General features: G+C 44.7%; 2 protein-coding genes across 3 annotated transcripts; both read left to right on the forward strand.

Annotated features, from left to right (window-relative positions):
• Positions 1-2,928: 2,928 nt before the first annotated feature.
• On the forward strand, positions 2,929-87,802 carry TSPAN7 (tetraspanin 7). The gene is made up of 8 exons (XM_021552961.3): positions 2,929-3,064; positions 70,658-70,846; positions 73,650-73,724; positions 75,201-75,296; positions 77,028-77,183; positions 81,328-81,411; positions 87,197-87,269; positions 87,617-87,802. Exons 1-7 carry the CDS (start codon positions 2,984-2,986, stop codon positions 87,263-87,265), a joined length of 750 nt encoding a protein of 249 aa, XP_021408636.1. The 5' UTR covers positions 2,929-2,983; the 3' UTR covers positions 87,266-87,269; positions 87,617-87,802.
• A 33,824-nt stretch (positions 87,803-121,626) lies between these two features.
• Positions 121,627-123,343, forward strand: MID1IP1 (MID1 interacting protein 1). Of its 2 annotated transcripts, none has more exons than XM_021553044.3 (2): positions 121,627-121,950; positions 122,110-123,343. In XM_021553044.3, the coding sequence occupies exon 2, from the start codon at positions 122,268-122,270 to the stop codon at positions 122,760-122,762; it is 495 nt and encodes a 164-aa protein (XP_021408719.1). In that variant the 5' UTR covers positions 121,627-121,950; positions 122,110-122,267; the 3' UTR covers positions 122,763-123,343. The 2 variants fall into 2 exon arrangements, with proteins under 2 accessions (XP_021408719.1, XP_021408718.1); XM_021553043.3 differs by having other exon boundaries at positions 122,113-123,343.
• Positions 123,344-143,515: the final 20,172 nt, after the last annotated feature.

Genomic DNA, 143,515 nt, shown 5'->3' on the forward strand with positions numbered 1-143,515 from the left:
TCAAATAGCCAAGGTCAGCTTCATATAAGGATGGAAGTCCTCATTTTCACTGTCAATGCTCTGCCAAGAGATGAAGGAGCTCCTTCTAGATGGATGCTTTGCAAACAGACTTATTAAGACAGGATATTCCCTGTGCATTATGAAGAAATACAAGCTTACAGATTGCAGAAGAAACCCCTGAAAACTGCCAGAGTTTTAAAGAAATATTTTTCAAATGACACAGTAGGCAAAAATGTCCTGTTTTGAATAACTACAAGAATGTTCTCTCTGTGGGGAGATGTGAAAAGCAATTATGTTCCCAACTTTGCAAGCGTGAATTACAGAACTGAAAATGTATTTTGCTTTAGAAAGGCTCGCTTTGATTTTGTTCAAGTAATACTTGAGAATCTGCCCTCCCAAATCTGCAGAACTATGATAAAAATATTTTTAAAAGGTAGATGCATTTCCAAGCCACACATAAAGACTAGCAGTTGTTTGGTAATTCCATTTAAGCCTAAAACGTTTGATGGCTCAGTGTTCTTGTCATATTTTAATGGTATTTGCTGTAATCAGGCAGATTCTTGTTCAGCTCTGTTCAGACATTCTCATTTTTAATCCAAAATTTGCATCTATATCCAATAAAATATATCCTCCTTGACTGTGTGCCAAAAAGCAACTCAGAGTTCCTCCAAAGACAGCCTGGTGAGAAGACTGTAGGTTCAGGTGGAGTTATCATGGAGACTCCATTTCTCAGTTCTCAGGACATCATCTCCTCCAGGGCCTGACATTTGTGAAGAAATGAGCTGTATTTCCTGATGTGGACTTCTCTTCTTGCACCTCTGTTTTCTCTCTGGGTCCCTGGTGCAAAATCTTATGAGTTTTAACAGCAATGTCAAGGGAGGCTTTGTAGGCACTCATTCAGTTTAGATCCTCAACACATCCTTCTGAGAAGACTCAGGGGATGTATCTCAAATTAGGCACTATGGGACAAAGTGACCTAAAAATCACATGCTAGTGGCAGAAAATGTGAGTCTTTGTCAAAATCAGCATCTACCAAAATATCCATTCTGATTGATATTACAGTTTGCTTCATGCTTTCTTAAAAACACCTGAAGGGGAGGGGAAGTATAACCATAGCTACTGAAATAAATGGCTGCTGTCCCCTGGGCTGTGACAGCAGCATTTATCTTTCTACAGCCCATGTGTGAGAGAAAGGAAGAGAATTCTCCAGCTTAGAGCTATTTTCTGTCAAAAATCTTAATGTAATTTTTGTACAGTGAGTATTTATAACTGTTGTTAGTGTCAATACAATTTTTTGCAGTTAGTGCACTTATTTACATTTTAATGGCCAAGCCAATAAAGATTTATGCACCTGTCATCTGAATTTTCCACAAAAGTGGTGATTGCTTAAAAACCCCCCAGTATCTCCTGCAGAATACTCCCTCTCCAAGCATCTTTTAGATGCCTTCATTGTTTTGGGAAACAGTAGGCTAATAACTCTAAAAGTCATAAGTTAAACCCAGCAAAATCCTGCATCAGTCTTCATGGCAAAACTTCTGCATATTACAAAAGCACTTGCTCAGGAACCATTTTTTTTTCTCACTCTGTTTTTCAAACACTGTCTCTTGGATGGCAAAGGCTGTTTCATCACTTTGATATATCTCAGCTGCACAAACTACAGTACTTTTGTAGCTTGAGGAGATTCACTGTTTTGTGTTGACTTTGTTTTGATTTTAATGCAGTTAAAGTCATAGTTCAGATCCCAGGCACACCACTCAGGAGGGACACACAGTGCTCCAGCATCCACTCCCCTGAACACATAACCACCTCCAAAATGTGAACCACGGAAAAAACACTGAAGGCATCCCCTCTGTGTCTGCCCACGGTCTTGGCGGAGCAGCCGGGGCTGCCAAGGCACATGTGTGCCCTCATTCTGGCCATGCTTTTCCTGGAGGCAGCCAGCCCACAAACCTTTTTTTATTCCTGCCCAGAGGAGGCTGGTGAGACCCACACAGCTGCCAGGGCTCTGCAGGATCAGCTCTTTCCATCTCGGTTATGTATTTCTAGCCTAGCTCGGTTATGTATTTCCCTGCTGTCCATCCCTTGCTGGATTCCCCAGCGGGCTGGTGGCTGCGGTCACCAGGAGGAGAGGCAGGCTCCCTCCAGAGCTGTGTGTCCTCTCTGTTGTCACTCCAGGCAGAGCTGAGCCAGCTCTGCTCCAGCTGAAGCTGAGGGTCTCAAAGACATAGAAGTATGGGGTTTCTGATCAGTTTAGCTGGGGTCCGATGCACCGAGTAGTTTTAGCATAGAGTTCAGATTCGAGCTGGCATGAAGCCAGGGCTAGGAGCCAGGCTCCAGCAGCACCCCAGCTTCATGCCCTGCTCTTGTAAGGCACCGTTCATAGTCACAGCTCTGAGTCTCCACATCACCTGCACTAGAGCTGCAAAAGAGGCTGGAGGAGCCCCGGTCCCTCAAATGGCCTCGGTGCAGAGCTCTCGCTGTAACCAGAGCACCGTCAAACCTGCGCTCCTTGCCCTTGCTGTGGTCTCCAGACCTTTGCGGCTTGCGCAGGAACACACATTCTAACCGTGACACCGAAAGATGTTTTCCCCCGTACGAGCAATTCCCTCTGCAGCTCCGACCACGCAGCGCCTCCATTCCCAAGCCCCCGAGCAGCCCGAGCAACGCCTCCGAGCATCTCCCCGAGAAAAGGGGTGGCCGGGGGGCGTCTTTCACCTCATCTTTCAAAACCTCGAGCCTCCCCCGCTGCCCGAGATCTCCCAGTAAATGTCACCCCTGCGGCCGCCCCCCGGCAGACGATGCTCGAGCCCCCCGTGCCCTGCCCGGGGGTCCCCGGGCGGCAGCAGGAGGCGCGGCGAGCCCGGCCGCGGCAGCCCGGCGCTGAGCTCACCTCCCTCCGCCCCCCCGCTCCCTTCTCCTCCCCCTTCCCTCCCTCCTCCTCCGCCTCCTCCCGCGCCCAGCCTGCAGCCGGGATCTCAGTATTATGGCATCGAGGAGAATGGAGACCAAACCCGTGATAACGTGTCTGAAAACCCTCCTCATCATCTACTCCTTCGTGTTCTGGGTGAGTGCGGCGCGGGCACACGGGGACCGCTGGGCACGGCCGGGCACCCCCCGGCCCCCACCTGCCCGGGGCGGGGGGCGCGGGGGGCTCCGCAGCGCGGCTCCGCCGGGGCGGCACCGCTGGGCGAGCGGGGACGGGGCATGTCCGCCGGAACACACATCTGCGTGCACACGCACACATGTATATGAGCTCGCACATATATACACACACATTTCTGCCTATAAAAAATGATGGGTTTCGCCTCCTCTCGCGGCGAGCGCGTCCCCGCGGGGGAAAGTTGCAGGGGTCTCCCCGAAAGCCTCCATAGCCTGGCCGCTCCACGCCGCCCCTCTGGCCGGCCGGACCGTGTCCCCACGATCGGACCGTGTCCCCTCGGCCGGACCGTGTCCCCTCGGCCGGACCGTGTCCCCGCCGCCGGACCGTGTCCCCGTGGCCGGACCGTGTCCCCGCGGCCGGACCGTGTCCCCGCGGCCGGACCGTGTCCCCACGATCGGACCGTGTCCCCACGATCGGACCGTGTCCCCGCCGCCGGACCCGCACCCGCGTCCCTCCGCGGGGCGCGGGCGATGCCGCCGCAGCGCCCCCGGTTCCTGCGCGCAGCGGGGGCTGCCCTCGCCCCGGCCGCGGTACCCGCGTTTCGTAACCGGGCTCAGGCTCCCGCGAACCATTCTCCTGACCCAGATGCATTAATTGAGTTGCCGCGATTGCCTGACGGGCAGCCCGGCCGTGTTTTTCAGGCGATCCCGGGGGCCGGAGGTTTTTCCGCCGGCCTGTTAGTCAGCAGATCCGCGGCAGGAGCCGCGTATCGCGGCGGCGGTCGGCAGGTTCAAGAGCTTTCAATGGCACACGGTGACAGCGCACGGTAATGGCCCCGCTGTGTGCGGCTCGCACAGCGTCGGCGCGGCGCTCTGAGGCGCGTTTGTCCCTTCCTAGCTGCCTGTGCTCCGTCGCTGTGGAAAGTGTCTGTGAAACACACTGACTCCAATCTTCATCTTTCTGCTTAAAAAGGCATTCTGAACGAAGATTTGCTTATTCATGGCAATAACGTTTGACATCCTTAAAGTGAACACAGGACTTCAGCTGTTTCAACTTTTACTTCACAAGATTTCATTGTTTTTTTTTTAAGCATAACCAAAAGACATTTTGCTTATCCATACTTACAGCAGTACCTCGGCGTTACTGGCTCCTTTGTACCCGTCCCCCGATATTTAACATATCTCCCCCCCTATTCTTTTTAATATTTTTGGTGGCAGCAGGTTATCTGATGACAGAAATGGATAGGAATCCAGAATAATCTGTTGGGTTTTTTGTTGACAAGTAGATTCTTCACATTAGTTTCAAGGAGGTAGGTGGCTAAGTTTATAGACTTACACAGTTTGAAGATTTATCCTTTCCAGTCCTCACTTCCCAGCAGATCTGTAAGAAACCCCTCTTCATTCTGTGATGAGTGGGCAACTGCAGGAGCTCAGGCGAATTCACGGCATCTTTTAAAATTGTGTCTTTTTTTTTTTAAGTGATCATTGTATCTGCTGTAGCCCAAATAAAGAGAGGATTGGATGGGCATGCCCATTGAGCTAGCACATTTCACCGACGCTAATCTCATTTAAAAAGAGAGAATTGTACACTGAGCCAAGCAGCTGGCTGAGGGCATTTGTGCCGTAGGCTGTCAGGATGCCAGGCCAGGTTGACAGCTGGGACCTCGTGGGGTAAATAACACAGCTGAGCTCGGGTTTGGGCTCCAGCAAGGCGGCTGTGCTGGTGGGATGCTCCTCTCTGAATTCTTTTCCTCTGAACTGTGGATCAGGCTCTCGAGTCTCCTGATCTTCTCCAAGGGCATGGCCACTCTTCCAGTTACTTAGCATTTGACGTCCACCAGAGTCTCTGCTTGTTCTCTTCCTTGAGCCTGCAAAAGGAGGATAAATCAATGGTTGGAGACAAATCCTGATGCCATGATCAAAGGTGAATGAAGAATCCTGCTTGCTGTTGCATCTGGTTTCTCCAGGCTCCAGCCTAGGGACATAGGCAGGTCTCAGTGGGAAAAGACAACAAAAGATTCAGTAAAGGTCCAGAGCATTTGACAGCAGATTCTAAGTCTTTACCAGTTCTGTGCTAAAAGGAAGAACAAAAACTAACACATTTTTGTCCTCTTTCTGGGCTCTGAATCCATTTAGAATAAATTGAAGCAGGATGCCATAGGGAGAGCAAAACCATGGTGTACTCTGGCTGTATGCTCATTTTCTTTTTTTCAGTCAAGTTTGTCAGGTTTGAGAGGTGAGGGATGTATGGACTTCCCTCAACTCCCCCCTCCATTATTTTCTGATTTTTGTACTCTTAGAATCTGCTGGCTCTGGAGTCAGTGTAACTCAACTTGAGTCCTTGTGAATTCTCAGAGCTGAAAATATGGGAAGGATTCTATTGGAGGAACTATTTAATTTTTTTTTCTTGGACTGAGCTAAATACCAGAAGGAAACCATGCCAGCACCACAAATGGCTGGTTTGTAAATTTTTATTCTGACGGCTTTCCCACATTTTTTGGAGAGGTTGTAAGCTGATTTCTGAAGGAGAGAGCTCTGTGTTGCTTAGCTGCAGTTTTCATGGGTTTTTTTTCTAGCTGTGGGAATGGAGCTGTGATATAACACAGGGCAGAGTCTCATCCTGTGATGGGGTGGTGAATTGTGGCAACCCTTTGCCTGTTGGGTCAGGTGATTACAGATGTGAGGGAGTGAGGAGAAGATGCTTCTTTGCATCCAGTGAGCTTCTTCTGAAGCATCATGAAGGACTTCTGTGTGTTTCACATTGTTTATAAAATAAGAAAGTCTTGTATGTACGCAGCATATTCCCCCAACAAGTGATTTTTTGTCAGGCTTAAATATGAATTGCATTGTATCTGTGGGACAGGTGTGTATAGGTGAAGGCTTTTAGTATAAGCATTAAATGAGGCTGCACAGATTTCATGGGAGCTGTAGGACCGTAATGGGGAGATGCAGTTCATTCAAATTTTATACTGCATAGCTTGTTCCTTTCCAAATAGGTTTTGTTTAATGTAACTTGTTGTTTTGATAGCTTCCTCTCCTCCCCCTCACCATACTTCCCAACTTCTCTCTGTAAATGTATCAACATGGTAAAAAAATTCCATAAACAGATAAAAAGCTTTTTGTGTGCTCATATGTATTGTTATTCATAGAACACATTAAATGCCTAAGGTTACCGCTTTTGGTCCTTAAGGGATGTAGTAATAAAAATTCAACAGCCATTTTTTTCCTAATCAGAATTCTATACTGAATGCATCTACTTTGGAACTAGCAGATTAAAAAAAGGTGATAAAAGCTCTGCTTGGCTGTTAGCTATTTTTATTTTTTCCTTTTGGGTATCATAAATTGCTTGCATAGAAATCCAAGTTAGAGCTTGTCTTGTTTTTAAGAGAAGATGAATTTTGGATTAGAATTCTAAGTGAATTTTTTATAGGAGAGAGAAACCTTGAAACACCCCTCAGTACCTTGTATTTGTCTAGTACTTAAGTAACCTTTGGACTTAAAACATGTGTATAATTAATATTTTACCATAGCTTTCTAAATATATTTTCTTACCAAATTAACTGCCTGCTTCAATGTGTTTTGGGAAGGATGCACTTGTCCTTAAAGTTATATGGCTGAGGAAAATGGGTTTTGTCTTCCATGCAAAGCTTGTTGTTGCCCCAAATAGGCACTGTAGCAAAGTGATTATTTTCTGATCCTAGGCCCTGTGAGACCCTTGGCACTCAAACAAGTGCTTTGTGTGTGCTGTCCTACTGGAATTGGGTTTTCTTGCTGTCAGTTAATGTAATAAAAGCATGTAAGTAGAGTTTCCATTTGGATAATGTTCCAAGGTGGGTCACTGATCTGAAGTGATCAAAGTTTTTGGGGCCTACATTAGGTTCTTACATCTTGGCATCTCTTTGGCTGTGTGACAAAATCAGAGCTAAAGTACCTACTCGCAGTTAGTGGTAGTTTGGTTTTCTGAGTTTTTATTGCTTTGAAAATAGACCTGTGCATCCTGGTGGGACCCCCTGGAAGTTAGCAGGTGGCAGGAGGGAGGTGGGGCAGGTCAGTGTCACTAGGCTGTGAGGCCACAGCATGGCTGTGATTTTAAAAAAAGGTTGAAATTGTGTGTTTTCATACGGTTCCTCTTCTTTTAGCCAGTTCCTCTGGCAGTGTGGTGTCACTGGTGGAGGTCAGGGGGTCTGGAGATGACCCCACGAAGGGTGATGGGTCAGTGCCCCTCTGGCATGGGAGGTGTGGGAAGTCCTGGTGAGTGCTTTGAAGTGCCCCCCAATTTTCATCATCCCAGAATTCCCCCAAAAGGGGGTCACTTGTGGGTGCTGGGAGTGGCTCTGCTGTTGGGACAGGCAGCTCCTGCTGTGGCAGGAGGGTGGAGGGAGCATTTCCCTGCCACTGCAGGGGCTCACAGAGCCTGGAATGGCAGGGAATGCCTGTTTTCCAGGAAATGGCTGAGACAAAGAGTGAATGTGGCAGCCTGCTCAGAACACAGATTTATGGCTCACCTTCTGACCCATCCTCAAATGCAGCCATCTGAGCTCTGCATTATAATGTGGGATTAAATTTGCCTGTCCCTTTGAGTTGCTAGTGGCATTAGTCATCTCCCCTATAAGTGTCCAGCTGTGTTGCTGAAATAACTGGTTTTCTCCCCAAATCTTCTTTCCAGTGCTTCTGCATTGGTTCCTGCATGTTTTTGGTCTTTTAAATACCTCTTATAATGCCTGTATTTCTTTTCTTTTAATTCTTTTAAAATATATGTTAACAGATGGTTTTAGAGGAAATATTTTGGGAAATCTTTAGCTTTCCCATGTGGCTTAGATTGCTCAATCTCTTGGTGGTTCCATTTGATTGCAAAGTCAACATTGCTATACTTTTAGAAAGAAGTGTTGTTACTTATATGTAGTTACCTGAAATGTCAAAAAAAAAAAAAAAAAACAAACCCAAAAAAACAAGCTCTCAAAAATGCACAGTATCCCCCCCATCATGACAGATTTGAGGTGCTCCATTTTTCAGGCACAAACCTCATGCAGTTGCCTCCTAAGTCAGTTGTTTCCTGTTCTGTTCTCATAATGATATACATGAAAGATTAGAGATAATGGTGTTTTCTAGTAAGCACTGCCCAAGGTGAATTCTGTTGGCTAAATAAATATCTGGATTTTTAAAAACAACAAAAAAAGGGCTAGATGGTGTTTGTAACCATAACTTCAGAGTCAGGTTTCTAAGTTCCTTCTTGGGACATGTACCCAGCTTGGCTTAGTTTAGTGGGGTTTTGATTGGGATTTTTCACGTTCTGAAAATTGTGTGGCTTTGGTACAAATTAGCATTTTACACCTCATTTAATGGAATAATTGACTTTGCTGTTGGCTAAATGTTTTTGGTGGGGTTTTTTTAATTATTATTTGTGGGGCTGTGCTTGCAAGTGCAACTCCTTGACCTTGGAGTTTGCATCAGGACAGTTCTGTAGTTTGAGGATGGTGACATTTTCACACTAATGGGTGAGTTTGGACTGGTGAAGGGGGATCATGGGTGACTTGGAAGTTGTTTCAGTTCTGTTGGGAAGGCACAGGATGCATTCATAACCAAGCAGTGGCAGGAGTCCTTGTTTTCCACAGGGAAAGGCATGAGGCTGTGGGGGAGCACTGCATGTGTAGTAAACATTTGGCTGTTTAGTGTTCCCTTGTGCCCTGAGCAACCTGTTGTGTGAGCTAAACAGGGTAAATATAAATTCTAAGGAAAGGTGCTGGGGAGGCCTTGTTAGCACTTTGCCATGAAAACAGCAGTAGAGTCCTTGGATGCTGGTTCATTCCAGCCTTGCTTGTCAAGGAAATGGAGACAATTATCATAGGTAAACCAAGGGAATTTAAAATGGATGCAATAATCTGATTTTATCTCTGATTCTGTGACTATTTATCAATTCCCCGTGCTGTCAGGGAGGGAAATTAGGTTACCTGGTACCATTAGTTGTCTCCATCTCTGGATTTTTATCATTATTTCTTCTGTTGTTGCAACTGTCCTACAAATTTACGTGCCAGTGAGTTAATAGATGAATATCTAGAAAGGCTCTTTGTGCATGTGAGCTTGCAGAAATCTTTCACATGATGTTTAAGCCCAGTGATGCTTGTTACAGAGATGCTAGCTTTGCTGTACTGCTGAGTCCCTTCTGCAGACACCAAATTTACACTTTTCAGCCCTGTTGTTCTCAGTGCCTTGCAAATCCCAGCGACTGAATCTTTAGAATAAAATGCAGGATTCCAGAAGTGACTGTGGGGAGCAGATGACAGATACTGTATGGCCATTTTTATTTGCATGATGCTATTTCTTTAGGCTCATTTCTATTAATGAGGTTTTAATACCTTCACACAGGCAGAGGAGGCTTCTTTCCATCCTAGCTCTCTCAGGGAGATGGGCAGATGGTTGAAATGTTCTGTCTCTATAACAGTTCTGGGTTAGGAGAGGGAAGCATTTGAATTTTCCTTGCACTAAAGGGACTCTGAAGCATGGCACACTTGTGTCTTACTGGATTATCATTACTTCATAGCTGAGCTGGTTCTTTGAGCTCTGGGAGGAGGACACAGGATTTTTAGGAGCTACTGTAATCAAAGAGTGGAAGTTAATATTGTTAATACTAATTTTGCTGTAATTTCCAAGTAGTGTTTTGCAAGTTGTCGTCCAGTTGTGCTTTTTTCATCTCTATGTTTCTGGGGACAGTACTAAAATCTTTATGAGAAGGAAGCAGCCCCCCTTCCCTCTCTGTTTCTTGCTCTCTATTTCTGGCTGGTCACTGTGTGATGTTGGCAGTGACCATCTCCCAGAAGCCAGGCAGGATTCACCACATTCACCAACAGTGTGGGCTGACCAGAGGTTGAAATTTTGTCTAGCCATTATTTATTATTGGGAGCTTTGAGAAAAGGTTGGGTTTGGTTTGGGCTGAATGTGGTTTTGGATGGATCAAACTGAAATTTTTTTTTGTTGTTGTTGTTATATTCAGAACGGGTCTTTTTTAAGAGTTTAATTGCTAGGGGACTGTGATGGGGTGAATAATGACGTGATGGACTTAATCTGCAGAAGCCTCTGGATCTTGGGAGCACACCTAGTAAAAAGGTTGGCATGCTTGTAAAGTTCTGAAGAGAAGTCAGAGAGGAGAAAAGAGAATGAAACCCTGTAAATATCATAGGAAGAGGAGCACTTAAATTTCCCTTAAATAGGGAAGAGAAGGCAGCCTCTGCTGCCTGACCCACATAACCACTCAGTGCCTTAATGCCTCTGAACAGAAATGATCAGCTCAGACCTGCTGCTGCCACAGGATTGAAGCTCCCAGGGAAGCTGACAAGTTCCCCAGGATCTTTTTCCTGACCGGATTACAGGCACTGCTGCAGAGAATGCAGTGCACAGGAACAGCAAATTGCACTGAATGCCACCAGCAAAGCACATCTGCAACTCAGCACACAGGAGACTCTTGCTGTAAGGACCTGAGTGCATCTCCTGCAACTGAAGATGCAGCTAGGCCATGCTGATTTAGTCATTTGATGAGTTTTAAAAACATTTGTCATTTGGACGGAGTTTCTCATGGGCTGGCCTCCATCTGGAAGCAACTTTGAAGTGTTTGGAGAACTCCTTTTAGCAATTTTTGGCAAAAGAATATGAAAAATTGCTCATTTTGTATGTTTCTGAAAGTAAATGGGAACTATACCAAAACCTGATGTTTTTGATGGAGGTAGTCTTGGGAAATTCTAAATCCATGCTTGGATAAAAAGATAATACAAAGGTGCAGCTTGCTTGGACTGTTGAGATACTCTGCTGTGACCTCAACCAAAGAAAAGGTGGAGGACATTGTAGACAGATTATGGAACACATCCAAGTCAATTCCAAAAGCTATTTGAGATGGAGGATTGCTGCAGATTTCCTGCCATGGATGTTGTCTTCTCTAATAGTCTCCTGGCCAAATAATTTTTATTACAACTTGCTGTGGCCTCCCCTGCATTGAGAGACAGTCAGCACACCAGAAATGTGTCACACAAGTTGTGCCTTTCATTTTGGGGAGAATAGGTTAAGATAGAGGAGGAGACACTGTCCAGGTATGCATTAACAGAAGAACAGATAGAAACTCAATCCTCCTGTTTCACTTCAATAGTACTTAACATCTAACTGGCCCTAATTAGGCTTGGAATGGGCACGTAATTAAGTGCATGTCTGTTTCCCTTTGAAAACAAAGAAGGGAAACAAATACAGATAGGTTACCCTCAGTACCTTGAAGCTCTCCCTGATGGCTGCATCTCATGGCTGGGTTCATTTTCACTGGTGCAGCTGCCCTGTGCTGGATGTAGCATTTATTTCTCTGTGGCATGCACTGATTGCAGATAGAGTATGATTCAATTTACCTGAAAAATAATGTCTTAGAGGAAACCAGCAACTGATATTATTGCATGGTTTTGAGATTTTTATTTTTTCAAATTTCCTCTGTTTTCAGGTCGTTGATGCTATGCTAGAGCTCCTTTTTTCATAGCTGATTCTTTAAGTCAGTTAAAGCTGATCCAGTGTGCAGTTGCTTATAAATATTGAGGTCAGCTTGAATGTTACCAGGAAGTGAATTCCTCTTTCCAGTATACTTCAGCAAAACTGCTGAGTTAAATTGTGTGGGTTCAAATAATCTAGAGGCTTAAATTGATCTGTCTTGTCCCTGAATAACCTATAGGCCATCTGTGCATCACCTGCAGTCTTCAGGGTTTTTTTTTTGTTTGTTTTTTGTTTTTTGTTTGTTTGTTTGTTTTGTTTGGTTTGGTTGGTTTTGGTTTTTTTTTTTCTATGCAAGTGTGATCTAAAACCTCCTGAAGAAAGAACAAGAACCTCAAGATGTTGGAGAACTGACTTGAAGGAATGTTTCCCTATTCTTTCCTGGCACACACAAGCCAACCCTGGGTATATTCCTTGCTTCCTGTTCTCACAAAATGGGAGCTGATGCAAAGGAATTTTATCAGGATTTTCCAACGGAAGGTCAGACCACTTAAAAATCAAAAAAATGTAGTGCACAGAGACAACCTTACAGGTTTATTTCTGTCATGGCAAGTAGGACTGGGGACACATAACAGCCTTTCTAGGAGGCAGTGTGACCTTGCTGCAATTACTGAGTATGTGCAGGATGTCTGTGCAGCTTACAGAGCACTTGTGCACAACTCCTGCTGGCAGGATGGGGCAACTGCTAGCTTTGCCCATGGCCTTGTAGATAAATAGTTCCTTATGGAAAAAAAACACTTTTTTAAACCTTTCCCTATTGGTCTCCAACTTCAGCGTGATGCTTTCACTTTTCCATCCCTTCCAGCATGGAAAGGGCAGCTCAGTGCCCTCTGTGCCCTGCCCAGCACTGACTTCACCCACCCTCAGCTGTGTTTGCTGGCATTCTCACCAGAGATACGTGCAAGATGGGGTCACTGGTCCTTGTCCCATCCAAGGTGGTCCCTGCCACAGCCAGGGGACAGCCAGCAGCCTCCTGCCAGCACAAGAGCACTCCAGGCAGGTGTGGGCTGGGCTCTCCCTCTGTACTCACCAGTGAAATGACAAACTGCCGAGATGTGCTGGACCAGCCAGCTGGTAATAAACAGTATTTCATCCAGCAACAAAAATAAAACCTCCCACTCCCAAGATTTTGTGTTTTGTAAGCAACAGCTAGTTGCTTTGTGACAAGATGGTTGTACTCAAAATAGGTATGTCTGTGGTAGAGAGAATTTTCAGCTCGTGGAATTGATCAGAATGATATGGAAGAGTTGCCTCAGTTTCTGTAAGTTGGTATGATGTACATGTAATACTCTTTAGCACAAAACAAACTTGGTCCCTGTTGTACAGAAAGCTGAGCATGCTGCACCATTGCTATTTTTTAACAGAAGTATCAGATTTAATGTGCTCCCTTCCCTCCTGCTCACTGACCTCAAATTGCTGGGGGACCAGACAGGATTAATCCCTGTGCCATGAAGAGTAGCCAGTATTAAAGCAAGGAGCTTGGTTGTTTCTTAGAGCAATGCAATCCGCAAATGATAAAGAATATAACTGAACCACAACCACTTAGTTGATTTCTTCTCTTAATTTCACTTGATTTCCAGGGTCATAACAGGTGTCAGACCAAAACTTATTCCTATTTTTTTCCAGCACTATTGAATATGAAAAATATTTAAGATTGTAGACCTCTAAATCTGAAGGATATAGAGAAGAATTTCATGGTAAGCCTTAGATCGTAGGCAATCAACCAAATTATTAATGATATAAGAATAAGGGCTTCACTGATGAAGAATACTCTTCATCAGTGAAGAGTAGATAATTAACCAGTTTTTCTTCTAATACCAGTAACCAGCTTATCAGTTGTTAACCAAGCCCAAGTGTGTGTGGCACTAAAATTTTCCCCTTGGAAACATATTTGCTCTACATCATATGTTACTGCAATGCTGGTAAGCAAAAGAATATGAAATAAAAAGACATTTCAAGAAGAATTACATCATCTCTGGTTGATGGGCACGTGTGGGTGGACTCAGCTTGGTGCATATGAAAGGTGTAAAATGTCTTACAATATCATCTTGCTCTGCTTAAATTCAGTGGGAAGCAAACATGACCAAACTGTCTTATGCAGTCAGGCAATGGTCTTTGAAACTCACCTGTGCTTAATATTCATGTTCAGTGAAGCAGAGAGTTACTCTGGCTTGTGTTCCACAGAATTCCCATAGACATGTGCTTGGGAGGGTTTATCACTCATTTGTGTGCTGGATATCTCAACAGGATAAACTTTATTCCCCTTCCTCTATTAAGTTAAATTCTGCCTCTGGTCTCTAGACTTGCTTTGGTTACCCTATGATTTTGCAGCACAGCATCATTTTACAAGAGAGTGTGTGAGCCTCTGGTCTGGTGGTCCTACTGAAGTTTAGACGGACCCTAAAAAGGCAAAATGGTGTTTAAAATTTTGCAGCTTCTATGAAAACAAAGCCTAAACTAAAAGAATACAAGAGCAAAAGACTTACCTCTGTGTTGATGAGATGGAGTAGAGTGAGACCACATGAGTCAGCAGGTGGATGAATAAATGCTGAGTATTTTGGCTGGCACCAGAGGCCATGGCAGAGTGCATGTTATTTAGATTAAATTCAGAAAAAACTGGACCCTGGCTGCACCCTGTAGTTGATAAGATGGGAGTTTTTACAACATTGATAGCTTATATTTTCTCTATTCTTAAGAAGCATTGTGTAATTACTTATAGCGGCACTAAACCTTTGGATTTATTTACCAGTGGTAATACTTGAAAAAATAGTAGTTGGCATGTCCATTTGATAAGACAGAGCCTTTGGTGCAAGTCAGGCAATATGTCTAGGATGTGGCACAGCTGTGAGTTAGTTATTTTAAGTCCCTAACTGTAATAATTATTATGTTGTAGCATTCACTTTGACATCTTACTTCAGTTGCAGGAGTAGAAAGCTGAAATAATAATTAGGGTTACCTGATGTTGCTTGTAGAGAGTATGGGAATGCTTCTGAGAAGTCTAATGAATACTGCTTGTGAAGATAGATTATGATGGAGCAGCTGGCTGTATCTGAGCTATGGAATTGATACACCATGATGCTTCTTTATTCTGAAGCTGCACAGACAATGCTCTGAAAAAACCTTTCAGGCTGCCCAGTGTCTTGAGAGAGGGAGTGGAGCTGCTGGTGCATGAGAGCAAGCCCCAAGGTGAATGGGCTTCCACAGCTGGGAATGATCCATGCAAATTTCCTGATTTCACAGATTAGACAAGCCCTTTTGTGGGGGAAAAAAATTCCTGTCATGTAGGGCATAGGGGAGATAGTTTTTCTTCAAGGAAAGAGCTGCACATTTCTGTGGATGGATGGATATCCACCTTCAGTGTGGAAAATCATTTGACTGGGGCACAAGCATGTTGACACACTTTCCCATGGAGAGGAGACTTGGTGTACCTGCTTAAGAATGTCCTCATCCTCTTTGTGCTGAGTGCCAGCGATCTGTTTTCTCCATGGCATGCTCCAAGTGTGGCAAGCAGCATCAGGTTTAAGTGGTGACCTCCAGAACAAGGTGGTTTGTTTGCTTTTACTCTGCTGTGAACATGGAGACACAGAGGAAGATTTTGCTAAGGTGGAGTTCTGGTTAAAGACCAGTATGCAGAATTTTGTCATTTGTGAATTCTGCCAGGTCTTGTGAGTGGGATTGTCAAGTGCTTCTAAGAACTGGGCTGACTTCTTATCTCAAGAAGGGTCTCTCTCTAGTTTACTCATGCAGTGGATATTATGGCTGCTGCAAAGAGTTCTTAGCAGTTTTGTTTGATAATTTGTAATGAGGCAGCTAAAAAGGACACTCTGTGTGGGCATGCAGCTCTCAGGACTCTGCTTTAGCACAGGGAGAGAGCACCAGCACCTACAGGGGCAGAAGCTGTGCTGGGAAGGACAGTGGGGCTTCCCAAGCTGTCATCTAAGGCTAGAAAATGGTATAAGGAAAAGGGTATCAGATAACTTACTGCTTGAAGGAAACTTTTAATTCGAGGATTTCTTCAAGTAGAAGGAAGTTTGTTCATGCTGAGAGCCTATTCTGTAGCATGAGCTTTCTCCCACAGCCCAGTGAGACCTTTCTGGAAGAAATGAATGCTGGCTGCTCTTGGTTTTGTGCCAGAGTTAAATTAAGGCTTTTCACTAGCCTGGATTAAGGTGTATTTCGGTGTTTGGTGGGTGTAGGCGGTGACAGCTCATGGAAAGATGTGATCATTCATCCTAGTGTGCATCTTGACTCTGAGTGGGTGAATGACAGGTTGGTTTTCTCCTGATAGCCCTGTGCAGATCTATCTAAAATCCCTTGTAATGGCTATGGCCCAGCTGGTCAGGCTGAGAGCAGAGCAGAATGGATTAAAGCAGTCACTGGTTCTACCCTCTCCTATGGCTGGGTGAACAAGAGGGCAAAGGGCTCAGCAGGGACTCAGCAGAAGGTAATTAATTTCTCTGGCATTCCTGGACCATGCTGCTTTTAGGCAGAGAGAATTTTCAGGTTAGCCACAGCATGATTTCTGTTTCCCACTTCTCCTTCCCCCTGAGTGGGTATCATGTAGGGACAGAGATTGCTCTGTGGTTCAGTTTGTGCTTTGTTTTCTTTTATCACCTTATGTGGTGCAGTTTAAATTACACTTTTCAAATGGTAAATTGCTTGGGAAAGACTTCTTAATGCCATTTCTCCTGGCAGTTTATTTCATACTTTCCATGCAAGTCGTACCAATCAAGTGTCTGGTGGGGCTGCCTGCTAAGCAGTAACAGATGGCCCATGCTAGCAAGGACAGGAGGGATCACAGGGGTAGGAGCCAGTGTTATCTACATATGTGTTTTGGATTGCATCATGAATGCTTCCCAGGAGGGAGCACAGCTGGCACTGGAATTGCAGAGATCTGATTTTTGACTTCTATTTGAAGTCTTGGCATATGTGAAAATCAAGTTCATGTTGGGCTAGATCAATAATATTGAAATTCTTCTTGGATAAAATCGCTGTGCTTGCTAGTTTTCTGGCTTGTTTTTTGTTGTTGTTTTTTTTTTTTTTCTTTTTGCTTATCCTGTAATCAAATATAATGTGTGAGAGAAAATACATGGAAGAGAGCAGCCAGGTCCATGATTTAATCTTGCTTCCATGTGTGCTGTACCACAGGATGGCCTGAAAATGGAGTAACCAATACAAAACTGCAGGAAGAAAACCAAAATTAATCACAGGTGGTTTGACCAGTATTTCCCCCTCTAGCTTGCTCTGGCATTAAAATACTTGAGTACCATGCTAGGCAAAGGGCCAAAGAGGAGAGGGGGATGTGTCAGAAAGTGGCTGCCTTGCAGAGCTCAGGTTCTGGGTTCTTCCTAATGCTGGGCTGGCAGCATCCCCTATGCTTCAACCTGGCTTTCATCTGTAGCAGTGGGCACATCTCCAAGGGGGCAGGGAAAAAGCATGAATGAAGAAAGCTGTGATCTTAAACACAGCCTGTGGAGTCCAAACTTTGATTCAACTGAGGTAGCCAAGGCTTAGCCACAGCCACTTTTGCTTTGTGTGCTGTATTACATTGGATGTTTGTCCAGGTGCCAGCAGGAAAAGGCCAAGAGATCTTAGGCATGGCCACGTGATTAAGATTTGGCACACCAGGCCTTTCAGAGGGCTCTTAGAGTATATATTGGTACCTGTCTTCTCTTGACACTAAGAGACAACATGAATAAAAATGTGAGAAACTTCTTACTGCAAAATTCACTATCAGACAGTCATGGGAAACTCATTACTTCATGGGGTTTTTGGGGTTTTTTTGCTTTTGTTGTTGTTGCTGTCCTATAAGCTTTCAGTTTAGAAGATAACATTTCATTTGGTTCTGCCATTTAAATTCTTTTCCTTCCCCTGCATGGGCAGAGGCTTAGCAGTCCTTGCTTTGTATAAGACAACTAGATCTTGTGTCAGTCCTGGGATGATGCAGTCATAGAACCACAGAATGGTTTGGGTTGGAAGGAACCTGAAAGATCCTCTGCTTCCAACTCCCTGCCAAGGGCAGGGATGCCACCTGCTAGACCAGGTTGCTCAAAACTCCACCCAGCCTGGCCTTGAACTCTTCCAGGACTGGAGCAGCCACAGTTTCCTGGGAAAACTCTTCCAGTGACTCACCACCCTCTGACTTCTATATTCACCAGCATAATAATAACCTGTAGTAGATAAAACACTTTATAATTGCCCTGAGAATGATGTGGAAGATAACATAAGGCAATCCTGTTAGGATATGCCCTTATCCTTGGGCAGCTGAGCAAGGGGAAGACCCTTCCTGTCAGCCTGGCCTGGCAGGATTTGTCTCACAACTTGCCTCATGAACTTTGCACTTTCCTAGTGCTACATCACTCTGTTGACTGTGGTTCCCTGCTGTCTTGATTTTTGAGCATAAGCAGAAAATGTTGGCAATGTATCAGGAAAAAATCCTTGAGGAATGCCTCTAAAACACCCTGGGAGAGAAGAGGAACCCAAGTCAGGTGGTGACAATTCCTTCTCTTGCCCTGGCCCATGTACACAAACTTGCTTGGGTTTAGGGTAAAGCCAGATTCTGCATTCACTTAAAGGCTTTTTCACCAACAGCCTTGTGTGTGGAGACAGGACTAGAAACACACTGCTGGTCATTCAAGGGAAGATAAGTTTATCCTCACTTTCTCCAGGAGACATGGAATATATGGCTGTGCTGAATGGTCAAGTGCATTTACCCTTGATGGAGGTGGCATCTGGGTATTCCCTGGTTCTCCTGTTCCCTCTGGAGTGGAGTCCCAGGGCATTCCTTCTGGAGAACAGCAAAGGAGGGAGCACCTGCTTTTGTGCATAAGCTGCTGAAGATATCAAAGTATTTAATGATAACTCTCCCTTGCACTTCGCTCCCTTAAGCTCTGCTCTTAAGAAATAGCTCATTAATTTGTTAGTGGCTTGATGAGAGAGGAGGGGGTGGAAAGCCACTAATGAATGGCTTTGGTCCAGGTCTGGTCTCCCTAGAGCAGGAGGAGCCTGCTCTTTCCATTGGGGAGATCAGGAGCTGGATGGTGAGGAAGTTCCTTCCCCTGTTATTCCATAGACTAGTTTGACTGCTGCTTATACACAGGCTGCTATATATAAAATTTCTTCTTGATCTGTTACAGCAAACAATATGTGGAACATAATTCATATAGAAAAGTTGGAAGAATTTAGGTAACTTAATCTGATGATGTAGGTATTTGAATGAAGAAAAACTAGCATTGTTTGTTTTGAAACTCTCTTTATGAAGGGACATAGTTGCTCACAAATATCACACTACTGAAGTCTTGTATGTCTTTGCTCCTGACATACCTGCCAGTGCTCCTACAGCACACCTGGGTTGCACTTTTGAGGCTCCCAGCTTTAGGAGTAGAAGACAAAAGGATAATTTGTCCTGAAACACTTCATGATAAAATGATATTTGTGTATATACCTAACCTAAATGCTAAAATCAGGAATAATGTTGAACATCCTGGATGTAATCCCAAAGTTCAGAGTTCACTCTGCTTCTGATGCTTCTAGCAGAAACAGTTATCCCATTTTTAATACTTCTCTCTGGCTAACCAGCAGGTTCTCTCCGATTTTATGACCTGCTCCACAGGGAATACCTCATCCTAAATACCATGAGCTCTTGCACTTCCCCTTTTCCTTTTTTTAAAAACTGATGAAATCATCTCTCACTCTCTTTTTGTTATTCCCCCCTCCCCTCCCCGCATTTTAAAGGTTTACCACCTGTTTTTGAGTTGGTTCAGAAAAACTTGCCTTCCCCTTTGAGGGCTCCCTCTATTTGAAGCTTTGCCCAGCTTGTCAGAAGTCCAGATGCTGGGACTTTTAGGCTGTGGTACAGTGGGGATCCAAGCCCTCACTTGCAGGCTGTTTTCCCCGTGCTTTTGTCCTTGTTCAGCATTTTGGGAGGGATCTGCCTCTTGGGAACTGCTAAAACAAGAGAAGGGGGCAGCTGCAGTGCAGTGGCATGGAGAGTTTACACCAGAGCTGAGTAGCACAACCACACTAAATCCATCCTGTGCCAGCTGCATCTGGGATTTGTAATGCCCTCCCAATGAGGCTGCAGTTATTTACTGTGAGTGCTGAGTGTGGCAGACTGCCCTGCCCTCATCAGAACCTGCACCATGAGCAGCATCACACACCCTGCACACCCTCCTGCTGTGCCCTTCAGGTGTGTTGGTTTGGCTTTTCCCTACATTCAGCAGTGTTCAGGGGAAAAAAAAAAAAGAAGGAAAAGAAAAGGGGAAAAAAGGCTGCATTGCATTTAAAAAAGGGTGGGGAAGGAGTGAGGAGAGGTGAAAAAATGGAAAATAAAAGTGTGGAGTGTGGTGCAGAAGCATACACCTTGGTGCATTGTGTGCTGATGCAGGGGGGGAGTGGCACCAGCAGACAGAGAAATGTCAGGAGTGCAAATTGGGCTGCAGCCCTGACATCTCCGTGCTTGCTGGTGCCTCTCCTGTCATCTCATTCACAGCTGAGCCCTCGGACAGCACGGTCTCCTGTGCAGAGATGAGCTCTCCCTCGCTGTGTGATTATTGGCAGCACCACCCAGGTGTTCCCCAGGGGTGCTGGTGTGGCAGGCTGCCTGTGCTGTGGCTCACACTTGTTGGAACTCAAAATGTCTCTCAGACGATTTTGGAGGTTCCAGGCCTTGGTCAGAAGCATTTTAGACCCTGGCAGACAGCTGGAAACAGCTGTGACTTTGAGTTTGAGCCATGGAATGAGTTACCAACTTCGGAGGTAGAACAAGCAGTCACAAAGGGTTAGATAATATAGTAAAAGTAGTTACAAAGTAGAGGGGAAATTTTTTTTAGTATTGTACAGGGAGGTTTTAGCACATGTACAGGGGGGTTTTTACTTTGTACATGGGGGTCAGAAGTTCTAAGATGGAGGAAAGTGGGCTGATCCTGTTCTTCCTCTTTCCTTTTCCTTGCCTCCATGTTCTTGGTGATGTTGGCACTCACAGATTGGTTTAGAGTAGAAAAGCATCTTGTAATATAGGTAGTAGGTATTGGGGAATAACTGTAAACATGTAATACGTAATATATCATATAAAAGATAGCAGCAGCCCTGGGCAGGGGGAGAGAAGAAGAAGACAACAGGGAGGATGTCGGGGTGTGTGTGTACCTCTGCCTGGGCCACTGACCAAGCAGCCACAGCCTGAGAAGAAAATCTTTTAGATAACTCACAATAAACTGCCTTGAGACCGAACAGCAAGAGCCTGTGGAGTTTTTCTTTGGAAGCACAGGTTGGAGGAGGAATTTCACCACCACATGGGACCCCAGAATAAGGCCGGGGTTCTCACACACACTGTGCTCTTAGTGGTGTCCAGGTGCCACCCCCTGTGCCCAGGCAAGGCAAAGCTGATTTTGAAAGCAAGTGGAGCCCATGGATGCCTCGTGTGCTGCTGTGCCACCCTCCAGCTGCAGGCAGTGGGTGCTGCTGGCCTCAGGGTGCTGCTGGCTCTGCTGGGGCAGCAGCCCCTTGCCTACCCCCAGAGCAGGGTGGGATCATTGGAGATCCTGCCCCTCAACCCCTAATGCCATTTCCAGAGTTTCTCTAAGGCCGTAATAGCCTGTAATGCCTTTGGGGTAGGAATTCCTCCTGTCTTTGCTTTGGGCTTTTCTTCCTTCAGGCAGCTTCACCTGCCAGGAGTGAGTGTGGGTGTTGGTGCTGATGGCTGCCTGTTTGGAGCTGTGGGAAATGCCTGCAAAGGTGCCAAAGCAGAAAGGGTGGGCTCACAGAAAGAGAGAAGGGGGGTGTATGGAGAAGGAAGGCAGAAGCTAATGGAGAAGGGCAAAGGGAAGCAGGTAACTGAGGCAACCAGCCAGTCAGTTGTTGGCCAGTACAATAAGTGGCTAGGCAGAATAAATCAGGAAGGTGAAAGGGGAGATGAGGCTGGCAGGGCATTCTGTTTTATGGCGCTGTTCATTGCTTTCTGGGACATTTCACTTCTGTACCACTGGGCTTGGTGCTTCACTGTGGAGCCTATTCATGCCCCTCTGTGTTCCCCCTTTGGCCTCAGGGTGAGGAGCTGCTGCCTCACAGACCCCCCTCTTTGGTGGGGGGAGGCAAAGGGGGAAATGGTGGGGGAGCAGGATAGCTTGTGAGATCCGTGCATCTCAGGGGTTGTGTTGGGATAGAAGAACCCCAGGAAATGGGTAGGGGGAGGCATCCCTGTGCTTCTTTTCTGCTTGCCATCATAGCATAAAACCCTTTTATCTGCAAGTTAGTCTCTGCAGCAGAATTGAGGGGCTGGTGGGAGGGGAGGCAGCATGGCACAGAGGGCAGGGAGGTAAATTTCCAGTTGTGTGGATGTAAAACTCTTATCAATCCCTTTCCCAAACAGCTTTGTCATGTTGTCCCTCTTGGTGGCATCAAGATTCACAGAGTTTTCACCAACAAATCAATGGTGCTAATGGCATTGGCCATGAACGTTGTCACTACGTGTGCCTTGAACCCAGCCCCACATCTTTGGATACACCTGTGTGGCTGTATTTTAAAGCTTTTTGTGCAGGAGAAAGGAGTGCATATCAAGGGTACTTTGGAAACATCTCTGGCTGGAAGTACTTAACATCACCTTCTGGGGGATTTGTCACAAAGCCAGCTACAGCACCATCTTTGTCATCAGTCACGTTGTTGTTAATGAGTGTGAAAACTGACCCCCCCTAATGAGCCAAGCACTTCACTCACTGCACCCCACGTGTTCCATGTGCTGAAGGTGGTTGTGCAGTGGGGCTGGGGCTTTCAGTGCAATCCTAAAGCCAAGGGGTTCCACATATCCAGCCAGATGTGCAGGAGAACAAGTGTCAAGGGTCTTACTTTCCATCCTATCAAAATTCCATTTTCTCCCACTTCCTTTTCTTCTATTGAATTAAAAAGCCAGTATCACTAATGATCCTATTTTTAAATGTAAGTTTCAGAAATTCATGCCTGGGTGGGATAGAGCATCTCTTTTGTTTGCAAGTGCAAATCATTAGATCTTTGCCAGACCATGCATGTTGTGGAGTAGCTTAAAGAGACTTTTCTGCTGACATTAAGGGACAGAATATGTTGAGACACCCAACAATAGTGAAGTTGAGCTTATGGTGGGCAAGTCTGTTCTGAAAGAAAAGGACTGCTTCAGAGTATTTGTACTAATGAACTTTTTTTGTGCTCTGCTTGTTTGTCTGCTTTGTTCTCTTAAACGATGGTGCATTTCTGGATAATTTCCTCTGCTGGTGAGCTACCCCCATCAAGTTGAAAGTTGTCTATTTTTAAAATGCCAGCTGCCTCTCGGATAAAAAAGCCAGTGCTGATGTACCGTTGCTTGCAATGCATTATTCAAAGTCCTTTTTAGACTCTCTCAAATAAAGAGCTTCATTAATATTTCAGCGGTCGCTGTGATTCTCTCCAAGGGGGCTCCATTCCTTTTTCTCACTTGACACCCCTGGATTTCTCTGTGTAGTGGAGATGATTGGATTTCGAGTTACCTTTGGTCGAGCGAACTCATCGTTTCCTGCAGGAAGTGGATCTTAAAAGAAAATTTGACCTTGAGATTGGAGCTAAGCAGATACCTGGCATACCCAGGATATTATCCCAGCCCTCAGCAATGGGAGTGCTTTGGGAGTGGAGGGGCTGTTTTGTGCACCAAACACCAACTGTTGTGCACCATCATTCTGATCATTCTAGCTGGCTTTGCTAGCTTAGATGGGCGGTAGGGAGGGGGATTGGAAAAGGAGAAACACAACAGGTTGGATTTCTAGGCATATTTACTTAATGACGTTTTCTTATGTAAATATTAACTGCATTTGCATCGATTTCAAAACCACACTGAGGGTTATTTTCTTTTTTTCGTGCTGTTAGTTACAGAACCTGTAATAAAGCTGGGATTTTGAGAAAGAACAGAGTGATTTCCTCACTTGAGGTACTGGTGGAAAATCAGTAGCAGGCAGGTCTGGAAAAAGTGGGATTATCTCTAAAGAAGAAAGGATGAGACAAAAAGTATCAACCATTCTGAAATTCTGAACTCACTGCAATATGAGTAGTTTTCCTAATTTATAGGGTTCTTATTTCTTTCCTGGTGATGCCACAAATAAAGATTCCTTTGTCTTGATTGTACATGACAGGTTTTGGTGCTGGGAGATGGACATCTAGTGATACAGAGCTGTGTAATAATTTTAAGAGGTAGTTTCTCAATACATCAAGCAGTTAAGTGTCTGAAGGGAAGACAGGCATTCAAAGCTGCTGCTCACCCATGAAACAAGAGTAGGAGAGAGAATGGTTGCTAAAAATCATTGCTGCATCCCCTGAGTGCACAAGAGCTGCAGGCTGGGGTCTCCCCTGTGAGTGGATGCAGTGGAGGAAGGGATGATGAAGAGGTAAATCTAAGTAGGGTGGGGACCATCAGTTATCAAAGAAATAAAACAACCACAGGCATAGAGGGGAGTCACACTGTGGATACCTGGGTACTCTATTGGCTGCCTACAGCATGCCTGGTTTGCATGTCAGGCAGCTCTTGCACTGTCAGGCCTCTTGTCAGGACACTGTGCAAGGGGAATCCTGTGGCTTTGCTTGCAAAATACTAAAAATGCAGTGAGCTGCAGTTGCTGAGCATCCAGAAACTTAAATTCTGCTTTGCTGTTGAAGAAAATGACTATGACCAGGCTGGTTAAGAATAGCTTGATGTTTCTGCCCTGAGTTAGCAGTAAAGTGATATTCTGGACAAGAAATAAGTCTTCAGTTTGGGGGGGGTTGTGTTTGGGGTTTCTTCTGTGGGTGCTGCTGTGCTTCAAAATATGGTCTGTGTTTAGCTACCTTATTCAGCATGAAATTAAATTTCCTTTAGTTTCATGAGGTGAATGGTAGTATCTAAAAGTTGCAATTCTGTTTTCCCAGAATGTGAAGAATGGTTGCTTGTTCCTTTAGGACCCAAATAACAGCTGCTGTTCTCAGAAAATAAAGATTCCCCCCTGCCCCAGACACACTTCACTGGATTTATTCATTACTTTTCCGGTGTCATTTCTTTAACATTTTTTAAAGGATCTTGGCTCACAAGCTGTTTAGAAGGTACAGGAGGACACATCACAGGGCGCCGGGGGGATGGAGGGGATACCAAAGCAACGCTGGAATATTTTGACCAAAATACTGTGTCTTGCAGGGACAGGGCTGAGGACAGACAGGGATTCTTCATCATTCTTCATCATTGTTCACAGGGTTGGGGTCCACCCTGGCAGCAGCCCCCGGGGTGGCCGGGCCGTGCTGCGCTGCGGGGCCAGGGCAGGATTTGGGACACGGGTGCCGTGTCCCTGTCACCGCAGCAGATGATTGATCCTGTCACACGCTCCCAGCCCGACCTTAATCTCCCTAATACGGGATCTTCCTCCCCGAGAGGGACAGAGAACAGCCCGGGTTTCCCTAATGATGGTAACGCCGAGACGCGGAGGATGGAAAGAGCGCCCTGGGGAAAACAGGATTGCTTCCCATATTCCCTGCTGCTGTGTTGTAATATAGCAATGCTTAATGTGAGCAAAAAAGATGCTTTAAGCAAGTAATAAATATATTCTGCTAAAACTATAAAGCGCAAAGTAGTTAATAAACGACGTGGTGACAAAAGTTTCTTTTTAGTTGAAGCGAGAGGGGGGATTGTGGGAATGCTTAAAATCAGAGGGTTTTGGGAAAGCTGCAAAAAGCAAGCCTCAGAGACAACAGAACTATGATTAGAGCTAAGCAGTAGCCATAAGATTTGTCAACAGGAAAGTTATATAATAAGTAGAAAGTAAAAACAAATAGAACAATAGTCTGTGTATTGACACCCAGAACTCCCTAAGCTAAAGAAAAATATACCTAGCAAGATACAAGTTCTTATCTTAATAATAGAGCTCTGTGCTTTGTATCTTAAGGCTTACAAGCAGGTATTGTATTGTAAATAAGCAAACGTTGTTTTAACAGAAGGTACATGTGCTTACAGTGGTTGGATAGAACTACTGTCAATATGTCAATGCTTTTGCTTTGTGTGACTGGTCAAAAAGCTTTTAAAGTAAGTTGTGGCATTAAGTCCTTGGTCTGCTGCTGGGAATGTGAGCTGCTGGCACCTTCCCATTGTCATAACCATGTAATGAGACTCATGCTGGTAAATAAAATAGCTCGAGATGTGTTCCTCAGCAGTCCTGTCCCATTCATGATTTGTACACAGACCCCAGCCAGCAATACCCACTGTGTGTCCATCAGGACTTCTGGAATTAGCACTGCCTGCTGGGAAGTTACTCTTTCTGAGGTTGCTTTTCCTGGCCAAGGCTTTTCCCCATTACAGCAGGGCTCCCCGAGGTACTTGAATTGTCTGCTGTTTGCTCTTTAAATCTCTGGAGATCTCTGCTTCTTGTTCCCTGTCCCAGGAAGGAGGGAAAGCATCTCTTCTGACTTGTTTCTGCAAGGGTTGCAGAAGGGTCCAAGCCCAGAGGTCCTGTCTGAATGGTGTCTGGAGCTGATGCTCCCATCTGGTTGTTAAACACTGACACTCATTATTTTACCCAAATGGTGGCTGCTAGAGAAAGTTGGGCTGTTGTGTTTGAGGACTGACTGATATGAGGGCAGATGCTCAAAGAGAAAAATGGGTGCTTGGACCTGCCTGACCTTGCCAATGGCTTATCTTGGGAAACAGGAGCCAAATCTCTTCCAAAAGCCCTTTACATTTGCTAATGTAAATTTTTTTTCCAGCAGGGGAAGCAAGGGCTGTGTGCAGGAGTGGGGAAAAGACAGTGACCAAAAAGGAGAACAGGTGTCCAAATTGGGAATATTTTTAATCCAGTGTTTTAGGGGATCAGATTGGCACATAAAAATGCCTTTTTGTAGCTTTAGCCACTTCCTTTAGTTGTGTGTTTTATGAAAGTGTGCTACAACAATCAGTATCAGCTCTGGGTAACTCCACACGCCACCCAAATTTGGAAGGTTGAGATTTTCATGAAGGGACAAAAGTTTTAAGACTCTTATGGTGACATACATGGTTCTAGCTGTCCATTTTCCTCTCCTTCTAAGTCAGCTCAGAAAAAGGTCTCCAGGAATTTTTTTGTTGAGCCCCCCTCCCAATAGGAAGAGGACTTTCTGCAAGCCTCCTGACTCCTGTTTGCTCAGAGAGAGAGCAGGGGATTTAGTCAGAAAAGCTGGTGTGGTTGGAGGGCAGCCAAGCAAACAGACACTCACACAATCCATGCTGCTGATAGAGTGAGACTCTGCTAGAAGTGACTCAGAGGAATTGGCTAATACGTCCTGCAGCTACAAAGAGGTGCTCAGAGCAGAATGTTGCTGTCAGCAGAATGTCTGGTGATGCAGTAGGTAAACTTGTTTTTAATGGAAACTGGGAAGTAAGGCTTGGAAAAATGTCAGGGGCAGCCTTGTAGGTAGAAATTGAATGCTGTATTCTTGGATGTTTGCAAGACTGTGATGATTATTTAAGAGAGTAGAAAGTTAATTTGTTAATTAAACGTTCTGTCATCCTGCTCCTCAGTGCCAGCTTGTCTGAGTCACCACTTATCAGTCCAGCTTTCCTTCCTACAAGTGTCACAAGCTTAAATTTTTACCGCAGCTTGATCTGCATGTACTGAAAACTGCACTCTGCTCATTTAAACCTGTGCAAATATAAATGTTGCTTGTAGTGTACCCAGTGTGGTTAAAATTACCTCTTTTGTGGGAGACATGTCAAAATTGACTTGGGTTTTCTTCTGGGAACAGCTGCTCGTGCACTGCAGAAACACTGTTGGGTGGTACAAGTGGACAAGCAGAAGAGGAGAGTGTTGGCAGGGTTGGGTGGGTCTTTGGGAGCACCAGAGAGCCCAGCTGCTGCAGTGTGAAGCAGAGAAATGGCACATCACAAGTGCCTGTAGTGCAGTGTCTACATTTCCTTCTGGTTTTTGCATCCTTGCCCTGGAGTTGGGGGTTTTGCCAGGCATCAGTGCAGTCCCACGCAGCTGCAGCCTCTTCACAGCCAAGTTTGCAGTGGAGATCCCAGCAGGGAAAGCTTATGTGAGGCTCAAAAATGTAACTCGGAGCAATGAGAAAATCCATGAAGCATCTGTCATGCCACCTCTCGCCTGGACAAATGTCTGGTTTTAAATCTCTTTAGGGGGATGTCTGTTTGGAGCTGAGCTCTCCCAGCTCTGGGGTGGTTCTGGGAGGGATCTCTGGCTCAGAGTTGCTCCTTGCTGGTGCAGCAGACCAGAAAGGAGGATTTTTGCTTCTGAGGCTTTTGCAGAAGGATGCTGAGGAGAGCCTCCCCTTCCAGTGGCCATCACAGATGGCACAGAGATGCCATCACCACTGCCAGAATGCTCCTGCTTTGCTGCTCTCAGCAGCTCGTGGCCTCCTGCAAAAGCAAAATCCTGCCTGTTTGCCCCTCTGGCATTAGGTGAGGTGTTGGTTAAGCATGTGCACTGCTGATTTACAGCCCCTGCAAGAGCACCAGCCAAGGAGGGCACATCATTTTGCTGTGTTTGTGCTTAGCTGCCTCAGACAAAGGCTCACAAGCTGAAAGTTTCTCCCAGACAAGAAAGTGAGCCTCCTGTCCTGCAGGCTTTTCAGTTATGCCTCCAAGGGCACATTTCACTGGGACAAAATGGCTCTTTGTGATAAGTACAGTGACAGTGCTATTACCACACAGTAAATTAGGTCTTGGGTCTGAAATGAAGCTATTTGGACTTTTTAACATTATTAATAGGCAAAATTCAAAGGCTCTTTCTCTCTTTTCTTTTTCTGCTATTTCCCCCTTACTTTCCCATCTTTGCTTTTACAGCTGAAATGATTTAAAATTGCCACAGATGGACCTTCTGGGCAGAACTTTCCAGATTTGGGCAGCATAAAGAATACTTCCTTGTTCCTATGCCCATTAGTCTAATGGGAGTTAGGAGTGAAACTCTTTGCCAGGCATTGCAAATGTACCTCTCTGACTATTTATTTTGTGTCCTGTGGAGTCTTTACCTTCCATGGGTGTCCTGTGCTTGTGCAGGGGCAGCTCTCTGGCCAGGTGAGGTCTTGTGTGTTCAGACCTGGACTGGGGAAGCCACTCTGCCTTGCAGAGTCACTAAACCAAGTGTGCAGCAAAGACCTCCTGCAGGAGCTGGGTTGCAATTCCTTCTCTGCCCACGATGCCCAGAGTGAGCCAGCTGGGATTCTGTGCAGGGGAAGGCTGATTTTCTGTGGGTGAATCATGGGGTTTATGGCCATTTCTTTGTTCCCACCCTTCTCTGGATGCGTGACTGCTGCTGATTCCCAGTGTGCACAGGGCCATTATTGCCCTGAGTTTATGGAAAAGCTTGCTGAAATGTGGATCTTGACAAGATTTGCTTAAGCACTATTACCCGAAGGACTAAAATATTAAATTATTCGTAAAATAATGTTTGAATCATTAAAAGCAGAAAATAACTTCTCTATATAACCTATAGGTTAAACAGGTGAGAAATCCCATAGCACAGCTAAGGAGAAGGGAAAAATTAGTTGTTCTGGTTTTCCTTCTTTTACAAGAAATTGCTTTATTTTGCAAAAGATGAATTGCTTACTAGCAATTCCTGGTGACCTAGAGAGCTTCAGACAGTGATTGTGCAACTGCTGATGCCTCTGTGTTTTGCTGGTTGTCAGGAGAACCCCTGAGTGCATCAGGTGATTGTCTGAAGGCATGGAGCTCCTCTGTGGAGAGAACACAGCAGTGCCCCTGCATGGGCTCTTGTCCCCAGCATTCAGTGTTTTTTGGAAAATGCAGCTCCTTGATTGTGGTGAGAGGAGGACTGACTGCCTTAGGAAGCTGCACGAATGTCTAGCTGGAAAGTACAATTTACTGTCAGTGCACTTCTCTGCAAAACCATAGTCCCTGGCATAATTTGTCCTTAAATGACTAGTGCCATTAACTTTAATGGTTTGCATAATCAAGCTCTCACATTATCCTACCCCACACTGTATTTTAGTTTGTTTCTCATCCTCCTGCAAGCCTGTGAAGAATGGTGTCTGCTGGATGACAGAGATACAAGTGCACAGGCTCCACTTTTCTTGGCCATTTGGACACCTAAGAAGCAAGGATGGCAGGCTTATTAATGTACCTTAAACAACCTCTGAAGCATGTTTGACACTAGAAGCAATGTCAGGGTTCATATTTCTGTTCTCAGGCACTGTGAGCATCAGTAAGAAACAAGGGTTGAGACCAGTAAAGGATTTGTGCAATGTGCACCCAGCACTGGGGAATAATGGGAGCACTGGCCTTGGTCCAGGAGAAATGTGACCCAGTAAACTTCTTAAAAGACCTTTCAATCACGCTCTTTATTATGCTGGAGCATACAGGCTGTGCACAGGATGAATGGCATTCTCATAACTGCTGCCAAAGGAAACATTTTCTGTGCTCTGAAAAGTAATTTTCTCTACTTTGGAGTCTGGGCTGGCAGCAAAAGAGGGCTGCTCCTCACCTCCTCACAGGGGTGGGTGGTAATGGTGCATCTTGAACTGAACCCTTCACAGAGATTTAATTCCATCAAGCCCAAGCACAGCTTCATTGCTCTGTATCATTGCAGAGCAATCCACTGCCTTTCTGTAGTCATAGAGATCAGGAGAGAAATAATAGAGGGAAAAGAAGTTCTATTTGAAGGAAAACAGCACAGACCATGGATATCTGGATGGGAGCAGCAGTGTGGTTGCTTGGCTGGAGGTGCAGTGAGATGCCCAGGCACCTGAGCACTGTGGGCTGCTCTTGTAGGAAGGCTGGAGTAATCAGCTCCTGCAGGCTCCTTCCCAAAAAAATCCTCAATAAAATCAGAAATAGCACAATGTCTCCAGGTGGGTTTTTTATGCCTCTAGCCTTTTCTCTAGCCTTTGCCCTTCCCTGTGGTTTATTGCTTTCCCAAAATAGATTTCCTGGGAAAAAAAATTTTCCACTAGATTCACTCTGAAGTCAGAGTGACAAGCTGTTTATTTATTTAATTGGTTTTATGTTCCAGCCAATAAATTAATCTTCTCTGTGTTTGATTTTTGAGCAAGCAAATTGAAAAGAAGGGGCAATGCATACCAGAGATGTGGGGTTCTCTTTTTCATGTTTTATCAGCTCTTTTCTTTAAATAAAAAGCTTAATTAAGCCTGCGTTTCTCATTACAGTCTGTGTAAATGTAGCACTTAGAGAACGTTAACTGGGCTTGAGAACTGTTTGCTGTTCCTGTGCAGCTCATCATTTTCTTTATAAGAACAATTCCTGCCTATAATAAATTTGTTACCCCAGTGTATTTACCTTTTGCATCTTCATACATGGCTCTTGGAGGTTTTCCTGGTGTTCTAACAGTCTGAGCTTCCCCAGCACTCAGACTGTTTATTTCTCACAAGCTTCTGAAACTGCATTAGATTTTTTTTTTCTTACTTTTGGAATCTACATTTATTTTTTTATGCATCATAAGCCACAGTGTTCACAGTTATGTGTACAGCCCATCTGCACACAAAACAAGAATGAAATATGCTGGGTTCATTAGTCAGACATGGTGAATGGCTTGAAATGTTTAATTAAAGAAAAAACACAAAAGGCCCAGTGAATCAGATGTTCACAGAGTAATAGAGGTGGGGAAAAAAACTTCATTAATTATCTGCTATTTAAATGTAGGCTCCCTCATTTGCCCACAGTTAGTTCCCACCCATGGTTTCTTGCAACAATGTTCAGTCAGTAAAATATATGACATCCTCAACTTTTTATTTCTTATGGAAATTCTGCTATGACAACTCTTCTGCTTTGATACTAGGTCTTTTGTCCTAAATCTATTTTAAAGCTAAGCAATCCTGGATTCTACAATGTACATTTGTTTAAGAAGCTAATGCCTATATATTTCTTAGCAATGCCGTGGTTGTTTCATCTTAGAACTGAAGCTTTGGAAAAGTCTCTTCCCACTTAGGATGAGTCTATTCCCACTTAATTCTTATGAACTAAGAATTAGCTTGCAAAACCAAACTGGTGACATCCTTGCTAATCAGCCCTTGCAAGATTAAAAAAAAAAAAAGAAAACAAAATAAAAAACCAAACTAACCAAACAAAACCAAACCAAAACAAAAAAAAACAACAAAGAAAAAGCAAGTAGGCAAGTGCTTTATGTCTCTTTATGTCTCTTGCATTGCTGTTAAATTTGCATGTATTTTTAAACCTTTCCTGACGATTCATGCTTCTTGTGAGCTTCTCATCAGTGACGAAGCTGAGCAGAATAGAGTTTATTTCAGCTAATTACAGGGTAACATTGTAGCTTGAAATGGAGGATGAGGAATGAACAAGCACTTTGAGTGCTCTGCCCATGCTCTGTTCTGTGCAGGCATGTTAATAGCTGTATCTGTTAGTATATTTTTAAGGCTGTGTTCAGTCTCGATAGGGTGATGTTTGTCTGTGGGGCTCCCTCTCAGTCTGTTTGTGCCCAGTGTATTTGTGACAATGGCTGCACTGTGTCTGTGCCCTGAGCCGAATGGATGGCTTGTGAAGGGGACTGAGATGTTAGACTGGGCTGTCAGTGATGCTCCTCATTTGTATTCTGCTCAGGGGGCCAAGCCAAGAAGGAGACGTGCCAGAGTGCTTTCCTTACGAGAGCCCCTGCCCTCTTTAATTGTCCTTTGCACTTCTTTACCCCAGTGAACCTTTCTCTTTTGAGGTGTGACCATTTCTGCAGCATGGAGCCTAGATGATGAAATAGGATGTGCAGTACCTACAAACCAGTTAGTTGTTTGGAGCTGGTTTATTTTTGGCTGTGAAACGTTGCGTTAGGAAACAGAGAGCTGCATTGAAAGCATCTGGTGCCTGCCCTCATCCAGGCTGAGAGGGGGGTTTTGTGTGGGCAGAGAAATGTGAAGTACATTGTGGGAGTATGGTCTGTGCAGAGCTGCCTCTGAAGCAATAGCCAGCTCAGCTTTTTAGGGAATGGCACATGCTCTTGGAAACCCATGAATGAGAAGCTCCCAAAGTGCCGTTGTTTTAAATCAGAAATGTTGGGTTTGCCCTAAATCTAAAAGGCTGCTTGTTTGAGACCTGACATGCTAATGCAGTGTGTTTCTCCTAAAATGGTGCAGTGATGCATCCTCAGTGCTGAGGGGATGTGCAGATGAGTGCAGTGTCCTCACCTGCTCTGCTGGTGAGACAATGGCAGCCTTTGGGGAGAAGGAAGGATGTTTTAACAATATGAGGTAATTTTGTTACTGAATTCATGAGTACATTCCTGTTCAAGATCTTCTGAGTTTGCTCTGTGGTTTTCTGGAAGAGGAGGGTGCTGGTTTTGCATCCTGTCATTTTGCATCCTTCCTTACTTTAACTGCAGCAGTTTCCAAGTCTGTTGTGCCGTGGTCCTGCTGCTGATGCAGCACATCCCCATGGCAGGAGAATCCAGCACCCCTGAGTGATTCCTTGTGCTCCACACTGGCAGAGCCAGGCTGCTCCAGATGCTTTCCTGGCAGACAGTGATTAATGTAAAGTTCAACAGCACCGACTTTCATCTTCATCTTGTCCCCACCAGCGAGAGAAAGGTCTGACTGTTCTGCTGTGGGCTGCAGTCTGTGTTGCTGTCCACATGCTGGTGTGACTTTTCTCTCCTCTATCCTCCCTGCAGTTCCCTTTTGCCCTCTGCCCTTGGAGACTTCTGTATAAAGGTGAGATCAAACAGTCACCCTGAAAGGAAAACACAGAACAGAGAAAAGGCAGTTTTGGTGAGGATTGCAGGTCATGTGTCAGGTCAAATCAGTCCCTGATGGAGACAGCAAAGAAAATGTAACATTGCAAGAGCAAACGTGGTTTTGCTGAGGAAAGGTTCATGGCTGGTTTTGATTGCTTCAGGGTCATCTGCATGGCTGCCTACAAACCCTCTCTTCACTTAAACTCATGTGCTGCCCAACTCTTTCAAGAGAGGAAGACAAAGATCAGGAGGAGATTGCTGGACACTGGCCAGGGCCAGTGCCTGACTATTTGTGTGAGCCAAGTCAGGAACAGGACAAAGCAGCTCCTACCTTGGTATCTCAGGGAATGCCATGACGTGAATTAAGATGCCCATTTCTTCTACTGTGCTATTTTTTTCCTCTGAGCCTCCCATTGTCTGCCCACTTGTCCTGGAAGACAAAGATATAATTCTAGATTTAGACAGTCACAGGTAGAATCACAGTCAGTTGCAAACCAGGTGTATATTCCTAAAGAAAAGTGTTTTCTCCATCCCACTTCCCTGGTAATTTTTGTATGTGCTGGAAGCAAAGTCTTCCTTTCTTCTAGAGTTTCACCAGCTTTTGGTTTGGTGGGCACTGCAGGAGAGTGGCTATGATGCTGCCAGTACTAGGAAAAGAGGAAATTCTTCTACTTGTGAAGGCCTGGTAACCAAAAGAAAGTTCAAACAAACTCAGAAAACACTATATCCTGAAGCCATGCTAAACCAACACACATTATGACAGAGCAAGCCCTTATCATCCTGGCCTTTGAATGAAAAAAGTGCCTCCTAATTTCAAAAGAAAGAGAAAAGTAACAGAAAACCAGTTATTTATTGTAATTTACTGGGATTTTAGTGAATCCTGTACACAGAGCTAGAGCAAACATGCAGTAAATACTGTTACCTCTTTTCCTTCATTGGAATGGATGCAGAGAAGCAAACTGAAAAGAAGCCACATCACAGCAAGTGAAGCAAGGCAGAAATAGCAGCTGGGCCTGTTTGGTGCCGAATGTATTTGGAACTGAGTATCAGAAGGAGAGGTCCCAGCATCCTCTGAACAGAGTGGGGTGATCTGCTGAAATCCCAAAGTATTGTTTTTCCCAAGCATTACACATTTGTTCTTGTTGCAACAATCACTACGACAGTGGAATTTTCTTATGTTATTAGAAGGAATGGGATCACCTTCAACCCTGGGTGCAAATGAGCTTCTGCAGCAGCAGCTCCCATTCATGTGTGCACTGCATACCAAAGGAAAGGGGCATACAATGGATTTTATGTGTCTAAGCAGAACAGTCTGCAACTGGAAATGCCACTTCTAGAGAAGCAATTTTATGTGCTGGTGACTGGACATTTTTCATTTGAAATTAAATTCCTTTTAGCCCTGCCGCATATTGGGGTTTGGATTGATGAGTAATTTCTCACAGATCTGTGCATCATCTCTGTTTTGCATCTTCCCTTTCTGCTGCTCCCAGCACTGCAAATTGATGGCAAGAAGAGAACATGACTCAAATTGTTACTTGTTAAGCCTTCTGGTTTTATCTCATATAGAAATTTTGCTATTTGAAAGTTCATCTTTCAAGCATAACTAGACCTGTGCAAAATTGATAAACAGGTGAAGGAATCACCCTGTCCCAGCAACAGGCCAACAAGTATAGTCTATGGTACTGCCTGTGAGTTAACTACATTTTAATCAAGTGAAGTGGGTAGCTTGGGTTTGCTGAGGCAAGTGTTGGAGTAAAGGATCAGCTTCCTGCTTCCCATTATTTTCAGCAAACTTAGGAAAACATTCTGGAGTTAAACAGGCAACCTTCCCCAAAATGCTGTCCTGACTGCAAGCTTTCCAGATCCTTAAGCTTAATCTCACTGCCTCTTTCTCATACTTTGACTTCTGACTAGACTGAGCCTCTGATGCAGATGTCAGCATGTTCCCAATTATTATGGCAATGTCCTTGAGTGGAGCCATCTCCAGTCAGAAAAATCTGCAGAGTTGAATATAGCAAAGTGCTATTTCAACTCAAGTTTGGCTTTCTTCCAGCTGACATAGCATTTGTTCCCAAAGTCAATTCCAGGACAATTTTTTTTTTCAGTTTTCTCTTTTTTCTCCTTTCTCTCTTCTTCCCCCCAAAGCCATTTCAGGGAAGAGAAGTCACATAAATTGTATTGGCATCTGAAAGATGCAGCTGAATATGAATTCATGGTTATTTTTCAGTTTATGTTCTGTGCCATTTTTATCAGAAATATTTTTCACAGGCTCATCTAGGAGAGGAGGGGAGATATCTGAATGCAATTCCTTTGGAACTTTCATATTTAGAAGTTTGCCCTTCTTCCCTCTTAGAGATAGCTGAGTAGTCTGACTGGCTGTAATGTATCTTTTGGCATTACTGTGCTGAAAAACAGAAAAATGTCTCTGTTCTTGCCTGATAATGCTCTTTTGCTATGAAGAATTTTTGCCAGAATCAACCCATCTTGTATTGTCATGTGAAATTTCCAGAATAATAACGGATGCTGACTTCCAAATATTTAGAGTTCTCTAATTAGGAGAAATTATCTCTGTGCTCCACAGTAGGGGAATTGTGTATGCCTTCCTTGCCTTCCCAGCCCCAAGGGGGCTGGAATGAATGCTGGGGTGTAAGAAAGCAACTCCTGTACCCTGCAAGAGGCCCATGAGCTGTGGGACAGCACTGCCCTGGCTTTGTAATGTTTTCCAGGGAGGCCGTGCCCCACCAGGAGAGAGCCCAGTGCAAAGGGCAGATCCCAAACCTGAAATGTAATCTGAAGGGTTCTGCTTTTCTTACTTGCACGAAGCCTGATGGTCCAGTGAGGATATTACATGAGCTGTTCCTGTCTGGAAGTTTCCCAAGTTGTGTCTTGGAAAAAAAAAAGAAAAAAGGCTCTGGACCCAGAGTTAATGGCACATCTTTCAAAGAAGTGTTTCTCTAAAAATATGCTGACATCCCATATGGAATAACATCAATGAGAACCCTGAAGCATGTTGGGATGCTCTGCTCCCTTGTGTAGTAGAGGTTATGGCCAAAATCTTTTTAGAAGAGAAATGTAAAATCCATCTGAGACCTGCCAGTGCTGTGCAGCATCTTCTCTGGCTGCACTGATCAGGAGGTTTCTGGAAGTGTTCCTGGCTGAGGTGCTGGGTACACAGGTGACTGTTTAGTGCACAGAGACAAATCCTCCTGTATTGATTACCTGCACAAGAAATGTCACAATTCCAGCTAGCCCTGAGGGTGCCTGCACAGCCAGCACAGAGCACAGCCTTTATCCCAAAATTGGTGTTGACCATGGGCAGTTGTCTCCGTTGACTCTGCTGGGGGCTGAGAGTGATATGTGGCTGAAATTTCTCTTCTTCTGCTAATCCTTTGTCAGCTGAATAATGCCCTTAGTAAAAGTCACTTCCCTGCCATCACAGTGACCAGACAGCACAAATCAGTTGTGATTTAATGGTTGGTATTGATGAAGTACTCAATGCATGTAAACTTCACTGAGGTTTGTGGTAGCTCTAATGGTTATAATATTGTTGTAGCTCTTAGTGCTTACAGTTGTACAGCTTGAGGTTCATGGAAAACTGGGAAAAAATTGGATGGGGGAGAATGCTATGAGATTCCCAAGTTTCCTCTTCCTGCTCCTGGGTATGAGCAACAGTACTTCAGTGATGCACCACTGCTGTTAATTTACCCTGTGTTTGGAGAACTCTGGATAAAATCTATCCCTGTGCTTTGTTATCATTATATGTAGGTTTTATAGTGTTTGATCTGAATCATTCTTGCTCCAATTTCAGCCCATTACTCCTTATCTGCTGTGGTTATGGAGAACAGATAGTTCTATTGACTTTTGTAGCACGTTTCTATGTACATAGCAGTCCATTATCACCCTGCTGATAATATTCTCCTCACTAGATAAAAACAATGCCATTTGCTGTAACAGCTCCTGACAAGTCCTATTTTCTAGATGTTTTTCCTGGCTTTTGTACTCTCTTCCTTTGGTCCCCTTTTATTTACTTAAAGTACTCAGTGTGGGAGATAATTCTTCATCCAAGGGCTTAGAAAGCTGAGCAGAGCAGAAGAATGACTTATATTGTAGGTGATGTGGGCTCCTGTATTTAGTAATCCCAGCTTGTTCAGCTTTCATAACAGTATGACTTCACCGAGGCATGTTCCCCTTATAGCCTTCTGCACTCCAAATATTCCTCTGAAGAGCTGTTGTCTGAACAGTCAGAACAGTTTTCCCCAACCTCTCTTTGTTGGTTGCTCCTGAGTGCCTGTAGTAACTCTACTTCTGACCGTGTTGAATTTCAAAGCATGTCTTCAAATGATGAAATAATCTCATTTAATCTTGTCCTCTGGTGTAATTGCGTTCCCTCCAGACTTGTGTGCTGCAAATTTTAATAAGCGTGCCCTCTACTTCCTCCTCTCCTTCACTGTTAGCGGGCATAGAACCAAGAAAGAAAAAAAAAAGAAAGGAAACCTACTTGACATCTCTTTTTGCTTCTGCAGTGTCCCATCAATGACATCCATGTGGGTCCTCCATTTGTTGCTGGTTTCATCAAGACTGTGCTTCCTTGGTTGCTTATTGGAACATCTGTGAGTGCAGCATCCAAGGAAGTATGGTTATACATGAAGTAAAAACTGTAAAAATATTTTTGAACAGAGGTATCTAGAGCCTTCCTGCATAAGTGATAACTCATGGGCTACTGATATACTCTCTTCCTCTTCAGTTTGGTTATAGTCAAGTTGAAACAGTGAGTGATTGTCCAAAACAATGGGGGTGTAAGTGCAGGTTCCTCACATGAAAATCCTCATATGAAGTAAAAATCACGCAGAGAAGTGTAAATCAGTCATAAATATAAGGATTTTGGAAGCTGGGAAGTAGCAGACATTGGAATGGCCATACTCCTGGCTTTAAATGTTCAAAAACAGGTAACTAAGTGCTGGCATTCAGGAAGATTGACGCTGAAAGCTCCCATTTTAAAAGGCCTCATGGACTTGAAAGCTAAATTATTTCACAGACTGAAGGCAAATGTAGGTTCAAGTGCTATGTAGGTCCCCAAATCCCTTGCCAGTGTGTGGGTTTTGCAGTAGGTTCTTTTCATAGTACTTTTGCACTTCTCCATGTGTGACAGCTGGGGAGAATGGAGATGGGGTGTGTGGCACCGACAAGTGCTCAAACTGAAATAATCCTGAGAAGAGTCTTCGTGCCACTTTCTCTTTGGGTTTCTGATGAGCGCAGCAGATGTCTGCAGGGATGGGAGATGCAGGCTCCTGCTGTGAAAGACTGTAATAATGAAAAGCATTTGATGAGCTGACTGTGTTTCATTCTTACTGATGAGTTGATACTTTAAGTATACAAATTATTACAGCAACTTTGATTTAGTTTAGGTGCAACTAGAATTGATTCCAAGAGAGGCAGCTTGCGTGGATAGAAAAGTAACTAAGATGTGCTATCTTGTTTTCTTTATTTTTCATTCCTTCCTCATCCCTGTTTCCCCATCTACTTAGCACTGATTTTATGTTAAGTATCTTTTTAGAATTGTCTTGTTCTGCAGTCTTTAAGGTTGTGTGGCATCATTTTGGATGCTTGGTTATCACAAGTATAGGGAAAACAGTCTTCTTGTTAAATATGAGTCTTACAGAGATACTCTGGCAGAGTCAAATTGCAAATGCATGTGTGCCTTGTTGCCTGGCTCTGTATGGAAAGGAGCCTGGGAGACTGTACAGGGTGAGAAGTGCAGAGGCTGGGGCTAATGCTGCCCTTCAGAGCCGTCATTGGGGCTGGTGGGCTGGAGCACTTCCAGGAAAAGGGCACTGATACCAGAGTATCTTCACACATCACTGCTAATACTGGGAAGGAAAGTGCCTGAGGGAAGGACAAAACTCTGTAAACAACTCTGAGATGGAAATACGTGCAGCAGCCCTTTGGGCTGCCTTGACCGAGGGCAGGCCAGCAGGAAGTCTGTCGCAAGCTGTTGCTTTCTCCAGGTCAAGGAAAACATTTGAGGAATAACCTCCCCATTTTATTTTGCTTCTCGTTCTTGGGAAACAGTGGGGGTTGGAGAATAAATGTGGAGAATAAATGTTTCGTGGCCCCAGGGAAGGGGGTACAGCCTGGCAGAAGGCCACTTGCCTTCCTGGGGACACTGCGGCAGGCAGCAGGTGCCTGCCAGCTCCGACAGCTCTGGCTCCTCTTCCTCCAAAAGACTTCCAGATCTGGAGTGACTTGGAGTACACATCCCTTTCTCCATGCCATCACTTGCCCTGAGCTTTCTGACATCCAGAAGGGCCGGGCGCTCCCTGTCACGGCTGGAGGAGCTGCTGAGGGCCAGCACCCCCAGAGCTGCAGCAGTGAAGCGGCGGCCGTGGGGCGGAGGGAGCGGGAGAGGGTCATTTTTGGAGAGCTGCTGGTGAATGTGTCAGGGAGCTGCTGCCTTCACAGGGCCCCGGCAGAGCAGGCAGCAGCTCAGGGCCCTGCCCTGGCCCGGTTATAATTAGCTGGTGGCAATCAGCCGCCGCCTGCCGCTGTCACAGGCCCGGGCTGGCCGGACGCGCAGAGCTGCGGCGCTCCGGCTTCAGCGCCCGTGTTCTCCCCGTGACAAAGCCAGCTGACTTTGCAGCCTGCCTTTCGGCCTGAGTTGCGGCTTTATTTTTTGTGATTCAGGAGTGGATCGGTCTTTGCTTTCCCCAGGTAAATTCTAGGAGATATGCTGAAGCGTTAACAGGCCTGACAGGTATTTCTGTGCAGCCCCTGGAATTTACAGGAAGCTTTCATCAATTTGAAGACTTTGTTGATTGGAAAATGGCAGATACAGCTGTGGAAACAGCCTCAGTACATCCCTTTAACCCATGTCCTTATCATGTTAGCTCACTCTGCTTGAATCACTTGGGAATACAGGAACCCTTATGGGGTTTTAAGTTTTGTGTTTTGAAGGCATTTCTTTATGGCGGAAGATCCTAGGCGGTTTTTAGCTAAGATTGCTCTCAGCACTGATTGATTGGCAAAATTATGTATCCCCCCTGACCTCCTGACTTGCATAATTTACCTGAGAAGGAGGATGGAGAAGAGATTGTGATGGTGCACACCACCAAATGTTTCTGTGGGAGCCAAAGCTAGGAAAGGAGGGGATACCACATTCTGTTCTCTCTATTTTTATTTACAACATGATAAGCCAGGACATCAATGTTTGTACTGGCTTTTAATAGATTTTGGGAGTGCAGTTAACTCAGTTGTTCTCAGTTAAGGTATCTGCCTGCTCTGGCATACTATCAATTTCCATTATTTTGTTCTGTGGTGGTAGGAAATGTGCTTCCCCTCCTCTGAAAACTATCTCTGTAAGTAAAGTTTGGGGGTTTTTTTGCTGGTATGTCAATCTACAGCATAAGCACTTCTCAGGCAGCTTTTAAGAGCTTGACTGTGGGAAGAGAGAATGAAGTCTCACATCTTGGTGAGCGGGGTAGGATCCAGAAGTCTGCATTACATCAGACTGAGCAAGACTGATTTTGACCTGATTCTATCAAACTCAAGTGCTGGCAGTAGGAGCTGGAAGCATGAACTCCTTTTGGTGCCTGCAGTTGCAGGGTATGATCAGCCTGCCCTGCATTCAGCTGGAGAGCTGGACAAACAGTGGAAGTAAACTGGACACTAACAAACTTGGGAACTTATTTTTTAAGGGTGTTTTTTTCCCTCAATCTATCAAATAAGTTCAAGTTTGCTTATTGAGGGATTTGGGGTGTGCCCTGACAACCCTCCTCTGCAGCTGTGGTCAGCCCTTGGAGCACAGATCTCCAGGCTTCACCTTTAATTCAAATTACTGGCTTGCATGGAGTCTCCTCTAATGCCTTCCTGCAGCCTCCTGCTCCCCCACACAAGGATAAAGCCATTTCTGTGAAAAACCCACAGCAAACTCAGCAGGTCTGTGCCTGGATCTCTGTGGTGAGGCTCTGAACCACTAATCTCTCCTGTGGTTGCTGATGTGCATTTGGAAGAGTGAAATGACATCATAAGGCTTTCAGACGACTGTGCAGTCTTATCTTTCAAAGTCAAAAGCTTTTTCTTCAAATCCATATGTATATTAGAATTCTGGGCATCTTGTTTGTACCCACTCTTCCCCTTTGTCTGCCCCCTTTCATGAGTTACTCACTGATCTATAAATAAGTAAGGATGCAAGTACATTTTGGGAGATTTTTCATATGTTGTTCATAGAATAAATTTGTTTGGTACAAAAGATAGCTCTAGAAAACATTTGGCATGAGATAACAAGACTGCAATCCTAAGGACCTGCCTCACACCCAAGCTGCCATAACCTGAAGGAATTTTTGGGAGGCAGTACTGCTTGCAGTGTGTGATACTAGAAGTGTCTGCTGCCTGAGCTGTGGGACTGATGCACAGCCTCTGTGCCTGTATTTATAGCGTGCATCAGCCAGATCCACCACAGTAAGAACTGCTCTTCAGTGTTGTGGGATTTCCTCAGTGTTCTGGCTTAACAGAAGGATGGGGGCATCTCCTCACTGAGGCATTTGGAACTCGAGCCCTCCGAAGCAATTTTCGTGAGGCTGTGTCACGTGCCGTGCGTACTGAGTGTTTTATGCCAAGGCTGGCACAAACCAATTTGTTGCTCTCTTTACCTTGTGCTCCATACTGCGCCATGTTCCAGAGGAGAAGGGAAAGCATTGGGTCTGCTGCTCTCAGCACCTGGCAGAGGGATTATGACGGGAAGCAGAGCAAGCACTGGAGCTGGAGCTGCTGCCCATATATCTGCTGCTCACATAAGCGATAATCCCCCACGTTCAGCACGAAGCATCCGGAACCAAGCGCTGCCCACGCCGCTCCCCTGCTGACATCCATCCTTCCAGTTCCCATCTGCTCGCAGGTTTCCAGGGCATCAGCTGCATTCACAGCTGCTGGTCCTCTTCATGTACCACCCAGCTCCTGGGACAAGCTTCCTGAGGAGTTGCCCACTAATCCAAGCCCTAAGAGGTGACAGATTACCCCTTCAAAACACAGCTCCTTAGATTTTCGTACTAGATGTCGATGTGTGTATAGTCAGTGAATGTAAAATCATACATGCAAAGCTCCTGCACAAAAAAATTAATTTGCCACATGCTATTGGCCACTTCACCAGGCTTCCCTCTCTTCACCTGAACACTTTCTCAGCCTTGACTGTCTTTAAGCCCTAGAGGTGTTTTTCAGTCACTCAATCTGCCATAGAAACGTTTTTCTCCTCTGGATCTCCAAGTTTCTCTGCCTGAAGGGAGTCAAAGGTGTAATTTAAACAGCCATAGTTTTGAGCATGTTCTTGGCCTGCTCCTCAACAAGATGTGCACTCCAAGAGAAGTGGGAATTTTCCCCTTCCCTTGGGACTTGTAGCACTTCCATCTTACTTTGGAAAGGACCCAAGATATCAATTTTTAAAATTCTTACTCTCATTACAGGAAAGTGTAAGTGTTCTACATCATGTAACAGACTTTAGCATGCTCCAAGTCTTGTAGCCATCATATTGAAGGGATACAAAATGTGGTAGGGTTTGAAAAGCCATCTGAAGCATTTCTGGAAAGGTGACATATGGATGATACAGGGTAGCTCTTTTTTAACACTTCTATCTCGCCATCCAAGCCCAATTGTGGCTTCACCACCTGTGAACAATCCACGGTTTCAATCTCCTGCTGCAGTCACCTTGTATGCCCTTCCTCCCCATCACATATTCCAATTCCTGCTCTCAGACTCTGCTACAGAGTGACTTGAAGGGACTCTTCAATTTTGGCAGGAACAGTGTGGCTGCTGTAGAGCCTCTAATCCATCCTTCTGCATTTTATTCATCACTGAAACAGGATTTGGAGAGGGTGGGGATTCTGAACAAAATGTGTAAAATTTTGCTGCCAACAGGATGATAATTAAAGGGAGAAGATAGCTGCACATGTAAAAATATTGTTACATGTGCAGAAAGCAGGGCTGATTGTTGGAAGCTGAGTATTTCTGAGCCATGTGCCTTTAAGACCTACTTAATGCTGTTACATTACCTTAGGGTTTTTCTTTTGAATTTCCAGCTTCAGAAAACCAAGCTTGATTTTCCTTTTTTCCTTCCATCCCCTGACGATGCTCTCAAAACCTGGGGCTGTTTATTTGAAAGAAGACTCCCTGCCTGTAAGATATTACGGTGTGATAAGGCATGTTGCAGTAAATAGGGGTAGAATCATGTGGACATCCCTGTCAGAGCTGCCATGGCCGGGTGACTGTCACCTCCCCTTTACAACGCCAGCTCCGTGATTTAGGGCAGCACAACTAATTTTTCTCTATTGCTCCCTGACATCTCGTGGCAGCACCAGGTAATGCAGTTAATTGCTTAAAATTTTGCCAAGAGAGCAGCTTCGACATGAGATTTTCAATCTTCAGTAGCTCTGCTGGAAAAGAAACTAACTTAGCTGTTGGTATTGTGTTTTGGAGTGAATTTTCCCCCCCTGGGGAAGAACACTTATCTGAGGAAGGATTTGAAGAGGCCAGACCTTCTAATAAATTCTTGGTATATATATATATATATATATGTATGTATGTATGTATGTATTAAATGTTATGCATTAAGTTAAAAGCTTGCACTAACATGGTGCATTCTGTTTTAAAATGTTTCCAGTGAAATTTCACTAAGCACTGCTTTGATGCTTGGAGAGGAAGAGGTTGATGATAGCAAATGCTGCAGAAGAGCTAAATGCCGTTGGCTGGCTCTTTGATATTTTCTTGCTCTAAGACGTAATTCCCCAAAAGAGTTAGAGTTTGCTGGTTACCTGTGAGAAAATGGCCAAGTCTGGGAACAAAATTATGCTGCATTCTGAGCTAGAAAGAAACATACTTTTGCTAGAAACAAGTGAATATTTTCTATTTCTTTCCTCCCTTTCTTGAGTGCTGAGTAAGGACAAAAATGAAGATAAAACAAGCAGAATGGGCAGTAAATGCACATGTTTGTGTGGTAGGTGCAACAAAACTTAAGAGTAAGACTCCTTCTGGGTCCCTTCCAACTCAGACTATTCTGTAATTCCGGTGATTTCAATATAGGTGCTCACTGCAATTCCAGCTTAGGGGCTTGGGGATTGTGTGTGGCTGCTAAGAAGGTGTCAGTGCTCAAGTTCTGTGTCACTTAGAAGTAACAAGGTTTCTCTGTGAAGACCTGTAGCAGGAATGGATGGATAAAACATTGCAAATAGGAAGGGGGGTTTGCTCTGTAATGGTTTGTTTTCTGTTCACAAATTCCCTTTGTAAGACCTGTTATTGCCTCCTCTCTGGGTAGGACCAGTGAGACCTTTGTGGAATGTGAACTGATGGTGATTAATTTTGTGTGGCAACACTGCAGATTGGACTCCTGTTCCAATTTTAGGTAGAGTGCATGAAAATCCATCTTTCTTTTCCTCTCCAATCTCCAGTCCCAAGGTAAGAAACCAGCCAGCTAATACTGGGAAGTACAATCCCCACAGCTTCTAACCTGTGCAGTGAGTAGTGCTGTGTTCCAGAATGGGCTTTTCCACCATCTCTTCTGGTTTTGCACTCTGTGCCATCTTGGCACTTCTTTTATATGGATGGAATTACCAGCAGCTTGTCCCATCTTTCTCTGCCAATTTGATGAGATAACAGCTACAAGTGTCTTCTTTTCATTCTCTTCCTTGCTTTTTGGAGTTCATTCTTTGCTTTGTTCCAAAGCTCCTCTGTCCTGGATTTTGCCCAAGAGGTTTCCTACCTTTACCACTCAGTCACAGCTGATTTGTTTATCTCTATGACTCCCTGAGTAGATGGCTGCACATCCCAGCTTTCAGTGTTTGAAGGGAGGGCAGAGCTGGAGCAGCAGCTGCTGCCTGCCCCTAAAGAAAACCTGAGGTGAGTGCCAAGGTTATGCCCATTGGCATTGCAGGGCTGAATTCTGCACAGAACTGACTTCAGAAATCACTGGCTTTGTTCAGCATGTGGGACAGTTCTGTGGCAGCCTGAATTTCACCAGAGATCCAGTGTGTATGTGTGTGTGTGTGTCCCACTGAAATCCTGTGAAGTCCCAGCCTGCCAATGTCACAGAGGATGTTTTGGTGAGAGTGGGAATGCTCCAGCACAGTGGGAGATTCAGTGCCTCTGAACCAAGCATCCTATCTTGAAGGGCAGCCCTTGGAGGGCTCTGGCTGATGGAGCCAGGCTGTGACCAAAAGGAGTGAGAGCTTCAGAGAAAGGTGTCAGGGCAAAAGAAGAGAGCAACATGGGGGTACCTTGAGCTTAATATCTCCATCCTTTGCTTTGTAAAGTTTTAACAGAAATCATGCCATAGGAAGGTGCCCAAATTAGTGTTTCCTTCCTCCTTTGTTCTGTCATTGGTCAGACCATGAGTTTAGTCCATTATTTTGGAATTATTTTCCACAGGGACTTTGGTGATAAGAACCTTGTTCTAGCTAGACTGTTACAGAGTCATTTCATCCTTGTTCATGGTGTCAGTGTGCCATGCCATGCAGAAAACAAACCCCCTAAAAATTAAAATCTGCACTTGACAGGGATGTTCATAGTCTGAATTATACCCAAATCCATTACAGCTTATCGGGTAAAATATTTACCATAGGTGTTTTCCCACTGGGAAGGACAGCTAGACTTGACTAGATGCTTAAATGCTCAGATGTTTTGAATGAGGAATCAAGGGTTGGTGGCAGAGGTTGGTGCCAGAGGCAGCATTAAGGGGCAGTATCAGCCTGTGAACTGCCACAGCATCTCCCAAGCAATAAAATTGCACTCTGCAATCTTTTGTGTTGAAGATGATTGAATCTTAACCTACATAGCAATAGTTTCCTGCTCACCAGAGATTGCGTGATCACATGAAAGTCTGCTCAGTCCTTTTTTAGGGAAGGAGTGCAAAGATCTTGGGTTTGCATTGAGCCCAGGGGGACTCTACCTCCTGCCTGAGAAAATGGTGACTCCTTATCAACTACTCTCCTCTGTGTGGCAAAGAGTAGTTTCTCCTCTCCTTCCTGACAGCTGGCTTTTGTGTGAAAGTGAAAAAAACCTGTTGTGCAGAAGGTTTCATGCAGTGCAGTGGGTCCAAATCCTGCAGTGCAGCCCAGGCTTCAGTAGAGGGGTTTTTTCATGGCACTTCAGCATCGTGTAGCACCCCTAGGGTGATTACACCAGGCACTTCTGCACAGAAGTACTAACTTTGTGTATTTTAGCTGCATTTGCTGCAATTTAGCAATTGGTTCTAAATAGCTGCAGGGTAGCTCTGTGCTCGCTGTCGCACACGAGGTATGACTTGGGAGCCAGTAGCTCAGCTTGTTTGTGAAAACATCCCAGCACTGCTGCCTTTCAGCATCACTCTGGGGTAAATGAGCTCAGGACCTTGCCACCATGGAGCCGGGAGGGTTTGCTGCTTCCTTCTGTACAGAAAATGCCTCTTCATCAGAATAGATGATTTTGATTTAAAACCTTCATTTAGCATTTGAGAGAGAGAGATTTTTTCCCCTGTCTGGTTATAATTGTTAAAGTAGGTCAAGGTTGAGATCCAGATCACCGTAAATCACTTCCCTTTAAAGGCAAATGTTTTGCTTTGTGGCCTGAGGGACTGAAATCAAGTCTGACAGGGCACACAGACCTGCATTTTATTCTTGGCTTTTCTGTTCTGCCTCTGTCATTTTTTTTCTCCATCCAGAGAGCGATGCTTACCTTGCTCTGCTGTTGTGGGGATTAATTAATCCCTCTGTTTGCACAGAGCTTTGAACATGCCCAGACACAAGGCTGTTATTTTAATTGCCTCGTGGCTCTGTGCAGCCTCCTGTGACAACAGAGGCTGGGGGACAAATGGATGGGCAGAGAGATCCCAGGTGCTGATTCCTGAGCTCTGCCTGCCACCTCCCAGCTGCAGGGGACACCAGGTGTGACAGACCTCTAGGATGGGCAGAGGTTTGTGCAGATTCCTGTTTTCTGTGCCCGTGGCTGGACCAGCTGGTAAGGAGTCTTCAGCAAGACTGGCCTGCAGGTTACAGGTTGCTGTGCATCTAGCACTGGCTGCTAGGAATTTGGACATAAATTTAAGAGCCAAGTGGCTATCTTAAGTTATCTGTTGGTGTTTGGAATCCATGAGGGGACTTGACCTCTGCTTGGAAGACGTCAAACCAGCACAGGATGAGAGTGTAAGCATCATGTGCATGTATCTAAGGACAAAATGGTCACTTGAGCCATCATAAATGTACATTATCAATTGCATATGTAATCTACTAGGCATATAAAGCCATAAACCAGATTACTGTTGTTAGAGGGCCATAAGGTTTGTCTTTTTATACACTTGTGATCTCACCTCCTAGAATTTTCTTTGCTTTACTGATTCACAGTAAAACAGGGGCAGGTTAAAGGTACAAAAAGGATTTTACTCAGTTGTTGTTACAGCAGCAAGCATTTGCATACCAGAGATTTTTTCCTAGCATCTCCTTCTACAAAAGAGATGGAATAGCAAAGCATATAGGGCTTCACAGATGGGCTGTAAAAGAACAATAGGAACATTGTAGCTGTGTTTGCTGTGTCATTTCCTTCCATCTTTTCATTTGCTCTCTTACTCCATCACTCTTCTTTTTTCTTTTTTTTCCTCTGTCTTGTCATTCCCTATTTACTTTGCTCCTTGCTGGCAGAGTTATTTCGAGGTGAAGTGGATGGTTCACATCACATGGTGATGCTCATGCAGTAGTGCACTCACCAGCCCAGCCAGCCTGGCTGTTTGAGAGCTGCAGAAAATACAGCCCACAACAAGGGATGGGAACCCAGAATTTACTGTGCTGTCATCTTGTTAGTGTATCTTTTTTCAGTGATGTATTCGGGACACTTAGATGCCAGTGGAAGGAAAGAGAATAAAAGAAAACAGAAGAAAAGAAAAACTCCAGAAAAACAATTGAGTTGCTAATTATGTGCTTGGAAACAAATTTGGGATGACAATGCTGCATGGACAGGCTTGTCGCTGGTCAGCTGGTGGTGACATGCTGGAGTGGTGGTGTGGGTTTTTCCTTACATGGAAGAGTAGTATGGAAAGGACACTTTCCTAAAGGATGCTTTTCTTAAAGTTTCCTAAGCAGAAGAGATGCTGCATAGGTGTAGCTTTCAGAAAATGCAGTTCAGGCATGAAAGAGGAGCTTGTGGAGAAAGCTTGAATTACTCCTCTCCACTGAAGAAAAAAAAAACAAAACTTGATCATAGTTACAAAACTCCATACAGGAAAACCACATTGTGTCACCATGTTTCTGTGACAAAATGCAAACCCCATTCTGGCCATGAACATGCTTAATGCATTGTCTGAAAAGATGCATTTTGATCCAGTAAGAACTGGATTTCACCCACCTTTATCTTGTCAAGTTATGCTGCATTACTCATTCCTGCTAACTGGAAGTTTTGGTGGCCATGGGAACTATGGTGTGAGACCTGGATGTTTGCTGGGAAATCAGAGCTTGGAGCTGACAGATTCAGCTTTGGAGTGATACCAGTGTGTTTTGAGTATGGATTGCTGTCATTTCCATTTTTCTTCATGTGCCTTGCCACAATTTAAATGACTTAAGGATGGTATTTGATATGAAGCAAGAGAAATAATTTATTATTAGCACAGAGATTGTCCATATATGTGTCACTGCAACATGTACTGACCTGCCTCCTTCATTTAAAACTCTCTAAAGTTCTCTCTGCTTTCTTCCTGCCATGGACTGTATTCCACAGAATAACCCAAAGCCTTCTTGAGGGATCTCTCCTAGTCATCAGTTTCCTCTTGGCCATCCCTGGAGCTGCTTTATACCTTCTTGCCAGCGTCCCTCATGCTAGCTGCTGTGATGTGAGCTCTTCCCCCTAACTAACCCAGTTGCCTTGGGTAATGTTCATTCTACTAATGCACATTGCTACAATAAGAGGAATGACTGTCACTTGAGATAGCTGGGAAAGGAAATGAAGAATTAATTCAGCAAAGTGCAAATTGTATTGTTTTCTCTTCTGCAGAGCCAGCAGGTACCAGTGGTTGGTGTGAAGTGGAGAATTGCTTGGTATTGGATATGTGACTGTGCTCCTCACCATACACATGCTCTGCCTTTTGTCATTCATTGCTTGCTTCTGCTCCTTCTTGCCCCCAAAAAAGTAGAATAATAGAGCCCATTGTCTTTTATCCCCTGGCTGATGGAAGAGTAGCCTTTACACTTCTCCTCCTATGCATTGTGTCCTTGAAACCAGGGTCCTCATAAGACAGGAAAGCTGGACAGGACAGAATGCACGTCCAACCAATATGGTTAATCCAACGTTCTCCCTCTATTAGAGAGAAGATGGCAGTTTATATACACTTCTATATAGTTTACAGTTTACAAAGGCACTCTCATTGGCAAGCCAACATTGTTTGTCTCTGTCTTAAGGTGGACTAAACCTCACACTATAAACCTATACTACTTCACACCCAGACAGCCCAGTGCTTCCCATCACACCTTAATATAATTTCTAACTGTGCCACAAACTCTTAATTTCTAACTGTGTCGCTGGCTTAGGGGGCCTCACAAGGCCCAAATCTGAGGCCTAGACTGGAGTAGCTCAAATCTCATTCCAGACATAAATCATGCCCTCTCTCTCTCAGAAATTCTGCAACATGTCCTTACTGTTAAAACCTCATGTGAGGGCCTTTCTGCTGCCCTTCCTGCTCAGCCCAGCATGGGACCAGGGCTCCTTTCCATCATCCCTGGATGGCAATCATGTCCTCACCACACCAGACCATGTGCTCTGGATGGTGGGAGGCTGAGCCTGCATTTGGGTTCTGCCACCTCCATCTGGGGGAAACCAATGTTCCTGTGCAGCTGGGGCCTCTTGGGTGGGGAGGCAATGTTTACATCTTGGCTTTCAGCAGAAATGCTCAGGCACTCTCACACAGCTTTGGGTGCTGGCTCAGTTCTCACTGAGCCCTGGGCTTGGTTGGGTTGGGATGGAATGGGATGGGACGGGACAGGACGGGGTGAGATGGGATGGGATGGGAGGGAGGAGGTCGGATGGAGTAATCCCTGTGGCCCCTTCCTTTGACTTTACTCTTCCATATGATGCTTTTCCTTGGATTTCTCAGCCTCACCTGCCTGTGCAGCTGGTGGTGTGGGAGCTGTGAGCCATGCTTAGCCAGTGTCACTGAAGCCTTGCCACGTTCTGCAGTTCCATCTGGGACTCAAGCAAGGCTTCACCATCAATTTCTTACCTTCAGTCACCTTGTGCAGCTCTAACCCTGCTGGGTCTACCATGTGCTCACTCGACCCACCAAAGTCTGATTTTAGTCTCCATTTTCCAGGATGAGAAGCCTTGGTCAGGTGTGTTTGGACCAGGGACCATGCATGACCCAAAGAGGCAATTCCTTCCAGCAGGGTCTGGCTTGGTGTCCCTGCTTGTTCTGGCCCTCACCTGGATCTCATCTCTCTGCTGCCCTGGGCAGCTCTGGGCTGTGAGGTGGGAAACACCCTCTTGATTTCCAGCCTGAGGTCCAGAACCAAGACAGGACCTCAAGCCTTGAATATACTGTAGTGGGGTTTTGTAGGAGAAAGCCATTTGAGCAAAGCACACCAGGTTAATTTGTGAGTTTGTATGGGGTGAAGGGAATGGCTTCATGTTTAGTTTTGATCCAAATATTTTCAGAAGCAGGTCAATTACACACAGCATTCCTCAGCTTACATTTCCCTGTCAGTCATTAGAAATGTTGCATTTTTGTTGTCTTTCACCTCTAAATTGAAATAAAGGAAATAAATTTTATTAGAATGTCTCTCTCACTACCTCTTAAATACTTAAATTTGGTCCAGAACCTATTATTAATAATTGCATTGTATTTATTTTTAACTTGACTCTAAGCCTGAAAGCAACCAAGCAGAAAAAGTATTTAATAACCAACATACTTAGAGGAGCAGAACACATAGCCCAGTGCTGTTAACATCCTTCAGCAAAAAAGATTAAGTACTGCTGTCGTCATTTAAGCTTTGGGGGGTGGGAGGGAGCGGGAGAAGGGAGAGAGGAGATGTCTGATCCACTTAATGCAAAGTATAAATTGATGTCATTTTAATTTTCTTCTTATAAGATTTACCACTTTACATGTAAATACCAGGCAGCACTGTGGCTATGCTGGATTTCTGATTCATATGGAGAATGTGTTCATCTGCTGGAACTTAACTGATCACACTGAGTTAAGGGGAGGATAATAAAAAGCTATGGAGTGAATAATGGAAGGATTTAAAAATGAGGCATGGGGGGCCAAAGATAGGACACAGAGTAATTTTGGAGGTAAAACTGCAGTTGAGATTAACAATATATTTCTGGACATCTGGCTGATCTAAAGTCTGTCTGATGATTGTCTTGTAATTGTTAAACCTGCTGCCTTTATGTGTGGGATTAGGCCTTTTTAAATATGCATGCAAAAGGCAGAATGGTTATTGATTCTGTGCAGCATAATTTGTGTGGATCTTAGTTTGGAGTCAAATGGAGTTTATTTCTACTTTAGTTCACACATACTCGGATCTTGTTTAGTTTTTTTCTCAAATGTAATGTCAAAACTAGCTTCTGTGAGAAGCTTAGTGATAGGAAAAGAGTTTAAAATAAAAGTTACCATTTTTAGAAGGATTGATTTATGAAGGAAAAATTAGCATCTTATTAGTTACTAAAAGTATATCATCTGAACAATTGTATGAAATTTAGCATCTAAGAATCCTGCATCTGTATTTAATCCCTTTCACTGCCAAAGATCTTTAATTAAAGACTCTTCTATCTTTATGCCAATTAGTTTGGGATCCTAACCTTTGTGCTTAACAGAAATGGTTGCAGCAGCTCTGCTGACATCCTCGGTGCTGTTTGTAAAGAAAGAAAACTCCAGGAAAAACACATCAATATCAGCCCCCATGGAAACACCCGAGCATTTCATTAGCAGCTGTAAGCTGGAGCAACAATAAGCTGGAGGGAAGGCTTTATTAGGCCAGAGGTGGTAAATGGAAAATTGGCAGCAGAAAATCAAAGTTTGATCATGAATAGCCCCTCCCAACTGCAAACAAGCAGTTATTGTTTGTAAATTTGCATTTCCACCATGCCCTGATCACAACTGTGTCAGGCCACGTAATAAATAAATAACCCAACCTTCACGAGCAAGGAAAAAATAATATGATGGCTCAGAGCCAGCAGAAGCTGCTCTGCAGCCATCTGCTCAGCATCAGCCCAGCACCAGCCTGCACACTGTGAGCACGGAGCACAGATCATTCCCCAAGGCCTGATGGTCAAAATGTCACTGATTTTATGTTCTTTGCAGAGGATATTTAATGTGATCTTTTCCTTACAGCAACCATCTCCACTGGTGTTTTAGTTACATGTCTATATTAGAAATCCACTGTAAATATGTTGTGTCTATATTAACAGGCTGACAATAGGGAGAATACTTTGATTTGCTGTTCTAAGATGGTTTAAATGGAAAAAATGAACACAATTCAAGGGATGTAAGAGAAGGGACAGATTGATGCCTCAGGTTTTAGCTTTTATGTTTTTCAGATTCTGTTCTGCTTTAGTGTGTAAGTCTAAGCTTCATATTAGGGGGTGGTGAGCTCTCTTCACAGAGCAGGGAGACAAAACAATTCCTGCTCTAGCTGGGGACCAAGGACAAATGATCCAGATCTCAGGCCCAAAAGCATAGACAACATGGACTGAAGAGAGAAAAACAAGAAGGATGGGACTTAATGGGCTAAAGCTGTAATTGGACAATTACCTCCAAAATACTAATGGACCAAAACTTATAAAAGTGAGAGACACCGTGACCAGTCATCCATTTGTGACCATTTTGGGTTGTGCTGCCCAAAGTAGATCTGTTGAGGCTTCTTAATAAATCTCTACTTTATTCTGTAGCTCTATCTAGTCTCTGTTCTAGGTCAGCCTTCACAAGGCATCAAGATTAATGCTGGCATGAGAGTGGTCAGAAAAGGTGATGTTTATGTAGAGTCACATTTCCATTTAGGTACTAAAAGTGCTGATAGAGTTTCAGATGGTCAGGCTGCTGGACCTCTGTGCAGTGAAAGACAGCCTGTGGAAACTGGGTGCCTGTTTTCTACTGCATTATCTCTTCTGAGTATCTTGGTGCTTTTGAAATGTCCTTCTTTATATGCTAGGCTTTTTTTTTTTCCCTCTGGCAGTTTGGTTTAAGTAGGTATGGAAGCTGCAGCCTCTGTATTTTATCCTCTGCCCTGTGATTCTTGGCTGCTGTCTTCATGCTTTGGTAGTGTTGACAACCAAAGTCAACACTGGGTTTTTGGACAAGCAATGGAAGAAGGAAATAGAGGAAATGGGAGCTCATAACTGGTTTAGGGTTAAGATACCTAAAATCTGTTAAAATAAGTGACCTGTAGCCTACAAAGTGTTTTCATGGATGGAGAATTCTAAGCCTTTATTTCAATGTTTCTGCTGTCAGTTCAGTCAATATTTTGTGGGTGTGGGTGCTCTTTGTCCTTGGGGCGGTGACACACTTTTAGGTGTTAAAAAAGTAAAAGTGACACCTGAGAACTCTGTTCAAGTAATGCTGGGTGGATTTAGAGAGAGCCATGTGCTTGATGCTTCAGAGATGGGGATTGAAAGTGTAGCAAAAATTGTCAAGTGTAGCAGGCATTGTCAAATTGGAACATAAAAGCTGTAAATGAGATATACTTTAATTCTTTTCTTCCCAGCCAGCTCTAATTTAAACTGGCTGTGTAACCCACTTTACCTGTGATCCACAGCATCACTAGACCACGCGTGCTTGCAAAAAGAGTTTAGAGCATGACTGAAAACTGCCAATAAAACTGCCTTAGGCCTTGCACTGTCATCAGCTGGTACTGCTGCTGAAGGAAGACAAGGAACCCCCTGAGCAGCCCAGAAAACTCTGGTTTCTGCAGCAGTCATGGTGCCTTCCATACCCTTGGTGTAATAATCTGAACGTGGACAGCTCGAATCATGCTCTGCTCCAGAGGAGATTCCATCAGGGCTTTGTTCTGCAATACCTACATTTCCCTGTGCTGGAAGTGCACAGTTTGCACAAGCATTTTTCATGCCTGCTTTGCCCCAGTAGCTCATGCTGGCCTTTTGAGCAGCTGGTGCAGGCCTTTCACCTGGAATTCCTGAGACCAGGCTATATCAGAGGTCTGTATGCATATTAGGACATTAACACATAGGACATTACACAGTGTTTCAAATTCCTTCTGTTTTGGAGTGAAATGCCTCCATTTCCTCCAGTGTCCTCTGTGTGACAGTGCTGGCCATTTTCATCCTCAATAAATTTTCCTTAGGATGTCCCTCATTTTTTGTGACACTCATAAAAGCAAGTCAGCTCCAGTGCTTGCAGAATTTCTCTAATAACTCCTGCTGGCACAGGTGATTGCAGCTTCCCCTGTGTTGCCAGCTCCTTTATCATCAGGCTGTTTCAGTACAGCTTTTTCGTGTTTTCCACGTGGTGCTCTGTCAGCAGGTTTCCTGCAGGGAGCTCTGACGGTTCCTGTGGTATTTTTGTTGTATAAAAAGTGAGTCAGCTTTTCAGAAAGGGTTATTTGGGTTAATTTGCAATAACCAAGCTTCAGTGAGCCTTGCTTTCTGCATGGTTTTATCCCACTTCCTACTTACCTCTGTCCCTTCATTTAAAAAAGCAAGTAAGACAAACTAGAAAAAAATACTTTTGTGTTAATTTTTTTTGTGGCCAAAGTAGGACATCTGTTTAAACTAATATAACATTGGAGTTTTGCTTCATTTAGCTGCAGTAATGCAGGCAGTGCTGCTAAAGATGTACAGTGATCATCTGGATATGAAAGTTAATGCTGGTTTGAAGTTTTGAAAGGAATATTTTCATAATATTGTTACATTTTGATGGGACATTGAGAGTTTAAGAAAAAGTGAAGATAAAACCTTATGGATGCCTTGCTTCCAGGTGCCACCCATTCCAAGAAGTGGAGGCAATGGCTCATACCCAGTGGTATGACCATGCCTGAATGGTAGATGTTGCAAGAATATTATTTTATTTTCAATAGGTGGGCCCTAGTTTCCCATTTATATTGGCACTTTATCAGTTTGTAAAATTAATACGATATCTACATTTACTTAACTTTTTTCCTAATATTTATAATATTTTTTTTACTTTCTTCTTGTATTTGCATTCCTAAACAGTGCAGTTGCTGTAATGATGCATCAGAGGTGTATTTACTTGTGCTGACATTAAAATACCCATTTGAATGAAAAAATATTTTCCTCAACAGAAGTGTAAATGTGTTTTAGAAGCCCTTACATTTCTGTATTGATCAGCAAATTTGACTAAGGTAAGTTCAGCTTACTTTGTCATGTTGGCATAAAGCATCTGGCTCTGAGCAATTCCACTGGGGAAGAGGGCAAAGTATGTAGAAAGAACATTTTTTTCATTATAATTTAAACATTGCTTTGCTTTGAGGCATCTCCTGGGGTGCACTTACCTAAGCTTTGTTTTGTAAGGCAGCTTGATCTCACAGAGGCATCATTTATCCCATGTGGAGTATTCCTGGGATGTGTTCTCATCTGGATACCCATTTATGCATTTGTGCCTTAGCATCCAGCCACAGCTTTTTGCCTCTATGAATAACATGCATCTAAGTCTTTAAGTCCAGGTTGCTCTGCTGAGCAAAGTGTTCAGCCCCACTCCCTGAGCCAGAGAGACCATCCAGACCTCCCAGTCATCCCTCTCCTGTCTCTGGCAGCACCACACTGCCCTTGGAAGAGCTGCATCAAGTCCCTTTTCCGTGTCTAGGACATGGATGAGGTTGGTTGGATGTTTCTCCTATAATTTCTCTAGAAAGAGACAAAGTGGGAACCTGGAAGTTGGATAGTAAGAACTTGGTAGCCTGAGAGACAAAGGTTTTTGCCTGGTCTCTTGAAATGGTGTAATGGTAGAAGGGGTTAGTTCTAAGCAATTTGCATTTTGCAAAGAACTTTGTAAGTCAGATTGTTTGTCCTTCTTGCTATATTACATAGTGGTACTTTTTCTTTAATTGACAAGGCATTCATCTGGTGTTTCATTTGTGGTGTTTGGATGACTTACAGGTCAGGGAGCTTCAGCCCTGCTGTGCTTAATTCACATTGTATCTGGAATATCTTTTGAAAAGACGCCCCTATTGGCACAAACAGAAGATTAATTTTTGTTTATTTTAGATATTCACATTTCTTGATGTGGCACATTTTGGGATGCTTTCTACTGATCTTGATTCTGGGTTTCTATAGCTGCAGTGCAGCAAAATGCACTGCAAAATGCATCAGGACTTTGCAGTATAGAAATTTGCAACTGAAGTACCAAGATGAGTGTAAGTGAAGAGTGAATGAAAATGCCCATGGGGGAAAACTGCCATAAGAAACATCAGGATAAGGGTTAAAGGAACAGCATGTTTTGCTATAGAGGATCCTTATCTGAAATTCAATCAAGGAACCAAACACCAAGAAAATAAAGAATGATATTAGACTCTCTCAGAGAAGTTCCTGTTACTTGTTGGGTTGTGTCTTCTCCAGATGTTGATTTTGGAGCATTCCCTGTCAGTAACACTTAGGTGGGAATAGCATGTTTTGTTTTTGGAGAAGCAGAACTTGCTGGAAGTGTTTGACAGGGCTGTCACAGCTGGAAGCAGCCTTTGTTTTCTCCCTGTGAATCCTAGGAAAGTGCACGATTCCCAAGATTTGACCTCCACAAGATTCAGGCAGGAGAGCTCCCCAACAGTCTGGCACGCTTGGAAACCATAGGGTCCCCCTTTTAATATAATACATATCAAAATGCAGGTCTAAATAACTTTGTATGTTAATTAAATAGTCAGATGTGGTCTTTCTGTATGTGCCTGGAGTTTGGAAGAGAACACTCTGCTGTGTGTTAACACTGGCAACATGAGGTGGAAAAGGTGTGTCTCTGGTCTTTGCCCATACTGTTTGGTGCCAAGGCTTTTAATTTTTTCTTTAATTATTGTTGTTATATACGGATGAGTGTAGCAATTTGATTATTGGTTTCTTTCCTTGCTGGTGCTGCTGCTCTGTCATTCCTCCCAGGCTCTGATATCCTAAGCTGAGAGAAGCCTGTTTGGTAAACCACCGTGGTGCTGCTGTGTCATCCTGGATGAGCAGTGCGCATCAGCCACAGCCAGCTAGGATGGCAAATTTGGGAGCCACATCCCTGCCTGGAGCCACTTGCAGTTCAGTCCTAGTGACAGCTGCTGGCAGGGTGTAGAGCTGGTGAAGTAAAAGAGGAAAGCTTGGTAGAGTAATCAACTAGGATTTTTTATGGCTCGTGCTCAGCCTTTTAAAGTTTTCTATTTTCTGTTGTTAGTAGGTGGTTCCCCAAATTGTAACCTATAAAGAACGTAGATGAGGCTTGAGTAAGATTGACTGGCACCAGTGCAAGCATGAATTTTACAACAACCAGTCAAATGAAATAAAACAGAATGATGTGTACAATGATGGTAACATTAGCTTGCCTTACTGCTCATATGAATGCTTGTAAGATAAATATTGAATATCTGTAAATAAACTAGCATTATACCAGCATGAAATCCTCCTTCAAACTGTAATTCTTCTTGAGAAAGATGCAGTGGTTTTCTTTCGTCTTTTCAACAGGGGTTCTGCAGTGAATCATTTCCTTTAATTGCTGTTCTGAAACACATAACAGGTTTTTTAATGCCTACTTTTTATATTTGTCTTTTTTCTTTCCGTTAATTGCAGTACTTCCATTCAAGCTTGAAAATGAAATTGCTTCCTCAACATATTTCTTCTCTGCTTTATGTAAACATAGGGGGGTTTATTAGCCCAATTTCCAGGGAAGATGGAAGTGAACTAGCACTGAGCACACAGAGAGGCTTTCACCAGTTGTTGTAGCTACAGGCACTTTAAAGGAAACTCAGGAGAGGTGCCAGGCAGAACAAGCCTCATCTCCTTCTCTCACTCTGTGGAATTTATCTCGTTCCTGGGGGACTGAAGAGCAGCACCAAAATCCAGGGGGATGGCTGCTCACCTCTGCCTTTCCAGTGCCTGCTCCAAGAGGCTCAGAAAGGCTTTGCAAGTGCACTCTGGAGCTGTGTGCACCAGAGCCAAGGATCAGATAAAGTCCTCCTCTTCCTTTCCTTTAAACAACCCACTTGCTTAATTTATTTGCACTGATTGCAGATTTGGTTAGCAAGGATGTTAACTGAATATCAAAACCTCATTACAGCTGATGAGATGAACAGGAATAAAGAAGTCTGAAAGTATTTAAAAATTAATCATCTTTCATAGCAATAAGATATGCAAAATACCATACAGTTTGGTCCATCTGTCATTTAGGACATTACTGCAGCTGTTTCAGGAAAAGAAAACTTGAAAGATTAAGCACCAAGTGAGCTCCAAGTACTAGATGTAGCAATCTAAGAGTTTGATTTAAAACCCAAGAGTAATCCATCCCTTCTGCAAATCTGACACTGCATCTCAACTAGCAGGAGCATTCCTGCCCAGTTTTGGGGTACTTTGGTGCTTTTGCCAAAGGGCGTTTTCCAGCCAGAAGGAGGTTCACAGCAGGGATGAGGGGTCTGCAGATGGAAGCAGCTCAGCCACAAATGACACCAACATTTGTCCCTGTGCTCCCACAGGAGCTGTGGCAGAGTTTCAGGGTGGGGTGAAGGAATCCTGCAGGATGGAATCCCACAGCTGCTGGCCTCATGCCAGAGAATGAGTTTAAGTTAGTGGGAGACCTGTGGTTAAAAGGCTTTCCTGGTGGCACCACTGTCGTGATGGGGAATAGAGTTGCAGGTTATTTGTGTCTTTGTTATTGTAATTATCTAGTATTTGTTACTCATTTTGATGTGGTGGTGGTGGTGGGTTTTGGGGCTTTCTTATTGTGCTTTTTGTTGCTTGGGTTCTTTTGTGTTGCTTTGGTTTGAGTTGATTTTGTGGTTTAGTTTGCTTTTGCTTGGGTTTTTTGGTTTGGTTTTTTTACTGATCAAACATCTGGGTTGAAATTGTTAAAGTTTTGTTTCTGGCTGACAGTTTTTTGGGTTTGTTTCAGCTGGAATTTAGCAGTTTGAATGCAGGCTACATAGAAACTTTTTTTTTCCCCATGCAAGCACATATAGTCATACACACTCAAAGGTGTCAGTGTTTGAATTAGGCAATTCTGACATGTAGAAAAACCCAGCTAATACATGAGGAATATGCCTTTATTTTCAGACACATACTCAAGTGAATACCACAAACAGGAAGTCCAGTATCTCAACCATTTAAGCACCAGTATATGTGTATGTATAGGAATATAAAACACAATTCAGTTGTTTCTCTTAATTTCATCCAGAGAGTTTTGGTGAATGGTTACAGGTCCTAAACTATTTTGGAATCATGTTTATAAGCCTCGGTGTGAAATTCTGATTCTGCAGTCCTCTTGGGATTTGGGACAGATATTTCCTTTTCTCTCTAAAAAAGCACTGAAGTATTAAAAGCAACTTCTGGCTTTGGCTCCTGTAGCAGGAGCAGCACATGAAACTCAGAGCTGTACACAAATGAACAGGGCAGTATGAAAACTGTGTAGATGCAGAACCAGAGTGCTGGGCCTTGGCTGGGCAAAACTGGGTTGTTTTAGAGTAGAACAAATACTACTTTTACCATCTTTAACCTTGTTTAGTTACCTTTTTCACTTCCTTGACTGTGCTGCTGCTTGTGTTTGGGAGGACAGGCAGTAGCTGAGGTATGGGTGAGAGCAAGTGCAGATGGTTATGGAGAACATGGTTGGTTTTGAAGGGCTGACTTGGGTATTCTGAGCTGAGAACATTTTATTTCTCGTATGAGCTGCACAACAGCACAGAGGGGATCCATCCTGTGTGCACTACCTCCAAAAGCAGAATACCAGCAAACACTGGAGCATGGTGCCTGAAGAACACGAGAGGAAAACATGGCTCATGTGAGAGGAGAAAGGGAAAGAACCAGAAGTGTTAATGATGGAATAAATGTGTCCTTCCCGAGGAAAAAAAATAAAACAGTACTCAGTAGGAATGGCAGTCCTCAGCTCATTCTGAGTATGATTAGGAGAATGTAAATAACCAGTGATTTTCCATAAAATGAGATCAGGACATGAGAGACATTGGCAATAACAAAATCCTTTTTCAATTTTAAACAAAATCTTACCATTACATGTGCCCTCAAGCTGATTTTTGGATGGACTGAACTGAAATTAATGCTGCAGCTGATGACCAGAGGCAGCCTGGCTCTTCTGCAGGGATGGAGGCTGAGACCATGCTGTGTCCCCTTCCTCTTCACAGCTCCAGCCCTTTGGCCACTCAGTGGGACCCCCAGCTCTCCATTTATGCAGCCACCATCCCACGGTGAAGGGATGAAGGCTGCCCAGCTGACACCCTCTGCAGGATCTGCTTGTGTTGCTGTTTTCCCCCCTTCTTTCTTCCAGAGGAGGAGGCTGCTCCCACCCTCATCTCCCTGATTTGCAGCCTCTGTGTGTTCACGGCCAGCAGGTGCTTGCTTTGCTCCCAGCTGGGCTCTCCTGGGGCTTACCCAGCTCCCTCTTGTCCTTGGAATGTAATCCCCTCTCTGCAGGTTCATGTCCCCTCATCCCCACACATCTCAGTCCTGCTCACAGGACTCTCCAGCACCTCCTCATCCCTGCCAGTATTGAAACGCAGCAAACCCAATGGGAAGAAATGACCATGTCTGACTCAGTTCAGAAGGCTGAATTACTTCTTTATCATAACTATGCTAAAATACATTAATATACTATAAAAAGAAGGATACTAAAACTACATACTACTTTCTCTGACTCTAATTCTAACACAACTCGTGACCCTCTCTGAGAGTCCAGCCCCAGGTGGGTTGGATTGGCCATCAGGCTCAAACAATCCTCACCAGAATCCAGTCAAGCACTCACCCTATTAGCATTCAGAAACACACATAATCATGGGATATGATTATCTGCAGGTGCTTTTATTAAGAGCTCTGGGAATCAGGGGTACAGACCCAAATCTGACTCCGACATGGCTTTTGAGCTGAACGTATTTTATAGTCTATCATTACATAACTCACATATTAATTATTAAACTTGTATTGTTCTATTGTATACATTGACATGAGTTTCTCGTGATTTTTCTTAGGTCCCTGACCACAGTTTCTCATGCTTATTCTTATGATTAAACAGTAATTATATTTAATTACTAAACAATCATCACATCTAACAATTATATCAATTATCATGTACTAGCTACATGGTGCAGTTCTAGCAAGTACGAGTTCTCCATGTGCTTAGGGTGTTTATTTTTCCAGGGCCTACTAAGCTTGTTTTTCCTTTTAACCCTTAATCCCCATGATTTTAAAATCCTTTTACTATCAACCCCAGGTAAACAATTCTCCAAACACATTCCACATGGGAAAAACAAGGAGCAGAAATAGAAATTGTTTTTTCTTTCATTTCTCTCTGTGCACCTCTATGAAAAATGCTGAGAGGGAGAGGAATGTGCTTGCCACGTGCCAGGACCTGCTGCAGCATTGCCTCAGCTCCCTGGAGCAGCCTCCTCTGGGAATTCTTGGCCTTTGGAGATGCACCACTGGGTTGTGTGCACCTTCTTCAGTCTGTGTGTGTGCCATCAGTGGTTCCTCATAACCACCATGGTCAGCTGGCATTCAGAAATCTTTTTCCTCCACTATTATTTGCAAATTCAGGGGCTTGAAACTGCTGGGATTGGTCCCAGCACCATGACCTTGCATTTGTTACTACTGAATTTATCATCTCACACCTCAATGCCATATTCTGCTTTTCCTGAAGGTTGTTAGGACTGTAGTTGCTTGAATAAAAAATGGTTCTGAAAAAGTTTCATGCCTTTGCTGTGTGCAGTGACTAATGAGCTTGTACATCTCTTTTTAATTCTTTTCAAGTTTTCTTACTGCTAAATCCAAATTTTATAAGGATGTTACATGTGCAAGGAGGAATTTAAGTGCTGACTGAGCCACTGAAAATAGCAAAATCCTTGACTGGGGTCTCTCTTAAAAATCTTCTCTGCCCTGATCAGTCCTGAGGAGCAAGGGAGTCTTTGCCATGAAGTCTGACTCAGCCTGGGTTTTGGACATGATAGTCTCATGGGCATGGATAGCACTAGAGGCTATTTTTCAGAGTGTTTAATTTATTATTATATTATTATTTTATTCCTTTACTCTTTTCACATAGGGATTATAGAAGTTTTGATTTTGCCTTGATTTATTAAGAGGCAAGCAAACAACAAGAACATTTAAGAAACAAAGTATTTAAGTAGGGGTTAGTGTTGTTTCATAATATTTTACTCTCTTGCATTTTTTATCATTTGAAGTCTTATATCTCATTAAAATAGGTGAATAGTTTCAAAATTTGAGGCCCGGCTATGTAATGCTGTGTAAAAACCATTTCTGTCACCTCTGTGTATTGCTACTGAAGGGATTTTAAAGTGTGAGTATGAGGGGCAGCTGCTGCATTTAAGCTTCCAAAAACTTTCAGGCCCCACAGGTAAATATTGTCTGGCTGTATCACTTGCTGATGATCAGTTAATTCCTTCTGTTCTGTGTACTACCAGGCCTTCAAAACAGCCCCAATTCCTCTGGCTAGCAGTGTGCCTTAGCCTTGCAGAGTGGGATGCTGCTTTTGAAGTCTCCACTCTCTCAGTTCTTTTCCCTGAGATGTTCAGTCATGCATATTTAAAGCTACATTTCAAGAAATTAGGTCTGAAAATTCCCAGCAGAAATGTATTTTTGCATTTTATTTTTTATCCAGAGATGACCACATTTTTGTCTGCGAGCTGGCTTAAAAGATACATCAATTAATAGAGCCACTGGTGATTAAACTGTAAAGCAGAATATCTTGTCTCATTTAATGAAGTGCCTTACATAAAAATAAGTATAATTCTCATGATAAAGAACTTAATTTTACTGAAATTTTCAACTTCTTTTCTGAAAGTGCAAGGTGTAATAAAGCTACATCTTCAGCATAAGAATATGGCTGTTTATTATAACTATTCATCATAGGCATGATATTAGTATAGAGCTCATGTCCCAGATGCCCTTATTTTTCCTGAATCTGCCTACAAGTGGCATGTAATCAATTGTTTCCTTGTAGAAAAATTCTCTAAAAATAAGTATTTGCACTATATTAGCAATAAATCCTTAGTTTTGAGCAATGCTGCAAGGTTGTTTTCAAGTTCTTGCCTCCCCACTGCAGTCCTTGTTAGTGTTCCTAGGACTTCTTGAGCCACGTCCAATTTTTTTATCCTGCAGCAAACAGAATTGCTGTGATTTTTTTTTCCCTGCTGTTCATTAAATGATCGTTGGCCTCTTCTGGTTCCAAGGAGAAGGTTGCACTCACCTCTACATGATTTTTAATCTGTTTTCCATACAGAATAAGTGATACAGTCCTGGTTGTCATTTCTGCACTATGAGACCTTGGTGTGTGGTTGGTGTATGGAGGGGTGGGGGTGCTGGGAAACACCTGGGTTGTTTATAAAATGTTCACTTCCTTTCAAAGGTCATTTAATGCTGTAGTTGGCAGAGGCACTATTGAAGTTAAGGATTAGTACACACTCTGTTGTCTGCAGAGTTGGTAGCCAGATCAGCTCCATAATTTGGCATTCACTTTTGTCATCTGTGTGAGAGCCAATTTTTTTTTTTTTTTTTTTTTTTTTTTCTTAACCAGCACTACAGTTTGACCTCTGAGTACCTTAATCTGATGTCAGCTCACTTGGGACAACTATTCATGTACTTGTCATAGCATCCCAGCTAGGACAAACACTGAAAATTAAAAATACTATTGAAAAGGAAATAGGATAGTAGTCAGCTCACAGAAAGGAGCTGTGCCAGAACAGGTTGTTAAGCTTGATATCAGTGTGTCTAATCAAAATCTCCTGGGGTGTATTTCAGGGCAGATTCAGTGGTGGTCCCCTGACTTGAGTGCACTGGGTGCTCAGCTCTGGCCACATCAGTGGTGACATGAGGGCAGGGGCAGCATCCCCACTGCTGTGCTTGGCATGTGCTGCTATCCCTGGGGATGATTTCCACAGAGGGGACATGGATCAGTAGTTTTAATACACAGGAATTTCAGTTCTGCACACCAGCAGCAAGGGCTGTGGTGGATAATCAATGTTGTGCTGGCAGCTAGCTCTAGATGGATGCTGAGCAGCAGGGATCATAACTCAGATTGCTGAGGTGAAGGGATGAATGGCCACTTGTGCTGGACATTCCACACATGCAGCAGGGAGAGAAACCCTGAGCCCAAAGTGTGGCAGCCTGCCCAGGTGAGATCTCAGAGAGGAATGTGAATTAATCTTAGGGCATTTTTCCTTGAAATCCTTTTGGCTGTGTCTTTTTTGAAAAGAATTACTTACATGGAAAACTCTAAGGAACAAAGAAGAAGAAGAGGGACAGACCTGAGTTACAGGAGCAGAGGGACAAAGTAATTACGTTAGGTACAGGGGAAATGTGTTAAGAAATGGTGAAGTCAGGGACTAGAAGACACTAGGACAGTTACATACAAAAATGGCCACTGCAGGTGTTTTCTCCTAACACAGTGACCTTTACAGCTGTCTCTCAATTTGCAAAGGGGCCAGAAATTATGATTTATTGGCTTGCAACTTGTTGCCTTCCTCCAAAGGTAAAGTTGGTGGCGTGTTCATTTCCTGCTCACTCGGGCAGAGATCAGTCCTGTGCAAAGGTGACCCACGCTGGGTTTGCAGGTGTAGTCAGGATCAGCAGGTGTGAGCACAGAGAATCCAGGTGTGTTGCTGCTTACAGGCATCCCCAGGTTCTGTTTTATCTTGGCTTCACGCTTTGCCCCTGCCTGTGAAGAGCTGACATTGAAGCTCACAGGAAGATTTGTGTTGGTTTTAGTCACCTGCCTGCCTGAGGAGGGCCCAGGGGCTGAGGCAGGAGAAGACTCAAAGCCAGCCACTCCCAGTGCTTGACAAGCTGTAAAGCAGGAACATTTTGAATGTGATCCATTGCCTATTTTGGGAAAGTTATAACATTTTCAGAGGTAGGCCAATTATTTTTAAGTCTCTCTGGACACGCTTTTAACGCAGGATTTGTTCTGGATGTTGTCAAGGTCGGACGTTTTCTTGAAGAAAAAGTTTCCCTCCTTTGGGGAGATGTCTGGAGAGCTAATTAGCTGTGTGCCTTGGTCCTCTCTCATTTCCTCACAGCCTGCTAAACCTATTGCTAGACCTTTCAGCTTCAGCCAAGATGGATTGAGATGGTTCTTGTCTGCCTTCCCCTGGCTTCATCCATTTAATGCACATTATCCATTTTCTCTAGCCTGCTTGAGGAGAAAGGGTTGCAGGACAGCATGCTTCTACCAAAATGCAGGGAGGCTGGTGTTTGGGAAAGGAAGTATTTGGAATTGAGAAACTGAAAATACCAACGACGTGGTTATTTTCCTTGTATCTGCTTCTTTGCTGCTTCTTTGAATCTCTTTTTAAGTTGCCCACATTTTACATTCATTTAGCGAGGTTGAAAATAAGAAATGAAATAGAAGAATTATACCTACAGTGAGATCCTCCTTAATGAATTTGCCCTCCTGCATCTCAGTTCTGTAGATAAAGAGCTGGTCCAGAGGAATGCTGAGCTCTTCCTGCTGCTTTTGGGAATAGTAGGGATTGCTGAGTGCTCTGCAGCAATCAGGATGGGCTTCCAAGTTTTATTTTGACAGACCTTAAGAATCAAAATTGCTCACATCAGTAATGAACAGGAGGGCATGTATTATGTGGATCAATAAAGCAGCAATTCCTGCTGCACATTTATCTTCACCTCTGTAATTGACAAACTTTAAATATTCCATATGGCAGTCCTGAGTATAAATAAGGGGTTGAATTAGGCTCTTGAATCTCTGTGGATGAGAGGTGTAGAACCTTTCAGCAGCAACCTTCATATTGTGCCACCAGTGCTCGGTGGGTTTTGGGGTATGAAGACAACAGACTCTTTTAGGAGTGGTGTGCATCCAGTTGAAAGGAGTACACAGTGTTTTCCTGCCTAATTCTGGCAGAAATAAAGACAGACAGTGCACTTTCAGAAGTTATTTTCTGAATACTTTCTGCATACATTGCTGCTGTTACCTAGAAGAAGGGGATTGATAGTTTCATCTTTGTTTTGGTACTATTAAAAGAAGTAATTCTCAGACATTTTTCTGTTGCCTTTTATTGAGAAACTGCATGTGTTTAGTATTAGTTCTGATTTTAGGAATGCCCAGCATTATCAGGGCATCACTCTCCCTGTGTCCTGTAAAGCTGTGGCACATACCCTTGTGTCAGTGCTGTTGGCCACATCTTTGTCTCCAAAAAGCAGTTTGTTTGTTGGACAAGTGAATTTAGAGCTGACAGTCGGTTCTGCTGTGTTTCTGACAGCCTGCCTGTTGCATGGTAATTTTCCCACCACATCCAGAAGTGGGAGCAGTACTGCAGGTAACACTGGAAATATCTGTATTAATGCTGAAGGAAGATAAAAGGACTAGAAAACCTGTCTGACTGAAATCAGTGGCTGGTGGGATGTGCCTGTGCCATGCTTGAGGAGAGGCAAGAGGTAGAGTTGTGGGGGGTGGTTTCACAGATTTTTTTGTTGTTGTTTAAGACAGAACAATCCAACTCATCTAGATTAAAACATTCTGTGGGAACATCTTGATTTCAGTGGTGTTTTTGCTAGAAAATGTCCAGGTGGCCCACCTGCTTCATTTCCTGCCATCTCATCAGTCAAGGGCTTCTGGGGTGTGTTTGCTGAGCCTGAGCTCAGAGGCACTGAAATGTGAGACCTGCTAGGGCCAAACAATGTAATTTCTACTTGTGTGTAGCCTTTACAATCCTTGTCCTACTTGGATATCTCCTGCGGCTTTTTTTTTTTTTTTTTTTTTTCTTTTAACCTTTAAAATTTTGACCTAAGTGAAGGGCAGAACTAATAATGTTTTATGGAATGCTACATCTCTGGTTTCCTGGCTGAGGAAACCTGAGTGCAGGGGCTTCCACTTTTGTAACAGTGAACTTTTGTTAAGGAAGATATCATCTACCTTTGATGAAATCCAAGATTAAATAGCTTTTTAATAATGTTTCAAACTAGAGAAAGAACACAGAAAAGAAACAGAAGGTGCGGGGAAAATCCATCAAAACAGTATGGGGGGTGGGACAGGGTGCAAGCATGAAAAAGAGACTGCCAGAACCAGCTCAAGCCACTTGCAAGCCCATTTCTGGACACAAAACCTGTCTTGAGTTTTTGGGGATTTTTATGATCACAGGAGCTGGTCCTAAGCATGGATAAATCAGGCCAGCCCTGGCTGCTGGCAGGAATCTCTCTGGTGATGTTGTCTGCTTGGGTGTGGATATGAGCTTTGCCTGTGTTATCCAGGGTGGGCTATTACTGCTTAAACCAAGGCTTGTATAAAGACCAAGGAAAACTCTGGAGCTTTTTTCTGAGTCAATAATTTGGTAAGTTTGTGACAGGCCTTGAAATTTGGGATTTTGGGTAGTTCTTCTCTTTTGCTTTCCCTTAAAAACACCAAAGGGCAGGATCCCACATCTTTAATTTTAGGTAGGATGTCTCTGGCAGTTGCTTTTTAGAAGAAAATTTCTTCCTTGTTTTTTTTGGGGTTTTTTTTGGTGGTTCATTTTGGTTTGGTTTGGTTTGGTTTTTTTGTTTGTTTGTTTGTTGGTTTGGTTTGGTTTTTGGGTTTGTGGGGTTTTTTTGTGTTTTTTTTTTTTTTTGGGGGGGGTTTTTTGGGGTTTTTTGTTGGTTTTTTTTTGGATGGGGGTGTTCCTTTGCAAATACTTGTTTTTCTGTACCACTCCAGATATCTCATTAGGGGCATCGTGGGCTGTGCAGCTGCCAGTTCATTTCTTCTGTGTCTGCTGAGGATCTGGAGTCTTTCCTAATAGGCTGTAGCTCTCATAGCATCTCCTGGGCAAATCTTCAAATTCTTGCTGGGCCATATGAAGACCAGGTTTTGCTGTAGAAGTCCACTGGTGGAATTTTACTGCAGCTCTCGTGCTCCATGTGTGCTGGCTCTTCCAGGTGTTTGTAAATAAAGTTCCTTTTATTTACAAACTTCATTCAGTATGCTGAATGCTGAATGTTCAGAGGGTCCTGAAAGGTCAAAGGGGTGGTAATCACTCTCCTCTGACTGCCAGGATATCTGAAATACTTTGTACATGTCCTGTATGATCATTGTCTGAACTGAAACTTTACAGTGGAAAGGGAGTAGGGAAGACTGGAGTGAGACTGTGCATTGGAAAAAGTGTTCTGAGTTTCCTTTTAGACCTTTCAGGTGTAAAGGAATACACAGAACTTTGCTTTTGCAACTATTAAGGCTGGTCACAGGCCACAGAATTAGACTGGTGGAGAGATTTGGGGTCAAAGGAAGGAGATAAAGGGAAGATGTGTGTACTGATGGTAAATGTCCAGAGCAGTGTCTATTCCTGCTGCCTTGTTCTCAGGCCAGCACTGTCCTGGTCTTCTGTCTGCCCATGTCTCTCCTGCTTTTTAAGGAAAAATCCAAAAACCAAACCAGAAACCAGTACATTCATTGTTCCCTAGACTGTGTGATGGCACAGAGAGATAGTGATAAAAAGTGTGTCTTGGAAATAAGGAAATGAGGTTTGCCTTGGGGTGGAGGTAGGCATTAGTTGTACCACTGTGTGTGCTCTGCTGAGTAAAGGTCATGAAAAGGTTTGTAGGGAAGTCTTATGGTTGTTTTGTCTTCATAACCAAAATTCCAGCCAGCACTGCTGCAACCTGAGGTGCATCTTCAGCATGAATTTGTGGAAACATTCCATCCCCTCTGCACCATGCCAAGCTTGCTATGGGCTTAGACCTCCCAACAAACTCAGGGATTTCCTTAAATCCCTGTAAATCAGAGCTCTATTAAGAAGCAGAAGGGGAATAAACCACCAAGAGGCTTTCGTCCTTTTTCCAAAGTCCGTGTGTGCCATAAATTGAATAGGCCCCCCCCGAGACCTGGGGAAACCAAACTCTTAAAAAGCATAGTAAAGGGTTGGTAATTGTTTCAAACAGCCAACTAAAAATGCTTTTTATTACGAGGCTTGAGCTCTCTTTCATATGTGAAGCTGCTTGTTCATTTTGGCAGTGAAGGCTGCTTTTATGCCTCCCTGGGGACGGTGGTAAAACTTTCAGCAGCTTAGGCACAGAAAGCAGCCCTTTGTGGAACTGGAGGTGAGAAACCAGAAGTTGTTCTGCAGATTTCCCAGTCCCCTGCAGCTTGCTTTCAGAATTTGCTGATTAATCCACTTTAGTTCAGGACAGGGAGAGGTGAAGGCAGTGCTGTGCAGGGATGGGACAGGCTTGGCAAGGGCATTTGCTGCCTGTGGGTTGGTAGGCTCCTTGGTGATTTTTTCCTGACATTCAGCTGTTGGGTGCAATAGCAAGGATTGAGTACTTTTCACACAGTTGCACTGAAAGATGGACAAGGCTGGATTTATTCTTACTGCCACTGTGAGCAGGAGAGCAGAAGTCTCTGCTAATCCTGTCCCAGAGTGGCAGCAGAGGAGCAGGGGACACTCAGACGGGGGGACACGTGGAGCTGGCCGTGTCTCGGTGCACTGCAGGAGCAGAGAGCTACCCTGGGCTACCCTGCATCCTCCCTTGGCAGTGATTCATCTTAGATGTTTGTCCTTCAGTGGCAGCCTTGATGCAACAGATGCTGGAGTTTCATTTCATGTCTGTGTCCCTCTGGAGTTGGTGGAAGTTGTGAGGCTCCCTTCTGCCAGCAGCACGGCACCAAGGCATCCCTGCATGCATCCCTTCTGTGTTTTGGAAGGCTTTGGATGCCCTCCTCAGTGGCTCCTGGTTGGAACCTGGCTGCTGAGAATTTTAGGCTTTTTGTGCTGACAAGCACTGACCCCCAGGAGAAAACTGCATTTGTGGAGAAGACTTCCAAAATAGAATGATAAAACTGAGATTATAAGTGTGTAGTTTAAATAGAAATGTATAATACCACATGGTAGGAAAGTTAAAATTTAAAGTTTTAGATTATAATGACATATGTAAAACAAAATAAATATTTTAAAACAAAAGCTAGGCCTTTTTCTTTAAAAGTTTATGTAGTATTGCATAATTAAATTTAAAAATCCATATTATGAACCAAAAGCAGTTAGTTATTGCGTTAAAAGTAAAAACAATGTAACTATCATTTCTTAATTAGACAGTTTATCCTTAAAAAAACCTTATAAAGAAAAAAAATACAACTCCACTTTTAGCATATTAAAGTACTATAAACCTCACAATTTCGAAGACTATATAATATAAATAAAAACTAGTAAACACCTATATCCAAACAAAAAATACCATCTCACGCATTTAACCCCAACCTAAACCAAAAAATAAAATAAAATAAAATAAAATTCCAGAGCTGCTGACAGGTTTGTGCCCTTGCTTTGCAGATCACCGGCGTCATCCTCCTGGCTGTCGGCGTCTGGGGCAAGCTCACCCTCGGCACCTACATCTCCCTGATTGCCGAGAACTCCACCAATGCCCCCTACGTGCTCATCGGCACGGGCACCACCATCATCGTCTTCGGCCTCTTCGGCTGCTTCGCCACCTGCCGCGGCAGCCCATGGATGCTGAAGCTGGTGAGCCAACCCCCGTGCCCAGGAGGGGAGCGGGGATTCGGATCAGTTGGGATTTCCCCCAGTGTCACCACAACGGGCTCCCAGCTGGGTGGTAATTAGCATGGGCTTTAAAGGAAATTCAGGAGAGGTGCCAGGCAGAACAAGCATCATCCCCTTCTCTCACTCTGTGGAAGAAGAGCAGCACCAAAATCCAGGGGGATGGCTGCTCACTTCTGCCTTTCCAGTGCCTGCTCCAAGAGGCAAGGCTTTGCAAGTGCACTCTGGAGCTGTGTGCACCAGAGCCGAGGATCAGATAAAGTCCTCCTCTTCCTTTCCTTTAAACAACCCACTTGCTTAATTTATTTGCATTGATTGCAGATTTGGTTAGCAAGGATGTTAACTGAATATCAAAACCTCATTACAGCTGATGAGATGACTCACAGAGGGCTGATCAATCTCTTTATTTTATATATTTCATTGTTAAGAAACCCATTGCTTTTATACACAGTTATGATACAGCTGGACCCAATTGGTCCTTGAATCCAAACAGCATCACCATTGGCCAATTAAGAAGCCACCTTTTGGTAAACAAATCTCCATAACACATTCCACATGTTCACAGCAGCAGGTGCAGCAGGTTAAGATAAGAATTGTTTCTCATTCTTTTCTCTGATTTTCTCACAGCCTTTCCCTGGGAAAGTTGTCTGTTGCTCTCTGTGGCCAGAGGGCTGCTGCCACATCCCCACCCCCTGACAGATGTTAGTGAAACTTTTAGACACATAAGCTAGATTTTATTAATTTTCATTTTCAATATGTGTGCCTTTTGGACAAATGGGGAAAAAGACTCTTTGCCAAAACCAGTTTTTGATTGACTGTGACTGAATTTTGCTACACATGGCACATAGGCCCAAGTGTTTGGAGTGGGGTGGTGCTGCTGAATTGCTCTGTGAGTCATTCTGCAATCATTCTGGTTTTCTGTGAGCCAGATAGATAAACATATTTACAATCTTCAGGATGCCCACAACATCATAAATGTGAAATTCTTTCAAGCTGTATTTTAAGGGGTCACTTTAATACTCTGATGTGAAATTATGGAAAGAATAGTTAGTACCTCATAAAAGCATGCCAGCCCTTTTTTTTGTCCTAACATTCACTAGGTAGAACAATTCAACCCAAAAAGCAGAGCACTGTATGGTATGTTTGGTGTCACCTGAAAAGGAGCAGGAATTTGAGGTGCACTGAGCAGAGGGGAAGCTGCTGTCCCTCAGTCCATATGAATTCCTCTGTTCTGATTTTTCCAGCCTACCATAAAATTCAAAATAACTACAGGCTAAACAAACTTGCATGATAAACTGTATTTCTAGGCATATTTAGGAGCAAAATCCTGCATGTGCCATGATTTGAAAGGTGGAAATAGCACTTGTGAAGCACTGAACTAGTGAAAAAGGGCTTGACAGTATAATGCATCTCCTGCTACAGTATTTTGAGGCTGGTTTTCTAAGGAGATGGGATGATTTTTCCCCAGTTTTAACTGCATTTTAAAAAAGAAAGGACATGTTAAAGGGAGTTAATTTCCTCAAATGATGGCAGGGAGGAGAAGGGGAGGTAGCAGCTGCAATCCCATCAGCTGGTTGCCAGCTGGCAAGACCCTCACTGCTGTTTCTTGCTGGTGATGGGCTCTCAGGGCATGTACAGAGGCTTGCTGGAGTCACTGCAGTCCAGATGGGAAAGGGATAAAGGTGAATGATGATACAGATCCATAGGAAATCAGGCTCTGCTAGCTGCTCCACAACTCATGTAACTTTCTCAAAAACATGCCTCTAATACTCGCACGTGCTGTTCCAAGCACGTGGGTTGATTTTCAATGTATGTATAAGAAATATTTCTAAACTTATTTTCTCTCCTGAACAGACAGTGTTTTAACAGCTGCATTAATTGGACACATTTTTTTCCTAGCTCTGCCTTCACCATTGTGCTCCTTTCCCCAATAACCTTTCATGAAAGCTGTTTCCCTTTCTCCACTAAATCCTGCTAGGACTGAATTTAATTGAAAATATTTCCTTTCTTAATTAACTGTTACTTAGCAGGTGAACTAAAAAGGTAATTTTTCCTCCAGAAGATTAAGCCCCAAGTTCAAATTTTACTATCCCACTTTGCATTTTTTCTTTACCTTCTTTATTTTTGCTTAAATATATTTTTAGTACTTGGTGAGTGCCTACACTGAAAGCACTGTTTTCAGGGTTTATTTAGCTCCTGATCCAAATGCTGCACCTAAAGCCAAATATGGACCTTGGCTCAGCAAAGTATTTGGAGCATATGTCTCATGTTACTGTGAGAATATTTCCAGTGAAGGCAATGTTTCAGTTCATTCATTGGAGAAACTTCAGGAGCCAGGCAGCAAATGCCAGTCTGGCAGTGAGGTAGATAAACACAAACCAAAACACCTGGGCAAGCCTATTGACCTTAGCAGAGCACTGTGCAAACAGGAAGGGTCTGTTTGTATTCCATATTGCAAGATCAAAACCTGAGTGACTTGGATTCACCTCTGGCATGTGAGTGTGTTTTAATTTATATAAGAATGCTGAGAAACGTGGGCACAGAAATGTCAGGAAAGCAAGTAATTAAGCAATATATATCAGCTGTGAGTTGTATAAACACACGTATTACATTCAGGTCATGACCTGTGTATCTCCTCCAAAAGACCTTTGGTTTCTTAACATCTTTGAAGGGTGCCTAGAGGGGAAAGTTACATTTCATGTGATAATATCTGTGCTGAGACAAAAGCCTATGGTGCTCTGACTTCTCTTGCCTCCTGCCTTTTCAGTATGCCATGTTCTTGTCCCTGGTGTTCCTGGCTGAGCTAGTGGCTGGCATTTCAGGGTTTGTCTTTCGCCACGAGGTAGGTGGAACTGTGCTGAGTTTGCAGTGGCAGCACCTCCCTGGGCAGGAGCTGCTGAGGAGTCCCTGGGGCACTGAGCTCAGCAGCTCCAGCATCTCCAGGGACGGGGCTGCTGTGCCACAATGGCTTGCACAGCTCTTAAAAACCCCTGCCATGCCAAAGGGAGGGATTTAGCCAAAGCTCCTGCCCTCAGCTGCCTGGTGATTTACTCTGGAGCTATCAGGTTTGGTGTGTCCACCGTGTAAGATCTTCTTTGCTCTTTACGTATGCTGAGGGCTGCAAAATAGATTAAATGTTTAACTTAAACACAGCTTTTTCAGCCAGGCAAATGCTGGTTTATGTAAGGCAGAGACAACTTCTGCATCATGCCAGACCTGGTGTTTTGAAAATCTTCTTTTTCTTGGGTGGGGGGAGAGAGGGGGTGGAGAGGGAGTGGGATGGGATTTCATTTCTATCTTGAGTATAAGGAGAGATTAGAAGTAGAGGGAGGGAGGAAACTGGGACAGGAAGAAGCTTTTAAAAAGTGTGATGGTCTAGATTTGTAGTAACACTCCTGCTTTATCCCCTGTAATCAGGTCTATCTCTGGCTGTAAGTCCATGGACCTACATGCCACTGGTGCTGATCCAGAGCACCCCAGAGACCCTCCTTGTCTCTTCTTTTGTATGAGCTGGTTTTCCAATCTCCTCTTTTGACATGACATTTCCATTGCTATAGAGTTTTCTGCTGTTCACCCTTGCAAGCAGTGGATTGTTTTTAATGAGGTCCTGAGGTGCCTGTCCACCTGCTGAGGATTCCCATTTCATCCCACCTAACCTGCAGCAGCCCCAGTGTCACACTGCTCCCTTTTGGGACAGACAATCTCTTGTGTGAAGGCCACAGCCAAGTGGGTTGCTCACATAATCTGCTTCCCAGCCCCTTTCCCACCCAAAGTGCCATTCCTGATGATATGCCTGACATTTTCCAGCTGAGGGATCTCTTGTTCCTTACCCAAATCCCTTTGGTGCTGGGACTGCCTGGTCAGGAGATTTATGTCTTACTTTGGTGCCACTGACTTGTGTCCCCAGGGTGTGTGCACAAGCTTTGGCTCCCACCTGGCATCCATGAGCAGGAAAAAGCATGCAGTCTCCTTCAGACTTAGTGCTGGAACAAATTGTTAGAGGGGTAAAAAGCATAAAACAGTACCTTTTTGATAGGTTAAGTAATTTTACAGTATTTTTTTTTTCAAACATATCAGTTTGCTGGGGTAGTCTTGTTTCTGTGTCTGATATCCCACAGGAAAAATGGCATAAATTATTCCTGACAGTTAAGAGGGAGCTTGACCAGCTCTAAAAAACACCCCTAAAAACAACTGGGAAGGGCTAGTTTGGGTGTCTTGTTAGGAAATTTGGCAATGCATTTGCTTCCTGCAAAAACTGCTTCAGATGATGTGCTTCTTGTTGCTCACGTGGGCTGTTTTTTTTTCCTCACCCTCACAGATCAAGGATACTTTCCTTAGGACATACACTGAAGCAATCCAGAATTACAACAAGAACGATGAGCGGAGCCATGCAGTGGATAACGTACAGGAAAGTGTAAGTCTAAAACTGGGCACCAAAATAGAGAAAGAAAGTCAATAGGGAAAGCATGGATTGAATCCCAGAATCTGAGGTTTTGATGGCTCAGTCTGCAAGCTGAAATTTGCAAATAAAATAGAGGCTCACAAAGCTGATCTAAATGAAAAGTATTTCAGCTGAAATGCTTGCCCAGGATGCCTAAATTTTAGTGAAAAAGCTGTCTGATAAAGGCAAGGCCTGTCCCATTGGCTTGTTGTTGGTCCCAGATCTTGAATTAGGTTTATGGGGCAGGTCTATTTCTAAAGAACACACCTTGTTCCTAAGGGAATTTACCAATAAGATCATAAAATGTTTTAAATTTGAGCTGGATGAGACAGGGTTTTATAGTCTTGTGTCCTGCATCACTGATAAACTGCAGCAATTCTCTTCCCAAGTACAGTGAGAGGCTGGCAAAGGAGACCTAGTGAGTTAAGGAGAAAAACTGGGTATATTTTCCCCAGACGAAAATGGAGGGGAAAACTGCTGAGGTTGGCAGTGAAGGCTGTGCTGGAGGGATGGAGTAGGAGCTCTCTGACCCTCGGGAGGTGGCAGGGCAGTGGGGAATTGCCTTGCCTTCCAGCAGGGACAGGGCAGGAGCAAATCCCACAGCACAGCCAAACCAGTTGGGGATGCCACTTACAAGAGACCAAGTCCACCAACTGCAACACAGGGCGATAAAATTCATATTTAAATTCCCACTGGAAGCTCTGCCATAGCAAGAAGCTATTCCTTCAGTTTGCAAAACATTCTCTGAGCTTTTCCATATGATTGTAACTTGATGAATGGCTGAAACATCAGTGTAATTGTATCAATGGCTTCTGGACCTTTAGAAATTACAGCTGTTATGTTGGACCCTTCAGCATGGTTGAAACTGTACTCTAACCTGGCTTCTCCTGGTTAGCAGATTACTGCAGTGCTCCAAACAGTATATTCTGCTGTCAAATTGTCTGTTTGTGTAATGTTTACCTGTATTTTAATTTTTTGATTCCTTGGAGTTGACCAAACAAAATATTTCTGAGTAGTTTTTCAATGTTTCTGTTGTAGCAGAATGTTTGTTTCATTCATAGTTCTCTTTTTGCAGGAACTGTATTTATAAGCCCTTTCCATGCAGAAAATTAACAGATACTCCATGTTTTTGAGTCTCTGACTTCTGTCTTAGGATCTAAATCAGAACATCCCTCCCAATTTAGGGTTTTCTAGCTGACTTCCTAGATACACCCTGTGAACATATGGTCTCTTTCTATTCACAGCTCAGTGAGTTGTCCTAGAAATTATTTTGGTGAGTTAGAGAGGCTTCACCTTACTGATCTGTACTAGTTTGAACCTCTATATGTTGCATGTAATTCTGTGTAATGCTTTGAGGTCTTGAATTTGCAGGGTCATCTTTCATCAAATAAAACAGTAAAGAAAACAAACAAAAAAAAACCCCAACAGATTGTGAACTAAAAAAGATGGGTTTATGGTTAGACCTTTGTCAAATGTTACAAATAATAGTTCTTTTCATAAAATACCTTATTTTAGTAGGTCATCTGCTCCCATGTTCTGTAAGTTACATCCCTGGGGCAGGGGTGGTATCTGCTTTTCAAAGCTTGAGGTGCCCTGTCATTATTTTGATTATGAGCTTATGAAATGGGCCGAGATGATTCTGTTCTAGTTTTAATTCTGTTTTGTTTGTCTGTGTGTTTTAAACCTGTCTCTTATCCCTCCTAGCTGAGCTGCTGTGGCATTCAGAGCTACACCAACTGGAGCACCAGCCCTTACTTCTTCAAGCACGGCATCCCTACGAGCTGTTGCATGAACTCCAGTGACTGCAACACTCAGGATCTGCGCAACATGACCGTGGCTGCCACTAAAGTAAACCAGAAGGTACCAGTAACCTTGTGCCAGAGGCAGTTGTGACACAATCCAGCACCCCAGTGGAGTGTATGCCTGCTTGCAGTTGCATTTCATTTCAAATGGTTGGTTGGTAATGTGCAAATAAGGCTGGAGTGATGGTAAGGGTGGGCTTGGTCCTGCACTTGCTTCATATTCTTTGAGCTGGCCTTTCTGAAATCCCAGGCACAGCAGTTCTGAGGTGATTGACAGTGAATGTTGTGGTTGGTGGGTGCATTTATTGTGAGTTAAAATCTTGGAACATGTCCAGCCAAAGCGACCTTTCCCCTGGGGTCACCTGAAGGAGAAGGCTGGGAAGACAAAAACAGGGTTGAGAAGACAAGTGGGAAGAACAGGAAGAAAGTTAATAATTAGAGAAAAAAATATAGAAAATGCCAAGAAAGGGAAGAATAAAGAGAAAATAATGCAGCATCTATGCATTAGACCTTGTGCTGAAGAAGTGCTACTGAAGTTGTTGTTTCAAGTGCTTGTGTTTCATCAGTTCTTTCTCACCTGAGATTTGCAAGAGAGGGAAGAGTTTGTTGGTAAGAGGAATGATATTGTGGCTAAATCACCATTCTAAGTAGCAATGCAGCTTAGTCAGACTTAAGGATTATTTTATTTTCTGTTTTTATCTTCAGAGATCTATTAAAAAAATAAATAGAAGTCCTGAAGACAGCAAGGGAAATATGGAAATGTGTCTGTCTCTTCTGTTTCTATCTTTTTCACCTCAGTCACCTGTGACTCAGAAGGTTGGACTGGTGGCTGAGCACAGCCTGAAATATCTTTGAAAACCAGTCAAGTAGACAACATTTTTGGCATGTATTGTAAAAGGGATACCAGAGGATTATTTTCCACTAAACCTCTTTTTTTTTTTTTTTTTGTTTTTTTTGTTTTTTTTGTGCAATTGTTTAATGAGAACCACTTGTCCATTGGTTGAGTAACTCTCAGTCACCAGCAGCAGAGTAATCTTGCACGAGGGTGAGCCCCTCTGTTCAGTAAATTTGTACTAACTTGACGTTTTTGTAGAAGTGGAAGGAAGGTGAGAGGCAGGGCAGGGTGGATGTAGGGAGTGTGCAGTGCAGCCAGCAGCCACAGCAGGCATGGTGCCTGGGCAGCCCACCCTGAGCCTCTGCTCCTCTTCCCAGCAGGAAAACTTTCTGCTGTGGCTGGTGTTCCCCCAGCAGGGCTCAGCTTTGCAGTTCAGGACAGCCATGCACTCTGAACCTTTCCTGGCTGCCAAACCATTTAGGTGCCATTTGCACTCCCAGCACTGCTTTGTGGTTTCCCCCAAGTGCCAGGCTTGCTCTGCCTGCACAGGGAAATCCCTGTTCACCTTGAGCTACTCGTGGCACGGGATGCCTGAATTGTAGGAAGTGACTGAGGGATCAGCGAGTGCTAGTCCAGGGCTAGTAACACATTCCCAGCCATTCTTGCTCCTTGCTCTCCTGCCAAATGCACAAGTCACCTGACAGAAAAGGACTGCTGGTTCCTCAGGAAATAGTTGAAGTAATTACTTGATTTAATTACCTAGAGGAAATTTGGATGTTTGGAAGTTCATGTGGTTTTGTCTCGTTTCTGACATAGCCATTGAAAATCAAAAGTTAAAGATTTCTGTTCAGCAGTTGTGAGACTTTGCAGTTGTCCCAGACATTTGAGCAATGTGGGATGCTTCTGAAATGTGCATGGGAGTAAAAAGCAAGAAGGAGAAAATGTTGTTTGGCTCTGTCCTTTCACTTCAGATAGGTAACTAACATCATTGCCTCTGACCCAAGCCCCTTGCTTGTCTTGGAAACATGAGGCGCTTTGTTCTCTTGAGTGTTGGAGAAAAAGGAAAATATTTATTGCCTGTGTTGTGGAAGACCCTTCTCACCATGCCTATGGACAAATCTATTTGGATTACATCTTTTTGTGGATCTTGCAAAACTATCAGTAAAATGAGTTCTCTATGAGCTAATCAAATTACTAGCAGTTTCTGAGGACTGATAATAAATTTACCAAAGAGTATTAAACTAATAATATAATTACAGGATTAAAAGACAGCAGTCCTGGATTTTCTTTGCCAATTCTGACCCTAAGTTGCTTAGTGACCTTGGGTTAATTATTTAGGCTCTCTATTTCTTCGTATCAAACAGCACTAATACCTAACCTTAAGAGCTGTCATTAGGATTAGCTAATTAACGTTCATCTAGTGCTTTTAATCACAGTTCTTTACCAAGAAACCTCAAGAACTATTTCTCTCTAAAATCTTAAGAAAGGAACAGATGCATGGAGTCAAGAAATATCAGATCCTTTGTAAAATTCTGGATCAGCACCCAGAGGTGCTCCCACAGTGCCTCACACACTTGTGTCCTGTCGTGCAGCTCGTGGGTGCTGCTTGCACTCAGCCCGTGCACAGCAGGGACTGAGCAGCTGAGCCATATGTAAAACTTCAGAAAACAGATTATTGTGGCTGGGGAAAACAGAGCCTTCAGGTGAGGAGGGTGATCAAAACTCTGCCAGTGCATGTTTTGTTGACAAGATCTTCTGTCTCCCTCACATTGCCACTGTGCCTTGGGGTTGCATCTCCTGAAGGCTCTTCAACAGAATTGGTTTCAGAAGAGCTGGGAGAGCATTAAGCCATGTCAGAATGAAAATACTGCTTGAGAAATCTAATCTCATTGCACAACGTGTAAGACACGCAAACTATAATTGCTTGATGGGTTAAATAAGCAAGCTTGAATCAGGCTTACTGTACACTGTGGTAAAACAGTTGATATGTACACATAAACATTTCAGAAATTAATCAGGACCAGCTGTGCTGGACCTCAGCTACTCTTAGGTTCAGCACTTCATTACTCCTGGTGACGTTATAAAAGAAGTTAAAGAAATGGTACAATTTATTTAATGAATGGCCTGTCTAAAATAAAGAACATTGTTTGTCTTTCTCACTGTTGTTTTTTACAAGCTCCTGATGCTCTGAGGCCATCAAGAGTTCCTGCAGTGCTTGCAGAATGAGGGGTGTGTGGATGTAGGTGAAATGTGGAGACACTTCCTCTCTTATGGGACAGGAGTCCAAGCTGGGAAAGGCAACTCACTGTTATTTCTGAGTTTCCTAATTTCTGATAAAGTGGATAAAGTTATAATGTGTAAAACTCCTCAGGACACTGCCTTGAGCCAGAGTGTTGGTCATTTGAGGAAGGTGGCAAAAGGGGCTGAGCAGTGACTTTGGGTTGTGGGGACAGATAATGGGGCTTAATAATGAAAGAAAAGGGGGTTAATGAAAGAATGGGGGTTAATAACAACAGGGTTAATAATGAAAGAAAATGTGTAGTGGTTTTGGTGACATCTTTCTTTTTTCTTCAACTATCAAGTCACATGTTTAGATTCATTTAGGCACCACAAACTAGGAGATAATTCCAAATGCTTTTTTGAGGGGTCAAATAGGTGAGGGGAGAAACTTGGCAAACATTACTATACTGAGGGGGAACATCTCATAAATGTCTATCCAAGAGAAAGGCAGATATTGTACATGAATCCTCTGGCCCTAGTCTGAGCTGTGAATTGAGGCCTGAGAAAGAAAGTCAGCAGAGAGAAAATTCAGTTTAGGGAGCAGGACAGGGAATTTTATGTCCAAGGGCAAATGAACCAAGGAAATTCATACAAAACCCTTGATAACTTTGTTATATGGTTTAAAGTTACATGCTGTTCAGTGCTTTGCCTGGTGTCCTTTGATGGGTAAAGGCAAGCAGAATGCCTCAAGGGACACTTTATTAAATATCTAGAGTATGAGGAAATCAGCATCATTTATTCATTTTTGACATCTGTATTGTTCTAACATCGGTGTATTGTTACTGGTTTGGTTTCAGGTCAAAGCTATATTGTTTTTTAACTGACTTACTTTAAAAAGACCCATAAAAATGAGTGCAACATCACATTAAGATTTTAAAAGTATTGAAATGCATTCATTTCTAAAAGTAATTGGTTTTGCCACAACTCCACATCATTCACTCAGAATTGCTATTTTTAAAAAGGTGATGCTGTTGGAAATTACAGCAGAAATATTGTCTAGCCAGAGTTCATTCTAAATGAGAAATTTGTATGTATGCATTCATGGCAGGGAAGGTCAGTACAAAGAATGATGATGTTTGTTTTTCAGGGCTGTTATGACTTGGTGACCAGTTTTATGGAGACAAATATGGGAATCATAGCTGGAGTGGCTTTTGGGATTGCATTCTCACAGGTAAGTGCATAAACACTCCCCTTCCCCCTTTTTGTTTTCCCCTCTTTTTCTTTACCTGGACTTCAAGGAAGGAAGGATTATGGAAAGGGACTGAACTCAGCATGCTCATTAGTCCTGAGGTCATCTGTTCATTGATTTTCTTTTTTTCAACTTAAATGAAGTTTCTCCTTGGGAATATCAGTTACCGTTGAGCTAATGACTAGCTTGAGGAAAACAACTTGTCCCTGCACTGGGTCAAATAGAGGTTAACCCAATAAAACATTGGCTTAAATGGAGCATAAAGGCTAAGAAGACAAATAATTTATCCATTGTTTGCGTAGGCTTCTATCTTCTAAGCACTCTTATTTGTTCTTGAAGGACTCAAGAATTCCAATGAGTGCACCCTCAGGCCTCCCCATCCTGGACCTGAAGCCTGGAGAGGATGCTTTGTGACCAATTTTATTTTTCTTCCCTTTAACACTGAACAGTAAGAAATGTTCAGTCTACCAAAATCAGAGTGTTAAACCAACTCCTGTCTGCACCAAAAGGAGTGTGGCACGAGAGCGACAAGAGGAGAGCTAAGCAGGGGTTTTCTGCTCCATGATATCCAAACTGCATTTGTGTAGACAGGAACTGGGGAAAGTATTGCTCTGGTCAGACTGTTCTGATCAATAAGGGGCAGGAGAAGACCTGCATCTTTCAACAAGATGCTCCCTTGTACCAGTCACTTCATGTGTCACAGCAAGGACTCTACTGGGAACATGAAAAAACGAGAGAGAGGGAAACATGCACAATTCAAAACTGTCCCCAGGCCATGTGGAAAATGTCCCACATATCCTCTCCATCAGCATACACACAGCCTGAGCCTAAAATTGTCTGGGCTCAGACTGCTGAGCGTCCTACCTTGGGCATATCTGGAAGCCTGATGCTCTGTAGCCAGGGTGTTGGATGTCAGCAGCCTGTGGTTTGGTGTGGGTGGAAATGTTGGTTCATCACAACAGCAGGTGCCCAGAGCATGTGCCTGCATGTCAGGGGTCCAGAAAATGTGGACAGTCTGGAGCTGTTTGTGCATGGACAAGGGGAGGTCAGGTTTTTTTAATAGGCTATTCTAATTCTCGTTGAATGGTGACAGCATTGATACTCTTCTCCAGCCTTGATTATGGCTTGATTGCTGCTGTAGGACTCCAGGCTCGTGTTTCAGTTTGGGTTCTAGATAGCCAGAAGGCTGTAAAGCATCTTTTTAAATGCCTCCTGTAAAGCTATCCAAAAGAAAAATGAGACGAGTAGAATTGTAAAATATGCTGCTGGGGGAAAAAGTCAGGACCAATACTGCCTGAAAGCATTTAATGGGTGTTTCATGGCAGGCTGCAGGCAGCACGGGCTGCAAGGCACTTTGTCCTGTGACTGAGGGGAAAAATGAGGTGTGTTTTGGTGTGGTGTTGGCATCTCAAGCTGCTGGTGTCAGCAGGAGTCCTGCTGCCAGGTGGGGATGTCACTCCCCAGTGCAGGCACTGGGCTCTGGCACTGTGAGGACATACTCAGCTGCTTGGGGTGTTAGCAGACTTCTAAAAAAGAGAACAGAGAAGCTGCAGAGGGGAGAAACACAGCTCTCCCAGGCTGTGAAGAATAGAAGGTGGCCACTTGTAATTTACTGAGTAATCTGTTTTGCTGGGCCCAATTAGGGACAGTGTTTACAAATTGATTTCAGGTTAATGTGGCTGGCAGTAATGCCAGGCAGGGCTCCAGCTCTAGGCAAGGTTTTGCTGTTCCTATTGAGAATTGGTTTAATCTAAATAAAAGACAAATTAAATCATGTTGCTCCTCTACAGTAAAGCATGCTCAAGGGGCTTTCCTTCACGTGATTTGTTAGGTGTTGACTAGCATGGGGAATGTGCTGATGCCCAGAAATAGGGAGAGTTGATGTAATGGCATTGCAAATCTTACAGGCCTGGCACAGACCTTCCCATCAGAGTCAGTAGTTCTTATAAAAAACACTGTGTTGCTGACCTTGTCTGATCTGCTCCTCAGGTTTGAAATACTAACAATAAAATAAAATCTGATGGTTTTTGGACTTGGATGCCAATGTTCAATTCCAGCTGGAATAATTTCCATTTAGCAGGTGCTGTTCAGAGCGGAAAAATTATTAGTGTGTTGTGCCCAACAGAGAATAAAATTATACAAACTGCATAGGTGATGGAGAGCTGTGCCTAGATAAAACTACTGTGCAGGTATTGTCTTTAGGAATGCAAGAGACACTGTCTGGAGGGGTTTACAGAGTGTGAGTAGGGGAGACTCAGTGCAATGTTCAGGCCACATTATTCCCTTTGTGCTGAAGGACTGGAAAACAGGTGCTCTCCACGTGCTCCAAACCAGTTGCTGGGCACATACAGGTGCCATCAGTCTAAGATAAACTCCCATGCAGCTGTGGACCCTCTGCTGTCAGCATCAGTGTGGGCAGCTGTGCCTGAAGGTGGATGCAGTTCTGCTGCAGACACCATCCACCTTGTCTGTTTTGGTTTACCTGATGTGCTGACGAATTCCAAGTTAGTTCAACACAGTTCTATTTATAGAAATTCTCCCAAAGAATGAAAAATGGTGACAATAGCAAGACCCAAAATAAAATGGAAATTCAAATTGCAATTCAGTTTCTTCAGTATAACAAATATGTCATGCAGAACAGCTTCCAGTCAGTGGTAACTCCTACAGAATAAGTGTGTTAAAAAGCCAGCTATTGTGTGTACAGGGGGGATACGACTGCTACAAAATATGTTTTGGATGGTTTTCAATGGCCAGAACTAAGATATGCCTGAGATTGCTCCTAGAAACCATGAGAAATTCTCTGCATTCTGCTTGTTGGAATGACCTTAGCCAACAGGATGGTAGTACAGGAGACAGACCTGAGGAGTGTGGGTTTCCCAGTTGTCTAAACCAAAGAATTTGTCAGCATTTTCAAGTTTTCTGTGGCAATACCAAGTATAAAAAACTCTATGCTTTCTATATAATAGTTCAGAAGACCAAGATAATCTTAGGGGGAAAAAGGGAAGAAAAGAAAAAATTAAGAGTGAAGACAAATGCAGAACCAAGTCTGACAACTTAGCACTGAAAAATCAAGAGACTAAAATCAAATAAATGAATAAGTGGATAAAAGTTGAGATGGGGCATTTGAGAGGCAATGGGAGTGCAGGGAAATGAATGCAGCTCCCAGCAGCAGTTGCTTTGTGGGAATCCTTTAACACCAATTCTTCTGTTTTTTCAAAGGAGCTGCAGGGACTGGTGCACAATAGGATAAGGAGCTTCCTCCTGCCTGAAGAGCAGAGGAGGCAAGTGATGGAACAAATGCAGAGAGCAAGGCAGGGTGGAGAGTGCTGATTTGTGCTGCAGTCTGGGAGCCTCTAGCCTGACAAGGACTCTAGTTCTGCCTGTAATGAAAGAGCACAGTGAAGAAAATTCAGCAGCTCAGTACAATATTGCCTCTTTTTGGCTACAGGACGAACAGGGCTCTTGTGGTCAAATGTGGAAGTCAACACATCAAAAAGCACATGTTTTTATATGCATTCAAAGTATTTCTAGACTATTTATTATAGCTCTATGTCCTGGTTATACTTAGAAATGCTGAATAAAAAGTGTGTGCAATGGCTTGACATGCATTGCATTATTTTTGAAATACAAAGTTAAACATTATGTTACTATAACCACTTAAATGCCTAAGCCAGCCTAAGGTCAGAAGTAAGAATTAGTAAGTGGGCCAAAGATCATGGAGGTAGATTCCTGAGGAGCCTGCCATTTGTCTTAGGAGTGAGCTGAGTAAAACAAAACACCATTACATGCCTGTAGATGCTACAAAGTTTAGACACACTGATTACTAGAGTTAACAGCCTGCACAGAATAAGAGCATCCCTAATTAGAGGTATCTGGGGAAGTCTGCTCCAGTTGAAGGGGGAAAGAAAAGCCTGTGGTTTCCTATATGTAGAGGCTACAGCATCTTTCCCCTTGTAAACTTGATACAGGCTGCAGATTGTGGTTGAGAAGAACAGTAGCTGTAATCTGGGTGCCCATGATGGGGAAAAATAAACAACTTCAATGTACATACTTTCTTGGCTGTTGTAGAGAGGAATTGATTCAGGTCTGGGCCGGAATTTGCTCAGGGAAAATAATTTGTATTAAATAAACTGCAAAGTTCATCTTACTTAAAAAATGCAGTAAGGCAGAAAAGTAACTTCTGAGTCCAGCCAAAGAAGGTGAAGAAAGACTGAAAGTCACCACAAACACTGAGAAGTGACAGTGAAGGATGTGGGACAGGGCCACCCAGAGGCACTCATTCTGTTCAGGCTGTCAGAGCACAGAGAAATGCATAGCACCATCCAAAACAGAAATCTCATTCTCCAAAATTCAGCTGAGCTAAAGAAACAGTGCAGGAGTCAGCTGCAGGAGTGTCACGTAACATGTAGAATGTGAATATTTTCAGCAACACCTTCAGCAATTGATTAAATCATCTTCCCAGTGATGAGTAGAAAAGGCAACAAAATGGCTACAATGTCTTCTTGGTATCAAGTGAGATTTTCAGAAATGAGGGGGCTTTTCACCACGCACATGTTGTTTTGGCAACTAAAAAGACAGCTCCTGGACCCTGGTAGCTTTGGTTTTTCTTGGAGGTTGGTCAGGAATTGGTACCAGTGCCCCACATCTCGTTATAGCCAAGGCAGTCTCATCCTTGGTGCCGAAATCAGGGGGTGCATGTGGGGAACGGGAGGGTTCAGCCTGCATTTCATTGTGACTCAATGCCCTTTTGAAATTCCCAGAAGAGCTCTGGTGGATGCTGAAACAGGAAATTGTACAAATTTCTGGCAAAGAAGCTTGGCCTGTCAAGGACTGTGACATCTTCGAGACGGGAAACAGTTTATCCAGATTTGAGTTACCCTGGCTTGGTCTTGCTCTGGGCTGGTTCCAGCCCAAATCAAGCAATTGCCTGGTACAGAGGATGTGTATTTTGATGATGATTGTGTTAACAATGAGCACTGCCTGGTCTAGGGGAAGGGACACAAAATCCTGGGGAGTGAAATAGGAGAATCCAGTCTGGATGAGCAGCCAGCCAGTCATACCTGAGCATGCTCTGGATATGCTCAGGGGTTAATTAATTGACCAACCCCAATGAGAAAAGAGGTTGAATTATTTACAGCATATTAACACTGTTGGCACATGAAGGAAGCACTAAGAAACTGCAGTAGACAAAACATTGAAAAGACTTGAGTGCTTATTGATGAATAGAAGCCTGGGATCTGTTTTCAATAATCTGAGTGACAGCCAAGGGAATAGTGAATGACTTTTTAAAAAGTTATTTCCAGATTTACAGCACTCATTTCTACAGTGCTGTAAAGGAAGCATAACCACTCTGGAACATCAGGAAGCTTTTCCCTGGCACAGTGATAAAGAAGTTAAATGCACCAGCTCTCAGGGCTGATGCGTGGTGGTGAGGGATCCAGGTGGAGCAAGTGAAACACAGCCTGTAACAAGCTGATAGCCCCAGCAGTTTATTCGTCCACATCTGGCTTGGCCAGACATTGACAACAGGATTGAAAAATACCAAAAAGGCATGCTGTCTGTCAAATAAATGACAAAAATCAAGAGGAAGATCTGACAAAGACAGACAACAGATTTTAATGCTGGTTTTCTAATTAGAACAGTCCTTAAAATAGTGCATAAATACATTGTGCATAATAACTCCAGAACATGAACTACATGTTTACCAATGCTCTGCATTGATGTATTTAACTTGAATTCTGTTCTGTCTCTGTCTTGCCTGGAACAGTTGATCGGGATGCTGCTGGCATGCTGTCTGTCCCGGTTTATTACTGCTAACCAGTATGAGATGGTGTAACAAGGTGAGCTTTTCCCATTTTCCAGGTGGTAAAGCTATAAAAGCCTTGCTGTGTTGTTGTGGCTGTGCTGTTTCTGCTGAAGACTGCGAGCAAGTTTTACATTCTGAGCGTGTTCATGGAGAATTAAGCTTTCCCATGGGCTTCTTTGCTTTGGGATTTTCATCCCAATTTTATGTGTGGTGGGGAAGGAAAAAAAGGGGTGGGGAAATGCAGCGTTGAATTTCATCATTTCAATTGTCTTGGAAAGAGAGAGCAAAGCACCTGCTGTGAATAGTGATGCCAAGGAAACCAACCCACTTGTTGGTTTGTTGTTTTTTTTTTTTTGTTCTTCCATCCTCCCCGCTCTCCAGTCTTTCGAGGAGTGCGAAGTCCAGAGCCTGTGTGAAGACCAGGAGCTGCAGAATTGGAGAAAGACTGCCATGAATGTTATAGCACACACTGTCTCTCGCACGCACGCACGCACACCCCCACGAGCAAGCCCGTGCGCGCGCACACTCGCACCCCACCTCCCGAACTGTCCCATGCGTAGTGTCCCATTCTGTGAAGTTCCACGGTGCCACCCCGAGTGGCCGGGTCCCCTCGGCCTCCAGAGCCAGCCCCCACCCCACGGCTCGGCCAGGACGGCACCGTCTGTATGTTCTTGGTCACACAGTAGTTGCATCGTAAGTTAACAAAGGTAACTCATTAACAGCGTTGATCGGGCTGTGCATGTAGTGACTGGAGGGCATAATTAGCCTTTCACCATGGTTAATAAGTGTTGCACACATTCATATAAACCGGTATATGAAATATATATTCTTTTGGTTTTTATCTTAATTTCTTGTTTTGTTTATTGCTTTACTAAGGTTTCCATCCTTTCCCCCCTTCCCCTGCGCCTGTCCCCCTCTCCCCAAAAAACAAAGGAATCAGTAACATAACATAAAGATACTTGAAAATGATGTTAAAATGTTGTGCTTGAAGGGAACTGTTATTCCTGATGTTCTTCTACATCTTTGATTCTTACTCAGTGTTGTATGCCTAGTGCGTATCCCGGTAGGCTTTGTCTAGTGCATTTTGCCTCGGAACCTGATCCTGTGTAATACTGTTATTAAGCTGTGTTGTTGCTTACTGTGAAGGCAGAAATTTTTGCTCCCTTTATTTTTATTATGTAGCTATGAACTAATTGAACTGTGCTGTACTGCGGCCTTCATACTTTTTTCCTGTTCTTTCTTTTTTTTCTTTCTTTTTGCATTGAGGTTGCAGCCACCAAATACATTGTTGAATCAAATCGAAATAAAAACACACACACAGAAACAAAAAAAAATCACAAAAAAAAAAATAACAGGCATATGAAATATTTTTGGGGGAAAGCAAAAGTTTAAAATCTTTTTAAAAAAATAGGACTTTTTTAATAATGCCTCTGTCTAGCATGCCAACGAGAATGCATTGATATTGTGAGTATTTGTGATATACGTATTAATAAATGGAACCATTACAGATTTCTAGCTGCTTCCTTCTCATTCTTTAGTTATAAGAAAACTTTTTTTGGGAGGGGGAAAGTGAACATGAAACACCCAGGCACAGCTTGGTGTGACATGTCTTTATGTGGTTTTTAACAATGAATTTGCTTGTAAAAGAGAAATGTTAACACCTTGGGACAAGAAAAAAAAAAAAGGGGAGAAAGAGCTGGAATTGTTTCAAAAGTTCTTCTACAGCTGGTTTCACCATGTGACAAATACCCTCTGCTTTGCAAGTTTTCTTCTTGTAATTGTTAAAAACCTGCAGTGTTTAATTATCCCATCCTTACTGCTGTGAGTGATTTTGGCATTAAGCATTTCTCTCTTGATTTTGGTGAGGAAGAAGAGAGCTTTGGGGTTGAGGGGTAGACTTGTGGAAAGGTAGACAGTTATCTCTTTCTCACTTGAATAAGTGAAAAGTCACAGATGTGACAGAAAACCCATGGAAGTTTAAATGTGGGAGTTGTAGGCCAAGCCCCTAGTTTGGCAGTGTGGACAGAGGGGGAGGCTTAAGAAATCCTGGAGCCTTCTGGTTGTGGGAGCTGTGCAGCTGCTGGAGTCCCAGTCCTTCCTCTGTCAGTCTGTCCATCCATCAGTGCCACTGTGACCTGGGCGGGCTGCCCTGCCTGGTGCCTCCAGCATCAGATCCTGGTAAAACTTGGGTTGCTGCTGGCGTGGGCAATCTCCCACCCACAGCTCTAGAAGGGTTCACAGCCACATGGGCAGAAATCTGCCAGCATGTCTTAAAAATCCCAGCAGCATCCTCTTTAGCTTTATTCAGAGAGCCCTTCCAGAGCATGACAAAGAAAAAGAGCTTTGCAAATAGAGGAGGAATCCGGTCCCCAAATTTAGATCTGCCCTCAATAAAACATCTGCCATGAGGGAGCGAGGCATCCTGAAAGGTGGAGATGCCAACAGGGGTCCTGCATCTGTGCTGGGCAGCCAGGCAGGACGGTGCTGGGGACAAAGGCACTCGGCAGGTCACATTTGCAGTCTCTTCTGAGGGCTTAAGAGCAGTCACAGCACTCGCTGGTTGCTGGGGCTACGCTGTGCTGGAGCGATGCCCTTCTCCTGTAGGCACGGGATGTTCTCAGAGTGATGTTTTTCCACACCAGAAAGAACTGGCCCAACAACTGCCCCAGTTTCCCTCTATTCACTGCCAGGCAGGTCTCCCCTTGCCCCGCGGAGGGGAGGGAGGTGGGTGAGGCTGCCACCGCCTCCCTCAGGAGTCACCAGTGACCTTCCGGAGGACAAAAGCACCAGCCTCTCCTTGGTTTCCTTTCCTTTCCATTTTTTTTTTTTTTCCCTTTTTTCATTTACGTGAAAGAAAGAGCTGTTTGTGCCAAGAGCTGTTCCTTTTGAAGATGCTGATGTTGGGTGACAGGTCAGCAGGCCCCCAGACGTGCCTGTCCCCATTCAGGAAGGCTGAGCTGTGCTCAGCTTTGAGGCCTGAGCGCTGAATTAAATCCATTCAGCAAAGCCCTTCAGTGCGTGCTCGATTGTTCCCCTCAGCGCAGCACCACTCCTGCTCTCACGGGGTAGGTGTGTTAATTGGGCTCTTGGCAGCTCCCCTGAAGAGGATCTGGCTGCTGGAGGAGCTGCCAGGGGCTTCCCTGGCGAAATCCCCCTGGCCCGGGTGGGACCACCCAGGCTGCGCTGGCTGGAGCATCCCTGCGCTCCCTTCCCTTCCTCCTGAGGGACAGCTGATGCAGGAAGCACAGCCGGGGCTGCAGGGGTCGGTGTCAGCCGGCCACAAACCTGCGGGATTTTCCTTCCAGCGGTGAAGCTGCCACAGCCCCGGAGGTCTTTGCCCCGGGGCTGCGGTGCCTCTGCTCCCAACGCTATGAGCTGAACAAGCAGAGATGAATCCAGCTGCTGCTGGCTGGGCTGGCTCTGGCTGCCTCATCCCTGCCTGAGCAAACTGTTCTGTGCAAGTAGTGAGCCAAGTGAGCCAAAGGAGGGTTGGAAGGTGTGGGAGGGGAAGCAGATGATGGGGCAACCAGATAAGCCCCCGGGGAGGGTGGGAGGAATGGGGCATGGCCAGGGGTTGAGGAGAGTGGGGCATCATAGAATCATTTGGGATTAAAAACACCTCTAAGATCAGTTCAACTGTCACCCCAGCACTCCCAGATCCACCTCAAAATCATAACAGCTGAAGCAGGACTCCGGGAGGAGGAAGAAGGAGCAGCACCTCACTTTGTTCCAGTGGGCTGCCACCTTGGTTTGGCTGTAAGGTAGACCAGCAGCCTTAGCTGATGTGTGTGCTGTCCTGAGCTGCCTCCCAGGGCTTGTTTCTGCTGAGGAGAACAGCCCTGAGCCCTGCTGAGAGGACAGCATGTTGCTGTGAAGGTGATGTTTCATGGTGTCAGTGAAATGGCAGCTCTGGGAGCTGCTGCTGCCATCCTTGGGCGAGCATCGCTGCAGAAGAGACTGGCTTTGCTCACAGGACTTCAGGCTGCTGCTCCTTGGAGGACCCAGTGCAGCCCCTAAGATGATTTTGTCTTCTGTGATTCTTCCCTTGACTTTAATGGCTCATTACTGCTGAAGATAATTTTAAAGCTAGGAAGTTAATTTACTGCCAGCCAAGCCCCTTGCATAAAATACCTGGCATCCCACTGGAGGGGAAGGATTGATCAGGATGTCAGACTCCCACCAGGGCTGAGTGAGGCCTCTGCTTCTCTATGAAATTGTATCACAAAAATAAAGATCCTCCTAAAGATCCTGTATCCAAAAATAAAGATTTGACATAGAAATGACACTTTTCTCTTTTGTAAGCAAAAGTGTTTTGCCCTCCAAAGGTGTAAAATATGGTCAGCTTTCTGCAAGCTGTTTCTACCAGCTTGGCGTGGTTTGAAGTAAAAAGCTGTTGCTTTTGCCTTTTTCTTGTCATTGCACCTGTTCCTGTTGCAACCAGAAAACATTTTATTCAAAAGTCATTTCAGTTTTGTCCAGCATGACTGGAGATATTTGGTTTGTGCAAGCTCATGAAAAGCAAGCTGAGGCAGCAAGTCCTCGAGCTCTGGAGTCTGTTCTGCTCCCTGGTAGCTGCAGTGTGGTTATTTTTGATGTCTGGAGTGTCTCTAGGTGGCACCAAGGACTTATTTTAGATTGTGGTTCTCCTGTGTGGTCAGTAACTGGGGAGTGTATATTACAGACCCAAAATATCCAGGCCAGGTTGGATGGGGCCCTGTGCAGCCTCATCCAAGGGGGAGAATGGAACGAGAAGATTTTTAAGGTCCTTTCCAATCCAAACCATTCTGTAATTCTGTGATTCTATCCCTGGTGCACTATGCAACAATGCAACTCCAAACATTCTCAAAGCAACCACTAAATCACCTGAATGCTATTTTTTATTCACCATACTTGGCCAAGACTTGCAGGAGCAGTAGATTCCAAGCAACCCCTGGAGGTATTTCCAGAATGCTTTCAGAAAGTGCCAAATGACCAACTTTGTTAGTCTGGTCTTCTTAAAACTCTCAGGGCACTGAAAAAAAGTCATTTCTGAAAGCCCTATCTGTTCTTAAAATGGAGATTGTTCAACCAAGTTAAAAAAACATGAATATTTTTTAAACTGTGATTTCCAGGGGGAAAGAGAGCTTTCTGGAAGGTATGGAGAAAGTATGATGTGAGAGAAGACTGATGCCCTGTAAAACTGCTGGGGTGGGACAGGAGAATAAAAAAGAGGAAAAAAACTTCTCCAGTCAGAGGGGTTGGAATTGGGAAGTATTTCAATCTGAGCGTGAGTCTGACAGTAGCTCCAAGGTAAGCAGGCTCAGCAGCTCAGCTCTGCAGCCACAGGCTCTGAGGTTTGGTCTGCAGGGGACTGTTGCCTGCCAGGACACCTCTTACATCCCCTGGGTGATGAGAGCAGCCTTTTGTGGGACTCTCTAGGTGTCAGACAGCTGGAAAATACTGCTGTGCACATCCAGTGAAATTCACAGCCAGCATCAATCCATGGCACCTCCTGAATCTTGAAGGAGCCTTTGGACCCTGGGAGTTTCCTACTGCCTGTACTTCTGTGGGATTTGCTTTTCATGGAGTGTTTGTAATTAATTGCTTCCTCAATAGAACTGAAAGGAATTGGTCAGAACTTGTGTTGATTTTTTGGAATCTTCAGTCCTGTAGTTATCTGTAAATAAAAGTAAACAAATAATTATCTGGAAATTTTCTTCATCTTGGAGTGCAGTGTGAGCCAAAGATCAGGTGAATGAGTCTTCCTCCCAAGTGTAGGAGCAGGTACACTGCCCCCATGGGTTGGTGCTGTCTGCTTCTCCTTTTGCCCCCATGCAGTCCTGGTGCTTGCAGGGCCAGGGATTGCCTTGTTCCTGAAGGGAGGTGGAATTCAGCTCTGGAGGGAGCCTGCCTGAGCCTTGTGCATTCCCTCTGCTCTGCCAATTCTCCAAGGCCTGCCAGAATCAATGCTGTGCCTTGGGGGAGTACAGAAAACAGGTCTCCACGTGCTTGGTGGAGGCAGGAAGGTGAAAGACCCAGAAGATCCTGGCCAGCACCACAGCAGGCTCGAGCACTGAACTGAGCAGAGACTGCATGGTCCACTGGGCTTGGTAATGGTGGGGTTTCCTCCCCAGGCTCATCTGGATAACCTAGCTGTTCCCAGCTCCTTTGGACTATGCATTAAGCATTACAATATGAGAGGGAAATCAAACACAATCAAAATTATCTCTATGAGACCCATTCAATAAAATAGTTATTGGCAATTAGCACAGATTTTTTATAAAGAAGTAATTAGCCCTCCTGCCCTGAGCATTAATGAATGCTTTTCATTACACCCCAAGGGGTAGTCAACCCAATAATAATCTACTTCAACACAAATGTTGTTATAAAACAACATTGTTTTACAACAGAGGCAGCAGGACAGTCACAAACAGGAGGCGAGCCTGCTCTAGTGAGCACTGGAGTTGGTTGCTTAAAAATGAAAGATCATTAATAATTTGCTTGGATTGGTGCTGTAGACTTGTCTTCTTATTCATAAAGGAGTGAAGCAATGGATACAAAAACAGGGTCTTATTTCCCTGGGTCAAAGCTGAGAAAGCCAATGGAGATGCAGCAGTGCTGGCCACAGCCAACCTTCTATTGATGGTGCCTGCAGAGCCTGGCAGGGTGGAGCAGGACTCATCTGTGTGGTGGTCTGGAGGTGGTGAGTTCATGGTCTGGAGGGATTTGGCAGCCAAATGGCAGAGGGTTGTGTGTCCCTGCAGCCTCCACTGCTTCACTCTTTGGTGCTACAGGGAATGAGCACCTGGTGACAGCTCCCCTGCCCCCATGCTCCTGTTTGATTGTTGGCATTTTCTAGTGAGGTATGTGCTCGTGAAGATGCAAAAACCACATTGGCTTCTCAATTCAGTGGCTCTCCTGCTCTGACAACCCATCACAGCCACCTGGTTCTGCTCGGGGTGGTGAGCAGGGCACGGCCAGGGCTCTCTGTCAGAAGAAAGCCCTCACAGAGTGAACAGATGAAGCAGATGAACCAATGGTTTCCTTTCCCCTGCTCTGGGAACATCCTTGCTGCTCCCCTCTGACCCCTCTGCAGCCCTTGGGTCTGGTGGGAGCCCCAGCTGCCACTGCTGAGCAGGGACTGCTGGCACAGCCAGGCTATAAAAGCATCCCTGTCACATTCACAAACCTGAGGTGAGCAGCTGAATCCTCCCCTCTGAGCTGGGCTGTCAGATTGGGAACAAGTGGCCCAGGATGATGCTGGGGAGCTTGGCCCCAGGGCTTTTTCCTGTGCAAAGACAGTGGGTAATGGGAGGTCTCATTAAGGAGGCCAACAGCACATCTGCATGCTGCTGGAAAAATGAAAGGAAAAAGGAAAAATCTTCCTTGCCCCCACCTCTCTCTGCTATTGCACACTCATTTTCTGGGGAGTCCATTCTCACTCCAGAGCAAAGAGATGCCTCCAGCCTCTCCTCCTTTCCAGCTCTCCCTGTGCTCTCATGGGAAGCAATGACAGTTCACCCCACCGTGGGGATAAGGAGTGCTTGGAGATGGTGCCACAGCCTCTGGGACAATGTTTGACTCTGGAGTCAGGGGTGGCACTGAAGTCAGGGGTGGCAACCAGCTCTGGAGCCAACCCAGGCTGTAACTGGTGATTTTGCCAAATGCCTCTGTGGTGGGCACATCTTGGCTGCTGCTCCACACTCCGTGCAGAGAGAGGAACCCCTCGGGTGAGCAGGAATTGTGAGGATTGCCCAGGATGAGCAGGAATTGTGAGGATTGCTCAGGGTGAGCAGGAATTTTGAGGATTGCCCAGGGTGAGCAGGAATTTTGAGGATTGCCCAGGGTGAGCAGGAATTTTGAGGATTGCCCATCTTAGAGATGCCTGCAGGCCATGGGGTGGGATCAGAGCACCGTCCCCCTGATATGTCAAGGGAATTCAGTCATGCCAAGCAGCTAAGGCTGTAGGTGTGTGGGTGGGAACAAACAAGGGCAGAGGACTCTACAATCCTTGTGGGTCCTTTCCAGCCTGGAATATTCCATGGGAAAAAAAAAAAAAAAGTGGAAAAAAAAAATATAAGACTACTAGTCAGTGTGGAGGCTGCTGGGATCAGTGCAATGAGCACAGAGCTGCATCAGGCTTGCTTTAGGCAATCTCCATTTTGGCATTTCATAGATTATGGGTGCCTAATTTCACAGCTGTAAGCTTCTTTGAGCACACATTTGTTTTGATGTAATTACTTCAGTTCCAAAACAAAGTACATGAGGGAAAATACTTTTTCATGTGGAGCCACAACCATCCTCTGAGGTACCCTTAGCAGGGCTGCAATCCCCACATCAGCCCTTCAGTGCCTGTCTCACCAGCTCTTTATGGGGTGGGACTGTTCAGCTCCTGGCCCAGAGGAAAAGCTGCCTGGGCTGCAGAGTAGTGAGGATTTAGGGAATGCTCCCACAGGGCATGGGGCTCCTGGGGAGGCTAATTTCTATGCTGTGTCATGATTTTAGTATAAAGAGAAAAAAAGATCCCTCAGTTTAATATTCACTAGAGTTTTATTCTCTGTTATTGCTGGAAAGGTTGGGAGACCTCTAGGGAAAGTTTTACAAGGGGGAAAAACTGATTTTTTTCCAATGTAGAAGTTTCCAGAACTTCAGCAAGCTGCAATTAGCTTTGAAACATGAACTAGGAATCACTTAACTGCTACATTTAAATATCTGGGGTCCAGGATTACATTTTTTGGTAATATGTTAAATTAAAGCAATTATATTTGCAGTTTTGGCTTTTTAGAGATTGCATATAGATGCCTGTCTGTCCTGGCTTCAGCTGAAATAGAGTTAATTTTCTCTACAAGTCTGTGTTCTGGATTTTGGATGAGAATAATATGGATAACACACTGGTGTTTTTAATTTTTGCTAAGGAGTGCTTGTACTAAATCAAGGACTCTGTATGGTGTATGCCTTGTCTTTCTTGGGGTTTCTCTCTCTCTGCATTTCCTTTTAATTACAATTATGATTAATAGTAGTATAATTTTAATTAGTTTTTTTTTTATATTTTACTTTGTTTTAATTATTAATCCATCTTGACCCACAGTTAAGCTTTACTTTTCATTCCCAACTCTCCTCTCCATCCCCCTGGGGTGGGTGGGGAGTGAGTGAGTGGTTGTTTGGGACTCAATTGCCAGCTGGGTAAAACCATTACACTATCCCAGGAGGGTTACAAATGCTGGACACCCTGCACAGTAACAACAGTCAGGAGGCAAATTCTACCTGGGGGACAAATAAGCTGTTGTGTTTGTCACTGACTTATTTCCAAACTGGAAAATCTATGGCTGTGACTGTTCCTCAGCCTTCCTAATTCTCTCTTGCCAGCCAGTGTCTTGTATTTGAGAATAATTGGACTCTCCTTTGTAGTAAGTATAGTACATTTTTCAAGGCAATGCTAGGGCTCTTCTTGTGGTCAAACAAGCCATGCTGTGTGCACAATGGTGCCCAAAAAGCCACTGCAAACTCTGTCATCTCTCTGGGAAAAAAATCAGCTGCTTTTAAGACATGGATTGCAACAAGGCACTACATGGAGTTGTGCTCTGAGCAACCTCATTTAGTTTGGAGATGTCTCTGCTCATTGCAGGGGGGCTGAACGAGATGATCTTTATGGTCCCTTCCAATCCAAACCATTCTGTGACTACAGATCTATAATTCCATGATTCCTGCTGCCTGAAGAAGGGAATATTTAGGAGGTGAAACAGGAGGCCTTTCCATCCCCAGAGCCTCATTTATCTCATTTATCTCATTATGGGGCTGCATCCCTTCAAAGGGTGGCTGTGCAAGGGCAGGTGCAATACCAGCAATTTGCTCCTGCCTGTGATGCTCACCCTGGCACCAGCACGCCAGGAAGCAGCTGATAAATGGCCAGGGAGGGCTCATATCTCCCCTCTCACAGGAGTTTTGGTCCCTTCCCTGGCTGGTGGAGAGCACAGTTTCACCTGGTGGTGTTATGGGGTCCCAGCACAGAAAAGACATTGAAAATTCATCTCTTCTGCAGGATATCCACCGAAATGCCAGGGGTGCAAGTAGGGACTGGCCTGGCTTTTCTGCCATGCTGCAGTCAGTCCAATCCACCGGGCTAAACCTGAGTCATGCTGGGGAGGACACAGCCCAGAGGCCCAGCTGCCAAGGACTACAAGAACTGCATTTCCCAGTTCCAGAAGTCCAGTCCCATGTTGGTACTGACAGTGCAGTTTCAGTACTGTATTCCAGGACCAAGCTTTTTGTAAATTCTCCACCAAGGAATGCTTTCAAACCTTTTGATTTCTTGAGAAGGGTGTGTGTCTGTGCCTCCTGGGGAAGGTCCTAGTGAGGGTGCACATCTCGCATCTAAGGCACAGTCTCAAGACAGCTCAACAACCCATGGCTGATTGATTTAAATAATAAACTGAATGTATTAGTGGCAGCCTAATGAAATGGCCTGTACCATCTTGAAAGTGGAAGATGGGCATGATACACCAGCCCTTTGTGTGAGCCATATCTTCTTTGTTTTATGCAGGTTATTGAGCAGAAGATCCCATGGAAAACCCTATAAACACTTTCCAATTTATCAGTGTTCATTATTTCTACCAATTACCCTTCAGAGTAAAAATATGATCAGATAAACCATGCTTAGGTGATAGTTCATCTACTGGGTATTTTCTCTAATGTAAGCATGTGGTGGCACTCACATCTGTGTATGTGTAAAAAAGACAGCTATTACGCCATTTATCATCATCATCATTATCATCATCATCATTGTATAATATACCTGTATAACTTACACTCTGATTGAAATTGAATACATTTTTTGCCTTGTGGGAAGGAAGAGAATGTGGCAAGGGAAGGACAAGTTAAAAATGTCTGTGTGCTTTTAAAGCTGATCTGAGACAGATCTGGGGCAGATTCTGTGACAGATCTCTGAAGGACAGCAGAGATTTGGTAGTTCATCATAGTGGTCCTAAGCATGGCTGTGCCAGACACTTTGTTTGAAATATTCCCATCCAAAACAGCTCATTCTGGACTGTAAACAAGGTCAGTGCTGAGTTTCACAAGCTCAGGGCTGTTGCATCCTTGGATGTCACCATGGAGCCACAAGGCAGAGGAGCCCTCAGTGCAATGTAACATTTCACCTCCCGCACACCCACGCGGGAGATGGAGAGGTCACATTTCAGGTCTGCAAGCTGTGACAGTGTCCCTTTCAGCACTATTGCAACCACACCTGTTACACCACCTCTCCTCATTCCCACTTAATGCGTTGTGGCACTGGTGGTGCTGCTGCAATGACAGCTGGCAGATTCCCTGCCTTGGCACCTCCGCTCCTGTCGCGTTGCAGGCGCTTGCTGATGGGATGATGCCGTTGTTTCGCCAGCGCTCGTGTTTGTGCTCAGTGACAAGCAGGAGTTTGTGTTCTGCTTTCTGCCACTTCCCTTGCAAGCCTCACAGCTGTACTTGCCATTCCACCTCGTGTGTGAATCCAGGTCGTTCTCTCCTCTTGGCGAGACGGCGGCAGCTCGGTCCAGGGGAAGGATGTGCTGGCGTCCCTGGCAGCCACAAAACCCATGGCAAACAAACTGGTCCCAGTTTGGCTTCTGCTGATTGATCTGGCAACTCCATCGGGGGAAAACAAGATTTGCTGGATATCCATTATTTGGGGGTGTGGGAATCCAGGGCTTCCCTCTGGCTGCCCTGGAAGGCCTGGGACCCTGGCAGGGCATCAAGAATCCCCCTATACAAAGCCCCAAAATACACTGTCTCTGATCTCTGTCCATGGAAAAGAGTTTTCAATCTTACAAGAGAAATTACAAGCTCTAAGTATTTGATATAAATAATAATTAAGTGTAACACAAGTACAAAAGTAAAATTTTAGAATTCTAAATTAGAGGTTCAAAAGAGACAAGATATAAGAAATTGTGTCTTGTCCTTTTTCTCCTTCTAATTTCACTATAGTGTTATAATTTTTCTATTAGTTTAAGCTAAGAACACACTATTCAACATAAATAATAGATATTAACACATTATTATAAATATAGCACACATAATTTCTTATATATAATGTTTGTAACATCCCACTAAGGGCAAAGCCCCACACGCTATCCTACAGAACAGACCTGCAGCAAAGCAACAGAACATGTTATAGATAAGCAAAAATAAACAACCTTAAAAACCAACACAAACAAATTATAACTTCTTCTTTAACAATGGGGCAGAAAGACAGAGACTTTCTACAATCTCGGAATCATCAATACCACAGATTCTGACATGTGGGTACACTCCTTTCATCTCAGAGTGCTTTAGGTCAGGGTCCAAGGAGATAAATGAAGGAAGAGAGGATTTCTGTCTCCCCAGCAGTGGCTGTCCCTGTAAATCAGCTCTTACTAATGAGTCCAGGTGTAAATGAGGTACTGCTGAAATGTACAATTAGACATGCTGATCATCAGGGCAGCTCGATACAAAGATTTCTGCACCAAACCCACAAGGTTAAAAAATATTTCTCTTTATATAGTTGGGATCATAGGTGCAAATCTGAAGATTTAGATATTCTTCTGTTAAGTTTGTTCACCAGCACCCGAAGCCCAGAGCAGCTCCAGCCTCTCCCAGGCAGGGCTCTGCCCCTCATAGCACATAGCCAGGGCTTGTTCAGGGCTCTTGTGGCAGGGCCTGAACTTTCAGGCAGCTCAGCTGCTTGGGAGAAGACTGTCTAATCAAGGAAGGGTGCAATTAATAGATTGTCTTTGTGCATGGGATCAAAGCAATGAATATTAGAACTTAATAATACAACTCCCCACCTGGGCACAGATCACAGATGTCTCAGTTAGTGCAAGTTGAAAGAGCCCCTGTAGGGCAAGGCTCAGTCTCTGCCCAGAGCAGAAGATGTCTGGGTTATATCCAAGGAAGTTTTAAGTCCAGCAGCAATTCGGGGCCCCTGTGTCTCCTTATGGGTAACTGTGGGGCACTGAGTTTCCAGCTGACTTTGGTAGTGCTTTGAACAAGATGCACCCAGCCTAGAGCACAGTGCTGTTGGAGGGCTGTGTGCTGTATGGATTTACTTTGTTTATTAGAAATCTTACTACAGATCAGCCACCAAGTGTAAAAAATTAAATACAGGGAACATGGAAGCATGCCATGAAAAATAAGTCAGATAAAGTCCTGCTTCTTGGTAGGAAAATGGGAAAGAGCACAGTCAGTGTCACTTTTTGTTGGTTTTAGTGGTGGGAGTTGAGAGCTGAGAGGGTTAGAAGGGAAGAACATTACTTTGGAAATTATACATTTTACATAAATGATCTACCAAAGATCAATGTTCTGCATAAGAAGTCAGAGATAAAAAAAATCCTACATATTTAAAGCAGACTTAAAAGAAATAATTAGCCTTGTTAGTCTGGCATATTAAAGAAACTCTGTAACTTCAAACTGATCAGCTCTTGACACATTTTGTTTAGCATCCTACAGGCGTGCAGAATGTCTCTTGCTGGGCTATAGAAAATAAAGATATATGGCAGCCTCTGTGTGGGTGCAGAGATCACACTGGCCAAAGCAGAAATGAACGAACACATCTGTAATGTGGTGTCTAGAAAGCATCAAAAAGCATGTGGCTGGAAACACAGAGTAAAGCAGACAGAGGGAAAGTGCATGAAAAATGCAAGGGAAAGGGGAAATCCTTTCCTACAAGGAGTGATAACAAGACAAATTGGATGAATACTTTGAAGAGCTTCTAACCAGAAAGAATCACAAGAAGCTCAAAATGGGAAAATCTGGGAGGTGAATGTTAAATGTGGTGGGTCTTTACAGGAAAGATAGGAGCAACTCAAAGCACAGTGAGAAGACCATCTGTTAACTTTTAAGACTCTCACTTGTGAAAACATCTAGTGACAGTCATAGCTGACCATGGCCAGGCAAGCAAGCACGGGATCACAAAATTCAGGAAATTTAGTATGAAGATTAAAACTGTCCATGCCAAACTTTCCTATGAGTGACATCTCTAGATTGGGTGCCTGTCATTGAATCCAAATTCAATGAACTTGACAAAGAAAAGCTGTAGGCTGTGAGATTGAATATACCTGAGCTGTTAGGCCCCAGATCCAGAGGATGCACATGACCAGAAGATACAACAATAAAAAGCAAAAATTCCTCCCAGGAGCAAGGGGCCAACTGCATCCATAGGAAGGGCACAGGGTTGTTCACCAGAAACACAAGGGTATGTCATGGAAAGGATGAACCCTGTTCTTGTCACCACCTGCAATGTTTCACAAACCTGAAATTAAGGGATTAAAAGAAGCATTGCAGACAGTGAGTGCAGATAGCACAGCTTGTAACATATGAAATGAGAGAAAGCTCCGTAACAGTGTGCTGGTTTGGGCTGGGGTAGGGGTAAATTTCTTCACAGTGTTTTTGATTTGCTGAAAAGTGTTTATAATACAGAGGTGTTTCTGTCAGCAGCACTTGCACAGCATCAAGGCCTTTTCTCTTCCTGTACTCACACACTGGCGAGGGGGCTGCAGGTGCATGTGGCACTGGGAGGAGACACAGCAGGGACAGCTGACCTCAAGTGACCAGAGGGATGTCCTACACCATATGGCATCATGATCAGCCTACAGAGCTGAGCAAGAAGGAAGGGGGAGATGTTTGAAGTGATGTTGTTTGTCTTCTCACCATTACATATGATGGAGCCCTGCTGTCCTGGGAATGGCTGAACACCTGCCCAGCCATGGGAAGTGGTGCATGAATTCCTTGGTTTGCTTTGCTGGCACAAAAGGCTTTTGCTATTGAACTGTCTGTATCTCAATCCATGCATTTTCTAACTTTTACTCCTCTGATTCTCTCCCCCATCCCACTGGTGGGGGGGTGAGTGAGAGACTGCCTGGGGCTCAGTTGTCAGTTTGGGTTAAGCCATAAGAAACAGCAGAGGAGAGAAAGGATACAGGAGAGGTACCAGGTCTTGCTTTGACCTGTTGGCAAGATCACAGACATCAGGAAGAAACCAAATTCTTCCATGAATCAGTTTTTTGTCAGAATTTTATCAGCTACTGAAAGAACAAGGGACACTCCAAATGAGATTTCTGGCTGGGTGTGAAGGTGAAAACATCATGTCTGCAGAGCTCATGGCCCTCCTGCAAAAGAATGGGGACCCTTAGAAATTCCTACAGCTCCATGCAGTCCTGCTGGAGGCTCCAGCATGCACAACAGGCACAACAGCTGAGGCTGTCTTGAAATAACCTTCCGGAGTGCTGAGAGAGCCAGAAACACTTCACTGCCTCGTTGTAGGCACAAGGGAGTCCTCAGGAATGAAAGCACCCATTGATGATGTGCCATGCCAGGCAGGCAGTGATCAGAATCCCAAATCAAGGAGGACACTGAGGCAGCCAAGAAGATGCAACCCAAACCTCAGCAGAGCCAGATGTCAATTGCAGACAATTTAATTGCGTCTGGAGAAACCAACCACAAAGGCAGCAAAGCCTGCTGATTATAAGCAACAGTGAGCAAGCTGACAATGAAAGGGATAAACAGGGAAATCCAGAAATTGCAAAGGAAGTTGAAGTAGGTCAGTCTGTTCACACCTCAACTCAAACCACTTGCTAAAGAAAGTGCATTGCTCAGATACAGAGTAATTATCACAGCTAGAGCAGTGGGCATGGTGCCTTCCAACCTTACCCATTGTGTGGTTCTGAGACAGCGAGCACCTGAAGCAGTTACAAGCATCATCAGTATTCCTCCTCCTTCACCCTCCTACCACTACAATCAGGCTACGGGGCAAAATGCAGCTGTAAATAAATAATAGGACTTTGCCAAGCTGTGTCAATGACTACAAAATGTTCCATGGTCTGTAGTTCCCACCTTCACAAGTGTCCCTTTCATTAGCATGGCCATATTTTTGCTCTTAAACTATAATTCATCAAACAGTGTGACATCTGTTGATGTGCAGCACAGACTTAACATGCTTGGTGAAGCTGAGAGGATGATCAAGTGCCTCTGCCTTTGGAAAGCTGCTAATCTGAAAAAAAAAATGAAAAAGAAGAAGATACCCACAGGGAGAACTAAAGAGAGGAGAGGTGATGTGTCACCCACCTTGAGAAATACAGGCTCAAGTACCTATGGCCTATAATAAACTTCATATGAGGCCAGCAGGATGGGAACCAGTTTGGGAAGATGTGCCAGGTCATGTAGGTCACTGTACATTCTTCTGATGGCCATCCCCTCACTCTGTGGCATCCTAATATAAATTGCACCTAAATCACTACATTACAGAAAAGGAAAAGGCAGGGAGTAGCACCTTGACAGGTAACCATGAGTGCTTTTGTTAGCAGGGTGAAAGTCTGGAAGAAATATAATGCCAATTCAAAAGACCAGCCAGCATTCCACCTGGTAATCGTCAGTGTGTTCAGCTTGATGAGATACAAACAATTTGGAGAAAGCAGAAGCCTCCCATGTGAACACGACTGCCATGGTTTGACACTGGCACAATGTCAGTACCTCCATGAAAATGCAATCTCTCAATTGAATGCTGTGAAATGCAATCGAGAACAGAGCAAAGACTCGAAGCTTAATAACAGAAAAAAAACTTTATTAAGCTACTACTATAAAAGAAAAAAAGAAAGGAAAAAAATCTACACAAAGATCAAAATTAAAACCTTGCAAAGCATTCCTTCTCCCACCACCCAGCTCCAACAAACCACAGCGAGACACAATCTGGACCCCAATCAGGTTTCCACCCTCCAGACAATCAATACTCAGTCCATCGAGGGAGAGAGGAGTCTCTCCTGTGCCACAGACCCCCCAAGAAACACAGCTCCACATGGCACCACCTGGAGAAAAAGTTTGCCAATGGTGACCCTTCTCCTTTCCATGCACAGTGCTCTCACCACCAATGCATGGATGGACAGACTGCTTTTAGGATTTTTCCTTTCAAGGATGCCCTGCCAAGAGCGGGGGGGGGGGAAAGCAACAGTTCAGTTTTTCATTTTTTGGGACCATAGTCCCCCCCCCATTTTTCCCCTGGGGCTGAGGGTCCAAGAACAGAGATCTTCTTCTCTTCTCCTTCTTTTGAGGACAGGGGGCACCACCACAAACCTCCCTAACTTTTCTCTGTTCACTCCACTTCTGTCTTTTCCCAGCTGAAGCAGGTCTCTTGACTCAGTGGCATCCTCCTAAAATACAGTCTCTCTTGGAGGAGAAGATTGGTTCAGTCTGTGGCTACCAAGGAAAAGGTCCAGCCAAAAAGCCACTCCATCATCCCTTCCTATCTAGAATTCCTCCTTCCAACATCCCAGGGTCCAAGCTGTCTCTCCTCCTCTCTTTCAAACCCAGGAGGAGTGAAATTTCACAAAGCTTTCATTTCTCAGGAAGGGTTAAAAGTCCCGACTCCCAAGGATGGCTCTGGGCCCAGGCTCCAGCTCCCACAGGCAGCCGGGCACCTTGCGACCCCCTCACTCTTCTCCTTCCCGTGGTGAACTGCTGATAAAACCTGCTGCTGTCTCTTTCTCTCTCTCTTGACTCTGGGGGTGGGAAAGGAGACATCCCATATTTCTCCACCCTTCCACCTGCAGGGGGTTCCAGTCCCTCCACCCTTGGGCCCACCTCAGTCAGGCCATGACCCTTCCCCTCCCCACCCAGCCACGGCCGGGCAGGGGAGAGGCTGCACTGCACGCTGACCAGAACCAAAGAGAGCGAGTTCCCCTGGGAATTCTGCTTTTAACCCCTCTGTGTTCTCAGAGGCGAGTCCACCTTCAATTGGTCAATATCCAAATTGACCTCTTCCTTCCGAGAAAATTCTTTTTCCGTGTCAAACCACGACAACGATAAAGCCCAATGTGCTGTACCTCCAGCAAAAAGGGGAGAGCAGGGGAAGAAATGCAGCCAAAGAGGAAATGCTGTAACAGCAACAAACCCTCAAAGTGCAGGATGGTGTAAGTGACCCCCCCACATGAACATTCAGCCATTTAGGGAATATTCATGAAAAGTGTGGGCACAGTATTTCCCATGATGCTGAAAAGGAAGGAGTGGAAGGGGGAGTGTGGGAAAGCACTTTGCAGTGACTCTGCTCTCTGACATTGAAATGGAGAGAAAATTTCCTGGAAGTTCTGGGGTGGACAGGGAGAAGGACCTCTGTGTCTGCCATGAAAGGCAGTCAAGTGAGGGCTCCTCACCTCGAGCCAGCTGCCTGAGGGGCTCAGCTCAAGGCTGTGAAACCCCTCTGATGCTGCTCCTCGCAGATCCCGAGTGTCCCAGCACTGCTCATGCCCAAATACCCAGCAGTATTGAGAAATAATTCATATCTGAGGCATAGGAGATCCCTGGAGTTATGCAAACAGTTTACAGACTTTTCATGTCAGGCTGTGACCACACATTACCCACAGCTTTTTAAAGTCCAATCTGCTGAGATTTTATCACAGCCGGAGTATCACTGTCCTTTCCAACTACCAAAATCTGACTTTTGAAAAGGCCTCCATCTGTCTCCCATCTTACTTTAATTTACTAAGTTGTGCCATAACCCCATCTGGCTATTGGCTGGAATTTTGTTTTGTTTTGTCCCCTTGAGTTATTCAAGGAGACACAGAGCTGGCTAAGTACATTAGATCATTATATGCCTCTTAAAGTAGTTGTTGGATTTATTTGAATAGGGATTAGCAAGATTAAGAATGTTTTCTTTAAATTACTATAGTAGCCTACAATTTTCAAATGGTAATTTTGTCTATTATATCGATTTGTATTTAAAGGACTTTGATGTTTTTTACTACAGTACAAAGAAGGCAGTTAAGCAATGCTCCTGTGAAAACCAACAGTTTTAGAATTTTGTTAAAGACTGAAATAACAGATGCACAAATCCCATTAAAATTCGATGGAAATTGACCTCACACCTCTATAAGTTGCTTGAAAAGCTCATTTACAGAACTTCCAGAAGTAGCGTTACACACAGTTGGTATTTCCTACCAGCCTTCATACAACTTCACGTATTGTTATTTTGAAGGCAAAAATAATTCCTGACACAGCATTACTGACATGGAAAAGTGGTTCAGCCCTTTTGAAAAGTGCTTCAGTCCCTTCCTTATCTGTCTTTGTCTCTCTGAAGTGTTGGGCCTCAGTTTAGCTCTCTGTGTTCATTGCATCAACCAAGGTAGAGAAGGATACCTCAGTGGAGTTTATCCTTCTGTCATCTCAATTTCACCTCCAGCCACAGCCATTATTTCATAAAAATTATTTTCTGCCTGTCTCCTGCCCAAAGTGCTGTGCAAAAACCATGGGATTTTATTCTCCTTTCTGGAGGGAACAAGATGGAGGGAAATGAAGTGCTTAGAAACCTTTTTCTTTCCCGATCATGTTTTGTCTCTCCAAATTATTTAGTCATTCTCTCTGCACACTCACTGGGAGAAAAAGAACAACAATAATAACAATGATAATAATACCTTAATTAAATACCGTTAAGATTAATGAATAAGTGTTATAGTACCCTTTCTGCATGTTTTCTAAATGGCACAATCATAGTCTCTGTGCTGATAGCAGGCAAGTTCAGCCTCCCCTCAATGTGCAACTACCATCTATTTTAGAATCTGTAGAGTAAAAAGTATTCAGTAATTTTTCCCTCTCCATCTCTTTGTATGCATATCCTAATACATGCAGAGACTCCACAGATCACATTTTTGTAAGAATACAAGCAAATATCCTGCCCCAAAAGTTAAACTGAACCACAGCTCAGCAGCAATCCTTTCAAAACATTTTCAATGGCCTGTTCTGTGCCTTTGAACACATCTTTGGCATTCAAGTCCTCAGAAGAGAGGCATTTACTCCGTTTGGATCTGAGGCATTATCTGGTGTGTGCTCTGGATGTTAGGATCCGTGAGATCACACATCACTGTACATCTCATAAAATCAACATTGCTGTGCTCCTGTACTCACAGTACAACTCTGATCCAAACCCAGCTTCTCATATTGACGGGAGATTGGCTTTGGGATGTCTCACCCACAATGATGCTCACAGTTTGCCCAGCCTAGCAAAAAAAGCACTGAATAAGACATCTTCTATCTAAGTCCTGTCTTCCTTGCTTTAATATGAAAGAAACCCTGACATTTTATGAACAAGTAGGAATCTATCTGAATGTCTCTGCCTAAAATTTCCCCTCCCTCCACTGATGTGCAGTGGGCTGCAATCCATTATTGTCTTTGTCCTATCCACGAAGGGACTGAGCTATAGCAACACTGCAAAAAATGCAATGAATTTTGAGAGAATTACTCTGAAAGCAGAAAATAAGCTGAAAAGCACTTTGAGATGTAAGCTATTACATAAAAGCTCAGCTGTTATTTTTATAACTTTATTAGTCATGATTGTTGATAATGATGGAAATGCTTGCCAGGCTTAGAAAAGGTCATCCTTTCTGCTGCAATAGAATCCCTTTTTAAAGGCTGAAGCCTTTATCCCTCCAACTCTGTGTTGAATAGAGTTTGTGAAGGAAAACAGACTAATTCAAGCCGTTTGTTGATTTTGAGTCCAGGTAATCTCAATAGTTTTCAAACTTACCACCCAATTTAACCAAATGTGACAGAGGGCCAAAGATATCTACGACAGACATTTCCTGTGGGGTGCATGAAAGCAGGAAGGTGGATGGAAAAGACCTTATTAATATTCCCAGCTGAGGGAAAGGGAACAGTGTGGCATGACTGCTATTACACAGTACAAATTCCTCTTAGGTGCTCAGCTTCAGCCATGGATCTGCAGAAAACCAGGTCTCTCTGGATCTTGTCTTCAAACACCTCTTTCTTATTCTCTCTTGATAGAAAACCCAACAACCTCCCAGGTAAAGACTTGAATTGCAGATGACAATATAGCCTGTGCTAGCATGTAAAATGAAACTTTGGTATTATTCATAGCTCACCAAGCCTACAGGGTGTGGCATGGCTTTACCTGAAACCTGCCAAGTTTTTTTTGTGGTGGCACATCTGTTCTGTTTTCCTGTGCAGCAGGAGAGGCATTTTGAAAACAGCTCATTAGTTTATTATTGTTGTCTTCATGCTTTCTGATTGTCTCAGTCTCCAGCTTAACTCAGTCTCCTTTTGCTTTTCCTCATCATTATCTTCTTTTTAAGCTGCTTGGTACACTTACATGCTTGTCCTTTACCCAAGCAATGCCAACTCCTCCCTATGATAATTTCTTAGGCCTGTAAAGATGTTTATGTGGATCCAATGGATGAAGGAAGTTTTACATAACAAAACCTGAAATTATTTCTAAAACTCCTCTGGAAACTGGTCACCAACAAAAATATTGGTTTTTTCTTCTTTAAGGAAATTGTATTCAAAGTCTAAACCTGTCCCTATTAAATTCAGTTCACGAAGCATGGGACCTTTTAGTTGTACATGCTGGGAACTGATTGTGAGGCAGCCAAACTCACTTATCTATGCCCTCTCTATTTCAGAGGTGGCTAGAATTTGTTGAAATTAAACCTAAGACTAAAAGGTTCAGTAAATATTAATTTGTACTTTATGGGAAATTAGGTTGGATTTGCATCTCAGGCATTTTTTCATATCCAGTTATAGTCTTAAAAATGTCATAGCCCTGAAGTTTGTAGACACAGCACTCTCTAAATGAACAGGGGAGAATTATTTCTGAGAGTAATTCAGAAATTCATACATGTGAGTAAGCTCTGTGTGTCTGGACCAAAAGGCTTAAGTACAATGTTCTTGTGCTTCCAGTCAACCAGCTATAATTTCTGTGACTCCGGGGCTCCCCAATAAACTGCCTGCACGTCCTTTAGGGATGTCCTATGTTCACTGAAATTTTTGGCCCAGTAATTTAGAAGAATGAGTTAATGTGAGAAAATAGTGACCTACTCGTGGACAATTTCCAGGTGAGAGGGAGGGTCCACAAAGCAGATTGGATCCATTACTCAGTGCCACTGACATGGATTCACCTGGCTCTGCTCCCCAGCCTTCCCTTGTAACCCGTGTCCCCATGGCTCCAAGCAGCCTCATTTGCCAAACAAGCTGAGCGGTGACAAAAGTGCTGCAGTGGCTTTGGTTCCGTCACAGCTCCAACCCTAAATCAGGAGATCTGAATGACATGAAATATCCACTTTTAGGTGAGTACAAATCAGTGAGGGGAGGGTTTTCCCTACTCACAGGCAGCTCATGTGGCCACCAGTGATTTATTCCCTTCCCACAGTTATCGACTGCACCAAACACCCACCGCTTCTTCCAGGCACAGTTACGCAGCCATTGCGGCACATGGAACATTGATGTCGGAATCTGAGGTATTGATGATTCCCAGATTGTAAAAAGTCTCTGTCTTTCTGCCCCGTTGACAAGGAAGAAGCCATAATTGGTCTGTGATGGTTTCAAGGTTGTTTATTCTGTTTATCTCTAACATGTTCTGCTGCCCTGCCCAGCTCTGTCCTGCAGGGCAGCGTGTGGGGCTCTGCCCTCAGTGGGATGTTACAAACATTAAATACCAGAAACTCCCTGGGCTGGATTTACAATAACGTGCCAATATCTGTCACCTACGTTGAACAGTGTGTCCCCAGCCTGAACCAATAGAAAAATGCCAACACCACAGTGAGACATGGAGGGCATGAAGAAAAAGGACAAGACACACCCAATTTCCTCCATCTTGTCCCATTTGAACCCCTAATATAGAATCCTAAAATTTTACTTTTGAACTCGTGCTATACTTAATTATTACTGATATCAAACATTCAGAGCTGGTAATTCATCCTGTAAGATTGAAAACTCTTTTCCATGGGCAGAGATCACAGACAGTGTCTCTGGGGGCTCTGTCCAGGGGGGTTCCTGACCCCTGCCAGGGTCCCAGACCTGCCAGGGCAGCCAGAGGGAAGCCCTGGATTCCCACACATTGATGCGATTTAATGCTGAAAAAAAGCCCAAAACCAACCCAGGCTGGATCTGGGTAATCCCAGCCGGGTTGGGAGCGGGGCCGGGCTCCTGCAATCCGGAGGAGCGGCACTAGATGGCAAAGCAGCGCCGGGTTTGGCAGCGCAGCCAGCCCTGCTCCGGTCCCCGCGGGCACCTGGCGAGGAGGCGAGGAGCGGCTGGCATCCCTGCCTGGCTGCCGCATGCCCTGCCTCCCTCCTTCAAACCGCACAGATCGCCCTGAAGATCGGCTGCAGCTCACACACAGCGAGGTGAGGGACGCGAAGGATGCAGACGTGGTTGGTTTTCTTGCCGCTCTTGCTGGCATCAGTGCCTTGCGCTGAGCCCGCGCAGGACAAGCAGTCCTCGCTCCAAAAGAGATTACACGGCAACAGACTGGTAAAACTTGTCTCATTTCCTTACTGAACAAAAGGAGATTTACATTTAATAGTCCCAAATGGAAATACCTCTTCTTTCAATGTCGTGTCAGTCTCTGCTTTGGGTGTTTAACTCTGTGAGGGAAGATACCACCTATGGAATTAAGGTGTGAAGTAATTGTATTAGGAGTCTGTTCTCCCTTTTCCCTTGTGTGCAGATAATACCTATTTATGCTAAAAGGAGTTACAGAGGGAAAGGTGGAATCCTCAGGATCCAGTTTTGGATCAAATAACAAAAACCTTTTAGATCTAAGTAAAACAAAAATGTTTTGGGCAGGCCAGTAAATCCCTCTCCATTTTTTTTTTTTTTAATGGAGTGTAATGGTTTAATCACTCTCTCAACAAGGAGTTAAGGTCATGTCAATAAACCCATCCTCACAACTGCAACACCACAATTTAAGGGTTACCTCTCTTCTCCCATCATATCTACCTGTTAGACTCCAAGGATCAACTTAAACTGGAGATTGCAACGTTTACAGTTTCATCAGAAGGGGATATCCAAACTTCTCTGTCCTTTCAATGCTTGGGAACACAGGATTGATGGCAGGAATGTTCCCCTTCTCACCAACAGCTCCAGGAGAGTGTATAAAGCTCTGGATGCTAATGATCATGATGTCACCCTGTTGGAGATATCTTAGGTACCCTTCTTGGGAGCAGCTGAGCCAATGCTGCCGAAACATGATATTCAAAACAGAGCTTTCACTCAGAAAGTTTTGCAGAAGCTTCGAGCTTTCTTTCTCCCTTTAATTTTTCTCTCCATCCTTTCAATATTCAGTCCTTCCCCCTTTCCCTTGCCTTCTATGAGCTGCTGGTGGCAGCCCCAAAACAAGCTAGGGATCTCAGAATACTCTTCTTTAAATGACAGTGCTCTACCAATTCCCAAACTTTGCACTTGGGAATAAAGGGCAGCAGTGAGCCTAAGTGGGCAGTGCACACACACTGACAGAAGAGCATCTGCTCTTCAGGGTTGAAAGAAGTCCAGATACTTGCCAAATCTAGATTATTTCTACCTTCAGGACTAACATGAAAAAAAATCCTGCTTTCTGCTGGTGTGGGCTTTTAGTAAGGTGTATCGTGCTTGTCCTTGGCTATTTAAATAACACTGCCTCACTCTGTATAAACCAGCTTACAAGACGAATGAAAAAAAAGCTATAGATCATGAAGCAAGTGGGAATGGATAATCAATTTTTATCACTAATATTGTGGGTATGACCAATAATTCTGAATGAGTTATGGAAGTCTTTGCTCTCAGCAGATGTGTCTCCTTTCAAAGCAGTCTCTTTCTGGCACAGCCTTAATAACAGAAAAAGTGTTGATTTAAACTTATTAAAACTAAACAAACATGTATTTTGATTGTCTAAAATATGTCTTCTTAAAATGTAGGAATATGAAATTCTCAGAGGTGGGCTGGCTGGGGGAGGCACAACAACAATGGATTACAAAAGCTTTCAGCTTTACAGATGTGGGTTCAAATCAAGCTTAAGTAAGTGACAGGCAAAATGGGGCTATTGATTTCCTTCTAGTCCCATTTGGCTACAGCAAAAACTGGGCACAACTGTGTCTTAACACTTAGAGGGATGGCATCAGCCAAAAGATAAATCTTCTGTGGAAGAACATTTGTGGTGCTATTTATAGCAATTGAGATTACTGGATCACTTGAGGTAACTAGAGCTGAAAGACACCAGAGAGTAAACTCACATCTCCCCATTTTGGGAGGTGTGCTTGCTTTCTAAGTTTGGCTGTGCCCTCTGGCAACTCTGTGCCCAAAATCCCCTTCCAGTTCCATGGTAGAGCAGACATGATCCATGTGTGCAGATCAGGCTGGGAAACATGTTTTCCTTGCAACAGGCCTGTCAAAGAAAAACATTCACACTGAGTCAAAAATCCTCTGCTGGTCAGGAACCAACCTGCCAGGCAAGTGACAAGGTCTGCTGATTTTCCTTCCTGCCCATGCACTCGTGCTGCAAGGAAGCCCCAACAGGTCCTTGAAGCAAATGCAGTGGCCAGGGCTGTGTCTCCTTGCAGGTGACAACACATAAGGAGCCAGGCTTTGCCTTGCCTGAGAGGTGTGAGAGCAGAGCTGTAACTGGGGTGGACTCACAGCTCCATCAGGACCCTGTACCATCAGCCCTTAGGGCTCCTTCAAAAGCTCCCAGCAGTTGGTCTTTGTTCAGGAATGAGCACAGGAAGCTCCGTGTAAAGCCTGGTCTGCACTCTGGCTGATTAACACCTCAATGTCTGGCCCAGAGGTGACTGACTCAGGACCATTGACAGAGCCAGGGCTAAAATGCGGGAGTTTCTTGCTCCTATATTGCTCTTTTACCTTTCTGAATTAGGTGCACCTCTCCTGCTGCTATTTAAAGACACAGCAGGGCTCAGCTGAAGGTAATGTGGCTGCCCTCTCCATTTCCTTACTTCAGGGGATTTGTGTCAGAAGTTCAGCATTGCCAAATGTCATTTTGAATGATTTTGTAGTTCTAGGTCAATAAACTGCTTACCATCATAGGGGAGCTGAACCATGAATTACTCCAGTTGCTACAGTGCATCTTTTTTTTTAGCCATGTACATAAAATGTCCGGTTCGGGATGATTCTCAATAGCCCTACATTTTCTGTTTCACATTTTTAATTAAATATAATTTTCTTTCTTTTGTTTCTAAATGAGCATGCTCTGTCATTATATCTCAAGGGCCACCAAAACAAGAATATCTCAAGACTGATGGCTGCAAAGCTCCACTCTTGCTGCAGAGAAGAAAATATCAGTGAATAGTGAAATAGAAGGGCAGAGAGCAGGACCATTCTCTGCATGCTTTTTTTTATTATTATTATTTTGTTAAATTAAAGGAATAAACATCATATTAATTAAAAGTCTCTTTGTGGCAACGTCTCTCCAACATTATCTGAAGATTATGTTCATTTCTTACTTAGTGAGGCTCCACTTCAGAGGAGGAATGGGGTGAAAACCCCTCTCAACCCGGGGAGAACCACAATGAAAATAAAATATTTGCAGGTGATACTGTCTCCAGTGTAGTAGGGAGCAGTAGTATGTGGTGAAGTAGTAGTAGTATTACCTTCCCACACACGTAACAAGGGTGGATTCACAATCTTCTGAAAATTATTTTAAACACATGCAATATTATGTTTTATACTCATATATCGTTTCCTTGATGCTGTGGAAGACAAATACCCAGTGACGGCAAAGATCCCTTTTTGTGCCTTAGACTGCTGAACGCTGCATGTTTCCCCTCTCAACCCACCTTTTCCTCCAGTTTGAGGCAAGGAGCACAGTTTATAATTTTTTTTTACTTTCCTAGGTGCGAGCCAGGCACAATGGCTATGATTTACTTTCCAGAGGTGCCCTTTGCCTTGGAAGCTGAGGAGCAGCCAGCTTTTGTTGGGAATCCTCTCAGCCCTTCACCCCACAGTAGGGATGGGGAGCGTGGCAGCTCGTCTGCCCTCTCCCTTTCCTTCCTGCAGGCACCACGTCATATATCCCTCACAAGCCTGGCCACAGCTTTCAGAAACATCCAATAAATCAACAGTTAAAAGGGAAGAGTAGACACGGGGAGCAGGTGCTTATTATGTGTGCATCTCTGGAGAAGAATAACCCACAGTGTATTTCCATGCCCATTTGAAATGGAATACGACCATGACCCTGCAAGTGGCTCTGCTTGAATTGTTCCTGGCATGATGTTTTACTCCTAATATTTTCATTGTCTGCCTCCATCAGTTTTACCTCCCACTGTAGCATTAATTTTGTATGTGAATATGGAGGCTGTGCTTTAAATAATACAGCATATGCTTTTTATTTGCCATGTAGAATAATATTTTTTTGGCTGATTTATGTTCCACCTGGACAAAATTATTTTTTATGAAGGGTTTATTTCATTTGTTCCCATATCCCCAAATGGGGGCAGGGGGGTGGGAGAAGGAAGAGAAATCTTGTAAACCACCAACAATGATGGACACAAAAATCTGCTTTGAAATACAAATTTACTGCAAAAACAGATTCTCTCCAGCCATGTAAAAGAAAAAAAATGCTGTTGTAATAATTTTAAGGCTGCAAATGCATGTTACTGCTGGAGAGAGTAACCTTCAGTCTCTTGTGTCATCCCTTACTCAATGCTGGGAGTACAGAGAAATTCACTGACAGCTATAAGCTATTACAGTAGAACAAAATTACACATATGGCTACAGCATGGATTTAATTTAGCTCTTTTCAGAACTTCATCAAAGCCAGGACAAAACCCTGTGGTCTTTCAGTTTAGAGATTTGCCCCAGAACTTCATAGGCTAAGCTGCCAAATCTACCTTATTTCCACTTTTCACAAGGACTGTGGAAAAATATGTTACTTGTCATTGAAACAAATTCATTTCAAACAGATAATTTGAGTTTCAATTAAAAAATAATATATTATGTACCTTGTGTTTTACAACCCTGAAAAACTGGCAGTATTTTTATGTTAATCTATCACCTACAGAAACATGCACTATGAATAGATATATTTAAGAAAAAAAGTTATATGCAGTCCATAGCACTACTTTCTTCTGATTTTGACTTCCAAAAGGTTTTGGTGCTTTTTGTAGAGCAACTAAATATTAATCCTACAAATTCATAATAGTCATAGCATTCAGGAAGCTCTGGTACTATTTTTGGTTGTAATAGTCCTCTTTAACCACACAGCATCCTCCAGCGAAAACCACACTATAATGGGAGTGCTTATAATAAGGACACATAACGCCTCCATGTCAGCTCTGAGCTACAGAGCCAGGAAAAGCAGGATATTCTTTCAGAGCAGCTTCTCTCTTAATACGGAATGTAAGATGAAGAGATAGGACTTTCACAAGAAAATTCTGCTGCTTCTAGTCCCACCCTCTAAGTCCCCATCAGGTGGCAGAAATCCAAGCTGATTCTCTTCCCCTTGGCATTTTCTGGCAGCAAGCAGATTTGTTCCTAGGCAGGCCCCCTCCTCTCCACCCAGAGCTCTCCTCCAGCCCCTCGTCCTGCCATGTCCCCAGTTCTGGCTCCGCCGGACAGCACGGAAAGCTTCGGTGACGGTGGCCACCTTTGTTCTGCTCCTTCTCGTGAAAAATCCATGCAGCAAGCCAGGCGCTGAAAATCAGTGACTGCTTCTCAACGAGGAATTACCATTCATAGGACTGTACGAACGCGTATTGTATTTGTTTCACCACCTGGACAGCTCTGGGCCTTTCAAAGAAAACCAGAGCTCCCGTTTTTCCGGGCGGGCAGGGATGGCATTCCCAGGAAAGTGCAGTAGATGGAGCCGGAGAGGCGCGGCAGAGCCCGAGCGTCACCTGAGGATACCTGCGAGCTTCCCCCCTCAGCCGAAGCGGGTTAGAAAATGTGCAATTTAGATTTATCAGATCAGGTGGGAGATTCAGATAAAAACAGTTGAGCTGGTGAGATTATTAAATGCGGAGCTCCATGCTGAGATGATGCTCACCTTACTACGCGCGCTGATGAAGGGGAAATAGGGCAGGGGCAGCCCCTCAGCTGCGCCCAGGTGGTCCCAGGGGAGCGAGGTGATGGAAGGACAGGGGGAACGTCGCAGACAGAGACCTTCCTCCACCCAGGAACGGCTTCTGGGGCCTTGAGGTGGCACCCTTGGGATGCAGCAGGAATGGCGCGGGTTTGGGTCAGAGTGGGAAGAGCAGATGGGTATTTCCTGCTGTCAGCCCCCGCGTATCAGCACGGTAGTGTCACAGAAAGGTGGTCTCGTGTATTTAATTTTATCAGGCGGAAGAAGTCTGATACATGCCGCGCTCAGTTCGGCACTCCCGTGCAGATTTACTCGGCGCTTTAGCATGCGTGCTGCCTCGCTGACAGAGATTAAAGGCTCTCCTCAGAGCCCCAGGTATTACGCTCAAACGTATAAATCAGGGCTTAATATATAATATTTGTCCATAAAAATATATCACAGTGGCATTCGTTTGACTATCTGCATATTAAATACCATTACAGAAAAGTCCTGAGCTTATTGAGGATTACTTTGCTGCACTAGTGAAGTCCCCTGCCATCCTAAACAGGTTTCTTTCCTGCCAGAGCATGGCCGAGAGGCAAAGAGGAAGGGGTGGATGTTGCTATCACTGTTCATGACCCCACGCACGCAGAGCTGTGCCAGGAACACTCTCCCAGGCAGGCCCTGCACTCTGGCTCACCAGCACTGGCCAGGCAGGGCAGGGATCATGGTGGAGATGACACCGCAAACCTCTAAAGGAGAAAATTGCATGATGTATCACCACTCATGAGCACCCGCCAGAGAGCTGTTTAGAGTGAGATTACAGCCTCAGAGGAGACTCTCATGCCTCTTGGTCACAGGGTTACTAAGACGATGCGGTTGCAACTTGTATGCGGGAGGTAGGAGGGACTTAAGCAACAGCCAGAAAGAAAAGCTGGATCAAACCTCCACAAACCACACTCAGATTAACCCAGATTCCCGAGTCCCCAGCTCTGGGGGACTTGAATTCAGCCAAATTGTTTCCTTTCCCTTGAATAGAAGACAAAAACTCTGAGGGAGATGATAAAGTTTATACTTGGGCCACAAGTTTATGAGCAGCATTTTAGAATGAACAGAAAGAGAGCTACCCAAAATAGGAGTTTGTGCAGTACAGAGGTCTCAATCCTGCTCATGCCAGTCCCATATTATCACAGCTATACAGATTTCACTGCATTTGCTGCCAACTTACAGAGACGCAAGGGGGAAAAAATCAGACCCAGTTGCAATCTTCTCCCCTTCATCCTCTTCATATTCAAGCTCTTTTTTTTTTTTTCTTCTAAATTCCTATTATTAACACAGGAGAAAAAAAAAAAAAGAAAAGAAAAGAATCCCTGGGATCCCTGGTGCATCCTTGGAGTGGCTGCAGCCTCATCATGGATGACTAGACAACCGCCACTGTGCCACATAATGAGGAGCACACATGCTGCACCGGGAGATACTAATGAGGGAGCTACAGCCCCCTTAGCCCTCTCCAGTAAATCCGTGTCTGCAAGCCATGTTTTATTTATCAGGCTTATTATGGCAGCACTAAGGAGCCATTTGAAAAGGGCCGCTGCTGTCCTGGGCACTGCACACTGCAGTGCCTGCTCAGACCAGCTTCCAGAGAAGATGGATGAGGCTGGCAAGAGATAGGGGAGAGGGATGCTATGCACATGCCATGCAAACAGTCTGTGGCAGCATTTAAGGAGGAAGAGGATTCAGCCTGTTTAGACCTCGCAGCGCTAGCTAGATGATCCCAGGCCCTGAAAATACAGAGTAACTGGCAAACAGATTGAAGCTATGCGTGTAATGATTTCCAGGAAAGCTGAGAAAGCTGACAGATCTGAAGAGACCCAGGAGCAAACTGCAGCCAGGCACCTCAGAGGGGCTTCACAGGAGCTCAGCTGCCTGAGACAGCTGCCTGCCTGCCCAGCACTGCTCCCTGATCCCACTGCCTGCACATCTCCTGCTGGATCCCACACTTTTCACCAGGCATTGCTGCTCTGTGCCTGGATGTGAGGATGCAGAGCTCCCGTGCTGCTCCCGGCAGTGTGTGGTCTCACACACATCTGTGTGTGTGCCACAGGGAAAGGGGATTTACCATCGCCACTGCCTCCTCCAAACATCCTCCTGGCCCCACTGCACATCCTCACAGAGGCTTCTGTGCACTTGGGAGAATCACTCCACTTGCAGAGGATCAACAGAAAGAGGAGTAAAAGGCAGCTAAGTGAAAGATAGCAGAGAGATGAGTAAATCTTTGCAAAACTTACACTGCAGGTCTCAGCAGGGCTCAGACAAATTGGTCTGCATTCCTTTAATATATTAGATTTCTACTTACCCTGTTCATTAGCATGTTAAGCTACAAGGGCTGATTATATGAACCTCATGGAGAGGCATCAATTAAGATGATAAATTTACATACATTCCTTCTGGATGAGAAATGACGGGTTTCCTGGTTCAGTATTTGGTACAACTGGACTCGTTTGCAGAAAGAGAAAGAAGTGTTAAATGCATGCATCTGTACTGCTCCCCGAAATGATGGGAGCAGTTCACAAGTTTGAGCAAAAATGTATGTCAGATAGGAATAGAAGGAAAGAACTCGCAGTTTCCAAGGCTGAACTCTAATCTGCCACGCCACATTGACAACAGATTATGAGAGGAAGTGAAATTCCCAAGAGATTTTGCCCTTCAAGGAAAAATGGCGCTCCCAGCCTGAAGAATGCAACACTAAATATTTGCACATATTTATCACTTCTTGCCCGCACAAGATCTCATCTTATTTTGCAAACACCGTGCAGCAGAACAACTTCATAGCCACCAAAGTGTAGCCATTTCTGGTCTGCAGCGTGCCAGTGGCACCTCTTCCGTGCCAGCACGTGTCTTGGGAAAACTGTGAACAAAGACGGTTTGTTATCCTGTTGTCACTGAACAGAGAAATTAGATAGGCCTCGCAAATGGTATGAAAACCCACCCAAGCTGACAGAATCATCTGTCTTTGCTTGAAAAACACTGCACAGCTGCTAATGCTGCCAGAGGAGACAGGCCAATAGCAGTTCTGTTCCTATAGCCAACCTTTGTGGCACTAACCTCAGGGTTCCTGGGGCTAAAGACTGGTTTACAGCTAAGTCAAACAGTTAATGCCATTAATAGCTCAGTAACAAGAACAGCTAAATAGTAACAGCTATAGCTCATCCCTGATCTTCAGGAAGAAGAAAGAAATAAGGCTTTTGTCCAGAAAGGGCTGAACACCACCAGCCCTCGTAATTTCAGGGAAAATTAAAGGTTTTTAGCTAATATAGTAACTTTTATGTGACTCCTGCTTTCCTGAATAGCAGAACCAAGTTTATTTGAGCAGAAAGATGTTTTCACCTCACACTGCTGGGCTTGTACATCAGGAGTGCTGCAGCCAGCTGAGGTGCTGGATAAAGACTACTGTTGCATGTCGCCTTATCCAGGACTGTGCTGGGCAAAGGTACACATTTACACTTTCTTGAACTGCCAGATAGCAAACATGCAAACTTCCTCATTGCTCAGGGCACGATAAGGGGTTTCCATCTGATTCCCCTTGCAGGGCCTGCACAGTCATGATAACCAGATCATTCTGAAGAGGACACATTTCAAATAAATGCCACTTGCACACAAAAGTTTTTTGCCTTAAATGGGATCATCTTTTCCTCAAGAGGAGTGGAAAAAGTGCCGTTTCTTTTCCTCTCATGTGCACAGCCACGTCAATTACATACCACTGGTATAAGGAATATGTGCTTCTTTATTTTGTTTGAACTGAAGAGCAATCAAACCTACCCAGGCTTGTGTTCATGATGCACATTATATGTACCAAGGATATTTATGTCACATATCAAAATCGATCGGAACATAAGGAAGGTAAAAAAAAAAGGCATTCCTTTATGTTGTTAAGTTTGGCTTGAATATGATCTGCTTCAGCCTAACTGAGGCACATGTGAGGCACATGCCTTACTAAAATAAGGAAAAAAATACTAAAAAAAAATAATAAAAAAAAATACTTACTAAAATAAGGAAACATTTACAGCTTAAAGTAGAATGTGTGGCTAAACCTCTTGGGAAACAAATTTCCTGTTCAGGTCCTAATTCGTATAATACCATCACACTGAAGACTCATGTACTTCCCCTCTTTGCAGCTCCAAGCTGGGTTGTTTGTGCCAACACACAACACACCCTAGTGTGTTGCAACCTCAGGTAAAGATTTCAGTTTTAATTTGTTCAAATTTTTAATTCTTTTAATTTGAAAAGCTGGACAATAAACCAATTCCCCTCGTTTCCAAAGATTTATTGCTTTTTCCAATTTATTGAACATTCAGTGCAGGCTGTATTTCAATTAAAGGCAGCAAAACTGTTAATGGTCTATTAACAACACACTGCATCTACATAAAGATGCAAATATAAGTCGCGGCCAATTTTCTGGCCCGGTGAGATAATTTCTTCTTTTCCTCGGAGTGAATTATCGGCGAACAACTCATAATTTTATACCAGCCGGTATCTCTGGCTACTGCTTGACGGCGAGTATCTGCGGCGCACGAGCTGCCCGCGGTCCAGCCCCTGGTTTGGCACCCAGGGAAGCGGCCCGGGGCCAGGCGGGGGCCAGGGACCACAGAGGCAGTGGGGAGCAGGGCGGGCTGGCGCAGGGTGGCGGGCCCCTCTCGGGCCGGGCTGCCCGGTCCCGGCCTTCCCGCGGGAGCGGCGGTCCCGGCCCGCCGGGCGATGCTCCCGCCGTTACCACGGCAACCGCGCCGCCGGCCCCACGTGACCCGCGGCGGCGCTCGCGGCCAGCCCGCCCGTTACCAGGGCGCGGGCGTTGGGGGGAGGGCGCTCTCGTTTCCGATTGGCTGCTGCCGGGGCTCGCTGATTGGCGGGGGGAGCACGGCGGCGCGCCGATTGGCTGGCCCCGGAGGTGAGGCTGTGGGGTGATGCCGGCTTCCCCGCGCCGGGGAGCAGACAAAGGCGGCCCAAAGGCTGCTCAAAGGCTGCCTGGGCTCCCCCCGAGCCCCCGGGCTGGCGCGGCGCGGGATGGCCGCGGGGGAGCCGCAGCTCTTGGCGCGCTGCTGGGAGGCGGCAACGCGAGCCGGCAACGCGAGCCCGGCCCGGCGCCCACACGCAGCCCGCGCCCTCCCCGCGCGGCCGCCCGCTCCAACTGGCGCTGGCGCACGCGGCGCGCGGGGAGGCGGAGCCGCTGTCACGCTCGCCGCGCGCCCGGCAGCCAATGGGCGGGCCGGGAGAACGCGGACAGCACGCGGGGCCCGCGTGTCCCGCGGCACGGGCTGTCAATCACCCGCCAGTCACTCGCCCCGCCCCGGCCGCCCGCGGCGCCGCTCGGTGCCCGTGCCCCCCGCTGCCCCCGTGCCCGGGGCCGCGCCGGCGCTGGGGAGCCCTCTGCGGCCGCCGCTGCCTTGTCCCAGGGCTGCCGTGCGAGGGAGTCGCCGCCGCACTAGAGCGGCCCTCCCGCGGCCTCGGTTTCTGCCGCCAGCGCCCGGCCCCCTCGGGATGCCCGCGGCGCGGGCTCTGCTCCCGGCGCCCTCCCCCGCCGGGGGCCGAGAGGCGGGGCCGGCGCGGCCGCCGCCCGCCGCCTTTATCTGGCGTGGCGGCGCTGGGGGTGGCACTGGGGAACACCTTGTTGTAAGATACACGCTATAAATACGGCGCCGGGGATGGGCGTGCGGCCACGGGCGGCGGGGAACAGCTTCGAACTACGGTGGGTGCCGGCCCCGCGGCACGGCGGCTGGGGACCGCTTGAATTGTAATTACCGGCGCGGCGCGGAGCTGCCATTCCCTTGGCCACTCCCGACACCCGGTTCCCGGGAGGAGTTGCGAGGGAAGTTCTGCGTTTTGGCTAGTTTTGTACGGAGCGGAGCGGCGGCGGCGAGCCCCGGCGACTGCGGCAGGGCAGGCGGAGGAGCGGAGGGTGAGAGAAGGGACGGAGAGGGGAGGGCACGGGGCTGGGGATAAAGCGGCGGGGGAGGAGAAGGCGCTGGCGGGAGGGGACGGAGGACGGGAAGGCGGGCTGGGGGAGGGAGGAGGGAGCGCAGCCTCTAACCCCGGCGCCTCCGCCGCCGCCTCCCAGCAGGACGCTGATCGCGAGCAGCCGCCGAGCCCAGCCCGCGACCGAGGGCGGCCGGTGCCGCTAGCGCCGAGGAGGAGGAGGAGGAGGAGGTCGCCGCCGGAGGAGCCTCGCGGTCCGGTCCGAGCCGCGTCGCTGAGCACGCCCGCCCGGCCGCCAGCATGATGCAGATCTGCGACTCGTACAGCCAGAAGTACTCCCTGTTCAACGCCATGAACCGCTTCATCGGCGCCGTCAACAACATGGACCAGACGGTGATGGTGCCGAGCCTGCTGCGCGACGTGCCGCTGCTGCTGGAGGAGCTGGACGCGGCGGGCGCCGTGTGCCCGCCCCGGGATGCTGCCCTGCCGCCCGGCGACCCCGGCGCCTACTTCTCCCGCAGGGACATGTACAGCCACTACATGCTGCTCAAATCCATCCGCAACGACATCGAGTGGGGCGTGGTGCAGCCGCCGGCGGGCGAGGAGGCCGCCCGCAAGAAGGACAAGCTGGGCGGCGGGCCCGCCGAGGAGGGCGAGGGGGAGGAGGACCTGGAGCAGCAGTTCCATTACCACCTCAGCGGACTCCACTCGGTCCTCTCCAAGCTCACCCGCAAGGCCAACGTCCTCACCAACAGATACAAGCAGGAGATCGGCGTCAGCAGCTGGGGGCAGTGAGCGCCGCGGGCAGCGGGGAAGGGGCTCCGAGCCGGCGGGAGCGGCGCGTCCCCGCCCGGCGCTGCCGCTGCTGCGGCGGCCGAGGGCAGCGCCCCGGGCCCGGGCTTCCCTGCGCGCTCCCGAGACTGCAGCAGTTTTCTACCAACGCACAAGCGAGAGAAAGAAATGTAAATTAATCAATACTAGTTTATTAATTGTTTTGACCCCCTCCGTGTTTTTTTTCGTTGTACGGTCCGGGGCGAGCAGTCGCTGTGCCCGCCTCGGCAGGGAGGCTGAACCCGTGTGCGTACGAGGCATTGCTGGCTGATGAGGAGGCTCCGCTCAAGCCGATGAACATAACGAAACTGGCACGCAATTGTTTCTGTCACCTCGGAGGGAACCCAGTGAGCTAAGGAACATCCCTCTGTTGTGGGAGAGATGGCGGGTCCCATGGTTGTACATGTACTGGAGTTTATTTAAAACTTTTTTACTCAGATGTAGAGTATATTCTAAAATAAATGCAAATGTATTAACTAAGAGTGACCTAAACTTTTGGTATGATTTATCTTTCTTTAATTAAATGATATTTTTAACATCTAGAATTCTTATGGTTTTTTTTCTATGTTACATTCAGAGTTGCCTTACTAGATACAGAAATCTGTATGTGCAAGAGAGGGGGTTTTGTGGCTTTGTTTTTTGTTTTTTTTTCCATCAAAGCAATTAGACAGTGATGATAACTTGGCACATCTAAAATGTTTGAATCACCATATTAAACTTAACCATACATGGCCTGAATTTTAGGAGCTGTTCCCAGCTGCACAGTGCAGTTGCTCTGTGTGAGTGCTGGCTTGAAGGTCAGTGCCTCTTTAACAAAATCTGAGAAGATCGAGTCATGGTTACTCTGCAGGCAGCGATTCATGGAAATTGGACCAAAGCCTAGGAATGACTCTTGCTTTTTTCGGGAAGTATCTTAATGTACTGTGGGGAGCTCTTTTCTCTCCCTCAGAATAGGTCTGGCAGACTTGCCTCCCCAGTCTCTTGCATTTCTTTCCTCTAATCCTCCTTGGATACCAGGAGTTAATTGGTTTTATGTTATCCAGATTGTATTGATTTCTTTCTCTCTACTTCTTTTTTCATTTTCTGAAGTAAAGTACCTCAGAATTGGGTGTCTATATTGTGTTCTAACATTGACTTCTGATACCAAAGTGCACTTGCTGGTTGTGATACAATACATAACAGAGAATAAATGTTTAATAAACATCATGTAAATTTTTTTCTCAGGCACTGAAATGCCAAGTTTGTAGACATATTGAGATTTCACTTTGTATTACTGTCATCAAATTTAGGGCTTGTTTGGAGGTGTTGGTTTGGGATTTTTCTTCTAAAAATAGAAGAATATTTCTCTTCAAGGATATTTTTGTTTAAATTCAGATATTCCTTAGCACTTTATTTTTCAGCCCAACTGTTAGGATGTTGTAGTAAAGCATGAACACTCCAGATATGGTACTAGTTGGCAGATGTTTGTGTACGTTAAAACACTTGGCCTGAATCTATGTTTAAAAATATATATATTTTGGAAGGTTTTTTTCCCTTCTGGGGTAAAGAACAGCTTTATAAGGCTGGATAATTTTTAGTTTGGCGATGCTTGTTCTTTTTGTAATGTTCTTAGTGCCTCTTCCCCTTCCATCTTGGGAAGATGCCAGGAAAAAAGTCAGCAACAAGGAGAGGGATTACCCTGGTTTCCTAACATGTCAGCTTGCCAGTCTTTCCACAGTCGAGCTAATGCAATGTGAAAGGTGCAGTGCCCTGTGCTGCATGGTGAAGCTCTGTTCTGAAGACAAGGCTGAGGGAGAACCTGTTCTTCTGTGTGGCTCCCTACTGGCCCTGCACTCCCATCAGCTGGAAACCACAGGCGAAACCTCAGACAAAAGCAGCTCTTGCAGTTTCACCCCTGTGCCTTTTGATCTCCTGGTAACTTCTCCTGGTACGGGTTTAGACAATACTGTTTAAATGTTGCACAAGAGACAATGTGATGCTGATTTAGACTATGAGTAATGTCAGAAAAATAGTCTTACATTAGTGCAGCAGAGCCATGATTATGGCATCCATTCCCTTTGCGTTCTAAAATAAAAAGCACAAAAGTTTTGGTGAAAGAGCAGCTGAAATCTTGTGCTATGGGGCAGCAAGAGTGGCATTTCCTTACCGGTAAAACTTTGGGTAAGAGGAGAAGGAGGAGGACTCTGACTCAAGGGTTTGCCTTGCCTCTCTCTGTGACTAAGCTGCAGTTGCTGAACTGCACGTGGCTCCCATGCAGGGGCCCAGCGCTGGGCTGGCAGCAGCTCTGATAGTCCCAACTCAGCAAAACCTGCTGAGAGCCACACCAGCTGAAGAGACTCCTGCCACCTCCCACCTGGGAGCTGCTTTAGAATTTCCCCTTCTCAAGGTCATGGGAGAGGATTGAGGCTCTTGGGATCAAGAAAGTGATATCTTAATGCGGGGGGAATAAAACAACAGATAAAACCAGGGATGACTTGGCTGCTGGCTGTTGTGTGAAACAACTTGGCTTAAAAGGTGGAGTGGTCAGGCAATTATGTAAATGCTGACTCCTGGCATTGCATAAGCAAAGATGAGATTGCAGAGTCTTAATGCAGATTTTGTATGTTAGATGCTAAATTGGGAAAAATTTCCATCAGCAGCACTATATAAAACAATTAGGTTTGTTATTAAGGAGTTATGTTTCCTTTTGAAGGACTGGATCACTTTAAGTCTCCCAATTGTTTACAGAGTTCAGCAAACCTTTAGGCTGCTCTGGTAGAGTTAATCTGGTACTTGTGTTAATGACAAATTACATCAGTCTAATGTAAATGTATCTTTATGATCTCAAATACTTTGGGAAGTGACTTAACTTCTTAGCCACACACAGGCAAAAAGACAACTTGCCAAACAGCCATGCTCAAAACGGGATATGCACTGTGAGAAGCAGTTGTCATTTTTAGCTCACTTAAGTGAAATAGACTCCATATAGAGCGAGGCAGACATTAGAAGAGCAGTAAATAATGAGATTCAGAGTTTGCACTAACAAATTGATTACAGCAGAAGTTATCTTACAGCCAAGGAGCCTCAAGGACAGTGCTCATGGCATGCATTAGTTAACATATAAAAGTGCAGTATCTATCATTATATTCATGAGTCAACTCTTGTTTTTGTGTATACAAAAGAAGGACAAATGAGGGGAAAGCCATGCTTTTCTCTCTATAAAAATAAAGGGATGGGTGTGAGTTCCATGGGAAGAACAAGAATCATGGCCTGGTCAGTGCTTGTTGGAAGCAGATTCAGCTGAGTCAGGCTAGGCTGTCACCTTCCTACTTTCCCTCTGAAAGCTCTTCCTTGCAGAGGGCTCTAACTAGATCAAGATATTCGTGTTTTGTGGTTTGTGTCCTCCCCCCTGCACAGGCTCTTGCACCAAGACAACATGAGTCATCAGTAGATTGGCTTTGCTGAAAGATGCACTATTGTTAGTGGTCAGAGGGAAGGTTCTGTTAGGATCATTTGTCATGTACTTAAGCTCTGCACCCTGTTCTACCAGAAAACAAAACAAAACAAAACAAAAAAAAAAAAAAAGAAAAAAAAAAAAAAAAAAGAAAGAAAGAAATAGAAAGCATCAAAGCATCTCCTTTCTATGCCTTTGGATTTGGTACAGAGCTAATCTCTTTGCAGAAAAGTCTGCAGCAATTTTCCTTCACTGACTTCTTTCTCTGAAGTCCTGAGTGCAGGAGGGGATGGAGTTGAAGTATTGCTTTTTATTATTCATATTTTTAAACTTTTAAATTTTTTATTTATATTGAGGTAACAGCGTGAGGTACCATAGGTACCATATTCCAAAGAGCTCAAAGATCATAAAAACAGAATTGGATAGAAAGAGGTGTAGTTTCAACCCCCTTGCCATGGGCAGAGACACCTTCTGCTAGCTCAGGTTGCTCAATGCCCATTCACTCTGGCCCTGAGCACTTCCAGGGATGGGACATCCACAGCTTCTCTGGGCAACCTGTGTCAGTGCCTTGCCATGCTCACAGCAAAAATATTTCTTCCTAATAGCTAATTTAAACCTATTTTCTTTCAGTTTGAATTAATTTCCTCCTCTCCTATCTGTACGTGCCCGTGTCCAAAGTCCTTCTCCAGCTTTCTTGTAGCCCTCTTTAGGTTCCAGAAAGCTGCTGTAAGGTCTCCCTGGAGCCTTGTCTTCTGCAGGCTGAACAACCCCAATCCTCTCAGCCTGTCTTTTTTGGAGAGGTGCTCCAGCCCCTCTGATCCTCTTTGTGGTCTCCTCTGCACTCCCTCCAGCAGGTCCCTGTCCTTCCTGTGTCAGAGCTGGGTGCAGCACTGCAGCTGGGGTCTCGTGAGAGCAGAGCAGTGGGGCAGAATCACCTCCCATGACCTGCATCTCGGGGCAGCCCAGGACATATTTGGCTTTCTCTGAGCACAAATTGCTGGATCATGTCAAGCTTTTCATCAAAAAACATCCTCAAGCTGTTTTCCTCAGGGCTGCTCTCAACCCATTCTCCATGCAGCCTGTGCCTGTCTGTGCTTGGGATTGTCCTGACCCACATACAGGACCTTGTGCTTGACCACAGGGTTCCCACAGGTCCACCTCTCACCCTGTCCAGGTCCCTCTCCATGGCATCTCTTCCCTCCAGTGTGTGCACCACACCACACAGCCTGTGAGTGCCTCAGTCCCACTGTCCATGTCACCAGCAAGGATGCTGAACAGTGCCAGTCCCAATACTGACACCCCAGGAGCACCTTTGGTCACTGCTCTGCACTTGACTACAACTCTGTGAGTGCAACCAACCAGCAAATTCCTTATCCATGGAGTTTCCCACCCATCAAATCCACGTCTCTCTGGTTTAGAGACAAGGATATTGCGTGGGAGAGTGTCAAATACTTTGCACAATTTCCTACACATGACGTCAGTTGCTTTCAAAGATCTTAGGTGATAGTACGCACAGGGGAAATAGAAGGGCACAATGGGTTATAACCTGCCACAAAATCTGTGGCAAGTGCAATCAAGGTGAGCATTGCAAAAGCACCTCCAGCTTTGCATGCATTTTTCTGTTATTTGTCATTGTCACCCCTAAACAAGCAGAAATACCTAAATGTGTTAGTACTAATGTTGCAATTTTTCTTCCCAGACCACAGACTTGCATGACAAGTTTAGGTCAAAATTTGTTTTAAGGAATTAAGCTATAAATGCCTTTCCTAAAGGAAATTTGCAAATAGGAGTGCAGTAATTGTATATCTTTTTGCTGCTAGCAATTGCCAGAATGAGCACTCTTTGTAAAAAGTAACATTCCTTCTCTGTTGAAATATCCTTATTTGACCCAGAGTGATAGAATGAGGAAAACACCTTCCAGTTCTTGTGTTTTTTGAATTTTGTTCTGAAGGAATGGCACAGTAGAAGCTTAGCGTACTTACAGAGAAAGCAGGTGCCTCTGTGTTAAATCACAAAACAGTGAATGAGCTTCCCCATATTTGTTAGGTCTGTCATAGTATCAGTTGTATCTTATATCTACATACATCTGATTCTAAAATTATTCTGTCTTTTGTTCTGGCCTGTTACATCTTAACAACTTTAGGATACAAACAGCAGGGTCAATATCCCACAGGCCCAGACACACCATTCTAGACACTTTAGCTGAGCCTTTTTAAGTGCATCTCACTTTCCCATCTGTATTTGAACTGAGAAGATGGGGCAGAATGCCCAAAGCCATGACTCAGAGTACAGCAGAGGAGCATGGCATCCCCCTTGCCTTGGGATTGCTTTCTGATCACTGGTTTATGTGCTGGAACAGGGAGACAGATGCAAGGAGAACCATTCCTTCAAGGATTTACTACAGTTATGTAATGTTTGGAAGAGAGAATGGCAATGGGGTTTTCTCATCCTGTAACCAATATATGTCCTTCCCAATTCCTTTTTCCCTCTGTCTGAGAATTTTCTTCTCTGAAATTCCTAGTAAACCAAGATCTTTTGTCACCCAGACAGCTCTCAATTTTGAACTGAACTGCAATTACTAATAACAGGAGTATTAAGTGATTTCATGACATTTTATTGTCTGAATAGTGTAATTAAACCTGGCTTCTTTTATTAACCTGCTGTTTTTCATGTGGAGGCAGTTTTCTTTTTAAAATGTTTCAGTAGTGATGGCTGATCACCAATCCATACTTTGAGAAATATCAATGTCTAAATAGATCTTTTGAAGGCAGAGCCCACAATGCAGAAAGAAATGGTTTCTGTTGCTAATGTGTGCAGTGCTCGTCTTTTGACGTGCCCTAATAATTGCCATTCCTATTAACTGTAGCATCACACACTGAGAGAAAAACACATCCTGTAGCGAGCCTGAACAGAGACAAGGAAAAGCAGGGGAGTTGGCAGATCACGGCCTTGGCATTTCTGATACTGGCTTTTGTGTTCAAGTTCAGTGTAATGCAAAAACAATGCCTCATTTAAAGAAGCTGAGAAGTCTGGTTATAATTAAACAGGCAGTAGGTTTCTTTCAGCTTTCACTAGTATTGGTATATGGTATTTTGCAAAGACTGAAATAATTCCTCATCCAGGTGAATACAGTCATGAAAGCCTTAATTTCAACAACCAAACACAATCACTGTTTTTGAAGGTTTTTTTTTATTTTAAGACCCAGCAGTGACTATTTCTTGACTGGTTTAAGCTCAGGCAGTGCCAAGAGGGCTGGTCCTGTTCTGTCCCCTCACTCCCATCCCAGCCCCGTGAACTCTCCAGTTCTGCTGTGCTGACACCAGCACTCATGGAGTTACCAGACTTAGGGAGCTGATCCAGATCAAAATTAGCAGAGGAGAAAAGCTTTCAGCTGTACTAATTCCCTCATTCAGCAGAAGGTGTAGCTGCATTAGCTGCGGGCTGGTGTTGGGGAAGGGTTGGGAGCACGCTGCCAGAAGGCAGAGTCGGACCTCCTCTCCTGGCAGCCACTTCCAAGTAGATTGTATTAAGCATGTTGTGAAAGCATCATCTGAGTCTCATCTTCCAAAGAGGTTTGTATGCTGATGAGTTTCAGTATCACTGAAACTGGCGGCTGCTTGGGGCTGAGATGCCGGGCACGACACTGATGTGCCATCTCTGCCAGGTGCCAGCCCCTTTTGCCAGAGCCTGCAGTCCCTAAGGAGGCAATGCCAGCTCCCCACGCCACCCTCCTGGCAGCTGGGACACTCAGCAGGGCGGCACGAACCGCTGGGGACAAGCTCTGAGGAGTCTGAGGTCACACCTCATCCCTCAGGCTCTTGGCTGCCTCCGTCCCCTCGTGGTGGCCATGGCAGAAAAGAGATGGTCCCACATGGAATTTAACAGCAATGGCCAAGAAGAGATGGTCCCACATGGAATTTAACAGCCATGACCAAGAAGAGATGGTCCCACATGGAATTTAACAACCATGACCAAGAAGAGACGCTCCCACAAGGAGTTTAACAGCCATGGCCAAGAAGAGATGGTCCCACACAGAGTTTAACAGCCATGGCCAAGAAGAGATGGTCCCACACAGAGTTTAACAACCATGACCAAGAAGAGATGGTCCCACATGGAATTTAAGAGCCATGGCCAAGAAGAGATGCTCCCACACGGAGTTAAGGAGGAGACTCTCAGCTCCTTCAGAGCACAGCCAACAGTGCTGCTGCCATCAATTTTGCATGATATGAAAGGGTTCAATACTTCTGGATTGTGTGTGAGGGAAGGAAGAAGGGACAACAGGAGACCTTGTGCCTCTTGTACGTAGGCACTGACACATGCCTGGCCTTGGTGCAGGGATGGGAGCCCAGGACTTGCCCTCCCTGGAAGCACCCTGAGCACGAGGTCTCTCTTGCTCTCTAATTAAAGGATGCTATGCAAAATAAGGCTGTGGCCAGAAGACTGAGAGCCAGGAGATCAGGTTGCTCCTGAAGTGTTGAACCACTCTTAAAGAAGCCTCAAGACGTGAACTTGAAGCTAATTGGAAGATTGAAAATAAGGTCTGTGCAACCCCTCAAATGTGCCAGTGGGTAAAAAGGCATAGTATTTTGTGGAGAGTCCTTCTCAGCAGACATGCTGTAAGACCACTACCAAGCCTAAAACCATTTCTCGTGGAAGCTGTGGTTTAGTGGAGTGCAGATTTTGGCACAGTTCTCTCCTCTGGCTCACCTTGCCTTCTGCAGGAGGTAGGATCCTACTGTGGCACAGGAGCAACCAGACCTATTTTCTTGCCTCCACATCACTGTGCAAGGTAAAATTTTCCATTGCTGTTGCTGCAACCATCATGGATGAAGAGGAAAGGAAGGCAGCAAGAATTTTGCCTAATTCTCTCTGTTGGGTAGGTAGCTCTGCATGGCAATGACTTTCCCAGCCAGCCTCCCTCTCCTACCTTCCCTGTGGCACTGGAGCTCTTTGCCATGCCCTATGCTGACTCTCAGCTTCTGTTCCCTCCTTACTCTTAGAGCAGCCACCTGGAAAACACAGGAGGTTGCAGGCAGGAGCCTGTACCACCATGAAAGAGTAGGAGGGAATGCCTGTTGGTCTTGCCAGAAGATGCTGCCTTAATGAGAAGGAGAAGCAGAAATTAATCCACTGCAATGTGAACAAGAGTGCTAACCCACAGTGTTCCTCCAAACTTCCTGCCCAGCTTCCTTCACACAGAAAGCAGAAGGTAGGGGAGGATGTTGTTCACCATGCCCCATCTGACCTGGAGTCACCACGCAGGATGAGGAAGACGCCTTGGTGCCCACGGTGCCCTTTTGGTCTGCAGGTGTGTAATGAGTTACCCAGACAATTCTGGAGAAGAGTTTCCATCAGAAACGTGGCTGAGGGCCCTGCCCCATGGCCTGAATCACACAGTCACACAGGGTGAGGATGTTGATGATGTTGGTGGCAGTGGGAGCTGCCCTCTACATCAAGGGCCGGGCTTTAGGGGCTGCCACACCAAGTCCCTCCTCCTCTTCCTCCCCTGACTTGGTGCTCTGGGGACATCTCCAGGTGCAGTGGCTTTCTCCATGAAAGTCAGGCTCAGGAGAGACTGGCTGTCAGACTCTGAAGCACTCGCTGCTTTTGACTGTGTGTTTTGGACAGAATCCCCTTCCATCTGCATTGATGCAGCTATTGTTTGTATACATGATTTTAAGAAGGGATTTCCCTTCCTTGCTTCCTTCTCCTTTTAATATCATGTAGCAGCTAGAAGCAGGGAAAAGAGTCTGGCACCATATGACCAACCAGCTGTCTGTGGACTGTCAGAGCATATTGAAGGGAACACAATGTGACTACCTTGGGTGCTTGATCATTCAGTCTCTGTTGGCTAAGCTGTACACTACCTTCCTTCCACTCAATTATCCTGAATATCACTGGGTCAGTGCATGGTTTACAGGACAGTGTTTTGAATTAAAAAAAAAAAAAAAAGTCATCTGGTCCATATCCAGTGCATGGTGAAAGTCCCTAGGAAAGCAGCATGACTCATGCTGGCAGAGCATCAACTGCCAAGTCATTCTTGCTGTTGCACAGCAATATCTCCCCTTTTCTAAATTGCCTTTAAAGGCAGGAGAGTGGGTCACCTTTGCTCCAGCTTCAAGGTAGCAAACACAAGTGTTTAGCAACGAGAATACCAAATGATGTGAAGCAAAGCTGAGTATAGATGCCTCACACTGACTGTTGTTGGAGAGATGGTGAGTTGTCTTTGACCTCAGTCCTCTCAGTTTTCTCTGCAGAGGAAACACAAATGCATTTTAAAGACATCTTTCATTATTTTTGAGCTTCGTGGATGTATGAAGACATGTAAGCATCCTTCAGTTTCTGCTAGAAAATCAAGATGCTTTTACAGAGGGAAAGGAAAGCACCCTGAGGTGCACAGACAACAAAAGGCACAATCTGAAACCAATGCAGTGGAGCAGAGAAAGGCAGTTCTGGGGCACTAGGAAAGAGACAATCTCTGCCGTTTGAGGAATTGATGAGGTAAAGGCTTTTCTGAGGATGCCTCCTAAACTGTGCTCTCTGACACAGCCAGTTGCCAGAACCATTAGGCACAAGACCTCCCGGTTGAAGTTTGATGTGGGAGGATTCCTCAGGAAATTGACCCAAAGTGAGAAGATGTTCCTTAAGCGAAGAGAGAAGAGTTTTTTATTATTAATTGGATAAAATCACTAATTTCTAGGAAGCCCCAGTTTCTCTGAATTGGCAGATTTGAGTTCTCTCAATATCCACATGACAGCATTATACTGTGCATGCTTTGCCAGCAGACATACTGCCTTATTTACTCAGGAGCATGTCATGTTTTACTTGACAGGTGGTAAAAACATGGTCTGCCTTTCTTCTCTTTAACATTCTAATTTTTAGGCTAGTGAGGTAAGCTCCTATGCCTTCACCTATTCAAGGAGGATAGGTTCTCATAAAAACTGTATGATGATTGTTATTGATTATGACCAATAATATATTACTTTTGTCTGTCCCTTCTTCCTTCCCTCTTGCATTATTTATACTGCAATCCTTTTCTTTCTAGTGACAATCAACACATTACCTCTCTTCACAAACTACACACTGCTGTTTCTCAAGTCTACAGACTTTTGCAAGCAAGTTTCCAGTTATTCTTTTGAGGTTGTAATTCATCTGAATGGATGTGGAATTATTGCATTTTCATTCCTGCAGATATTTCCCTGCAGTTATGGAAGTCTGTGGAAAACCACACCATACTAAATCAGCATTGTGGACTGAGACTGGGACACGAGCTGGTGTCATGTACCTGCTGCAAAGCCTCATGTGGCAGAAAGAGCTGCTAATTACACTGTGCCTGGAGTAGAAAGTTTGAGTAATCAAAGAATGGGAAATGGTGAGAAGCATATGAACAGAGTTGTTCCTCATTTGCATCTCAGCTCCTGCCATAGGAAAGGAGGAGAACTAAAACCTGCAGAAATCTAATTCTGGTTCCAAGAATACAATGGCAAATAATTCACATAATTTACTGCTGATGCACTTAAAGAACTTGGTGTCTAGATAAGGCAAGTCAAGGTAGTTCTAACTCACTAGCACAATGTACTTAACATAACATAGCTGATTTGAATTTCTGTGAATTAAGATATTTTGAATTAAATTTTTTATGATCTTGGGTTTTTTTTTCTTCTTTCTTCTTCAGCATATGATCTTTCTTCCTCTGCATTTCCTCTTCCTTCTCAGAGAAGCTGTTTGGCAACCTGGGGTGGTTTTCCTGTCTGCATTTTTTGCATTTAGCCCCTGTGTTTTGGAGTAGTGCCTGCACGCAGCAGCCTAGACAGACTTCCAGGGCTGGAAGCACATTTTCTAAAACATGGATGTAAGTTTACTTCACCTTTGACCCTTTTCCACTGTGGAACTGAAGAAATCTGGGAAGAAATCTGAGGGCTAGCTTCAGTCCTCTGCTCCCCATATTGCTCCCAGCACCCTACCCTAAATATTGCTACTTTTTCCAGGCAGATGTTTCACTGCCCAGGGAAATCTAGAAGAAGCTCTCATCCTTGCTCCCCATCTCCTCTTCTCTCTCACACCTTGGAAGAGGGTAGGAGATGCTTGTATCTCTCAACCCTTCTTGGTGATTTCTGTTTCCTTTCCCTCCTGGCCCCACAGAAAGAGGAGGTGCTCCAATAAACATCTCTCCTCCTGGTTTGGGGGACAGAAGGGAGCAGGATCCACTCTTTTTTGTTACTGTCAAAGTTACTGAATCCCTTCCAGACCTGCTTGTACATTTGTGATCAAGTTTGGCTGATACACAAAGTTGTCCATTTCCTTTCTGCTTCCCAGAACAGCACAGACGTTTGAGAGAAGCAGTAGCTGTGAGAAAATTACTTTCCTATGAACAGTGGGAAAGAAATAGCTGAGATCATGATGGGTGATCATGATCATTACCCTACTGTCTAGATCAGCTTCCTAAAATAACTTTCCCAGGGAATGATAATTTGTTTCAATAAAATACAGATTTCAAGGGAGACCCTGATTATAAAGAAGAAGACCAAGTGTCAGGTAACGTGGCTTCCTCTAATATTCCCATTTATTCCCATCTTCTACAGTCCTCTCTCCCATCCAGTTCTTTTTTCCCACACATCCTTTGCCAATCACTTCTCCCCGGGGTCTGTTGCTGCTCATGAGGAGTTTCATTTCAGTCCTTGTATGGATTTGGATGATATTACATCAGGCTTCATGTCGTGTTCTGGGGGAAGAAAGCAAGACAGTAAATCTCTCCTGTAATTTTGTGTAACCCACATCTCTGGCTTTCTGTTTCTCCAGGAGAGCTAGGGAGGAGCAGAGGAGGAAGAGGCAGAACTACTGAACAAAACCCCACAGCAGCCTTTTTGGCATCATTTGTGGAGGGGAGAGAGCAGGAGAGAGATCCTAATCTTAAATATGTATTAGGTGCTCCCATCCAACAGTGGGGTGTGGACTGAAACGCTCAGTAGCCAGGGAGATGGTAGATTAGGCAGATTGTTTACTGTGAGATGGATAGAGGGAAAAGAGCTGGAAAGGCTCAAGGAGGGGCTGCAGAAGGGTGTGAGGTAAGTAATGGAAAGAAAAGCTCAAGTAAATTCCAAAGAAGTTGAAAATGGAAGCAGAAACTGGGATTTTTTTTTTTTTTTTTGTCTGAGAACAGAGGATGCAGGGGGAAAAAAAAAGATGGGAAGATGAAAGCCATGAGAGTTAATTCAGCTCCTATTAAAGCTGACAGCATTACTCTTTACAGATAGTAGGCTTGGCTCAGGATGATTTTGAAATAGGACAGAAAGAGGAAATGAGGACTAGTAGACAAAAGTCAGACAAAAAGAGAGAGCAAGGAGAAGGGAAAAAAGGCAAAAATTGAAATAGAAAATAGTTGAAAATTAATGCAGGGAAACATACTCTATATACTGGAAGTATGAAGGAAAAGGGAATGGAGATTGAAATCAGAGGGGAAAAAAAAATAAAGCATGAGATCATTTTGTGATTTCAGATTTACATCCTAGGGTGTATGAGAGTCCTGCTTGTAGAGCTGAGACCTTGAGAAAAACTTGTGACAGATGTGAAGATGTGCAGGGCAGGATAGAACTGCAAACTATAAAAATGTATTCCTTTATGCAGATACTTTCCTCTTAAGCTGTAAACCTCAGGAGTGGAGTGTGCTCAGTGAGCATGCTGGGGCTGGGTAGAGAAGGTGGGAAGCAGCTGATGACCAGGTGGTTTGGTGCTCAGCTGTGTCTTGGTGGTGGTTGACTCTGACATCTGAGGAAATTAAAGCTTCAGCTGCAGCTCTTCCTGAAGCTGGGGCACTGTGAGGTCTGTCTCCATGTTTTCTCTGGCAAAACCTCATGGCTCAGTCTTCTCCCTGGGGAGAGCATGAATAGCCAGTGTTCCCACAAAACCTGCAGGAGCCAGGTGTCTCTGGCTGTGTCAGGACTGTGAAACCCCCAAGCCTCTGCATTCCTGGCTCCCACAGATTTACCCTCACCCTGTAGGAGGGTAAAACAGTCAGGTGTCAGTGTCCCAGTCCCTCCAGCCACAGGCTCTGGTTTCCAGAAGAGGGAAATGTCCCTGTGGGGATGTGACACACTCCACCAGGTCCCCTGACGTGTACCACCTCCAAGGTCTCTTAACCCAGCAAGTGCAGCTGGAAATACCAACTCCTTGGTCAAATCTGTGTGCGCTGGGCTGATGGATTCGAAGCTTGCTAAGGGAGACCCAGGCATTTGTACACACAATCATGTGCCTTTTTTTTTTTTTTTTTTTTCTTTTTCCTGAAAACCAGGCTTAAAGCAAGATTCCTGAGCCTTTCCAGAAAGAAAAATCAGCCATGGGCTGCCTGTCAAGGGAGAGCAAGCTGAATGGGCATATGGCTCCTGGTCTGGGAGAAGCAGGTCCCAAACCTCAGAAAAGTTCATTGTACACAGGGCTGACTGCCTGAATGCCTCTGGGGCAGGCATTGAGCTCTGCCTGCTGCAAGGTTGGTGAGAGCCATGAAGTGTGTTTGGACGAGGGAAAACTTCCTCCCAAGTGTGAGCAAGACCCGTGCCTGGGGCAGCCCGCTGGGTTTGCTCTGGTGCTTAAGAGTTGGACTCTTGTGGGTCCTTTCCAACTCAGAATATTCTGTGGATCTGTGATTCTTCACTCCCTCAGTTCCAGATCAGTGCCCCTGAGTGTGAAGGCTCTGGCTCCCATCACAGCAGTCAGACACGGAGTCCCACAGGGAGAACTCCTGCTGGGATGGGCCAGACCTGCTCACACATCCACAGCTGGGCTGTCCGTGCCAGGAACATCAGCTCAGCCCAAGCACCAGCAATGCACCTGGTGTCCCTGTGGGAGCAACCCTGCCCTGAGTGAGGGGGACATTTGTGCTGAGACAAGGCGCTTTTCCATGTGCTGTCTTCTTGCCTATGCATTTTCATGACATGAGCAGGATCTGGTGAGATTATCTTATTTTTCCTCTCAGCATGATGGCAGGAATCGATGGGAGTGGTGTTTGGAGCTTCACTGCCTGAGCTCCCGGCACTCAGCCTGAAAAAGCACATCTCCAACAGGAAAACAACGTCTTAAACAGACAGGATCCCAAGCTTTAAGAAGCCTAGCAGGTTTGTGGCAATGCATTTTGAAGAAAGAAATAGAAGTAGAATAAATATATATTCCATGACACGTGTTTTCAATAAACTTTGTATGGTGCTGAGAATGTTGTGTATACAATTCATGGTTACAAACTTCCCAAGGCAAATTCCTAAGCCTCCTCTTCTTGCAGTATTCCTTCCTACCCCATCACCCAGGCATAACCCCTGAGAGTGACAGAAAACTGCTACCCCAGCTCTTCTGGGTTTGATCCCAGTCCTACAGAGCCATAAAGTAGGATATGGGAAATATCAGGTCTTTTTTAAAGTAGGGAACTAAAGATGTGTGGGGGTTTTGGCCACAGCCATCACCTGTGGCCGAAACCCCACAGATTCCTTAATTTTTCTTTTCCTGGCAGATGTATATGCAGCACTGATTCCCCAAGGCTGGAGGGTTTTTTGTTTGTTTTTTTTTTTTTTTTCATTTTCAATCCTGGTGCATTTTGTTCGCTGTTCTTCAGTCTATTTATTGATTCTCAGTTTTTTTCATGACTCTAAGTGCCTTTTTTTGTACTCCTCCCTTTCCTCCCTCCCCCAAAACATACCAGCCTGCATTCACTTAGGCTGAATCTCAATTTATTTACTGCCTTTTTAGAAGCATGGTTTTTTTTCCTAAGGCTTGCTGAAAGAGAGCTGTCCATTAAGGCTCTTTTCCCACTGCAGAGAAGGCTTTGTCCTGTTTTCTTATGGCATTTGTGGCTGATATGAAACTGCTGAAGACAAAATGTGCTTTTGAATCGGGCTGAAACAAATGACAGCTGTGTGCAGGCAGATGGAGAAAGGGTCCCAGGGTACTTTTCAACTGTGGGACAGGACATATCACTTTAGCAAATTGTTACTAGCATCTGTTTTTGCAGGGGGCAGTTCTCTAGCCCCAGATAATCCCCTCTGAGTGCCAGGACTGGCTGTGCTGCTTGGCTGCTGATCTGACACTTCCCAGCAACTGAATAACTGCTACAAAGCAGCTATTCCAGAAGCAACACTGCTGCAAGATGAGTGAATTTATCTAAGCTTTCTACATTATTGTCAAAAAAGTAAGGGACTAATGCATGAAATTTGCTCTGTGTTGATGTTCGTGATAAGGAGCAAGCAGAGCCTTTGCCAATATTTTACTCTCTTATCAAAAAAAAATCAATAAAAGTGCTTCCTGGTAAATAGCACGTTTGACATGTGCCCTGTCTGTCAGGGCATTGGGAAGGCTGATAAATACCCAGTATCCTTACTGCAGTGCTTCCCTGGAAAACAAACTGCTTGGGGAGAGAAGGGGCTGTGCAGCTCTGCAGTGCACTGTGTCTGTACTCAGCATCCCCTGGACACTCCAGTCCTGCTCCTCCCCTGTACCCTCTCCCTTCCCACTCTTCATTTCAGCCAAGGGAACTGCTCAGGCTGCTCAGCCCCAGCTCAACATGTACTGACCCACCAAGGGCTGTTCTGAAGGCTAGTGCAAGCTCTTAGTGCAGGACTAATAAATTATCGTTTATTCATTACTAAAGTGCTTTCAGGTCCAGGTAACACTGCTTAGCCAGCCTCCTTCAACCCCCTCCTCATGCCTGCCCCCATCTCCCCCAGAGCCTTGTCTTACTTGTCCTGCAGGCAGTGCCAAGCTGAAGGCACAGCTCTGATGGGAGGCTCCTACACCCTCCTCACACTTGCTTAATGCTGGTCCAGGAATATTCAGCAATACCTTACTCCTCTCTTGTGCTGCTCTGCAATGTGTCTTCTTGTCTGCCATTTTTGATTAAGGTATGCTGAAAAAAATAGAAGTGATTGGATTGCTCTCCCCTGATTATCCTCCTGCTAACATAATTCATTGTCATTTAGAACATAATTTGCTGCTTGGGACGTGATTATCTTGGATTAAGACACCATTAAATAAACAAGACTGGGTAAGAGTAAGATGGCTGCAGAAAAGACAGAGTTGTGCATCAGCTCACACCTTGTAATTAGTCATGATTTAAAAATACCTGAAAATTTCTTAAGGCCTGAGGGAAGTCCTGAAGCAATCTGATCCAGTGTTTTAGAGTTCATCTGAATGTGATCAGTGATCTTAAAAACAGTAAGTGGAAAATGATGGACTGAAGAGTGCCTCTATACCTCCCACACAACCTCCTTGATTTCTTCCTTATCCTCCTTCCAGTGCAGCCCTCACTGCATGGGAACACTCACATGCTCAGTTGAAGCCATGGTTCTCAGACTTTGTACTATGTGTTCCATAAAAGGTGAAGCTTTAGGGAAATTCAAGTATCATCCTTTTTGGAATCCTTCTCTAGAGTATGTGCAGGTTGAAGGGGAAATTTGTTGAATCTTCAACAATGCTACAAAGTCAAGAAAGCCATTGCTTCCACTCACGAGCTGAAGGATGAGTTCTGCTTTGAGAGCTTCTGGTATTCACATTTCTGTTATATCCAGGTGGAATATTAAAATTCACATTTTTCCAGTGGCTGCAGAAATACATTAGAACAGCCAGGCAAAGTTACCATGGCTGTGAGCAGAGTGTTGTTAGCTAAACATAGGGCCAGACCTCTGTGCTGCACATCAAATGGGAGCTATAACACTTTCTGCATGTCCTTAGTAAGACCTAAGGACAGGATTTAGCTGGGAAACAGAATGCATTGCTGTAAATACTAGTCTTTTATTTCTTCTCATCCTGAACCTCTCTGAGCCCAACTCTGCCTCCTTTACAATAAAAAATGTGGTTTTGAATTGTTCAGAACAAGTACTTCCAAATGAAGCTGTCTGTGTAAAGAGTAATGTAAGTGGGTTCCCAAGCATTTATTCTGCAAGCTACCTGACCTGCTACCTTTTGTTTGAATTAATTTGGCTGTTACATCTGATCCACAACTTCACTGAGAACAGACCTCTTGAAATTGCAACTCGAGCCAAAACTCAGGAGCCCTATAAGAAAGTGTTTAAAAGCTACAGGTTTTGACTGTAGTCCACAAATTATGACAGCTAATCTTTCTTCATCATGTGTAGAAACCCAGAATTGGAAACGTAAATATAGAATTGGCTGATTCACCAACCTAGCACAGTTAATGATGTGGATTAGCCTTTTTTTGCAAATGCTTTTGTGGAGAAACAAAACAAGCAGAGGAACTTTGTACTCTAATTTGTCTAAGCGTGTCAGAGCTAGAATGAAATTTGCTCAGCATATATTTTCCCAGTTAGAAAAGCTACGCTTTTAAAAAGTCTAAATGGACTCAGTGGTATCATTTGTTGACCCACATGTAAGAGATGATGGGTCGAGGTCTGTTGACTTTCCTGGAATAGCTGGAATAGGCTGGCAGAGGGACAGTGACCTGCAGGCCAAGGCTTTTGGTGGAATATAATCTTCCTGTGTTGACTCTTGTGTGACATTAGAGGTGAGACCGACATTCATTTACATTCTTCTGTTAAGTAAGCAGAGAGTTCTTGTGTTGCCTTAGCCCTGTGCAGCACAGCCACAGGTACTTGGGGTATGTGCAAGGAAATGGGAAGCATGACCACCACTCTTGGAGGGACAAGGGGCTTATCAGGAAACATAAAAAAGTATGTCCAGATCCCTCAAAACCTGATTTGAACAGGTGAAATTCCTCTCATCAATACAAGTGCATCTACTTCGCAGCCTAGGGAATTAAAGGAAAAAATAAAAATGTAATAATGAAAACCTTGAGAGGAAACTGTGCCTGTGCAGCATATGGTAGACATTTGGAGTGACCCTTCATGTGCTAGCATTGCACAGGAGCCTTGTGAAAGGACCCTAACAACCACAAATTGTAGCATTTTAGAGCACAAATCTACCCTGAAAAGGGTCTGCTTAACTTCAGCCTACTACTGTTTTGCTTCTCAAGTCTGCCCAAACTGGGACAGCTGAATTTAATGATAGAATAAGTTGTTATGACTTCACTGCTCTTTCTCTAAACCAGATCCAGCTATGCTTTGGAAATGTGAGCTGTGCTGGCATTTGCTTTATAAACAGGAGCATTCAGTGGATTCTAGCTGTAAGAACTCAGGTTTTGTGGGAGGAGAGCCAGAAACCGTTCATCCTGATGAAAGGGCCAGTAGGACTTGCAGCATTTAGACAGAAAGGTCTAAATGCTGCAAAGGGAGCACATAATAGGTCAAATGCTGGGAAGGGAGCACATCTCTGCCTGCTGTGAGAAGGTACAGGTCCACAGCAGTCCCTGCAGTGGCCTTGGTTACGTTACAAGGAAACCTGCAGGCAAGCAGGGAGCCAGGGATGTGCCAGTCTGCTCCCAAGACTGAGACTGTGGTAAGAGGAGAGCAGACCTGACCCCCAGTTTGGGCACATGGGGATAGGATGCAGATCTGTCTGCACTCCACCCACTCAAGGTCACTGTCAGCTGGACTTAAGCTGTGTTTGAGGTGCACCAGAGCTGTCCTTCCTGTGCCAGCAGCTCTTTCAGGGCCAGCTCAGCTGTCCCTGGCAGTGCTGCTCTCTGCAGTGCAGACACACTCCGAGACCTGCCCCGACACTTCCAAACCACCACTTCTCCCAGAGCAAAATTGTACCTCAGCACTTCCCGATGCTCCAGCTGGAGCTGTCTTCCTCTGTTTGTGACCTGTGGATGCCTCTGGCAGCAGGCAATTGCCATGCTGCAAATGAGAGAGGGAGGATGACCTCAAACGCAGGCAGGAAGGGTCTCTGCTCACCTCGTTTCATACCTGCTCGTGCCTTTCATCTACAGCAACAGCAAAATCCCAGTAGATCTTGGGTTTGGGCAAAAGTCCATAATTTCTATAGATCCCAGCACAGACTGCCAGGAGCCAGTGCTTTCTCAGTATGAAATTTGTTGTAACACTGTAAGATGATCTAATTTTCCTCCAGAGTTGTTCCTTAGAAGAGGGTGACTGCAGAGAGGAAAACCAGAAAGCTTTGCAGGACCTTGCTGTCTGGAACTCTGCTTTTTCACTCTTTTTCATTCCCACGTGGGGAAGTCTTGGGTTTTTATTGAGCTGAAGAGTTGGTTAAGTGTTTTGCAGCAGCATTTACCCAGACTAGAACCGAAGCCCCAACTCACCTCTGGACCTCTGTAGCTGCAAAAACCAGAATTTCAGATCCCACCTTCCCAGGAATTTCAGGAGGGTAACATCTGGATCCAAAATTAGCCATCATAGTGTTGGCTTTTCTCACGTTCAAAATCCTGTTTTCTGATCTCAATCCAGTGTACTTGTCAGTATTGAGAGCCACCAGCCAGGAAGCTGTTAAGTGATGCACTTAAAATAGTTGAGCCACTAAAGGGTGGAAGCTGGAAGGTGAACAGAGGTGGCTTTTTGAACCACTACCCAGCCCTGAGGGACCAGGCTGCTGTTTCCAGTCCACTGCAGGACAAAGTCAACAAGAAAATCAAAGTCTCTGTCACCAGGAGAAGAGGCTCATCCCTTTGTCATGCACTTGAAACCAACAGAGGCCCATCAGGCAGCCAAGGTGAGAGGAGCAAACTTGCTATTTGATTTCATACAAAGTCCTACAGTGGAACTCAACAGCCCAGCAAAGGGCTCAGGTGCAGAGCTTCAGCCAGCCTCAGCATTTCACATACACCTTGAGGGGTTCTATTATGTCTCAGTGTATGGAGAATGCTCCCCTCGATGTCTTTGCTCACAGAATTAAACCCTGCACTCATCACCTCTCTGTGCCCCGTGGTAAATAAGTACAAATTCCTTCTGTGACTCCTGAATTAAATCAGTTTCCTGGCTTGTGCTGCATCACAGCTCAGAGCTCTCCTGGATATCTGGGTGGCACAGCACATATTTTGGGATGTTTTGCATCTGTTAAAGGCAGATCCCTTTTCTCAATGGAACTTTCTAATCTATTCCCCCCAGTGACATCATGCCTTCTCTGCTCCCACAGCCACAAAGGCATTTATTGATAGGCATGACATTTTCCTTTAATGCTTTCATTGTTTCCAGTGGTTTATTTGGGATGTTGTTGAAAGTCAGAAAAACAAGACAAAAGGCAAAGTATGTTAAGAAGGAGACTTGGCCTGCATGCAAGTATGTGGTGAGAGAAAATCTCTGGGCCAATTTTTAGGGAATCTGCTTTCCACAGGCTCCTCCACAGTGACAAATGAGTGTCACCCAAGTCTCCTGGAACTGCCACCTCCTTCTGGAATTTTGCTACAGTCCAATGTCTGGGTTTGGTGCACTGT

The sequence above is a fragment of the Lonchura striata genome, chromosome 2 (genome assembly GCF_046129695.1).
Source record: "Lonchura striata isolate bLonStr1 chromosome 2, bLonStr1.mat, whole genome shotgun sequence".
NCBI lineage: Eukaryota > Metazoa > Chordata > Aves > Passeriformes > Estrildidae > Lonchura > Lonchura striata.

Coding starts and splice junctions, on each gene's coding strand:
- TSPAN7 (XM_021552961.3), top strand. CDS start 2,984: ATGGCATCGAGGAGAATGGAGACCAAACCCGTGATAACGTGTCTGAAA. Junction 3,065..70,657: donor TCTACTCCTTCGTGTTCTGG/GTGAGTGCGGCG, acceptor CTTGCTTTGCAG/ATCACCGGCGTCATCCTCCT. Junction 77,184..81,327: donor CCACTAAAGTAAACCAGAAG/GTACCAGTAACC, acceptor TTTGTTTTTCAG/GGCTGTTATGACTTGGTGAC.
- MID1IP1 (XM_021553044.3), top strand. CDS start 122,268: ATGATGCAGATCTGCGACTCGTACAGCCAGAAGTACTCCCTGTTCAAC.